This window comes from Trifolium pratense, linkage group LG3 (assembly GCF_020283565.1).
Source record: "Trifolium pratense cultivar HEN17-A07 linkage group LG3, ARS_RC_1.1, whole genome shotgun sequence".
NCBI lineage: Eukaryota > Viridiplantae > Streptophyta > Magnoliopsida > Fabales > Fabaceae > Trifolium > Trifolium pratense.
In genome coordinates, this window is record NC_060061.1 from 43,419,452 (window position 1) to 43,562,647 (window position 143,196).

General features: G+C 34.1%; 16 protein-coding genes, 3 long non-coding RNA genes and 2 pseudogenes across 21 annotated transcripts in view; 16 read left to right on the forward strand and 5 right to left on the reverse strand.

The window, feature by feature from the left end:
* The first annotated feature begins 9,270 nt into the window (after positions 1-9,270).
* On the forward strand, positions 9,271-11,024 carry LOC123912937. The gene is made up of 3 exons (XM_045963532.1): positions 9,271-10,168; positions 10,277-10,363; positions 10,445-11,024. The coding sequence occupies exons 1-3, from the start codon at positions 9,397-9,399 to the stop codon at positions 10,927-10,929; spliced, it is 1,344 nt and encodes a 447-aa protein (XP_045819488.1). The 5' UTR covers positions 9,271-9,396; the 3' UTR covers positions 10,930-11,024.
* On the forward strand, positions 11,024-17,285 carry LOC123912936. Of its 2 annotated transcripts, XR_006811488.1 has the most exons (7): positions 11,024-11,923; positions 12,021-13,244; positions 13,335-13,553; positions 13,654-14,502; positions 14,594-15,174; positions 16,031-16,092; positions 16,554-17,285. XR_006811488.1 is itself a non-coding variant. In XM_045963531.1 (6 exons), exons 1-5 carry the CDS (start codon positions 11,056-11,058, stop codon positions 15,169-15,171), a joined length of 3,738 nt encoding a protein of 1,245 aa, XP_045819487.1. In that variant the 5' UTR covers positions 11,024-11,055; the 3' UTR covers positions 15,172-15,174; positions 16,031-16,277. The 2 variants fall into 2 exon arrangements, 1 of the variants encoding a protein (XP_045819487.1); XM_045963531.1 differs by lacking the exon at positions 16,554-17,285 and having other exon boundaries at positions 16,031-16,277.
* A 6-nt stretch (positions 17,286-17,291) lies between these two features.
* LOC123912938 lies at positions 17,292-19,138 on the reverse strand. Its single transcript, XR_006811489.1, has 2 exons — positions 18,932-19,138; positions 17,292-17,559 (listed from the first exon to the last, which is right to left on the reverse strand). It is a non-coding gene; the product is annotated as an uncharacterized LOC123912938 (long non-coding RNA).
* A 7,286-nt stretch (positions 19,139-26,424) lies between these two features.
* Positions 26,425-32,932, forward strand: LOC123912940. The gene is made up of 8 exons (XM_045963533.1): positions 26,425-26,565; positions 26,676-26,726; positions 26,859-26,909; positions 28,200-28,301; positions 28,414-28,836; positions 28,915-29,843; positions 29,942-31,123; positions 31,227-32,932. The coding sequence occupies exons 6-8, from the start codon at positions 29,108-29,110 to the stop codon at positions 32,885-32,887; spliced, it is 3,579 nt and encodes a 1,192-aa protein (XP_045819489.1). The 5' UTR covers positions 26,425-26,565; positions 26,676-26,726; positions 26,859-26,909; positions 28,200-28,301; positions 28,414-28,836; positions 28,915-29,107; the 3' UTR covers positions 32,888-32,932.
* A 6,740-nt stretch (positions 32,933-39,672) lies between these two features.
* On the forward strand, positions 39,673-41,517 carry LOC123912941 (serine acetyltransferase 1, chloroplastic-like). Its single transcript, XM_045963534.1, has one exon. It carries the CDS (start codon positions 39,866-39,868, stop codon positions 41,087-41,089), a length of 1,224 nt encoding a protein of 407 aa, XP_045819490.1. The 5' UTR covers positions 39,673-39,865; the 3' UTR covers positions 41,090-41,517.
* A 21,067-nt stretch (positions 41,518-62,584) lies between these two features.
* Positions 62,585-64,996, forward strand: LOC123912944 (cytochrome P450 71D11-like). The gene is made up of 2 exons (XM_045963537.1): positions 62,585-63,587; positions 64,239-64,996. The coding sequence occupies exons 1-2, from the start codon at positions 62,646-62,648 to the stop codon at positions 64,845-64,847; spliced, it is 1,551 nt and encodes a 516-aa protein (XP_045819493.1). The 5' UTR covers positions 62,585-62,645; the 3' UTR covers positions 64,848-64,996.
* LOC123912948 lies at positions 63,335-89,352 on the reverse strand. The gene is made up of 7 exons (XR_006811490.1): positions 89,253-89,352; positions 78,942-81,903; positions 78,407-78,515; positions 68,778-68,831; positions 66,085-66,196; positions 64,890-64,943; positions 63,335-63,407 (listed from the first exon to the last, which is right to left on the reverse strand). It is a non-coding gene; the product is annotated as an uncharacterized LOC123912948 (long non-coding RNA).
* LOC123912947 (cytochrome P450 71D9-like) lies at positions 66,558-68,952 on the forward strand. Its single transcript, XM_045963540.1, has 2 exons — positions 66,558-67,826; positions 68,084-68,952. Exons 1-2 carry the CDS (start codon positions 66,927-66,929, stop codon positions 68,705-68,707), a joined length of 1,524 nt encoding a protein of 507 aa, XP_045819496.1. The 5' UTR covers positions 66,558-66,926; the 3' UTR covers positions 68,708-68,952.
* Positions 70,162-72,280, forward strand: LOC123912942 (cytochrome P450 71D9-like). Its single transcript, XM_045963535.1, has 2 exons — positions 70,162-71,324; positions 71,551-72,280. The coding sequence occupies exons 1-2, from the start codon at positions 70,401-70,403 to the stop codon at positions 72,226-72,228; spliced, it is 1,602 nt and encodes a 533-aa protein (XP_045819491.1). The 5' UTR covers positions 70,162-70,400; the 3' UTR covers positions 72,229-72,280.
* Positions 76,030-78,150, forward strand: LOC123912946 (cytochrome P450 71D9-like). The gene is made up of 2 exons (XM_045963539.1): positions 76,030-77,091; positions 77,318-78,150. Exons 1-2 carry the CDS (start codon positions 76,186-76,188, stop codon positions 77,939-77,941), a joined length of 1,530 nt encoding a protein of 509 aa, XP_045819495.1. The 5' UTR covers positions 76,030-76,185; the 3' UTR covers positions 77,942-78,150.
* LOC123912943 lies at positions 82,676-84,967 on the forward strand (annotated as a pseudogene).
* Positions 86,579-88,683, forward strand: LOC123912945 (cytochrome P450 71D9-like). Its single transcript, XM_045963538.1, has 2 exons — positions 86,579-87,515; positions 87,708-88,683. Exons 1-2 carry the CDS (start codon positions 86,595-86,597, stop codon positions 88,329-88,331), a joined length of 1,545 nt encoding a protein of 514 aa, XP_045819494.1. The 5' UTR covers positions 86,579-86,594; the 3' UTR covers positions 88,332-88,683.
* Positions 89,353-94,785: 5,433 nt separating the features above from the next.
* Positions 94,786-107,664, reverse strand: LOC123912952. 2 transcript variants are annotated; one of them, XR_006811492.1, is made up of 4 exons: positions 107,387-107,664; positions 106,947-107,069; positions 101,151-101,298; positions 94,786-96,850 (listed from the first exon to the last, which is right to left on the reverse strand). It is a non-coding gene; the product is annotated as an uncharacterized LOC123912952 (long non-coding RNA). The 2 variants fall into 2 exon arrangements; XR_006811491.1 differs by lacking the exon at positions 94,786-96,850 and having other exon boundaries at positions 100,925-101,298.
* LOC123912950 (cytochrome P450 71D11-like) lies at positions 98,653-100,832 on the forward strand. Its single transcript, XM_045963541.1, has 2 exons — positions 98,653-99,721; positions 99,953-100,832. Exons 1-2 carry the CDS (start codon positions 98,810-98,812, stop codon positions 100,574-100,576), a joined length of 1,536 nt encoding a protein of 511 aa, XP_045819497.1. The 5' UTR covers positions 98,653-98,809; the 3' UTR covers positions 100,577-100,832.
* LOC123912949 lies at positions 102,533-106,470 on the forward strand (annotated as a pseudogene).
* A 1,529-nt stretch (positions 107,665-109,193) lies between the features above and the next one.
* LOC123912953 (cytochrome P450 71D11-like) lies at positions 109,194-111,136 on the forward strand. The gene is made up of 2 exons (XM_045963542.1): positions 109,194-110,109; positions 110,525-111,136. The coding sequence occupies exons 1-2, from the start codon at positions 109,198-109,200 to the stop codon at positions 111,134-111,136; spliced, it is 1,524 nt and encodes a 507-aa protein (XP_045819498.1). The 5' UTR covers positions 109,194-109,197.
* Positions 111,137-111,842: 706 nt separating this feature from the next.
* On the reverse strand, positions 111,843-113,963 carry LOC123912954 (cytochrome P450 71D9-like). The gene is made up of 2 exons (XM_045963543.1): positions 113,057-113,963; positions 111,843-112,568 (listed from the first exon to the last, which is right to left on the reverse strand). Exons 1-2 carry the CDS (start codon positions 113,936-113,938, stop codon positions 111,957-111,959), a joined length of 1,494 nt encoding a protein of 497 aa, XP_045819499.1. The 5' UTR covers positions 113,939-113,963; the 3' UTR covers positions 111,843-111,956.
* Positions 113,964-115,134: 1,171 nt separating this feature from the next.
* On the reverse strand, positions 115,135-119,297 carry LOC123912955 (probable terpene synthase 2). Its single transcript, XM_045963545.1, has 7 exons — positions 119,131-119,297; positions 118,567-118,846; positions 117,774-118,146; positions 117,464-117,682; positions 117,117-117,255; positions 116,525-116,773; positions 115,135-115,729 (listed from the first exon to the last, which is right to left on the reverse strand). The coding sequence occupies exons 1-7, from the start codon at positions 119,248-119,250 to the stop codon at positions 115,421-115,423; spliced, it is 1,689 nt and encodes a 562-aa protein (XP_045819501.1). The 5' UTR covers positions 119,251-119,297; the 3' UTR covers positions 115,135-115,420.
* Positions 119,298-124,923: 5,626 nt separating this feature from the next.
* Positions 124,924-127,041, forward strand: LOC123912956 (cytochrome P450 71D11-like). Its single transcript, XM_045963546.1, has 2 exons — positions 124,924-126,022; positions 126,313-127,041. Exons 1-2 carry the CDS (start codon positions 125,111-125,113, stop codon positions 126,940-126,942), a joined length of 1,542 nt encoding a protein of 513 aa, XP_045819502.1. The 5' UTR covers positions 124,924-125,110; the 3' UTR covers positions 126,943-127,041.
* A 2,923-nt stretch (positions 127,042-129,964) lies between these two features.
* Positions 129,965-132,547, forward strand: LOC123912957 (cytochrome P450 71D9-like). Its single transcript, XM_045963547.1, has 2 exons — positions 129,965-130,897; positions 131,345-132,547. Exons 1-2 carry the CDS (start codon positions 130,019-130,021, stop codon positions 131,954-131,956), a joined length of 1,491 nt encoding a protein of 496 aa, XP_045819503.1. The 5' UTR covers positions 129,965-130,018; the 3' UTR covers positions 131,957-132,547.
* A 10,418-nt stretch (positions 132,548-142,965) lies between these two features.
* Positions 142,966-143,196, forward strand: part of LOC123912958 (cytochrome P450 71D9-like) — a 1,987-nt gene continuing 1,756 nt past the window's right edge. Inside the window, exon 1 of the mRNA XM_045963548.1 lies at positions 142,966-143,196. This exon is cut by the window's right edge and continues 643 nt beyond it. Within this exon, the coding sequence (XP_045819504.1) occupies positions 142,967-143,196 (230 nt within the window). The 5' untranslated portion in view covers position 142,966.

Below are 143,196 nucleotides of genomic sequence, written 5' to 3' on the forward strand. Positions count from 1 at the left end.
TGTCAGCACATCTGTCCACACAGATAGATACCAGATGTCACAGATCACTACTCCCCCTTTTTAGCCACAAATTCTGACAAATAAAGTCAGTGTGCATTAAACAAAAGAATAGAGGCAAAGAGGTACCATAGCAGTATCAGAAGTGCAAGTTACATAACAGAGAGAACTAAACTCTCACAAAAGAACCACATAGGGAGAAATAAACTCCCACATACTGAGAAAAATAAATCCTCACACATCAGATCAGGATGTCTAGACATCAGACATGACATCACACATCAGGAACATAACACTCCCACAACCATTAAACACACTATCAGAGCATAAGCTAGCAGAACACATTATCAAGCTAGCTACACACTACTACTCCTCCTGAATAGCATTTCTCCCCCTCAACACATGCATATATATATATATATAACTCACACTCCCCCTCAATACGAGCATAGAAGCATAAGAACATCAATACGAGCATAGAAGCATAAGAACAGTAACTTCACCAAATGTAAGAACATCAGTCCACACATTTGTCCACACACACACTACTCCTCCTTTTTAGTCATAATTTTGACAAACATCATACATATCAGAACACAGAGTAGCAAAAACAGAAATATCCAGAGTGCAGATATTCCAGACCATAGGCACATACAGGTGCTAGAAATCCATGGCCTAGCCCACTAAAGATACGGAGAACAAAAGTAGTGGAAAGAGAACATGCGCGCTTTCATCCACAATACCATGACCAAACTCCAACAGTATAGCATGAAGATCATAAGTAACAAGGCATAAACCTATACTATCTTCATCACATCAACCACATAGTGCACAGAGCTACTACAACCAAATATAACCCCATGGGATACATAGTTCATCAGATATATATCAGAAGTGGAGGAACCATATCATATCTACCACATCAAACTCCATAATTAACACTCATAAAATAGACATTTTCCCCTTGTTTCCACAACATGACAAGAGCATGAGAAAACATTGTTCTTGGAACCAACATGTACTAACCGGCAGAGAAAACAATGTTAGGAACATGTGGTCCGACAAAAGAAATCTATAGTCAGAAGTCAAAGACACTCCTTTTTTTTTTTGGCTTTGGAGTGCTTCTGATCTTTCAATCTCAAAGAGTTGTCTCATAATACTCTTAGAGATTACACCCATAAAGGTTATTGGTAGCTTCACCATAAACGTTGTAGCTTGCTTCATAGTTAAAAACATACTCACAAAAAATCCAGCTTCTCATAACATTATCTCCTTCAAAACACAAATTTCTATTTCTAGACATTTTCTTCAAAATGAATGAAACATTCTCTAAGATGACAGAAGAGATGTCAACTCTCTTCCTGTCAAGTGACAATGATGCCCAGAACATCATCCTCAATATTTGGCTCATAGTCAACCACATTCTAGCATTTTGGTGACAGATGTTGTACACAATGTTGGAACACTTGAGATAACACGATGTTGAGACAGATGTTACAACATCTCGTACCAGAACAGACAAGTTATTCAACACAGATGAGTATTATTCAGTGTCAATCTCAAGAGACATATACCAAAAGCATCTTCAACAATAGATATATTGTCATCACATAAGAACATCAAACTAGAGGTTTCAGAAACAGGTCTGAAACAATCACTTACCATAGTAGTAATCACCTTTGATCACACATATCTGAGCATTATCGCATCTGATCATAACACATTTGAACACATATAATACTTCTCAGCAGAATGCACATCCAAACAATCGTACCATGCTAGTTCTCTTTTAGTCACACTTTGAGCAACAACTTTGGTCAAGTGGAAGATCATCAAGATTAGTTTCTTCTACCACATTCAAAACCTTAATACTCCAAACCACCATTAGTTGATCTTCAACCTCATTAGATTGAGGACTCTCAGAACCATATCAGCATAAGTTTGGGGGATTGCAGAACAGGTTTCAACAACACTAACTGGTTGGTCCAGGATGTTTCAACATCCGATATGACATTAGACTTATGTTAGGTTCCTTTGGGGGACTCAACCACAACTTTAGTGAGGGATGACAAAGTGTCAGAACCAACAACCTTGGAAGATGACACATGCACGATTTCAACAATAGTGTCATCAACAACAGCAACATTCATACCAGATTGAAAGTTTCAGAGGTACATCTGACAGATGTTCCAACACTACCCACAACATTTGAACTGACAGAACCTTTAACATAAGTAACAACATTTGATTCGATATTAATAAAATTTACCCAAGTAAATCTGGAGGAATCATCAACAACTAAAAAGACATACTTCTTTCGAACAAGGTTTTCAACTTGCATAGGTCTCATCAAATCAGCAATCATCTCTTTTTCTGGTCATGAACCTAGAAGTTTTCGTGCCAGATGTTGCAACATTATGTGAGACATTTGTCCCTTCAACTAGTCTATAGTGCAATGTCAGAGGAGATTCCCTCTTACAGATAACATCAGAGCTGATCAAAATACTAGGATGCTGATCAAGAATAGTACTACAAAGCACATTGGAAATGTTGTTGGCATCTTCACATCCAAAGGCTTAGCATGCTTAGTAGTTTGAAAAATATAAGAGTCAAAATCCCATTTGGTCTTGGTACCAACAGTGTAGATAAAGTTACTCAAGCCTATAGCACTGTCAGAAAACTCTACCTCAACTTCAGGTTCTTCACTCCTGCCCAAAAACTTATTAATCACATCAGGTGAAAATTCAACACATCTACCCAAGTCAAAAACCTTCATGAATTCTTTGCTCAAAGGATCATCACAGTCTTCAGTTTCCTGAGAGCTCTACTAGACTCAATCAAGTCAGTTATCATTTGCTGCCTAGTGAGAGCACCAGCTTTTGCTGGACAGATGTACCAACAGCTGCTGCAACATTTGTCCCTGCAAGCAGCCTTTGCTCAATATTCAGCTTTCCTTTTCTTTTACAAGGGACATCAGTGTCCACAAGAATATTTGGATGTTGGTCAAGAACAATACCACACAGTAAAGTAGGAAATGCTATGGGTAGAGCAAAAGATTTAGCATGTTCCAAAGTGGCATAAAAGACATAAGCACCATAATCAAACCTGGCCTTAGTTCCAACAACATAAATGAACCTAGCCAATTCTTTGGCTACATTACTGGAATGAGTGGTAGGAACCCGATTAACAACAACAATCTTATTCAGAACTGCATATAAAGGAGATAGTTGAGATGCAGAAAGTTTCATTTGACAAGGCCATTGCTTCAGCCTATTCCTAGTGATTGTTCTACAAATATTATCTGTGACTTCCAGCTCAGCTACTTCCTCATTACTTCTTCCCAAAAATTTGTTGATTATAGAGGGTGAGAAGTGAACACACCTTCCTCTCACAAAAACCTGCCTATACTCAGGGTTTTTAGGATCATCACAATTGTCACCAACATTCACTACAAATCCCCTTACCAGCTTATCAAAACAGTCACCTAGATCAGACACTGTTCTCATCAGACCTTCATTCCTTTCACACTTCTTCTGAATGTGTCACCAAATGTAGCTACACTTGTCTCCCTTTCAAAGTCTGATTTACTAGAAGGGGGTTCTTTCTTTTCAGACTCTTTTTCTTCTCCCAGTAACAGATACATTATTACTCTTTGTCCTTGGTGGACCGTAAAAAGGTTTCTTCCCAACAAATCTTGTCACCTTTCATGATTTAGATTTCTGGACAAGTGTATTGACAGTTGTCACATTTTTACCAGCCCTACTTCTGATTCTTCCTACAACATTAGCACTAGGTGTCTTATCTAGTGACTTGTTACCAGCCACTATATCATTCACAATGACAACATCAGGATCATCACCCACACTTTTGTCAACAGAAGGTTCTTTATCAGCAAACAAAGACCTAATACTCTCATCAGATTTATAGTTCACAACACAGTGATCAGCAGAATTATTACCCGTCATAATTACTTTTGTAGTATTCTCTTTCTCAGTAGTATTCATCTGGTAAGAAATATCTGAAACATTATGATCTATTATAGTTTCAGGTGCTGCAGATGTATCAAAATATGTGGCAGTTGCAGGTGCCACAAATGTACCTACACTTGGTACAACATTTGTTTGAGAGTTTCACCAACACAATCACTTGTGGCCTTAGTGGAAGCACCAAAGTCACAATTAACAACAGCAGGGGGACACAAGAGGATCAACCATCAGTAGTTGATTAACCTTCAATACCAGATCATCCACACATGTTTGAACAACACTCTAACCCTTTTACTTAACAAGGACACATCTTGATCACTGTCCTTGCAGAACCACACTCTGTATCATGACCTTTTGAATAGGCAAGATGTCATGCTTAATAAGTGTGAAGTCACTCACAAACTCCAAAACTTCTTAGTTTGCTTAAAAGCTTGACTAAGATTCTGATTATCAGCCCTTTTCTCGAGTGACTTGCAGTAGATAACCAAAGACAATTATCGGACCTCAGTATCTGACAATATTTTGCTGCCCTTACATCCACTACTAGTGGAATCAATAGTCATGCATTGCTAGAGCATACTATTAAAGAAAGATCAGAACCTCCACATTCTGATTCACATAGGCAGATAAGCTTCTTCTGACCATACAACTTGAGCACTCCTATGCATAATTCCAAGCACCTTACATGCCCAACTGTCATCCAACACGATTCTGCATAATCTGCAGGTCAGATGTACCAACATCTGGGAGCACATCAGTCCCCTTCTCAGGTACCATAATAATAGATCCTTTATCAAGCTTACACAGGAAAAGCAAAACACACATCTGCACTACCACTTACTTGGATCAGAAATAAAATCACCCAAGAAGTCAACCATAAGTTTCTAGTGTCAAAATAAATCCAACAAGATTCTGCATACTGCTGGTCAGATGTAGCAACATCTGGGACGACATCAGTCCCCTTCTCAAGGAACACACCAAGAGATCCTTTATCAAAGTCACTGGAAGTTGGCTTTTAGGGTTAGAAGCAAAAATAAATTGCTCACAACTTCGTTCAGATCTCTCTTCAACAAACTCATATATGAGTGCCTTTATGAGTGGACTTGAGATCACCCTCAAGTATCGTTGGCATCTCCAACAAGTTAGTTGAACCTCACCAGAGGAGAACAGAGTGTAGCACACTCAAAACCACCAGGAGTTTTCCCATCATATATGTATGCAGCGGAATTCAAACCAGAAAACTCCTCAACAAACTTCAGGCACACCATAATGACCTTTGCACAAACTCCACACTTCAGGTGCAACAGGTTAACATAGGTTTGAAAATAAATCAAACCATACAGAAGCTCAAACATCAAAGCTATACATCGTGCCATGAATAGTCCATCCTCCACTTCTAGGGACCATTCAAACAAATATGAACTTCTTCAAGTCCAAACAACTTTTCAGTATTCCTTACTTGTTCATAACCAGAAAGTATCTTCCCTAGGATCTCACCCAGATACAGAACAGGATGCCTGCTCTGATACCAATTGAAATTCTGGTACACAGTAGACAAGTGTTGTCCACGATGTGCCGACACTTGTCGCAACACTTGTCTTAGCAGTAAGAACAATAAAACAGAGCATTAAAAACATATACTGAAAAGCATAAACGACACACATAATTGTTAACCCAGTTCAGCCTAACAGCCTAATCTGGGGGATACCAATCCAGGAGGAAATTCACTATCAGTAGTATTAATTCGGAGCTAAACTCCCCCGTTTACAACTCCTCACTTAATCCCTACCCAATGACACTTCTACCTAGGAACTCCTAGATATGAGACCTCGTCTCACTCCCCTCAACCTTACAACCAGTAAGGATTTCAATAACAACATAATGGAGACACTCTCCTTGACAAAGATGAAGACACACTTCAATAACATCACCACCTAGCCAACGACTAAGTTCACAATTTGGAGTTGCTTAAAAGCTTCCTCCAAATACAATACTCAACTCATTACCTATAGGTTTCTGAGTGAGGACATAGTGACCATCTCACAACCCGAGTGGTTCACTTTACACCAACTCTCCTAGAGAGTGGCTTAAAGACACGAAACCCTTAAAAGACTACATCTTTGATATTCTATTTTTGCTTCAAGTTTCGGTTAATAATAAGGGTTAGCAGCACCCTTTATATAGCACAGCCTCGTGGGCTTTTCACAATGCTTCAGCTCCAAGAAATCTTCTAGATGCAAAATATATATTTTTACCAAATCTTTCTTTGCATCAAATATTCCTTCCATAAATATATTTGTTGTAAATATATTTTAAAATTAAATCTTCTAATTTTCTTGAAGCACAAAGATTTATTTGAAATAAATCTTTTATATTTTCTGCAGCAATCTTCACAAGATATATTTTTGAAAATAATAGTTCTATTTTTTGAAACACAAAAATATATTTTCCAAAAATATAATTCCTTTGGAAAATAGAACTAGGGTTCAGCTGCCTTCTGAAACACATTGATCACGTGCGCCTTGTTGTATAAGAAACCACGAAATAATTCTTCAAACAGATCTTCAAAAGATTGAGTAGAAAATAATAACATCTAGCTGGCGCGCGCAGAACAGAGTCAGGTGTTGTTCCAAAGTGTAACAACATTTGTCACAACACTTGGGGTCAGCACATTTGTCTCAACACTTGGGGTCAGCACATTTGTCTCAACACTTGGCTAAAATATGTTTTCGCAAAATGTAGCCAATCTACAAAAACCCAACAAAATGTTTCACGGTAAAGTTCGTAAGCAAGACTATAGCGATGTTTATGATAGAATCGCGTCAAAGTTAACTTCTTGGAAAAGCAGATTGCTTAATAAGCCAGGTAGAGTCGTTTTAGCGAATTCAGTAATTTCTTCGTTACCTTCCTACCATATGCAAATCAATTGGTTTCCGCAGGGGGTATGCGATGATTTGGATAAAATAGTCCGAAGATTTATTTGGAAAGGTACCGGTGATAAAGGGATGCATCTGGTTGGCTGGAATAAAATCACTCAGCCTCGTAAGTTGGGGGGGCTAGGAGTGCGCCGTTCTCGTCTCCAAAATGTAGCACTTCTTGGAAAACTCATATGGGAGATTCTCCACTCTCCGAATAAATTATGGGTGAAGTTGATTGATGACAGGTATTTGAAAGGCCAACTTCCTTTTAATGTCAGAATTTATGGAGGATCGGCTGTTTGGAACTCTTTGGTAAAAGCAATGAATATGTTGCGTGACGGCTTTACCCTGAAAATCGGTGATGGTAACTCTAGTTTCTGGTTTGATCCATGGGTATTTAAAGAGAGATTGAGCTCTGTGGTTCCTTATGTAGACATTCATGACACATCCTTGAAGATTCAGGAAGTTTGGACTAATGGTACGTGGAATCTAAACCAACTATATACTAGTATTCCAGATAATGTGAGAAATGCGATTACGTCATTGCAGCCTTGTATTGTTAATGACCTTCCGGACATTTGGACTTGGCATGATTCTAGCTCTGGCATCTACACTGCTAAGGATGCTTATTGCTGGCTTTTGGAGCCCTCTCCTTGTAATAATCTCACCGGTTGGCAATGGATTTGGAGATTACATCTCCCGGCTAATATTCAATTTTTTATATGGCAATTGGTGCATGAATCTATCCCAACGAATGCAATGCTTCACCATCGGCAGGTGTGTACTTCAGACCTTTGTCATCGTTGCTCTTTATCTTCCGAAACAATCGATCATTGTCTGTTTCTCTGTGGTGATTCGGTCGCTATTTGGAATATGTGTGGCTTGCATAGCGTCCCTTCTACTATTCAAGGTGTTGATCGTTTGACATGGTGTAAACTGCTGGGTAAAAGATATGGAAACATTGTCTTTGTTACATTATGGATAGTTTGGTGTGCGAGAAATGACTTCATTTTCAACAACCATCGTGAAAGCACTTACACTAGCGTATCAAAAATTCACGCTATAGTTAATGCTAGCTCTGATGCTTTTAGTTTAATGCCAGCAGTCTCGACGTCTACTTTGAATCAGCGACGAGTGTCGTGGTCTCGACCAGCTGAAGGTTTTGTATGCCTTAATGTGGATGGGAGTTTATTGGGTTCGACTAACGCTGCAGGGTATGGTGGACTGTTACGGAACAGAGAGGGCGAGTATATTTGGGGTTTCTACGGGTCTGCTGCGATGCAGAATATTCTTTTTGCCGAGATTATGGCGATATGGTACGGTTTGAAGCTGTGTTGGGAACGTGGTTTCCGTAAGGTGCTTTGCTGCTCTGATTCGTTACTCTCTATTAATTTAATTAAGGAAGGGGTTACAGCACATCATCGTTTAGCGAATGAGATTTGTTGTATTCGAAAGCTGCTAGCTAATGATTGGGAGGTGATTCTTACTCATACTCTTCGTGAGGGAAATGCGTGTGCTGATGTGTTGGCTAAATTAGGTGCTAACTCTGGCTCGCCATTGGTGAATGTTCCTACTCCTCCTAGAGATCTAGTTAAGCCACTCTGGGAAGATGCTTGGGGTGTAGAGTTTATTAGGGAGTGATCCCTTGTTGGCTTTTTCTTTTTCTTTTTTCTCTTATGTAACCAAAAAATGTCTTCATTAAAATTTAACATTATTTTCTCCAATTATCCACAGTGGAAAAGCTTTTAAAAAAATGTTCTTAAATTTAGTCTAAGGACTGCATTAAGCTTAATTTAAGCAGATTGAGCAAAAATGCAAGACAAGCTTTGCTTAAAAGCAATCCATAACATGCCTAAGAATCTTTGAATCTCTACTCTCTAGGTGTATCTGTAATCCCTCCGTCTAAGTCTCAAGTGTCCATTTGAGTTTTACACATTTATTAAGAAAATAATCAGTTGCCTTGATTTTAAAAATAAAATAAATTTTATTTCTTTAAACACCCTTGTTAATACTAGTAGTTAGTGGAATAGTTAGATTTGTCAAAATACTATCTTTTTTTTTTGGCATAAATCAGATATTCTTTACGAACATTGTATGATCCAAATAAACTAGAAGAGACCGCATCATCTCATATGTGTTCTTAGGTGGTAAATATTGTTCTAAAGGACAAATAATTTGAGAAAAAAAATTATGCAAAAAAAAAAAAAAAAACAATTATAATGGTACAGAGGGAGCATCAGTGTGCATCAATAAAGTCATGCCTTTATGCGTGAGAATCTTATTTGTTGGGAGTGTAGGCCTTTAATAGATGAACTTTATGATAACTTTATGGAAAATGTTATCATCCAACTAAAGGTAAATGTCACAACTCTAACAATTACCTTTCATAAATCATGAATATTGAACCTTGGTTCATTCCATTTGACATCTCTCTATTGCATTAATCACTTAACCATTCAACCAGTTATTAGTTTTACACACTACTTCTCCAAACAATGGATCCTTACCAGAACAACATCAGAAAAAGAAATGAAGTAAAAGCACAAGCACGTTTGAGAAGAAAGACATTCCTGCAAGAAAGGAGGGCAAAGAAACACAAGACAGTGCATCAAAAAAGCAGTGGAAATCAAAATCAAAAAGAGACTCAGCCAAGGTTATTTCAGTTCCCTTCACAGCCAGCAATAACTTCTGAAATGTTGAATAAGCAGAATCACCAATATCAGAATTCACTGAGGAACATTAACTCTAATTCTCAAATCTATACTCAGCCAAGGTTATTTCAAAGCACTTCACAGCCTGCAATAACTTCTGAAATGTTGAACCAGAAGAATCACCACAATCAGAATTCAATTAGGAACACCATCTCAAATTCTCAAATGTATACTCGGCCAAGGTTATTGCAAAGCACTTGGCAGCCTAAAATGTATACTCAGCCAAGGTTATTTGAAAGCACTTCACAGCCTGCAATAACTTCTGAAATGTTGAATCAGAAGAATGACCACAATCAGAATTCAATTAGGAACATCGACTCAAATTCTCAAGTATATACTCAGCCAAATACTAGGCAAGAATCACCATATCATCAGAGGATAAAAACTGTGGCTGGTATTAATTCCTTGTGTGTCAATCTAATGAGCAAGTTTGGAGATATGAATACAAATGTTGCATCATCTTCATCAAACCTTAATTTGCCAACTGCCACAAGTTTGAATACTTCAAGTACAGAAACACATGTGGAGAAAGAAAGTGACTCTGATTCCTCTGAAGGTACTAATAATAACATCATATAACATTAGTACATTATTAATAGAATAGGTGTATGTCTTTACTTCTGCATGCACTGATCCAATGTAAGAAAAAAAAATGATTCTTCAGGTTCAAGTGATGATAGTTGCTCAAGTCCAGATGAAGAAGAACCACATGCAAATTACAAGTTAATGGGTTATGGCATTCTTCCTGAAGGTAGTTTAAAACCATTAATATGAAGTTCACAACAATACAATGGTATAGTTGATATTATTTTGGTGTTATTATTCTTTATAGGTTATTATGATGTTGGTGATCCACTAATTGAATGTGAGTATTGCGGAGCAAAAATGTGGTACCAAGAGAGAATGAACAAAAATAGACATTCTGCAAATCCGAAGTACCAACTGTGTTGCGGAAATGGAAAGGTTCAGCTTCCACTCTTGAAATCACCACCTCCATTTCTTCAACATCTTCTATTTGGTCGTGATTCATCAGTTAGCAAGAATTTCCAGACGCACATCAGAGCTTATAACACAATGTTTGCATTCACTTCATTGGGAGCAAAGCTGGATAACGAATTTAATAATAGTAGAGGGCCACCAACAATCAAAATGCATGGACAATCATGCCATAGAATAGGAAGCTTATTGCCTATGCCAGGACAATCACCAAAATTTGCACAGCTTTACATTTATGATACCGAAAATGAAATACAAAATAGACTTCATGGGTTAAGGTACGCACATGCCTGTTTATCATATAATTTATACTTCATATAACTAGACAGATAAATGTATTCATAAGCTGTATATTGTAACCATTCTTTACAGTTAATCTCTTTTCCTAATCTGATTTATAGGAACAATAACAACCTTGATCCAAATATTGTTTGCAAATTGTCTGAAATGCTTTATCAGCACAATACACATACAAAGTCTTTTCGGATGGTAAGAGAAAGATTGAATCAAGGTAATGTAAACAACTTGAAGCTAAGGTTGATTTCTCAGAGGTATACTGATGGTAGAATATACAATCAACCCTCAGTGTCCGATGTAGCTGCTCTTATTGTTGGTGATGTTGATACTGCTTCAAAAAGAGACTTAGTAATAGAGACTCAATGTGGCAAACTTCAAAGAATAGATGAATTTCATGCAAGCTATCTGGCCTACCAATATCCCTTAATTTTTCCTTATGGCGAGGATGGCTATCGACGCGACGTGCCTCATAGTGATAAGGGAAGTTCTAAGGGCAGAAAGAGGAATTGGCTGACTATAAGAGAATGGTTTGCTTTTAGAATTCAATCTAGAACAGAGGAAGCACAAACTTTATTATGTTCAAGAAGACTATACCAACAATTCCTAGTTGATGGATTCACTATGTTGGAGTCTGAAAGATTCAACTGGCTGAGGCAAAATCAGTCAAAACTACGAGTCTCTAAATATCGTAGTCTGAATGAAACTGATCACCATATTCAAACTCAAGGGTCAACCAAAGGAAAGAGAGTAATATTACCTGCATCACATGTGGGAAGCCGTAGATACATGGATCAATTATATTTTGATGGAATGGCAATTTGTAGCTATGTTGGTTTTCCTGATCTTTTCATTACATTTACCTGTAATCCCAACTGGCCAGAAATTCAAAGAGTGCTAGGACCGATAAATTTGAAAGCATATGATCGTCCTGATATAATAACAAGGGTGTTTAAAATGAAATTGGATGAGCTCCTTTCAGATTTGACCAAGAAAAATGTGCTTGGGAAAGTTCTTGCATGTAAGTTTGTTTTTGTTAATGCACACAAAATACTATATAATATTACTTTATCTACAAGCATTTAACATTTATATCAACTAACAAACTTTACTTTCAGATATATACACCATTGAGTTTCAAAAGAGGGGATTGCCACATGCACACATACTTATATTTCTGCATCCATCTAGCAAGTTCCCCACTCCTGATGATATTGACAAGATCATTTTAGCAGAGATACCAAGTCAGGAACATGAGAAAGAGTTATATAATTTGGTTAAAAATTACATGATCCATGGCCCATGTGGCGTATCTCATGAATCACCACCTTGCATCAAAAATGGGAAGTGCTCAAAATATTATCCTAAGCAGTACCAAAACTCAACATTTGTCGACAAATATGGTTATCCGGTGTATAGACGAAGGGACAACGGTCGCACAATTGTCAAGAATGGTGTCTCATTCAGTAACAAAGATATTGTACCATACAATCCTATGTTGCTAATGAAGTACCAAGCACATATCAATATGGAATGGTGTAACCAAAGTTGGTCAATAAAGTACTTATTCAAGCACATAAATAAAGGTTATGATAGGATAACAGCTGTTATTGCTCCAACACAAGACAAAGATTCAACTCAAAGTGGTGGTAACATTGATGAGATCAAACAATACTTGGATTGTAGGTATGTGTCACCAAATGAGGCATGTTGGAGAATTTTTTCATTTCCAATACATGGTCGGAACCCAGCAGTTGAAAGGTTGCACTTTCATATTCCAGGTGACCAGCTAGTCTACTTTAACGATTATGAGCACATTGACGATGTCCTGTTGAAGCCAAGTGTCACTGAATCAATGTTTACATCTTGGATGCAAGCAAACAAGATTTATCCCGAAGCCAAAAATTTGACTTATGGCCAGTTTGTTTCTAAATTTGTATATGTTAGGACAAAAAGGTCATGGAAACCACGTAAGACAGGTTATACTATTGGGAGGCTAATTTGGGTTCCTCCAAGTACTGGAGAGCTTTTTTATTTAAGAATGCTGCTTACTATTGTAAAAGGACCTGGCAGCTATGAAGATATTAAAACTGTTGCCAATATCCAATATGAAACTTTCAGAGAAGCATGTTTTGCAATGGGTCTCCTTGAAGATGATAGAGACTATATAGAGACCATAAAAGAGGCAAATGAATGGGGTCCTGGAAAGTACTTAAGGAAGTTATTTATCATTATGCTCTTATCATGTACCCTTAATAGACCAGACTATTTGTGGAATCAAACTTGGACGTTGTTGTCTGATGGGATACTTAATGAACAAAGGAAATTGGTTGCCAATCAAGGTATGGTTTAGTAACCTTATTTTATATGTCAAACAATTTTATGTACTTCATAATCAATACTTGTTGAATATGGGTTTATCTTATTTTTAGACTTGCAACTTTCTTATGAAGAGATACAAAATTTATCTTTGCTTGAGATTGAGAAACATCTGCAAACAAACCGGAGAAGTCTGAAGCAATATCCAACAATGCCATATCCAAAAGGTTACATCACAGGTCAATTCGGGAATAAACTAATATATGAGGAGCTTGACTATGATCAAGCTATTCAACAACAACAATTCCAACAATTATTCAGTTCTCTTACAGGTTATCTAATTTACGATTACTTTACTAACAACCATTCACTATATGAATTCTCTAATCATTATGTGTCAAGTTTTAAAAATTGAATCTGACTTCTTTATAGATGAGCAAAGAGGAATATTTGAAACAATTATGCAAGCAGTCAACAACCAGAAGGGAGGAGTATTTTTCCTAAATGGTTATAGTGGAACCGGAAAAACTTTCATGTGGAGAACTTTAGCATCAGCCATACGTTCTCAACGTCATATTGTGTTGACCGTGGCATCAAGTGGAATAGCATCACTTTTATTACCGGGAGGAAGAACAGCACATTCAAAGTTTAGAATTCCTATTCCTGCATTTGATTACTCGATTTGCGGTATAGAAAAAGGAAGTAAAATTGCAGAGCTGCTGAAACTAACAAAACTCATAATATGGGATGAAGCTCCAATGACCCATAAATTTTGTTTTGAGGCACTGGACAAAACTCTCAAAGACATAATGAGTTCGAGCACTTCAATATTTGGAGGAAAAGTTATAGTTTTTGGGGGTGACTTTAGACAAATTCTACCAGTCATTCCAAGAGGAAGTCGTTCTGACATTGTCCATGCAACAATTAATGCATCATATATTTGGGATCATTGTCAAGTGTTAACTCTAACAAAAAATATGCGTTTGCATACTGGGTCACAAAGTTCCGATACAGCAGAACTCAATGAGTTCTCACAATGGATTTTAAACATTGGCGATGGGAAGATTTCTGAGCCAAATGATGGTTATGCTGAGATAGATATTCCAAGTGAATTATTGATCACCAATTTTGATGATCCTATCGATGCAATTGTGAAAAGTACATATCCGAATTTAATTGAAAATTATAAGAATGAAGATTTTTTGCAATCTAGGGCAATTTTAGCATCAAAAATTGAAGTAGTTGATCAAATAAATGAATATGTCCTGAAACTGATTCCAGGTACTACTTGATTCACAATGTTTACTTAATTTTCAACCTTCTTTGTTCAAGATTTATTATGTTAATTGAAATATATTACGCTACAATATAGGTGAGGAAATGGAGTATTTAAGTTCAAATTCTATAGATCGGTCGGAAGCTCATACCAATGAAGCATTTGAAGTACTTACCCCTGAGTTTATGAGCTCTCTAACAGCTTCAGGGCTTCCTAATCATAAAATTAAACTCAAGGTTGGTACTCCAATAATGCTTTTAAGAAATTTAGACCAATCAGAAGGATTATGTAATGGAACTAGACTCATTGTCACAAGGCTAGCAAATCATGTGCTCGAAGCAAAGATCATTGCTGGGAAGGATAACGGACGCGTTGTCTACATTCCACAGATATCTATCTTTTTGAATGAATCACCATGGCCATTCAAGCTTATTAGGAAACAATTTCCTATAATTGTCTCATATGCTATGACAATTAATAAAGCACAAGGTCAATCTCTCGACTATGTTGGGCTATACTTGCCTAGACCGGTGTTTAGCCATGGCCAGCTATATGTGGCGATTTCCAGAGTTACGAGAAAACAAGGTCTCAAGATCTTGATCCATGATAATGAAAGACAACCACTAAACGTTACCACCAACGTGGTTTTCAAAGAGGTCTTCCAAAATCTTTAATTAGTAAGTTTTTCAACATTCATATTCAATTTACTGTTAACATATAGTACCATCATAACTACATACAATAAATTTGCTGTGTAATTTTCTACACTTGCCAAGCAACTTTCGTGAAAATTTATGGACATAACATATTTTTTGACTAACTTTTTTCGTTACAAATATACAGTATTTTAATTATTAAAATTTATTTCATTATAACCAAGTCGTAGGTTATAATGAAATAACTCTTAAGGCGAGGATTGCCTCTACTTTATAAACACATATTCAGGCCATCTCGCATCCGATGCGGACTACTTAACAATAACTATTTACAATAATTTTTCTGAATAATATTTTACTCTTACCATGCAACTATGGTGCAAATTTATGGACATAACATATTATTTGACTACTTTTTTCATTATAATAAATTTAAATTTATTTCATTATAAGGAACACATACACCTTCTTAATGTTTGTGCTTCATCTCATCATATAAAAAATTCTAGAGGCCCAGATAGTATTGTGCATCCTGTCTGAATTATAGTCAAGAATACTATTTACAACCTGCATGACTATCTTAATTCAATGCTAACAAACACTACAAACTCAATCCCATATAGACAATTCCAGCCCCTTTTTTGGAAAATGACTAACATGCTTGAATCAGTATTATGTCCATATGATATCAATGACACCATTTGACTCTCCAATTAAAAGCATATATGATATTATATACGTACCTTGCCCATTAAAGACACCATTTAGATTACTACTTGTAAATCATACACACATCTCCTTCCCATTTCAAGATGTAAAAGAACTATTTTCCTTCTGACAACTTCCTTCTAATTAAATGTTTTCCCTATCGAAACAGTTCGCAGGGTACTCAAAAGGATAGAAAAGAGGTGGTTTGCAACAATCCATGCCAACAATGTGGTTTGTTTACTTAAAAATGTTACTTTTATTGGATTGTAACAATTTATATCTGTGTTAAAATAGATATGTTTTCAGGTTGATTGTATTAAAGTACATTTTCTTAATTCTATGTCATATGGTTCAAGGATTTATTATAAAACCGGCTTGAGATTTCTTGGTCCCTTAATATAAGCCGTTTTTCAAAATATTACACATTAATAATTTATTTACAAAGATGCTCCTATTTAACTTACGATTGGAAAATGTCAAGTTCTTTTTCTCTTTTATGATGTCAATAATTGTAAGGGTAATTATCGAAAAGTAACCATTTATTGTTACAACTACTTTTCTTAATACTGTGAATTTTGTGTCTTATTATAATAAGGGATATTTAACATATAGAAGACATATATCAGACAGGTTAGATAATTTTCACAGTTTCAGTTTAACAAAAATGGATTTTTTTTTTCTTCCAAAAATAGGGGTTCTCCCCTGACAATTTTGGAGCTAAGGAGATGCTGGGAGTATTTCAAAAATAGGGTTCAATTGCGGAAGTTGTCATTCTGTCAAAAGGAGATAAGTGTGGGAAACAATTTGGGTCTCATGGCTCAGAGTTTTTAGGTACTGGTAAATGCTTGGTCCACTGAGTTCTTTTCTTTCTTAGTGGCTTCTTATGGAAACTACATGTGCGTGGATGATAATACATTGAAGAAAAATACCATGGGTGTAGCAAAGGTTATGATCAGGATGAGGGGCCGCACTTTTATTGACTCAAAGGTGAATATTAACATTAATAGGGATAGGGATGTTTAGTCCATTAGTGGAGGCTACTGCAACATTTTTCGTGGGCCAAAACAAAGCTGGCGAAATTTACCAAGCCATTGCTATGTAGTGTTGATGTAATCTTTGTTTCTTTAACTTCTGAATCTGAATATATATATTTTAGCGCCGGCTTCAAGTGTTGATGTTGATGTAACCTATGTCTCTTTAAATTCCGAATCTGAATGTATATATTTTATTATGTGTTTGCTTTTATAGAAGAAATATTTTCTAATTTTATTTTTCACCCTGAGTTTCAAATGAAAGACATTAACAATCAAAACATCAATCCATTGATGAAAAATATATATCAAAGTAATAAATGGAAAGTGACGTACTATTAAAAAGAGGGAATTTTAAAGTAAGTAATAAATTATACTAAGTAAACATATAACAAAAAGTAGATGTCAAAGTAAGTAAGAAATTAAGCTAAGCAAACACAAAATCAGTGATGTCCTAGTGAGTCTTCATCCCCATCCAAAGAAGACTCTTTCAATTTTTTAACACATTGCATACACATAAAAAACTCTTTCAAAAGAATAACATTAAAGTAAGGAATACCTATTTCCATACACTTGAGAATCCACTCATGAAGAGTTGAAACTGTCTTTTTCCTAACACATGATCTTCATTTAGAGAATGTTGATCCTTGTTTTGTAAAATTCAAATCTGCCAAAACAGAAACATTATAGTTCAGCAAAGCAATGACCATCAAACATTAGCTAACTAATGAGATGTAAAGGATATTGAGTTTTATCCTTCCACAACAAAAGAAGCACAGTGAGGGAGGGAGCTGTTATTCCTATTGCTAAGCTATACCAAATGTCTAAAACTGCTAGCTAATAGTAAACAAAAAGGCAGATGGAGAATGAACGAAAGGAGTTAGAACTTACATGTTCATCTCTGAACAGTTAAAACAATATTAAGTCTAACTAAAAGGAAAAGATGATAACAATATTAAGGTCAAAAGGTAGAACAATTATGCCCTTGTGTGCTATTACACAAGCATATTTTTGGTATATCATGCCCATATTTCTTGTGTCAATTTTCTAAGAAACAACTTCAACTACTTGGTATTTCCTTATTTATTTTTCCTCATATATGTGTTGGGGATGATCTACACTGTCTTATGCATATTTCTTTTTGGAGAAAGCAAACATGTGCCCTTAGGGTACCAATTCACTCTTCAGTTTAGAAATTAATTCTTCTATCATGGATTGCAATACACACAGTATAACAAGTTCTAACTGCTCCAATCTTTTCAAACACAAGATAACAGTTGGCACCCCCAGTACAAAAATCCTATGCCACTCTCATTCCACACATGCTGCATGATAGCTGTTGTCAACTGTGCAGAAGACCAAAAATATGCCATATAAAACACACGCTATTGTGGCCTATAGCAGCGCCATGGCTGGAACCCCTTCACAAATTGGCTATGACGATTGTCAAAAATCAGTCACGCCAGTCAACAACACTGGTTCTCACATTCCAAGATGCTAAATTGGATGAGGATATGATGGTTCCTATACAGACATATGTCCGCAATTCCTGTAACAAAACCGCGTACCTCTAACTACTGAGCAAATAAACTAGGTACCAGCACGGTATCAATGAACATTCTATCGTGCATAAGTGTTATCACTGGTCTACGATTTTTGCATTCTGTATAGAAACATGGAATTCTTGCATTTACCGAATAAAATTAGCCAATAAAATTGATTTTCGATTTTAACCTAATGTTGGTGAATTATCACCATAATTAGCCAATAAAATTTCTAAAATTTGTTTTTAATTTTACTTGCTAACAAAGAGATAAGAGAGTCTTGAAGTGAAAAATTGTGTATATTTTCAAAACAATGAAAATTTGAAAAGAATTGTTTTCATTATTTTCATAACTATGTGACTATGTCATCCCTAACCCTAACTAGCATTTTATCTGGTTCACTTCAAGAAACTCTTAACCCTAAAAATTGAAGATCTGAATTACCAGAGATAGTGCCGATTCAAAAGAAATATAAATTGAAATTGACACACTTACAATACACACAGTGAGAGAGGAAAGGGACTGTGCGCGAAACAGAGCTTCGATGTGAATTTGAAGATTCTCTCTCGGTGGAGACGAAAGGGTTTGGAGGGAAATGGAACACAGTTTTGGAGGGAAGAGTACAACAAACTGAAAGAACAAACAATAGTATTAAACAAGTCAACTCAAATGAGACAGAAACAGAGTTTTTTTTTTTTTTTTCATTTTACACTTATTTCTAAATCATTTTTGCTATTGGTAGAATTTTGTAGGACTTAGCACGGATCCGCGACCTGACTTAAAATTGTTATAACCGACAATACATTGAAGCATCTGGTCGGGTGTGGGCCGAATCTCAGATCAACAATTGCGAAAATCAAGCATGAAAGATTGCGTACGGACGGATGCGGTTTCTAAAATTCTATGAGTCAACTTGCCAAATATCTATGAGTGAGATAAGGTGTGACTTTGACCCTCTCATTCTATCTGCTAGCTCTTTATCGATTGAAATATATGACGCGTGCATGTACAAGAAAAACAATATTAGAAAAATGAACAATGAACAAATTTCAATGTTTTAAGAACCGGATCGGACCGGCCTGTTCAACCGGTTCAACCGGGAACCGGACACAGGAGCGGTCCGGGCTGCTGCTGAGAACCAGTAGTCTGCAGAACCGGGAAAAAACCGCTTGAAACCGGTACGAACCGCCCGGAACCGTTCGAACCGGTGAACCGGGAGCGGTTTAAAAAAACCGGCCGGTTCGGAATCTTTTGAAAATTAAAAAAAAAAAAAACTGTGTATTTAACGTGTTTTTTTTTCCTGTGTGTAACCCTAATTTTTCTCTTTCACTTTCCAGAGAGCGTGAAAACGGCTGAAGGAAAACCAACACCTATTTTCTTCTTCTTCTTCGTGAAAACCCTCCACTGGTAACCTGCACTTTTTTTCTTCTTCTTCGTTAATTGTTTCTTATATTAGATGGTGGAATGAAACAAATTTATCCTATTGTTATGTTTAGGTTTCTTAATTTGTTTCTTAATTTGTGGAATGAAGAACTAAGGTTTTGTTCAATTTTTATGGGTTTCATCTTTATATTATTTGCTTTAGGAAATATTGTTTCAACACATTGATAGATTGCAACAAGAATAATATTTTTCAGTTTTACGTTAATTGCAACAAGAACTAAGTTTTTTTTTTCTTCTTATATTACAGTAGTTTCTAATTTGTCCTTTGTTTGTTTTAAGTTTTTAAAGTTTCTATTTTGTTAGTTTGTTTATCACCTGTGAAGTAGAATAATTATTATGAACCAATTTTAGTAATTTGTTGCTTTGTTTACCAATTTAAAGTTTATTTTCTATTTCAGAAAATTATGTCGACATCAGCATCAACTTATGTTGCTCAATCTTCACAAGCAGCTCCTCCAACACAAGCTGATGACTCTATGCAATCATGTCGACAAAAGTCAGACCCTGCTTGGGACTATTGCACATATGTTGTAGAAGGAAGGAATAAAAGATTTACATGTTTTGCAAATGCGTGTAGGTATAATTGATATAATGTTTTTTAAATTGTGCATCTTTACCTTTAACTACATATTGATCATGATTTCAATTTTGTTATGATTTTGATAGATATGTGGTGGAATACTTTTGGACATAGTGTGCCAAATGTGCAAAAATGGGCAATTAAGATACTTAGTCAAACTGCTTCAACATCGGGTTGTGAAAGGAATTGGAGTGTCTTTGAAAGAATACATACAAAAAAGAGGAATAGATTGGAGCATCAAAGGTTGAATGATCTTGTGTTTGTGCATTACAACTTGCGTTTAAAAAATAGGTATGCAATTATTTTTATTTTTTACCTTCAATATTCTACATTTCATTATTTATTATCCTTTTTACATTGAATAATCTTTGTCTTTTGTTAGAGCCTTCAACAAGATGGGAGCCTATGATCCTATAGACTATGAGAGAATAGATGACATTGAATTTTGGATCATGGACGAAGATACAAATTCTACCCCCATTCTTGATTCCAATGAGTTAAAAGTATGCTTTACAATGAGGATTCAATTCCCATAATTGGTATTGACAATGAGGAAGGTGAGAGTGAGATTATTACTTATGTGCATTGAGTTGTATACTTGTATTGTGGTATTTAGTTTATGAAAATGCTACACTTAATTGTTTACTTTATTTTTAGGTGAATTGGCACCCACCATTGGACTTCAAGAGGGGGGACTTAATTTGGATTCATTTCCACAAGAAGATGTGAATAGTTATAATGGTGTTGATGATGATGATGGTTTCCATCAATTTAATGATTGATCATTCGATGCATGAACTTTGAGTTTGAACTTGAATATGGGAGACTTGAAGAGGGGAGACTTAATTTGATATTTTGATGTTTGAATTTAGATTATGAATTTATGTTTTAGTATTTGGTATGAATTATGTATTTGGTATAAGTACTATGAATTTGGACTTTGTATAAGTATTATTAAGTACTTGGTCTTGGTATGAACATCATGCACTTTAAAACTAAATTTTGTTAATTTGTCAATTTATGTCTAAGTATTTGTTATTCTGTTACTGATAATTTGTTTATTAGCTACCAGATACGAAAATTATATGAACGGTTCATATAAACGGTTTAATAACGGTTGAACCGGTCTAACCGATTGAACCATGAACCAGTGACCACACCGGGTCGATCTCCGGTCCGGTTCTTAAAACATTGACAAATTTACAATATGGTGTCGTCCCTTTAATTAGAAGGTCAAAATTGTCATTGTTCTCATTGTTGAGAAGAAATGATGAGATCAATGCTTCAGGACCATAAGAGAGATAGACGTCACATTAACTTAATGTTTTAAGGTTTTAGGTAGAGATGCGATGTCTCCATCTCTTGTGGTCCTTGAGCATTACCTAATTGTTTCTTCCGAGCTTCCCTGGACTCCCCAACAAGTGGTATCATAGCTGTAGTTCGGCTTGGTGTGGGAGCAGGAGTGGATCCTAGTATTGGATCAACTATAGGTATGTGAGAACTCACACTTGAGGGAAGAATGTTGGTGATAGAATAAAATATTACTGTCATTAAGCATAATTATATTTATAATTATTTTGATTTAAGTCCGTCATTATTCATAGGTTTGATCAGGCTAGTATTATTGTCTATTCTATTAGTTGGGTGGTAAGTGTGAGTGGTTAAGAGTCCGTTTGAATTAACTTATTTTTCAGTTTATGCAAACAAATTATGTAATATAAATTAGGTTTTATGCTATTTATAAGTTCCCATTTGTAAAAATTGTATTTTTATAAGCTATTTTATCATGAACTAACTTATAATAATACATAAAAATTTATTTATTTACATAAACTGTTTGAATAACCTAAAAAATAAGCTAATCCAAACGGACTCTAAGTCCCACATTGATTATGTTTGGGAAAAATGTTATATTTATAAGAGATGTGACTCATTAATATAATGTATAAGATTTTTGGTGGAGATATCGTGTTTCTCTCTTGTGATCCTAGAACATTGACCCTATTGTTTCTCCCAACTCCCGCAACACTCATGAGCATCTTGGAACAGAACCAATTCCCGTGAGTTTTCATCAAAGTTGTGTTGTCAAGTCTTGCAGAGCAAGTAACACAAAATGAATGTGAAAGCTGCATATATATGGCACGTAGTACAGTGTTGCTTAGAGACAGAGTAGTGCTATCAGTATCAGTGTATCACAATATTTTGAGACATGTATATGTACTGTATAAAGAAGCCTTAGATTTTTTTCATGTGAGAATCTCTGCATTGAGCAGATTTACAAAAGAATCTCTGCGTGAAAGTAATTCACAACATGCGTGAGAATCTGTAGGTGGTGTATCATGAACTATGTTGCCCGGGTGCGGGTACGGTACCGGTACCCGGTACCAGTACGGGGTACGTTATTTTTAGAAAAATTAAGGTACGGGTACGTCCCTATAATTTTTAAAAATATATAATTATATATATCAAATAATAGAGTTATATTATTAAAACAAATAATTAAACATAAAAAATATCACACCACACTTTAAATGTAATTTAAATTGTTCGAAACATCAAAATATGAAATTAAAAACTAATTAGTTCAAAAAGAGTCAATTATTTCTCTCTTCATCATCACTAAAAAGAGTGACCTCTAGTTAGGTTCACCGTGAGAAAGACTAGCAATTTCAAGAATATCAACTATATATTAAATAAATCTCATTCATCTCTACGAATATCCCACATTTTTGTTGCACTTTAATTATAAGTATTAATATTTCTCTTTCTTGAGAGAAGACGAAGATTGGTATGAATAAAAACTAGATCTTCATATCTCTTTGAATTGAGTCTATTCCTTTTCAATGAATAAGTGAATAATTCCGGCGGCTACTTTGTTATTGTTTTTTAGCAATAGTTGCTACTTTTATATTATAAACAAATAAAAAACATAAATCTTCCTATAAAAAAACTACTAATAAAAGAAAAAGAAGAAAAAAAAACCGTGTTTTTTTGGATTGGTGTACCACGCGCGTACCACAGGTGTACCACGCGTGTACCCATTGCAAAAAACAAAAACAAAAAATAGGTACGGCGTCGGTACGTACCGGGGGAGTACCATACATGTACCGGTACCCGGTATGTATCCGGTACCGGTACTCCGTCTAAAGTGGAATACCCATGCAACATAGATCATGAAGCAACAGTGTTTGTGCATATATGAGGCAGAAGCGTGAACGTGAACAATATTGTGCATCACATCATTTCTAACGTAACACTGTGGGGTTTGGGCTACTTTGCCATCTTATATATTTTATTTTATGATAAATTTAGGTTCGGAGGATGATGTCAAGTCTATGTAGATTAAATTTTTACTAGATTAAATCCAAGAATTTACTTTGCCATCTTATTATCATGATGTGAGGGTAAGTTTAGTTAAGTTATTACCATGATGTGACGGTAAGTTTAGTTAAGTTTAGTTTCAGGGAAATAAAATGAGATGAAAGAAAATTACATTTATTTATTAATATCCGTAATTTTTTTTTTCCTCCCACTTTCTTTCATCATACCAAATGGTGCATCGAAAGTCGTGCCACTAATTAGTTTGAATAGTTTTTTTATTTATATATATATGCAGAAAAGTAATCCAATTTTTTTTTTTTTCTAATTTATCCCTTGATAATTTGAGGATATTTACACGTCAATTAATAAGAACAAATTATATGCATGTAAAATAAAAATTGATTATAAGCTAATTATAGGTACCACATCCATATGTTAATCTATTTGTGTGGCTTGCTCTTATTGGTTGTTGGGAAAATACCCCTAAATTAGTAAAGAATAGAGTAGACCTCACCAAAATTCTCTGGTATGCTTAAGTTTTGTTGAGTACCGTTATCATTAATAGATAAAATTAATTCATAAATTATATTTATTATAAAATAATAAAATATCAATAAATGACTTTTTTTATAAGCAATGTCAGTTGTTAGTATTACAATGTTATGTTAATTTTTTTTTTCCTTTTTAAGGACTTGATTCGTGGACCTACTGCTCCTTAACCCTTAGCTCAATATAAATAAATGATTTGATATACTAAATAATTATATGATGAAAATATGTTTCCAACCAATAAAATTACAGAGAAGATATTTGTACAACCAATTTTAAATAGCTTTTAATGTTTAAGTGTATGTTTGATTTCAATTCTGGTTTCAATTCTGGAGTAGCCATAATTGATTCTAGACGTGTAGAATTGATTTTGCCTCCAGAATTGATTCAACTTGAAGCTAGAAATTGTAGCTTCTCAGTCTAGAATTGATTTTTACACTCAAATTCTTTGTTCAACTCATTTTGTATGAATATATCCAAACATAAATCAATTATGTCAAACTCAATTCTATCAAAATCAATTCTGTCAAACTCAATTATGTCAAAATCAATTTTGTCCACTGCAGAACCAAACAAATACTAAATATAATTTATGTTTCCTATTAGAGTATTTTTTTTTGTGGTGTTACAAAGTAACATATATAAATAAAAAAAGAAACAAACATAAGTTCCAAGTTTATTTCTCAAAATACGCTTATATGAAAGATGTTTGTAGCATAGGCGTGTAATGCATTATCTCGTCCTGCATTAAACAACTTCCAAGCAACCACTCTTACAAATATGTTATTTTAACCTTTGCTGCAACAAAATTCAAGTCTCATCTGGATAACACGCAATTCAGTCGGTGTGCATCATCACCATCAACTTTATAGTGAGAAAAGTCAGCCACACAATCACCTTCATTACTGCGAATAACCCCATCCGAGCAAAAGGAGTCTTCTAGAAAACTACCATCCACATTCATAGAGGTGGGAACAGGCCAGGCCGGCCTACATGGCCTTAAGGCCTAGCCTACATAGGCTCAGGCCAGGCCAGCCTATTTCTTTAAATAGAGCAGGCCAATGCTTTTTTATAAGCCTATTTAGCTAAAAAGGCCAGGCCGCAGACTATTAAAAAAGCCTTTGAGGCCTACTAGGCCGGCCTATTTAAGTTAACATGAATAATATTTTTATTACGATTATTATTTATATATTAAAATTTATACTTTGATTAAATTATAAATCTATTAACTTTTTAAGTAATTTAAGTTTATTAATCTACATTAGTTTTTAACATATATAAATGTATTATTATAAACTAGAATTGAAATATGATGACATATATAGTCAAATTCTCTAAAATATCAAATGGAACATTATTTTATTAGTTCATAAGTATATTTCAAAATAAATATAATTATTTATTTAAATATGTTCATATGAAATAGGCTTTTAAACAGGCTAACAGGCCACATCAGACTTTCAAAAGGCCAGGCTCAGGCCTAGAATTTAAGCCTATGATAAGCCACAGGCCAGGCTCAGACCTTCGATTTTTTGACAGGCCAGGCTCAGGCTTGGCAAAGCCTAGCTCGGCCTAGCCTATTCCCACCTCTACACATTCAGTTTGAGAGTACCTTCGTAGGAGGGCTCGAATGAGCCAAGAGACTTTGTCGAATGTAAGTGTATCCCAAGACTTGGATAGTAAGTCATACATTCAAGACAAAAATATTCTGCACGAATGTGCCAATATTGATCCTTAAAAATAATATTATTCCTCCAAAACCAACATATCATAAACCTATAATAAGCAAAATTGAAGAGGCACCATTGGTCATCTCATAAAGCCAAAAACTTAACATGTGAGAAAAAATATCACTAATTACAATAAAGTTGATGTATGACTTACTATACATAGAATCGGAGGGGTATGTTTGTTACCAGCCTACCCTTTGTTCCATATAAAATATTTGATGTGATGTCACAAACCTAAATGAATTTCTGCATTCCATATTTATTTTTTTATTTCTTAATTCTTCTTTCATCCTAATAACTTTAGTATATATCTACACATGCCTACATACATACATGTTGCATTGCTCGTTCGTTACCATTTGTAGCCGTATTGTGAAAAAATTTAAATATTTCTTTAATTTGCTTTAATTGCTTTGCTTCATCCAATATGGAAGCTGCTAAAAGGAGATGGGAGAGGAAGCAAAGAATTATTCTCAAGCGTCAGAGAATTGCATCCGGATCTAAATGTATGATTATCTTTTGTGTATGAATTTATGTCATGTTTCACTTAATTTTTCTTTTTCAAAGAATTGAGTAAAATATTTATATATTATATTTTCATGAGTTTGTGTTGTAGCCTCAACCAATCCGCCAGAACAGAAAAAACTTAGAAGAGGTGATATTTTTGGTGAGTATTCTCAATATCATGATATTTGGGTTGCCAACTTTTGTTTATTCTTTTTGTCAAAAAAAAAAATATTTATGCAACTTCTGTGTATATCTTTAGTTGTTCATGGTGTTTTATTTTTGGTTTCTTTAGGCGAGATTCATGGTAAAATCGATAATCCATCCACCAATGTTGATGGGCCAGGTAATTGTTTTATTTCCCCATTTATTTTTCATGATTTGCTCTAATTTTTCATCGAATCACATAAATAGATTTAACAATAATGAAATTTCTGTTCTTTTGCTTTACGAAGTAACATGAGTCTTTGTAAATATAACTCGGTTGATAGAAACTTTGCATATAGAAATGAAGTAACATGAGTCTTTGTAAATATAACATGAGTTTTTTTTTTTTTTTTGTCAAGTAGCCTAGTGGCTAGACTCTCACACATTTAAATGTGGAGAAGTGTGGAATCCGGGGTTCGAACCCCAGCCACTCTAATAATGTCCCTGGTATCTACCATTTGAGCTACACTTATGGGACACTTTGCATATAATCTCTATAAGTAAGATTAAAATCATGATGAAATTTAGGTCAGCAAGTTATTTGACAAAAAACACAAAAACTAACTGCATAAATGATATTTTAAGTTTTTAAACATATCTTGCAACAAATACAGGACACCATATATGAGGCAGTGACCGTTTTATTCAGTTCAACTTTATAATAGGGGTAGACGAGTAATTGTACATTTAGAATTGAGAAATTGAGACTATTCCGCCAAATTACCACACTACATCCCATTTTAGTGATATGATGTGGAGGAATAACGGATTCCTATTGGAAATTTGTGCAAAGATATTTTACACCAACGTAGCATGTCTATTAAAATCTTTAAAATTTGGCTAAAAATTTGTATCTTCTTCCCACAAGTTTCAGCTCCCCATTTCTCTATTTTCTCTCACTCAACAGAAAATGGAGAGGATCCTTACTCCTCTCGCCAAACACAGCAACCGCTCTTCTTCCTCCACAGTCCACACCACCGAACAATCTTTATTGTCACTCCATTTTTTTATCCTTCATTTCATTAAAGGGGCTAAAATTGAATATTAAACTTAAAAAAAAAAAAAGAGACGATTTTATATATAAAGACAAAAAAATGTTTAGCTTATTTTTGCAATGACTACCACCTCAAGAGAGACAGACATTAATATTCTGCAATGGAATGTGAAACAATTTATGTAGTGTCTAAGTTTTTAACTATGCAAAAAACTGTTTTGACACTTACTTTTTCTCTATATTGTAAAAAAGGAAATTTATTTGTTGTATTAACTATGCAAAATACTGTTTTTACAATTTATGTAATGTTACTATCTAACATACTTAAATTTAAGTTTTTAATTGTAAAAAACAAGATTTTGATTTGTTATATTAACTATGCAAAAAACTGTTTCTACAATCTACACTGACCTTTTCTTTATATCATGAATTTAGAAATAGAACCAACAAAGAACAATGGTCAAATTCAAGAGGCTCCCTCTGATCCCTTGTCCGAGTACATGGAGTTTAACCGCTTTTTAAAAAGCGAGAAACAAGGTGTGAATCTTATTAACATTTTGTTCCCAAGAAGTTCAAAATTTCAATTTAATTTCTCTATTGTATTTACATGCAAAATAAGTAACTTTCTTTTTATTTTTTAAATTTTCAGCTTATTCGGATATCGGTGACATGGATATTGTTTGTGAAAAATGCGGGGCACTGGCTTGGATTGGTGAGATGGACAAGTCTATGGATATTTCTATATGTTGCATGAAAGGAAAAGTCGCAATCCCTTACTTGAAGAAGCCTCCAACGTTATTGTGGAATTTAATTAATGGTTATGATCGAAGGAGTGCTCATTTCCTTAAATACATACGTTCATATAATAGTATGTTTGCATTCACGTCTCTTGGGGGTAACATAGAAACCAGTTCAAATGATGGTGTTGGGCCTCCGCAATTTGTTTTGAGCGGTCAAAATTATCATCGCATTGGTAGTTTGTTGCCAAGAGAAACACATAAGCCCAAATTCGCGCAATTATATATATATATGATACAATGAATGAAGTTGCCAACCGTTTATCACATTTTAGGTTTGTTCTTAATCATGGAAACTTTATTAAATGGAGTTTTTTTTTTGTTGCATATAATTGTTTAACCTTTGTGTGCAGTCGGTATGGCGTTGATGGTGGACTTGATCAGTCATTGGTGAATCAATTATTAGCAATGGTTGATGAGTACAATGTAGTGGCAAAGTCTTTTCGACGTGTAAGAGATTGTTTAGAGCAAACACAAAATGCGAAAGTTACCTTACGTCTTCTTAGACACCGGTCTACTAATGAATGAGCAAACAATATTCCCTCAATGGATGAGTTTGCTGCTCTTATTGTAGGAGATTGTGATTCCTCTGATACCGGGAAAGACATAATTTTGCATTCGCAAAATGGTCAACTACAAAGAATACCTGAATTTCATGCTAGCTATATGCCTTTACAATATCCTTTGTTATTTCCGTATGGAGAGGATGGTTTTCATGAAAAAATTCCTTTGACCATATCTTATTTGGACTCGATCACTAGAAAGAGAGTGCGTGTGTCTTTGAGAGAATTCATTGCTTTTAGAATTCAAGAAAGAGAGATTGAACAGTCTATTATTCTTAAAAGTCGACGATTGTTTCAACAATTTATTGTGGACTCTTATTCGATGATTGAATCACAAAGGTTGTCGTTCATCAGATCCAATCAAAGAAAAATTAGATCTGAGTTTCTTAGTGGAATTGAGGAAGCAGTGAATCGTGGAGATGTGAAACCATCTTCCATAGGATCACGAGTTGTATTGCCAAGTTCATTTGTTGGTGGTCGAAGAAACATATTTAACAATTGTCAAGATGCAATGGCCATATGTAACAAGTTTGGGTATCCAGATTTATTCTTGACGATGACATGTAACCCAAATTGGTTAGAAATTCAACGTTTCCTTCATGAAAAAGGCATGCATGTAAATGATCGTCCAGATATTGCATGCAGAGTTTTTCAATTGAAGTTAAATGATATGATGGCCGACTTCAAAAAGGGCGACTTTTTTGGGAAAGTGATAGCAAGTAAGTACTACTATTTCTCTAATGTATATTTTTGATAATGTTAAGTTGGTTTTGGTTATATTTATTTTTCTTATTGATTTGTCAAATTAATTTTCTAGGCATGTATACGATTGAATTTCAAAAGAGAGGGTTACCGCATGCACACATTTTATTGTGGTTGGATTCAAGTGATAAGTTGAATACAATGAGTTTGGTAGACTCGAAGATATGTGCAGAGATACCAAACAAGGAGTTGTTCCCAAAGTTGTACTCAGTTGTTAGTAATTTCATGGTACATGGACCGTGTGGTGTTAGTCATCGGGATTCACCTTGCATGAAAGATGGTAGATGCTCTAAATTTTACCCAAAAAAGTTTGCGACGCAAACATCAATTGATGAAAAAGGGTATCCAATATACAAACGCAGAGATTCAGGGGCCATTATTATAAAGAAGGACACTGAATTGGATAATAGAAGTGTCGTTCCTTATAATCCAAATCTGTTGATGAAGTATCAGGCTCACATTAACATTGAGTATTGTAATAAGTCTAACAGTATAAAATATTTGTTTAAGCATATTAATAAAGGAGTTGACAAGGTGACGATGATAGCTAATGCTCGCGATAAGGATGGTGTGGATGAAATAAATCAATATTATGATTGTCGGTATTTATCACCTTGCGAGTCTGTTTGGAGAATTTTTGCCTTTGATATTCATTATCGATGGCCTCCAGTTCAACGACTCACTTTTCATCTACCGAGACAACAAAATGTCATTTTTAGTGATTCAGAAAGACTAGATGAGGTTGTGGATAGAACTAAGGACAAAGGCACAATGTTTCTCAGTTGGATGGATGCAAATAAGAAATATATCGAGGGCAGACAGTTAACATATGCTGAGTTTCCAATGTTTTTTGTTTTCTCATCAGATGAAATGGAATGGCGACCTCGCCAACAAGGTCAGTCAATTGGAAGATTGAACTTTGTTCCTCCTGGAACTGGAAACCTGTATTATTTGAGATTGTTGCTAAATGTTCAAGTGGGATGCACAAGTTATGAGGACATTAGAACTGTTGATGGTCATATTTATCCCACTTTTCGAGAAGCATGTGGTGCAATGCGTATGTTAGCGGATGACCAAGAATTTATTAATGGTATTAAGGAAGTATTAGCCTTAGGTTCTGGATTTCATTCGCGGAAACTATTTGCTATTTTGTTGTTGACAAGTTCAATGAGTGATCCATTGTTTGTTTGGGAGCAGACATGGGAAATCTTATCAAATGGGATTATGAATGGAAAAGGTAGAAGTTTAGATATTGTCATATGAAATTTTTATAGAACAATTTTATAATTTATTATATTGTTATATATTTTCTTAATTTTTAACTTGGTTTTCCCTTGCAGATTTCACAGCTTCTCCTGAAAGTGTCAAAAATTCATGTTTGGTTGAGATCGAGAAACTTTTGCGTTTGAATGGGAAAACGTTAAAAGATTATGCTTGTATGCCATATGTGGATTTTTCAGAATTAGGTGTGTTTGAAAATATCTTGTTGGCGAATGAATTAATGTACGATAAGGTTGACATGCTCGCCAAGCATAAAGAATATTATGCAAACTTGAATTTTTCTCAGAAGGCTGCCTATGATTGTATTGTCAATTCTGTTAATGGGGAATCAGGTGGTTTTTTCTTTGTTGATGGATATGGAGGTACTGGTAAAACTTATTTATGGAGAGCTTTATCCTTTAGATTTCGTTCAGAAAGTAAGATTGTTCTTAATGTTGCATCAAGTGGCATTGCATCTTTGTTATTGCCCGGAGGTAGAACTGCACATTCTCAATTTGCAATACCGTTAGTGCTGAATGAGAGTTCATGTTGTAATGTAAAACAAGGAAGTATGAAGGCAGAATTGTTGCAACAAGCAAGTCTAATTATTTGGGATGAAGCTCCGATGATCAATAAATGGGCCTTAGAAGCATTGGACAGGACACTAAGGGATATCATGAGATTTGAATGTGCAAATAGTATGGATCGACCTTTTGGTGGGAAAACTGTTGTTTTGGGCGGTGATTTTCGACAAATTTTGCCGGTTATTCCTAAGGGAAGTCGTGCTGATACTGTTCATGCAACTATCAACTCATCTCGATTATGGCAACATTGCGTAGTTTTGAAATTAACAGAAAATATGAGGTTACAATGTGCTTCAGATGATGTGGAAAATGAAAATATTAAAAGGTTTGCCAAGTGGATTTTAAACATAGGAGATGGAAAATTAGGTGAAGATAATGATGGTGAGGCTACTATTGAAATGTTTCAAGACATATTAATTCCAAGGTCAGTTAATCCTATTGAAGACATTGTGGAAGCAACTTATCCAAATTTTCTTGATCATTTGTACAATGCAAAGTTCTTTGAGGATAGGGCTATACTTGCACCAACACTGGAAGTTGTCGAAAAGGTGAATGATTTTGTTATGTCATTAATTCCCGGGGAAGAAAAGACATATCTTAGTTGCGATTCGGTTTGTAAGGTTGATGTGGATGCTAGTGTAAATCATTATTGGTTGACCACTGAGTTTTTAAATGAGATTCAATGTTCAGGACTCCCTAATCATAAATTGATTTTGAAAAAAGGAGTTCCTGTTATATTGATGAGGAATATTGACTTGTCGTCGGGTCTATGTAATGGAACTAGGCTTATTGTTGATGAGTTAGGAGTGAATGTAATTGGTGCTAGAATTATTACTGGAAAGCACCTTGGAGATAAGGTTTTCATTCCAAGAATGAATTTGGTGTCATCAGATGGCAGTATCCCAGTTAAATTTCAACGTCTACAGTTTCCATTATCACTTTGTTTTGCGATGACTATTAATAAAAGTCAGGGTCAGACCTTGTCACATGTTGGATTGTATTTGCCACGTCCTGTCTTTGCACACGGTCAGTTGTATGTTGCCGTGTCTAGAGTAAAGTCTCTAAGTGGATTAAAAGTCTTGATTGCTGATGATTATGGTGAATGGTCAACTAGTACCAAGAATGTTGTATATAGTGAAGTATTCCAAAAAATATAAGTGTATTTCGCATATATGTAAATATTATTTGCTACATTTTGCCAATGCTGCTACTATTCTTTAGCTCAAGTTTTGCACTTTGTTTATAAAATAAAATGAAGTATCTGCTGTGTTTTGTGCCATATATTTTGTGAATCTGTTATTTGTCTGCTGGTTTTGCTTCTATTCATAATGCAGGTGTTGAGACGATTTAGGTGGGTCTGCTGTGCTCATTTTCCTGTATATATACGCTGTTCTTAGTCATATCTCATAAAGCATCTGTCCAGCAGTCTCGGGACGGAAGCAATTTTGTTTCTGAAGTCCGAGAGTTATTTTGCGGCAAGACGCCGAGATCCTAAGACGCTATATATATAGGAATGTCGCTGCAAGTGCAATAATGCAGGGTTGAGGTCCGGACTAATCCTTCAGCATAGTTCTCCATTTATTTTTTTATTGCCTTCCATGGACTGGTGTGTGACTTAGTCTCATTGGGTATATATGTGAGCTTGTAACTTTGGTAGCTTAATATGTGTTTTTGATTTATCAGTATCAGCATTTTGATTTTAGCTAGGGAGGACATCAATTGTACTTGCACCTTTTCTAACAGGGTTTTGTACATCTTGTGCAATACTTACTCTTGATAAATCTTTGTAAAATCATTGATAATTACTCTCACATACTACATTTGTAGTAGGGCTGGTTCAGGGGTAAGGCAAACAAGTCAATCCTTTTAGGTCTCCAAAAATACTGAAAAAATTAATTACTTAATATCAAGACCTCATATTCTTCATTTTTTTTATTTGTTTTGTAAAAACGCCTCATGTTCTACTATTTTCAAAACTAAAATTAAAAAATTTTGATCTACAATTTATATTCTCTCAACAAAGATTAAGTGAATTTATTGAATTTATTATAAATTAAAAAAATACAAAAGAAAATTGATTATATTAATTTAATAAACACTTTTGTTTATAAAATGTATGAAAAATAACATTAATGATAAAATATAATTTAGTAATTTTGTTAAAATACTAGTATGAACTTTAAAAATACCTCATTTTTAATTTTGTTAAAATATACGGCTCATGCACATATAGTGTGATGTTCCTACCAATTAAACTAATTAAGTTCACGAGACATGTATAAATCTTTTCTATGTAATGAATATAGTAATTAAATTCTTTTAATATAAAGTGCTACAATATATTCCCAATGTCTATTATACACTAACAAAATTTCAAAAGGAAACATATATATGCGACCAACATTACATCAATGTTTTTTATAAAAATCCTCTACCACTATATATGGAGCTGTTTTAAAGAGCTCTTCAGAAAGTATTCCCATCCACTGGTCTAAATCTCTTACTTTTTTTTGTTGAAATATCCCTCCAAAATTGGGCATATCTCAAAGAATATGCCATTGGACTGGCCCACTTGCAACAAAAGTAATTAGAACGTAAATTAATCTTCTTTTATACAATAAGAAAGTAAATATTAGTTAAAAAACATTTAATTTTTAGTTTTTTTACAATAATTTAATTTCTTTGTTTATGTGAAAAAAAAAACCAATGGTTTAGTAACAAATACAAGGGGCAAGATTTAACTACAACCAACCAAACAAGATGCAGCTATCATTAGCTTACGCATTAATTCGTTTGTCAATTTTCAAACATGACAAGACAAGGATGCTTTAGGAAAGCTTAATCCAAAATAAGCTTGTTTAGACACTTTATCTTCTTATTATGAGTTTAATATTCTTGAAAAACATTCTTTTGTACATAATTCAAGATTCAAGAGTCAAGACTAGGAGATAGCAACCATTAAAATCAAATATAGAATATTTTCCTTCTTGATATTTTAAAGAATAAATCTATAGCATGAGGTTCTATGATATCAACAAAAAAAAATGCGTATGTATAACAAATACTAAGATGAACTTTGTATCACACAAGATATATATAATCTACTTTGTTGAGTTAGAAATTCTAAATTGGTTAAAGAGTATCTCTTGAACAACATATAAACGAGAAGATTTATAAACCTAGTAATGTCTAAAAATTTTGAATAAAATTTTGATGTCTGAACTCATTTGCTACTTATCGTGAACAATTACTTCGCGAATACATAACGAAGATATACCGTTGACCAATTTCACCAATACCCTTCATGATTTTCTTTAACTTACAAAATTGAATATTTGTCCAACCTATGAAAATGAAACACGTTTAGTTCGTGAGATTCGCGATCAACTAGTGTCGCTATATATAGCACTACGATTTCTTTTACTTTGGTTGATGATCCACCCCATTGTTTTAAGGCCCACCCTAGAGTTTCAATAGTAGTATTAGAGCCTGGTTCAATTTGGTGAGGGAGCATTTGGTGAGGGAGCGAGTGATGTTCCTAGTGTTGGATTAAGGATGTGGAGAGATTCACACTTTAGAGTCATTAAAAAAAATCACACTTGAAATAATGTTGATGTGTCAAATGTGAGTTAAAAATTTAATATTGAATAGAAGAGTAGAGTGTTAAACAAAACACTCTCGAGAGTCCTAGCACAAGTAGTCTTAATTTTAAAACAATTTTAAAGAGGATGGTGGTTCAGTAACAAGCAATTGCCTTAGATGTAAGAATGCATAAGAAATAGTAGCATGTGTGTATTCTTGTTAATAAGAGTCCAACTTAGTAGCATGTGTGTATTCTTGTTAATAAGAGTCCAACTTAGGACTTCATAGTAGGTAAAGGGATTTGTCAAGGTGATCATTTGACTCAATAGGGATGTCATTTGTCAATAGCGACAAAGTGACACCAATGTTGTGTAACTTGTCGTATTTTTTTCAACTTCTTTAAGGTACGCTAACCGGTGTATCCGGGACACTAATTAAGGAACAAAAAAAAGAAAATTTTTAAATTGAAAAAATAACATTTTTTAGACTTTCGAGTCGTTGACTGCACAAACTCCAATGTCATATTACTATAATTACTTTTTTAAACAGTATCCCGAGAACACTGTTTAGTATTTTCCAAAATTTAAATAGAATTATGAGGAACTATCTTTGCGGTTAGATTGGAAGATTGAAAAGGTAATTGGGTGTATTGGGAGATGCCTCCGTATGCATGAGTCTCTTGGTTTGAACTCTTATAAAAATATGAATATAATTTAATATTTTGTTTAAAAGTTTATGATTTAAAAAAGATAAAATATAGTTAGATATAAGTGGGGCGGATTTGAGCGGATATCAATTTCGTCTTTTGAAATATAAAAAAAAAACTTAAACTCGTACGTACGTAAATTCAATTAATTTGAATTTTTTCTATCAAAATCGGAGCAGAACGGAAGATACATGCAGATATGAGTATATTGTCTTGTCTATAACACATTAATTGAATAGTATAAAATAAAAAAACAGAAGAAAACTAATCTATGATAATAAAAAATGTAAAGGAAATTAAATATGATAGTGTGGAAAGTGGATAAGGGGTGACATATTCTATGACGCAGAGTAACAATATAATAGTTACCCAAGAAAGAAATAAGTTTTATATTAAAAACTATACAGTTTTATATTTTAAGAGTTTTTCTTTTTAAACCAAAGCCATCATTCCTACGCAACAGTGTGGATGAATCTCTTTGCAGTAACAGTCGATTGACGATCGAACTTATGATTAAATAGTTAAGAGGTTCAAGTATTTACTACTTGTTCCACTATATTGGTTCTTTTAAGAGTTCTACTATATAAATTCTAACATGTTTTTATAATTTTTATTTTCTTAACTAGTGCCTCAAATGTACTACTTAGCATTTTCCATGTAATAATATAGTAAAGATTAACAAGTAACTCCAAAAATTCAAATTTAGAAATATTTTATAAAACTTGTGCAATTAATACCTCAAATTTTAGCGTTTTCAATATATAATTTTAGATTTATTTATGTTCTAGATTGAACCAAGACCTACAAATTAAAGTTGGCAACTCATTTGCATCATAAAGTCCAACGGTGCTCTCAGTTATCCAAGCTAAGGCGCTTTGCCCTCATGACACATTACACACAACAGATAAATTACCCCTCTCAAGGTTTACCGTATTCTTATGATGCACTGCCCATATCAGATAAATGATCCCTATCACAAGATATTCATGACTCATTCCACCCACACAGTGGGATCCATGAAACGATTATTCATCATCTCATCTCCTATATATACATGCACATGCACTCGACCATGTACACATATTTCACTCATTTCATACACACTTATCTCGAGCTATTACTGACTTGAGTGTTGAAGTGCTAACATTCTTGCAGATACCGTTCATCTTCACCATCATCAGCTGCACCAGATCCATCAAAGAAACCATTTCATTTTTTCTATTCAAAGCAATTTCAAATTTTAGCTCATTAACAAAAGCATTTGTTAGCAATGCCTAATAATAATTCTCAACAATTAATTCAAGTGGTTAGGTATTCAAACTCTTAAGTGGTCACACATTTAATTCATGACTAATGTATTATAGAGAAGCAGAAAATTCATTACTATACAAAGTTAGAACTTCGACATGCTATTCACAACAAAAAGAGTACATGTTAAAAAAAATCGTATTCAAGAAACTAATTTTTTAATTTTCAAATAAATTTAAAAATACAATTTATAAGACAACATATATATACATTTAAAAACCCACATACAAAAGATAAAAAACAAAATGAGATGAATAGTATTATTTAGTTAAATTAACTTTATAAAACGGGACGGAGGGAGTATTCAAAATGAAATAATAAAAAATAGCCGCCGTTGAAATTCAAGATTCCTTGACTTTGTGTGTAATGCATTACATCACATAGAGATTCACTGTGCCAAGTCACAATCACTTCCATCAAATGATTAGCCACTTTGCAAACAACGAATTCTCCTCTCTATTTTCCGGACCGCTGGGTTATGCAATGGCTTACGCAATTAACAATTTTATAAATAACTTTTTTTTTTTAAAAGCTAAATTAGCCCACCCAAATTGACACCAAGGAGAATCGAACCTCAGACCCCAAGAGGAGAACACTCCCAGGTCCCAAACCAATACCTTATAAACAACTTTATAACCGTATGATCGAAAATGAAGGATCCTAATTTAATATTAAATTGGAACTGTTCAAGGTCTTGATGAGATGACTGTAATCGACTACACGAAGCACTGATTGCTCGTAATCCAAATCACTTTTTTTCTATCAAATGAATGGCATGATAATAGTTCAGGACAAATAGACAAGGTTCCAATTTTAGTTGTTGCGTCTCTGATTTAATAATTTTAATATTGTGAAGAACTGATTTTCAAACAGATTAAATGATTCAGTAAGTCGGATACTAGTGGTAAAAACAAAAAATAATGTGAAAATTTTGTATCTATAAAATATATTAATTCAAACAAATATAGATTCACATTAATCGTCATTATTCCAAAATAATCTTTATATTAATTATTTAACATTGTGAGGAGGCAAAAATTTAATTTTTTACATAATTAATTGATTTATTTATTTTTGCTTATAAATAATACGTTAATTAATGAGTAAACTCTTTTAGTAAATCATAAAAAATTTTAAAAAATAAAATAAAAATTGTGGTATTAAATTTGTTGACAATATATATTTTTTAAGTTTATCATTTAAGAAAACTATTAATTAATATTTTTATTAAATTATTTGTTATAAATTACACAAAAAAATGTAACACAATTAAATGCACATTGGTAAGAAATAATAAATATGCAGTTAAAAATTTCAAAGAGATAATCTTATATATTAAGGGGTCATATATGTCCCGCAAATTCTACTAAACCCTAGTAGGCTAGTACTAACTCTTAATCATTGGCACCTCTTAAAATGATCACAATTTTTTTTCTCTCAAGGATCACAATCTTATTCTAAATTTTCAAGGATCAGAATGTTATTCTAATTCAATTTATTTAAAACAATTTTTTTTTTCTTGAGTGAAATTTATTTAAAACAACTTGATTATAAGTCAAAAGTATTTATTTATTCTCTAGTCGATTCCATATCCGATTTGTTTTATGAAACATTGTTTCAAAAAGTTATTCTCACAATAATTGCCTTTTTAGACTTTAAAAACAAAAAGAAAAAAAGGCAAACAGACTCTATTTTTTACACCATTTGCAATATTGCAAAAGTACTAAGATGTCCTTCATAGGACCTCAATTTGTGGCAATAGTAAATCTCAACTATCCATCTCTATTTCAACGGTTCAAAAAGCATTAACGAAATTTTAATAATATTTTACAATATGAGATCTCAGCCATTCATTTCTAATCAGATGGTTTAAATTAGTTATTTTATGAACGCAATAGCTGTGTTAAATTGAAGTAACTATGATCGGAAGAATGCCGAAAACACTTAATACTATAATTGATATTCGAACCGGATTAAACCGATGATGAAAGTCAAAAAATTTCGTTTCTATGTGGTTTGTTTTGTCTTTATAGGCTTAATTAGTAAAATGGTCCCTTAAAGACATTTTTGGTTTCAGATTGGTCCCTTAAAGAAAAAAAAGCCCGAATAGATCCCTTAAAGAAAAAAATGTCTGAATAGGTCCCTTAAATACATCTCCGTTAATCAGTTAGGTCCCTAAAAAAATGTCCGAATAGGACCAAACTGATTAACAAATATGTCTTTAAGGGACCTATTCAGACATTTTTTTCTTTAAAGAACCTATTCAGACATTTTTTTCTTTAAGTAATCGATCTAAAACTAAAAATATCTTTAATTAAGCTGTCTTTCTACCTATCCTAGTGTCATGTGTGGTCTCCTTAAGACCAGGACACTATCCCTTCCTTTCGGTACACGAATCACATTCATAACCAAAAATTCATCTTTCTCTTTTCCTTTCTATTTTTCCTTTTTATTTATTTCCTTTTTATTATTTTTTTATTCTCAAACCCTATTCCAAAAATTAATTTTAATTTTCCCGAGAAAATTTTCCTAATTTTCCATGATTGTTCATGTTCTAGGTCGCACCCTCACTTCATCTTTATATAAGACTTCTCCTTTCACTCAAAATCCAATTCAATTCAAACCCATTTTTCTTCTTCCCCTAAAGTTTCAACCTTTAATCCCAATTCATCCTTTTTCTTCTTCTTGTTCTTCCATGGCTACTTGTATTGATTCTTCATCCCCTCCTATTTCTCGTAAACCAAACGTTTCTCATCATCAACCTGATGATTGTTCATTCAACTTTGCCAAATTCTGTCGACCCACTTTTTCTGATCATGTTTCCTCTGTACCCATTTCAATGAATCATGAAAAAACCTTACAAACAAAAACCATTGTAGATGATTTTCAACATCTTCAAGTTAATGATGATGTTAAGAATGATGTTGAAAATGATGTTGGTGTTGGTGTTTTTGATGATGTTGAGGTTGATTTGTGGTTGAAGATTCAAGAAGAAGCAAGGTTAGATTTAGATAAAGAACCAATTTTATCTAGCTATTATTTCAGCTCAATTTTATCTCACAAATCATTAGAAAGTGCTTTATGTAATCAACTTTCAATTCATTTGAGTAATTTGAGTCTTTCTAGCACAACCCTTTTTGAACTTTTCATGAGTATTTTGAATAATGATGAAGATATTATAAGTGCTATGAAAGATGATTTGAAAGCAGTGAAAGAAAGAGACCCTGCTTGTATAAGTTATGCTCATTGTTTATTGAATTTCAAAGGCTTTTTAGCTATTCAAGCTCATAGGGTAGCTCATAAATTATGGTTACAAGGGAGAAAAGTTTTAGCACTTTTGATTCAAAATAGAGTATCTGAAGTTTTTGCTGTTGATATTCATCCTGGTGCTAAGATTGGTAGAGGGATTTTGTTGGATCATGCAACAGGAGTTGTTGTTGGTGAAACTGCTGTTATTGGTAATAATGTTGCAATTTTGCATAATGTTACATTAGGTGGAACAGGTAAAAATTGTGGTGATAGACATCCAAAGATTGGTGATGGTGTTTTGATTGGTGCAGGAACATGTATTTTAGGGAATATTAAGATTGGTGATGGTGCTAAAATTGGTGCTGGTTCTGTTGTTTTGAAAGATGTTCCACCAAGAACTACTGCTGTTGGTAATCCAGCTAAGTTGATTGGTGGAAAAGATAATCCTATCATGTTGGATAAGGCTCCTAGCTTTACTATGGACCATACTTCGTGGTCCGATTATGTTATCTAGGATGGATCCGGATTTGCTGCAGTTACTACAACACGCCGTGTAAGCAAGCAAACTCGGCCGTTGAGGCTGTTGAGATGTTTGACATAGTTAATTGATCTTGGTGGTCGATTCAGATGGACGGCCAAAATGCAGTTACTGCGTCTAATCCAAATCTGTCATCTAGAAACTAATCTTGTTATGTTATAGATTTTGTTTTTTTCTAATTAGGTAATTTTGGTTTGGGGAATTTTGTTTGTTTGTTGTATAAGAGAGAATCTAAGTTCTCCTGTTAACTACAAAATGATGCCTCTTAAACCATGGAATTAGTTATAAGAAGAGTTGCATGTAGAAGTTTAATAATGTTATGTTGTTGTATGGTATTAGGACCACTTTATATTTATGTGGTATATATATATGAAAATGAATTTTGCTTGTTTTGGCTGCTTTCATTTCCTATTATTGTCTTTTTCCCCATGTTTATCATTGTTGAAGTTTTTTTTTTTTTGAATTCATCATTGTTGAAGATTTAATTGAGTAGTAATCTCAATTAGCTGCAGTGATATACTGAGCCTATATTTGGTATCACGTCGGAACCACGGTGATACACCATGATTTTCCAAAAGCTACATCTGTAGCTTCTGCAAAATCATGATGCATTTTAGCATACTCGCTGTGATACCAAACATACACTGATATAACTTAAAAAGTTGAATAGGATGGTACATAATATCTGTCTAATACAAAAGATTTACTCAATAATTTTTGAGTTCTGTAATGATATGCCATAGTTTTTCGTTGTAAGTTGTTTGGTTTTATACTTTTGTACTTGTTAAACTGTCTCTGTTGGTGGCTAAGTTCATGATGCATTACTGTGTTACACTTTTTCAATAAATATTCGAAGTCATTTTTTCCTATTCTATATAAAGAAGTACAAACAATGTCTTAAGCTCATTCAATTATTGATAGCACCAAAAATGTATTGATCATGTTAACCAATGTCTTCAAGAGACATACGACACTGATTTTTTTATACCTTTTTCATAGCAATGGACTTAGATTTGGGGAGGTATACTCTAACATCAAGTTATGGAAAACCACCAAATTCATTGAGAATTTACAATAGAATTTTATATAAAAACTATTAACTCGACAACTTTGGATTTAAACCAAAATGACAGCATATAAGACAATTTATAAATGGATGACTTGGTTTTTCTTTTTTATTAGATTTTTGGTTTGTTGAGAGTCCAGACAAATTTTAAGGGCATGTTTGGTAAGTCTAATAAGCTAACTTATAATTATTGGACTAGTTTAAAAGTTTGTTTGATAAGAAATGACGTATTTGGTAACAAGCATATCTAATTAGCTTATAGCGTTTTTCAAGATACTATGGGCCCGTTTGAATTAGCTTATTTATGAGCTTATGCAAATAATTTATGCAATTTTTATGTATTATTATAAGTTTGTGAAGGTAGTTTATGATAAAATAGCTTATAAAAATACAATTTTCATTAGTGTCGAACTTATAAAATAGTATAAAACCTAATTTATATTGCATAAGTTGTTTGCATAAGCTCAAAAATAAGCTAAACCAAACAGATTTCAAGTATCGTATGAGCTTATCGTTTTTTTACATTTTATTCCATTTTTACCCTTATTATTTTCATTTATTATTATTTTTTAAACAAAATATAATAACTATCCACTAACAACAACTTATAATAATACTTTAATTTTACTTTTCAGCTATAAGCTATCAACCATCAACTATATGCAACTCACTTGAGTTGGTGCATTGGTATTGACTTTGGGCCTGGGAGTGTGCTCCTCTTGATGTCTGAGGTTCGATTCTCTCTGGCGCCAATTTCGGTGAGCTAATTTAGCTTCTTAAAAAAAACACCATCAATATATGAGCCAACTCTTTATCGCCTTATCAACTGAATCAATCTCCATTGTTTCATTAGTTTAAGTTTTTACTCAAGAATAGTTTTTGTTTAAAATTGAAACTCATTGTAATAATTTCATGACAAAGATTTTCTTAAAATCATGTTTTGGACTTTGCGTGAGGAAAATAACATTTGCAAGGGCCTGTCAATCATGTCCACTTAGCCGCAATCTTTTAGTGTTATTCAAAACCAAATGCCAATAACATCAATTAAATCACGAAAAGGATGATAAAATTCTTACTGCTAGTAGTTAATTAATAATTATTAACATAACATGCAATGTACCAAAAAAATAAAATAACAGAGCATGCAACTTTTAGAGCGTTCAAAGGATAATTATTTGTTACCTTTCATATAGAAAAAGACCATTCAACTGATTGAATTTTGTGATCTTGAAATTAAGTAAAAAACTAGAGGTTTCAAAAACCAATTTAAACACATCAATTAATATATTTATTCATCATGTCACTTTATTTTAACATTTGTAGTAAAATTTATGTGAAGCATTAAGGAATATGATAAGTGCCAAAAAATGATAAAATTACATATTCAATTAAGGCATTTGGGTTGATCTGGTGGCATTGACTTGAGACCTGAGAGTGTGCTCCTCCTTAAGGTCTCACGTTCCATTCTCTCGGGTGCCAATTTGAATGAGCCAATTTAGCTTAAAAAAAATAAAAATTAAAGCATTTCTTAACTTATTTTGCAAGTAATTCATATCAAATTCCCCATTATTATGTAAATAGTTGTTTTATTAGTAAAATGATCAACTTATGCTATTTCTATCTAATTCCTACACTTTTTGTAGGTAAATTTGGATGTAATGGATTGTGGAATGAAGCAAACTGTCAAATATTGCAGAAAATCAATATCGCTTAGCGAGCTCCCAGCGAGAAATTGGCAGGAAGTTCAGGCCTTCAACATGCTGTAGCGAGATCAGGCAGTTAGTGGTCCACGTGTCAGCAACCCTATCGGTGAAGAAAGGGTTTCTCGCTAAGCGAGACTGTAATTTCAAGACTTGTATAAATAGCCATCGGTTGCTGAAAAATAGAGACCGTTCCATTCTAAGACACAAAACTCACTCGATTACTCGGTTGCTGAAATTGAATATGCATTCAATTTCCGACAAATATAATTCTTAGCCAAAATTTAATTATCTTGTAACCGAACTTTGAATTATCAGATTTCTTTTCCTTGAGAACGGACCGAAAAGGGTTAAAAAAATATACTTATACATTTTCTAAAATTTTATATACACAATTTAGATGATTAAAAAAATATACAAAATTTAGATGATTAAAAAAAAGTTACACAATTTAGACAGTAATATTATATGATTATGAGATTGAACCGGTTAATTATATATTGTAAAAATATCATTAGTGTCAATAATAACTTTAAAAAGATTGTTAGTATTTTATTTAAGCAATAAAAAAAAAAATGTTAGTTAAGTTTAGTTGATACCAATGAATTTGTCCAAGAGTCTTTGTTCTCTTAGGTATGTGGTTAGAAGTTCGATTTCTGGCTCATACATATAAAGAAAATTCGGTTGGGAGGGGAGGGAAAAACCCACTCGTGTGCCCAACAGATTCTCCAACGGAAATTAATCATTATTAACAATGGTGAAAACTTCGTACATATAAAAAAAAGGCAAAATTACATTGTAGGTCTTTTATCTTATTTTTTGTAACACTTTGGTCCTTTATCTTTTTTTTTTGTAACACTATGATCCTTTATTATTTTTTATTTGTAACATTTAGATCCTTTATTTTTTATAAATAAATAAGATAAGGATCAAAGTGTTACAAAAAAGGGACTAAAGTGTTATAAATAAAAAAGATAAAGGACCAAAGTGTTATAAATAACAGATAAAGCACCAAAATGTTACAAAAAAAAGATAAAGGACTAAAATATTACAAAATAATAAGATAAATGATTTTGAAAGGAAACAAAAAAAAGTTTGGTTGATGTATATTAGGTATATGTCCAAAATGTATGCCTTTGTGGTCACATGAAGGTGAACATCTCAGTCATATATTCTGTTTGGAAAGCTGAAAACAAAACACGCAAGAAATAAATTGACTCACTCTGTTTCAGGCCAAATAAATTGATGTTTGTGGTGAGAAGAATTGTTAAAATTACTAATTAATTAAATAATTTAGGCTTAAATATTAAAACGGTTCCCGCAATTACGGTTTGTTTTGATTTTAGTCACTATAAAAAAAAAGTTTGATTTTAGTCCTTGCAAAATACCAAAACTTTTAAAAAGGTCTTTGAGGTGAATTTTTGGCTGACATGTCAAGTAGTTGATGATTTGACAGATGCTGACTAGGATTTTTTATGACTTGGAATTAACATGTCATTTTGATTTAAAAATAAAAAATAACATGTCAGATTTATAAAAAAAAAAATTCAAAAATAGAAATAGAAAGTTAATATACTTACAAAAAAAAGTTAATATATTAGATTTTAAAAAAAATATAATTATCAAAATAGAAGAAAGAAATCACGCAAAGAAGAAAAACGCATAGAAGAGGTACGCAAAGAAAAAAGGGGCAAAAATTAGGGTTTCTGAATTAAAACTGCGATTGAAGGACAAATTACGCAAAGAAGAAAGAAGATGTCGAGTAGCAAAGGTGGTAGCAGAGGTGGTTCGTCTTTTTCAGTTTTTGTTGTAGAAAAGCTTCATGTGTGTGGGTGTCAAATACTTACCTTTTTCACTGTAAATCGCACGAACTCAAGAAGCAATCTTAGCCGTCGATTCCTACACAAAACCGTACACGAAGACCAGATTCAATCGCAGTCGTTGATTCCTACACGAAACAATATACGAAATTATGAAAACGAAATTGAGGAAGATGAACAAACACAAACAGTAGAAGAACTCACGAAGAAGAACTCTGCGATTTGAAGAAGATGAACATAAACTCTTTCTTACCCTACCTTTTAATTTCAATTAACCCCTTACCATCAAAATAAAATTAACCCCGCTGTGGTTTGAAGAAGATGAACCGAAACTCTGTGTTTTTCTTCTTTGCGTGATTTTTTTTGTTCTATTTTGATAATTTTTTTTAAATATAATATATTAACTTTTTTTTTGTAAGTATATTAACATTCTATTTTATTTTTCAATTTTTTTTTTTATAAATCTGACATATTATTTTCCATTTTGTTTTTTGGTAAGAAAGCTAAAGACTACAAGGGAAAAGAAAAAAAAGACAAAAAAGAAAGACTAGTCTCTTTGGAATAAAATTCCTAAAGCATCGTTCTTGAGCAGATCTTGAACGCCTTCTGGAGGACAGTCATGGTTAGTGAAATCAGCATCCGAGGAGGCTCCTAATTTTGCGAAGAAATCTGCGCATTGATTACCTTCTCTAAGAGTGTGACAGAGGGAAACATTACTTTGGGAAATCAAATCCTTTATGTCTTGGATTAAAACTGCATACATATGAAACTTAACTTGGGGACCTTGTATGAGGTTAATACACTGTAAAGAATCTGAATAGCAGACAAGTTCGTTAATGCTCATGTTTATGGCCAACAAGAGGCCCTTGTAGATAGCATAAAGTTCAGCATACAAGATATCAGAAGACCCTTGAATGTAACCAGAAAACCCTGCCAAATAATGACCAAAAGTGTTTCTAATGATTCCACCAAAACCTGATCGAGCTGGGGAACCGAGACAGCTTCCGTCAACATTAAGAATGGTACAAGAGAAATTGTTGTTGTTCCACTTGATAAATCTATCAACTGAACCACCATTAGAAGTGATAGTGAAGCAATTCTTGAAAGTTTCAACCATAGACCTGATGTTAAAGGAGAGTCGGCTTAAGGACCAAGTTTCGTTATTGAGGCTCATCAAATTGCGGTGTATCCAAGACCACCAGACACCTGCTGAGAAAATGAGAGAATGGGTCCCGATGGCGCTCATCTTGATCCAATCATAAACGTCCATGTTACAGAAGAAATCTGGGTTGGTAAACCCAATATAGTGCCAAAGGCTACGAGAGAACTCACAGCCTCGGATGCAATGAAGGAAAGTTTCATCTTGGAGGCCACATCGAACACAAGAAGCAGAGGGGTTCATCTTGCGGTGGTTAAGCAAGGAGAGAGTGGGCACAGAGTTGTGGCAAGCTAACCAAAAGAAAAATTTGATCTTTTCAGGAAGATGGAGCTTCCAGATCCAAGTCCAGGAATGCGAGGGGTTAGAGGTTATTCTTGGGTCTCGTAGTGAGAGAAGCCAGTCATAACCGCTTTTGGTAGTGTAAGAGCCATTTTTGTTGTTGGTCCAAATGAAGGTGTCTTCAATGGAAGCATTGAACTTCAAGTGACTGTTGTTGATGGTGTCAAAAATCATTGGGGGGAGTTGAGTATAGAGGATTTGGGTGTGGGGGTTGCCTGAGGAAAGCACGTCCCTAACCGAGAGCTGAAGGTCATGAATATCAATATAAGGAACAATAGTCCCAAGACGGCCGAATTTGGTCCAGTGGCTGAACCAAAAAGAGGAGGATCCTGAACCAGCACGCCAGGTGTAACCATCTTTTAGGATATTTTTAGCCTGAATTATAGAAGACCAAGTTGGAGAACCGCTAGAAGAGTTGCTAGCGAGGAAAATAGAAGGCCCATCAACATATTTACTGGAGAGAATATCAACCCAAAGCTTTTTTGAATGATGAACCATGTCCCACACCAGTTTCCCCAAAAGAGATATATTAGCTTCCCTTGCTGGTCGAATACCCAAACCACCATACTGCTTAGGACGAGCAATTTTATTCCACCCCACCAAGTGAATTCCTTTATTGTTGGAGTCTCTCCATATGAAAGTACGAGTAGTTTGGTCTATGCTATCACAAATGCTTTGAGGAAGCCAAGCAATTTGCATGTAGTAGGTGGGAATAGAGGTAAGGACGGAAGATGCTAGTGCCAAACGACCCGGTTTGTTAAGCAGTCTGTTCTTCCAAGAAGCAAGCCGAAATTGCATTTTATCAATAATAAAGTGAAAATCACTTCTCTTGGCTCTCCCTTTGAGAATAGGAAAGCCTAGGTAATTGTCGAGGGAACTAGTGCTCCTGATGCCAGATATGGAGGTAAGTTTGTTGATCTTGGCCTGAGGGATACCTCCAGAGTAAAAAGCTCGAGACTTCGACAGATTAATCTTAAATGAAAATGACATGTTGATTCCACGTCATAAAAAATCATAGTCAGCATATGCCAAATCATCAACTACTTAACATGTCAGCCAAAAATTCACCTCAAAGACCTTTTTAAAAGTTTTGGTATTTTGCAGGGACTAAAATCAAACTTTTTTTTTTTTGCAGGGGCTAAAATCAAAACAAGCTGTAATTGCAGGGACCGTTTTCACATTTAACCCACAAATTCATCAGTCCATAACACCAATCTACACATCAGATGTTGTACAAAAAAAAAAATCAGATGTTGTTGTGAATTCGTCTAAAATCACAACAATAAAAGAACTTAACGTGTGGAGCAATAGAACGACAACCAAATAACAAGAGGAATAAACAATAATAATAACAACCGATAAAAAAAGATAAAGGAGAAGAAAGAACACGATAATTTGTTTACCCAGTTCGGTCCAACAATGACCTAGTCTGGGGGAGAGAGTAGCCACTCCGTTCCACTATATCAAATAAGTAACTTTACAGAGTTCCAATTGAGTTACAAGAATTAATCCTAATTCTACCCAAATCCTGAATCTCTTCCTGTGGCCAAGACACTCAATTTGATAAGTGTTTTCCAAGGTGTAATCAATTCCCTTTACCCAACCCTAGAGTTATACCAAGAGTCAACCCCACTTATTTCTCTCTAAAACCCTAACCTTGTGTCTGTGGCAAATCCTAATTGATTCCCTATATCTCTACTCTCTTAAGTTGCTCTCTCTCTCTCTCTCTCTCTCTCTCTCTCTCTCTCTCAATTTTTCAATGAATAAAACACTCCCTATTTATAGGAAAATATATGCCTAAAAATTAGTAACAAATCTGTTTTTAAAATAAAAAAAATCAAAGTCAGAGTGTCCTCCAAGAAAAGATTTTTTTTCCCAAAAAATCAACAAAACTTGCGCAGCAGGCAGTGAGGTCCTGCTCATAGGCTCACTCTGTACCCATGAGCCTGCAGCTTCAAAACTTGAAAAAACTCTGACTTTTTGTAAACGAGGTTTCAAGGCATACCCAACAATTATCCACATTGCCTTTAAATCGATGGTCATCAACCACCGCGCTGCTCTCCATCCTCCTTGAACTCTCTCATTCAAGATCACCGACAAAGTCCAAGTCCCACTTGAACCTTGACATAGGTACCATCCTCCACTTGCTTCACACAAGTTGTAACTTCCCTTCATCCCTTGGAATGCCTTCCGCCATCATGAAGATCTTGCCTCTCACTACCATAGGATGTTTTGTAGCACCCACAAGATTCACCGCACCCTCTTCAGACTCCGGAGTGATCAAGTTTATACCTCCCTGAAGAAGCGCTTGTTCCCCACTACCATCGGCATTTTAGATAGCTCAATAAGCTTCACCACCCTTCGACCCCCGGAATGCCTTCCGTCCTCTCGAAGTATTGCATGGTTCCAAACCAACCTTGATTTAGGCGGTTCCACAAGCTGCAACATCAAACTCCCCTTGTATCCAACTACCTCCAGCAGTCTCACAAGTTACCAAGTCTGATCACATGTTGCTTTCAATTGCCTCCTTGAAGATCTTCTCAAGGTTTTGCACTTCTTCAGCCACAAATGAAACATAACCCACAAGGTCTCCATGGTCATCCCCCTTTGATTCAACAATACCACTCTCCTCCCTATCTCCGATTAGATAGCCAAGAGCTAATGTTGACTTGAAATTCTGGTATAGCAGAACCAGATGTTGTATAGAATGTCGAGACATCTGGTCTGACATGAATAACACGGCAAGGCATATAACATTAAAACGGATACTGAGAAATAATGTTTTATCAGATGTTCCAACATTCAATTTAAAGAGAATGTCATACTTAATGTTGTAACATTCGACGCAACATCAGTCTTAGGTGCCAAAGATGTACCAACATTCGACGCAACATCATTTTCAGAGACAGATCAACAAACTCACTTGTGACCTTAGTGGAAGCATTAAATACATCAGATGGATTTCCCTTGATTAGTGTGCACCAGACAATGGAGAGAGGGATGCAACGTATACTTCCTTTCTCTTCAACACAAACACATATCTTGAAGGGAAGTAAAAACTTCATCAATCTTAATTCAAAAGATATCTTTAACGCACAAGGTAAAGAATTAACTTCACCAAAAATACCAGAGAACCATAATCCTTTGGTCCCAAAAAAAATAAATCCTCCTTGTTTAATCATGCATTCATACAACTAGATATTATCACAAGAATATAACATGCATGGTTAAAACATCATATAACACATCAACACTGCGCACAACTTTAACTACCACTTACTTGGATGAACTAACCCAAGAGGTCAACCATATGTTGATTGTGTCCCAACAAACTTATCTAAGACATGTTTCTAGCGTAGAAACTATCTCAGACACAGATGCCTCCTCTTCCAGGTCAGGAGAAGGTTCCAAACATATGTAACCAACACACACATTTGTTTAGCACCCAAGCATCTGCCATGCCCTACTGTCATCCAACAAGATTCTGCAGAATCTGCTCGTCAGATGTTCCGTCAGATGTTCCAACATCTGGTAAGACATCAGTTCCCTTTTAACGGAACACACCAAGAAATCCTTTATCAAAGCCAATGGAGGTTAGCTTTTGGAAGCAAAAATAAATTGCTCATAACTTTCTTCAGATCCCTTTTCAACAAACTCATACATGAGTGCCTTTATGAGTGGACTTAAGATCACCCCCAAGTATCTTTGTCATCTCTAACAAAACTCTCCTCGAGCATCACCACACCAGGGCTTACATCATAGAACAGAGTAGTGCATCCTCAACAAACAAAACCACCAGGAGTTTTCCATCAGATATATATGCAGCGGAATTCAAACCACAAAACTCCTCAACAAACCTCAGGCACACTACAATAACACATGTTTGAAAATAAATCAAACCATACAGCAACTCATCACAAGATCTACACGCCTGACCAACAAAAGATAGGTCTAATACACACCCTATCATGAATAGTCCATCCTTCACTTCTAGGGACCATTCAATCAATGTGAACTTCTCCAAGTTCAAACAAATTTTCAGTATTCCTTACTTGCCCATAACCAGAAAGTATCTTCCCTAAGATCTCATCCAGAAAACAGAACAGGATGCCTGCTCTGATACCAATTGAAATTCTGGTATAGCAGAACCAGATGTTGTATAGAATGTCGAGACATCTGGTCTGACATGAATAACACGGCAAGGCATATAACATTAAAACGGATACTGAGAAATAATGTTTTATCAGATGTTCCAACATTCAATTTAAAGAGAATGTCATACTTAATGTTGTAACATCTTACTAAACATAATAAAATCAACAAGTAAATAAACTGCACAGGAAATTGTTAACCCAGTTCAGCCAACCTGCCTACTCTGGGGGATACCAATCCAGGAAGGAAATCCACTAATAGATCTAGTCACTAAGACCTCCAGCAAACCCTTTGAATTTACGTCTTACACTAAGACCTCCAGCAAACCCTCGGTTTACGTCTTACACTAAGACCTCCAGCAAATCCTAGGTTTACGCCTTATGACCTCGACACTACTCATGCAACTTCTGCCTAGGAACTCCTAGACATGAGATCCCATCTCACTTCCACACAGCCAACACAACCTGTGTTGTTCATATAATGTTGAATAAAATGTGGCGACAATCACCGTGACATATTTTACTCTTGCTTAAAAGCTTCGAGTAAATCACACACAGTTAACTCCGTACTTCAAAGCTTAGGAGTAACCTTAAAACATTACAACTCAATAAAACACAGTCCTACTCAAGTATTAAATCAATACGTGAGAGGCTCACAAACACTATCTCCTTGCTTAAAAGCTTCAGAGATATTAAATACTCTACTCATTACCTAAAGGTTTCTGAGTGAGGACATAGTGACCATCTCACAACCCGAGTGGTTCACTTACACCAACTCTCCTAGAGAGTGGCTTAAAGACACGAAACCCTAAAGACTACATCTTTGATGAACAATGGTTTCGGTTCGTAAAATCATGGTCTTGAGTCTTCTTTATATAGACAGAGCTAGCACGCTCCTGATCTTCCAAGATAAGCTTCAGAACACAGCTGGTCTTTGAGTCACGTCCAGCTAAGCAAATCAGACCTTAATAAAAACTTTCCTAAAATAGTTGATCCTCTTTAGGAAATAAACAATGTGTTGAATCATTCCATTAAGTCTTGATAAGAACATATCTTCACTGATAACGTCTTGATCAGATCAAATCTTGATATACACGTTTGTAGAGTGGATTTCCATATATAGCAGATACGTGTAATAAATGCGCGAGATTTGGGCAATCTGACTGTCGTACCCAAACATGTTACAACATTTGGTCCAACATCTTTTGTACCCAACATGTTGAAACATTTGGTCCAACATCTTGCTTGTATATTTGTTTTAGCAAAATGAGGCCAACACACAAATATCCAACAATCTCCCCCTTTGGCAATTTTTGGCTAAAACAACTTCAGCCCATTAATTAGCATAGAGAGATTTAAAAACCATACAATCCTTCAAGTCAACGTGAGCACACAAATATGAAGGAAGGTAGAACATCTTCTATGTTACTTTCAAAAGAATTCCTCAAATGAAAATAACGCACAGGGTAAAGAAATAAACTTTACCATAAACCATCAGAGGCATACACAGCAGCGGAATCATAACCAACTTAGCTTCATCCTTCAGTAGAGAGAAATAAACTCTCACAAGCACACTTGGGAAAAATAAATTCCCACATCAGCATCAAGATGTTTCAACATTTTGTAGCGCATCATAACATCCATACATTAAGCACACATAGGCAGAGAACTTGATATTGCATTACTCCCCCTTAATATCAGATCAGAGAAACTTTACTTTTGCTCCCCCTGAATACATCAGCTCATGCATCTCATCAGGCCATCAGAAAAAAATGGTTCTTACTCCCCTTGAATTCATGCATGTCACAACACACACTACTACTTCTTCATAGACAGGCTAGACTAGCATGTCACAACATCAGATACAACATTGTAAAGTAGCAGACAAACATACTACTCCCCCTTTTTAGCCATAAAATATGCCAAACAAAAACTTCGTGCATTAAGAGCAATAGTAATGAACATCACAGAAATCCATAGTGCAGAATATCAGAGCATAACAGATCCATATATTAGTATCTAGCAATCCATAGTCTTGAAATAGCAGAAGTATTACATCATGTACCAACAGAAAAGGCAAATGTCCTCAACATTATGCTCCACATCATATAATCATCAGATATCATACATCACATACTACTACCGCACACAAAACACATCACAGATCACAACTCCTTAAGCAAACCACAAAGTAGCAGTTGGGAAGAGTAAATTCTCACATAGCGGAGAAAAATAAGTTCTCATGCATTCAGGATGTTCCAACATATGGCAGGACATCATCCGGAGCAAACAAATAGAGCTTTGCACAACAGAATAGTAACTACTTACTGCATTATGCTACTTCCCCTCAAAATCAGAATCAGAGCAAAAATTAATTTTACTCCCTCCAAATACATTGACACATGCTTATCAGAATGATCATCAGAAAACAATTCTTACTCCCCCTCAATTTTATCATCCATATCAGCACATAAGCATACAGCAACGCAGATTCAATACTACACCACTCAGATTAGCAGATGTCCAAGCATCAGATACCACATCATATAGTAGAACACATCCAACCACTAAAAGAGCATGCATATGTGTCAACATCAGGTAGCACAACAGACATTAGCAGCAAATCATATCATGCCTACCAACTACTAAACTACTTCCCTTTTTAGTCAGAAGTTTAGACAAAATAGGGTCTTCATGCATTAATCAAAGAGTACAATAGTAGATATATCCAGGAACATAGTGCACAGAGCTACTACAAACGAAGACAACACCATGGGATACATACCTCATCAGATATAAATCAGCAGTGGAGTCATCATCAAATAACATAAAACATATCACACTTCATCAGCACAAAATTTTCAACATGATGACCAAGATGTTTCACCATCTAGTAGCACATCAGATAGCACAGGTTCCTCCGGTATGGTATCAGAGCATTGACAACAAAGATGTTTCAACACATAATAGCACAACACATAGCACATGTTAGCAAAGATGTTTCAACATATTTATCTAGCGTGGTATCAGAGCGAATATGAGCAATCACAAAATATGTCACATGTTAGCAAAGATGTTGCAACATATGGTAGCACAGCTTCTAGCACAGGTTCTTCCAGCATGGTATCAAAGCACGTGGTCTTCCAATCAGGGCACGCAGCATCCATCTAACAGAAACTCCCCTTGTACACATGATCCCATCTTTGTGCAAAGGAAGCACGATGAAAGGAAACATTGTCACAGGGAGCAACAGGCACATTCTGAGGGATCATTTTCCCACCAGACTTTTTCTTTCAGGCAGAGGGTGTGATGTCTGGTACATCCTCCTCAACATTATACTCAGAGTTACTTGAAGGTGCTTCCTTTCTGTTCAGACTCTATCTCTTCTTACTAGCAAGCACAATAACCTCATACATGTTCTTCAACCACTTCTTCATTAAGTGGCACAGTTTGATGCCTTTCTTTAGACTGAGAGACCCTTCTTCAACCTCAGTAGAATTCTCTTCATCAGACCCTGTTTCTTCATCAGATGAGTCAGATTGGTCAACAGATGTCCCAACATCTTTCACCACAGCAGTTTCTTGAACGGGTTTCTGGACAATAGTAACATCAGCCTTAGGTTGGTCCACAGATGTGTCAACGTCTGTCACAACATCCTTTTCAGGAACAGTTTGTTTTGATTTATCAACAACAGAACCAATAGCATCTTTTGTCTGAGATACATCAGCAACAAGAACATCTATAATTGTGTTTGTGGAATCAACAACATTCACACCAGCAGAGATAATAATGTCTGGAGCTAGTAATACTTCTCATAGCTTCTTTCTCCTTTAAAGCACAAAGGGAGAAATAAACTCCCATATACAGAGGAAAATGAATTCTCACACATCAGAGAAAAATAAATTCTCAAAAATCAGATCAGGATGTGTAGACATCATGGATGACATCATAGCATAACATATTTCATGAGAACATAAAGCTAGAGGTTTCAGAAGCAGATCTGAAACTATCACACATAGTAGTAGTAATCACATTTAAGTATCACATATCTGAGCATTATCACATCTGATTACAACACATCTGAACACATATAGTACTTCTCAACAGAATGCACATCCACACAAACAGTCATAGCATGACCAGTTCTCTTTCAGTCATACTTTGAGCAATAGCTTAGTCTCATGGAAGATCATCAAGATCAGTTTCTTCCACTACAGTCTAAACTTCAATACTCCAAACCACCATCTGGTTTAAGACTCTCAGAGCCATATTAACATCAGTTTGGGGAATTGTAGAACAGGTTTCAACAACACTATCAGGTTGGTACAAGATGTTTCAACATCTAATGTGACATCAGACTCAGGTGAGGTTTCTTTGGGGGACACAACCACAATTTTAGTGGGGGATAACAAAGTGACAGAATTTGGTCAAAAAAAAAAAACAAAGTGACAGAATCAACAACTTTGAAAGATGACACATGAAAGAATTAAAAAAAATGTCATCAACAACCACAACATTCATACTAGACTGACCTATGGTTTTAAGAGATCTTGGTTTATCTAGAATTCCAATTTCAAAGGCAGATCTCACAGATTTTTCAACACTACTCACAACATTTGAACTGACAAAAACCTTTAACAGATGTAACAACATTTGATTCAACATTAGGGGTAACAACTAAATCAATGAGGTTATCAAAACGAGTTTGGTAGGTTTATTAACATCATCAACAAACATAGATAGACTTTTCTAGGACCTTTTGAGAGATAAGATTAACCTGGATAATGGATTTAGAAATAGGTTTCCTAGATGATGCACATTTTGTTCACCAAGCAATATAGAAGTAGTTTCAGATGGATTCAAAGTATTCACAGACCTTTTATGCATTCCCTTTTGACACGTGGTTGATCACACTGTCCATTTCACTTCCTTGTTGATCTTACAGGAAACATGTCTCGAATAATGTTCTAACATTCAGTCAGACGTTGTCTTCTTTTACTTGCATTGATCAACACATCTTCAAACATACTGTCTTCCACTTGATTCTAAGTGTTCTTCTTTCACTTAGACTTAGTGACACATACCAAGACATCTGAATATCACATTTGTGACATCTCTCAATAATGAAGACTCCTGGAAAGTCATTCCAAAAAAAACTGTAGAGAAAAATAAATTCTCCCAGACTCAACCATTTAACGACTCGAGAGATATGTGAATAACTGATATAATTATTCAGCTTTACATGACTAGAATCAACCATGCCTTGTTAATAATTTCATAATGTCACAACATGTTGTCTGACATCATATTCTCATATGAGGCAAAGATCTCCAGAAGCTTGTACAACACTCTAGACAATATATATGTACCAATGCAATCCACAGAAAAACACATGACTCTACCTGTCATAGATAATCAGGGCTCCAGCTGAAGATGAAAACTCGAGCACTAAATGAAAACATGTGAAAGACTTCATGCTTTCATGTTGAAGGGCAACACCAACTCCTTCAGTAGAGTCAATTCTGAGTAGATATTCTCACTTCTTGAGAATACATTCAAGCATTCTGACCTCTTCAGTTAACAAGGACACATCTGATCAATGTCCTAGCAGAACCACACTATGTATCATGACCTTTTGAATAGGCAGGATGTCATGCATACAAGGTGTAAAGTCACTCACAAAGTCCAAAACATCTTAGTTTGCTTAAAAGCTTGACTAAGATCCTGATTATCAACCCTTTTCTAGAGTGACATGCAACAGAAGAAAACCAAAGACAATTATCAAACCTCAGTATTTGACAATATTCTTCTGCCCTTACATTCACTAGTAGTTGTTGATACTAGTGGAATAAATAGTCATGCATTGCTAGAGCATACTATTAAAACAAGATCAGAACCTCCACATTCTGATTCACATAGTCAGAAACACGTCTTCTGACCACACAGCTTGAGCACTCCCATGCAAAGTCTCAAGCACCTTCCACAGAACAGCCATCAATAAATATGATGTTACAACATCATTTGGGACACCAGCTTCTGATTTTGGAACCCAATTACATTGATTCATAAATCACCATTCAAAAGAACTCATTGTGCATAGACATCCTTCAAGAAGCTCCCAATAGAGTACCATCAATGCAGATCATCCAGGTTTTTTCAAAACACCTTCTCACACAAGGTAGGACATTAGATCTGACATCATTCTTCTGCACATATATGGCACCAACAGATAACATCCACTCATGACAGTTATTCTTACAAAAAGGTCATTCCAGATTAGGTCAGTTGCTTGACCTTGTACTCCACCCTGAGTAGAACCAGCTTCCTTGGCTGAAGGAGCAGATGTTGTAGAAGATGTTTCAACATTAATTCTGACATCAATCTCAATCCCATCGGTTTCATCCTGAACTATGGTCTGAAGATACCATAGTAGTCCATAACTCTTGCAAGGGGACACAGGAGAATCAACCATCAGTAGTTGATCAACCTTCAATATCAAATCATCCACACATGCAGGGACGTGCATATTTTACATCTCAAAAAATTCTTCTAATGTTCCAACCCCTTGTCTTACTTTGAGATGTTTGATGGCATTCTTCTGAACCTATAGAGGAGATTCCCTCTAACAGGTATCTGGAACACTTTGATCCCACATAATATCAGGTACTACAGATGTGACAGTACTTAGCACAACATCAGTCTTAGGTGCCAAAGATGTCCCAACATTCGACGCAACATCATTTTCAGAGACAGATCAACAAACTCACTTGTGACCTTAGTGGAAGCATTAAATACATCAGATGGATTTCCCTTGATTAGTGTGCACCAGACAATGGAGAGAGGGATGCAACGTATACTTCCTTTCTCTTCAACACAAACACATATCTTGAAGGGAAGTAAAAACTTCATCAATCTTAATTCAAAAGATATCTTTAACGCACAAGGTAAAGAATTAACTTCACCAAAAATACCAGAGAACCATAATCCTTTGGTCCCAAAAAAAATAAATCCTCCTTGTTTAATCATGCATTCATACAACTAGATATTATCACAAGAATATAACATGCATGGTTAAAACATCATATAACACATCAACACTGCGCACAACTTTAACTACCACTTACTTGGATGAACTAACCCAAGAGGTCAACCATATGTTGATTGTGTCCCAACAAACTTATCTAAGACATGTTTCTAGCGTAGAAACCATCTCAGACACAGATGCCTCCTCTTCCAGGTCAGGAGAAGGTTCCAAACATATGTAACCAACACACACATTTGTTTAGCACCCAAGCATCTGCCATGCCCTACTGTCATCCAACAAGATTCTGCAGAATCTGCTCGTCAGATGTTCCGTCAGATGTTCCAACATCTGGTAAGACATCAGTTCCCTTTTAACGGAACACACCAAGAAATCCTTTATCAAAGCCAATGGAGGTTAGCTTTTGGAAGCAAAAATAAATTGCTCATAACTTTCTTCAGATCCCTTTTCAACAAACTCATACATGAGTGCCTTTATGAGTGGACTTAAGATCACCCCCAAGTATCTTTGTCATCTCTAACAAAACTCTCCTCGAGCATCACCACACCAGGGCTTACATCATAGAACAGAGTAGTGCATCCTCAACAAACAAAACCACCAGGAGTTTTCCATCAGATATATATGCAGCGGAATTCAAACCACAAAACTCCTCAACAAACCTCAGGCACACTACAATAACACATGTTTGAAAATAAATCAAACCATACAGCAACTCATCACAAGATCTACACGCCTGACCAACAAAAGATAGGTCTAATACACACCCTATCATGAATAGTCCATCCTTCACTTCTAGGGACCATTCAATCAATGTGAACTTCTCCAAGTTCAAACAAATTTTCAGTATTCCTTACTTGCCCATAACCAGAAAGTATCTTCCCTAAGATCTCATCCAGAAAACAGAACAGGATGCCTGCTCTGATACCAATTGAAATTCTGGTATAGCAGAACCAGATGTTGTATAGAATGTCGAGACATCTGGTCTGACATGAATAACACGGCAAGGCATATAACATTAAAACGGATACTGAGAAATAATGTTTTATCAGATGTTCCAACATTCAATTTAAAGAGAATGTCATACTTAATGTTGTAACATCTTACTAAACATAATAAAATCAACAAGTAAATAAACTGCACAGGAAATTGTTAACCCAGTTCAGCCAACCTGCCTACTCTGGGGGATACCAATCCAGGAAGGAAATCCACTAATAGATCTAGTCACTAAGACCTCCAGCAAACCCTTTGAATTTACGTCTTACACTAAGACCTCCAGCAAACCCTCGGTTTACGTCTTACACTAAGACCTCCAGCAAATCCTAGGTTTACGCCTTATGACCTCGACACTACTCATGCAACTTCTGCCTAGGAACTCCTAGACATGAGATCCCATCTCACTTCCACACAGCCAACACAACCTGTGTTGTTCATATAATGTTGAATAAAATGTGGCGACAATCACCGTGACATATTTTACTCTTGCTTAAAAGCTTCGAGTAAATCACACACAGTTAACTCCGTACTTCAAAGCTTAGGAGTAACCTTAAAACATTACAACTCAATAAAACACAGTCCTACTCAAGTATTAAATCAATACGTGAGAGGCTCACAAACACTATCTCCTTGCTTAAAAGCTTCAGAGATATTAAATACTCTACTCATTACCTAAAGGTTTCTGAGTGAGGACATAGTGACCATCTCACAACCCGAGTGGTTCACTTACACCAACTCTCCTAGAGAGTGGCTTAAAGACACGAAACCCTAAAGACTACATCTTTGATGAACAATGGTTTCGGTTCGTAAAATCATGGTCTTGAGTCTTCTTTATATAGACAGAGCTAGCACGCTCCTGATCTTCCAAGATAAGCTTCAGAACACAGCTGGTCTTTGAGTCACGTCCAGCTAAGCAAATCAGACCTTAATAAAAACTTTCCTAAAATAGTTGATCCTCTTTAGGAAATAAACAATGTGTTGAATCATTCCATTAAGTCTTGATAAGAACATATCTTCACTGATAACGTCTTGATCAGATCAAATCTTGATATACACGTTTGTAGAGTGGATTTCCATATATAGCAGATACGTGTAATAAATGCGCGAGATTTGGGCAATCTGACTGTCGTACCCAAACATGTTACAACATTTGGTCCAACATCTTTTGTACCCAACATGTTGAAACATTTGGTCCAACATCTTGCTTGTATATTTGTTTTAGCAAAATGAGGCCAACACACAAATATCCAACATGACTGTCTACCACTATTGGAAGACTCCACCTCAAACTGAGTTTTCACCAAAGTATACCCACCATGATCTCCACCTTGTTACATGCAAGACCTCTCCAACTCCTCTGAAACATACTTCAAGCTATTGTTAGTCTCCAACAATTTCAGTTCAGTTCAACACCTAGTAAAATTTGTTTACTAGTCCAACTAGACCCATATGTCACTAACAGGTCCACATGAAGTCTCACAACTCAACCACATTATAAGAATCACCACTAGTTATAGATGCATGACCAATAGTAGAACAAACTATGTTTGCATCTAAGTTCAGAAACATACTTCACATCGTGTAAAGAAACTCATAATTGTCAAACTTCATAAGAAAAACTGAATTGCAGAATTATAATCAGACACGGTTTTAAGATCTTGCAACCGCAAGTGTATCCAATTGTAACAAATTGTTGGAAGAAACTATTGTTTTCTGGCATCTTTCTTTTATTTATTCCAAAGCTCGAGTGGATCTTTAACCTAAAATATTAATTTTTCTGGTCTTCATGAAGATGACGGCAAATGAATATCAAAACTTTTCCTTTTGGTTGATCTTATGCATTATTTCCTATTCGGATAGCATGTACATTACCTTCTGCAGCTAAGTTAATTTCAACATCTAGAGCCCAAGGTAAATAATTCTTTCACGAAATATCTAGAGACTCAAATTGTAGTTTCGAAAGATTCAACACTAGTATCAAATCGTAAAATTAAACAAGTCAGAAACTGATAAAATTTAAGTTGATGAATTTGTTATATTTAAACAAATAATAACTTTATTGTGTCATGAAGAAGAAAATATGATATATAAAAATAAATAAGTATTAAAAAAAAATGGCATGACAACTTTTAAATAAAAAATTCAAATTAATTTGTTTAGATAGGCCTTAATAATAGATAGTTTAGTTATAGGATGCCATCAAAAAATTGCAGAGATAGGCCTTAATATTAGATGACTTAGTTCCTCTTACCCTTTTTGTTTTTTGTTTTTTGTTTTTTATTGTTATTACATCGGGCTGGTAAAAAAATGGTGCAATTCATAATACAGGCTCTCTATGAAATTTACTAGCCTATGAAATTTACTTAGCAATGAAACTTTACGATATTATAACCATTGAATTTTTCAGGAACTAAATAATAAATAATTATCAATTTCCAATCCTCTAAGGATATAGAAATATTGAATTCATCTGGAATTCATCGAAGAAAAAAAGAATTTATTTTATTAGTTCTTCGAGAACTATACAATAAAATCATATCTATGTACAATCCATAATGATATCTATGTGCAATTCTTCCGGGATGCATGATTATTGAAATTCTTTTGAAATTCATAATATGGTGATATTTCGTAAGTTCTTCAGAAACTAGATTAGTGAATTCTTCCGGAATTCATGATGAATTTTTTTTTTTGAGTTTTCTAAGTTCTTTAGGAACTAAGTTTGTTGAATATGTTTTGCAATTCTTCAGTGCATGAATATATTTCTTCTAAGATAGAATAAATAAATTTCAAAATTGAAAATATAATTAAAATTTATTTTGAAATAGTATGACTCAGGTTTTCCAAAATAGAGGGATTAAAAAAAGAGTTTTTAAAATAGGAGGATCAAAAGTTCAGGTTTTTCAAAATAGGGGAATTAAAAGTGCATTAAAGCCTCTAAAAATAATGTGTTGAGGGGGGTGTACATGCATATAAATAAGTCAAATTCAACGGTATAGTGCTTGGGGTCTTGGAGTGTGCTCCTCTCATGGTTTCAGCTTCGATTCTCTCTGGTGCCAATTTCGGTGGGCTAGTCCACATAGATAAAAAAACTTTAGCTTTAAATGGGCCCCTGTAAGTGGACAGTGGAATTAGTCCTTTCAGATTAATCGGTCATTTGGCCGGATACCGAGTTTTTTAAAAAAAAAATAAAAAAATTCAACTCTTTATTTAAGCTATATCATTAATGTGCTGAGGGTATATAAATAGAAAGTGGTAGCACATGACACAGTATACATCCTTCTTATCTATGTTTTCCATGGCTTTACTAGTCCTCTACTTGTCATTTCTTATCTCCTTTGTTCTCTTGGCCCTTGTTGTACAAAAAGTAGGAAAGAAGCTCAAGAAAACAGACTCAACATATAACCTCCCTAAAGGGCCTAGAAAGCTACCAATTATAGGAAATTTGCACAATCTGATTGGCTCTCCATTACATCAAAAACTAAGAGACTTAGCCAGAAAATATGGACCCTTAATGCATCTTCAACTTGGAGAGATTTCAACTATTGTCATTTCATCACCTTACTATGCTAGGGAGGTGATGAAAACTCATGATATTAACTTTGCAATAAGGCCTAAAGTCCTAGCTTCAGATTTAATTGCTTATAACTCCAAAGGTATAGTTTCTGCTCCTTATGGTAATTATTGGAGACAGTTAAGAAAAATTTGCACATTAGAGCTTTTGAGTCTAAAACGCGTCAACTCATACCGGCCAATTAGAGAAGAAGAACTCTCTAATCTTGTCAAATGGATTGCATCACAGAACGGTTCACCGATCAACCTTACTCAAGCTGTAATCTCTTCAGTATACACCATTGTTTCAAAATCTGCCTTCGGCAAGAAGTGCAAAGACCAAGAAAAGTTCATATCAGCATTGAAAGAATTATTTAAAATTGGAGGAGGTTTTGACTTAGCAGATTTGTTTCCTTCTATTACATGGCTGCATTATTTCACTGGTTTAAGGCCTAAACTTGAGAGGGTGCATCTACAGATTGATCAAATAATGGAAACCATTATCAATGAGCATAAAGAGGCCAAGTCAAAAGCAAAATTTAACCAAGGTGATGAACCAGATGAAGATTTGGTAGATGTTCTGATAAAATATGAAGACGGCAACAACAAGGAATTTATCTTATCTACAGACAATATCAAGGCCATAATCCTGGTAAGAACAATAAAATATTCCAAATAGTTTTAAGAAGAAAAACTTGTTTAATGCAAAAGAAGTTTACTCAGTATATGCCAAATCATAACAAATTTGACATGTCAGCCAAAAATCCAGTTCAGGTACCATTTTTAAAATTTTGAGATTTTGCAAGGACTAAAATAAATAAAAATTACAGGGACCAAAATCAAAACGAGATATATTTGCAGGGACCAAAATCATATTTAATCCTTAGTTATTTAAATGAATATTTAACACCCTTTACCATTGAGTATATTTTATCTAACATATGTGATCTTTGAGATGTAAAATACCTCCTCACTCCTCAGTCTCATTTTAAGTTTCCTCATTGAAATATTTATATGTTTCAGATTAATTGCCAGTAGAGTATTGAATGAATATTAACTTCATTTATCCAATCATATTATTATTAATTAACATGTATCTGAACTATATCCTATATTAATTAGTTTCCTTTCCACCTATGTCATACTACAAATATTATTAGCTAAACTACACTTTTAGTCTCTTGAATTGTTTTTAGGTTTTACCTTAACCCCTTAAATTTTTTGGTTCTATTTTAGTCCCTTAAGTTAAAAATGTTTAAATATCTACGAATTCGCTACACCTTATTTGATAGTTATTGTTCAGGACATTTTTGGTGCTGGAGGTGAAACATCGGCAAACACCATAGATTGGGCAATGGTAGAAATGATAAGGAATCCAAGTATAATGAAGATAGCACAAGCTGAGGTGAGAGAGATTTTCAAAATGAAAGGAAGAGTTGATGAAAGTTGCATCAATGAACTCAATTATTTGAAATTAGTAGTCAAAGAAACCTTAAGGCTACACCCTCCAGTACCTCTTTTGTTACCAAGAGAATGTGGGCAAGCATGCGATATAAATGGTTATCACATACCGGTTAAGACTAAGGTAATAGTCAATGCTTTGGCGATTGCAACAGATCCAAACTACTGGACTGAACCAGAGAAGTTTTATCCGGAGAGATTCATTGATAGCACTGTTGACTATAAAGGAAATAATTTCGAGTACATTCCTTTTGGTGCTGGAAGAAGAATGTGTCCCGGTAGCATATTTGGTTTGAGAAGTGTTGAGTTGACTCTTGCAACGTTGTTGTATCATTTTGATTGGAAGCTTCCGAATGGAATGAAAAGTGAAGATTTGGACATGACTGAGGAATTTGGAGTCACAATGAGAAGAAAAAATGATCTTTTATTGTTCCCTTTTCCTGTCATGTGAGCTTAACTAGAAGGCTTTACAGAAAAAATGTGTAAAACTTACTTCAATGTTGTAAACCATGACACATATTTGGACATCATTTGTGGATGTATGAGCCTGAAAATGTAGAGCCAATTGAATATTCATAACTAAATAATTTATTCCCAAAAGATACAAAAGAGGCATACTGCAGTACTGCACTGTGAATTAAAATAAGACAGCTATGTTAGGCTATTACAAATATAATCACTTGTTACAGCACATTATGAAAATTGATTTAGTTAGGGTATATGATAACCAAAGATTACTATAATCATGAGTTTAATTCTTTTTGTCATAAAGAAGGTACTATTATTCATGAGTTTTCCTGTGTCAAAACCTCCCCAACAAAATGGAATTGCTGCGATAAAATATGGGCCGTTGTTAGATCAAACCTGAGTTATGTTATTCCAAATTAAGGTTGACAATAAATTTTGGGGGGATGCGGTTTTAACTGAATCTTATCTCACAAATCGTTTACCTTCTAGGTATCCTTGCCTACAAAACTGATATGGAGGTTTTGTCCTCGTTCTATCCCCTGATGTGTCCACATCTAGTAATCTTAGTCCCAAAATATTTAGGTGTATGGTGTTGGTCCATGTGCATAGTGATGGTAGAGGGAAAATTGATCCTAAAGTCTTAAAATGTGTCTTTATAGGATATTCCATCCAAAAAAGGGTATCCAGATCTAGTGTTGATGCAGAGTGTAGGGTAATGGCACAGGGGATAGGTGAACTAATATGGTTGAAGATAATATTGGAAAACTCGAGGATAAAGTGGGATGAACAGATGAGACTTTATTGTGATAGAAAATTTCTGTTAGAATATCCCATAATCTAGTGCAGCATAAAAGAACCAAACATATTGAGGCTGATAGGCACTTCATCAAAGAAAATTAGACAGTGACCAAATTAGTCCTCCATATGTCTATTCCCAAGGCAACCTTACAGATCTTCTAACTAAGGGGCCGAAGAACAATATTTTTGAAAGGATCGTTTCCAAGCCGAGAGTGTTGAAATAATGAATTTTTATAATTATTAGTAGTAATTTTTATTTGGCCCACTAGGCCATTAGTCAGGCCCATTGGGTTTGGAATAACATTTAAACAGACGATAGCTTCTCTTTAGGGCCCCCACGTTTCTTTTAGGACCCTAACTGTCTACAACTCTGCATAACAGCATGATGTTAAGAATTATCTTGGACAATAAAATTATATTACCTATTTTGGTAAAGGATTGGAATATTTCAATAAGGTAATTGTGTAGAACATCAAGATCTGCCGGATTAGGGAGGCAATGGAATCAGAAGAATAGGTGTGACCAAACATATACCTGTTCATAAATATGATTTAATTTTATTAGTTCTTGATTACTCCAATAAAATACAAAAAGTTAATGAGGAGCAAATTTATAACTTTTCAAGCAAGATAACTTGTTTGTATATGTTAGAATATAAGATAATATCATATATCTTTAATATATGAAGTATGGACACTCTTCGGATTAGGCGTGTCTGAGCAGTTTCAGACGCCGACATGACACTGACGTTTATAATTACATTGAATTGTGTCATTTTCTCAAATTATTATCGGTGTCGACGTGTCAGTGTCGTGTCCGTATATGTGTTCGTGCTTCATATAATACTATATTAAAATATTACAAACATGCCATGCATTTTTTTTCTTTGGCCGGCTGTATGGTAAAGATAACAACCAATAATGTCAAAATAATATTGTAGAAAGTAAGGATATGAAAAAACAGTAGCATTTTAAAAACTTTCTTGTTCAATTCTTTTGAGATAATAAGACAAAGATTTCATTGAACACAAGGGAACCTTTACATTTGTCCTAATAAGTCAGGTTCAACCGTTTAAATAGTAGATATATATCCATTAGGTAGAAGAAAACAAACATGGAAAGAAATCTAATCAAACATAGGACAAACAGCAGAAGATGACAGGGAATAAAACAAACTGAAAATGTACAATAACACTATGGTCAGGGAGAGTGGTTAATGCTGTATATATATAGACACTAACTAGTAGGATATAGCTCATATTGCCATGGCTCTCTTAGTCCTCTACTTTGCATATCTTTTCTCCTTTGTCTTATTAACCCTTATGGTACAAAAGATAAGAAAGAAGAAAAGTTACTCAAATTTTAACTTACCACCAGGGCCTAGAAAGCTACCTATTATAGGAAATATACACAATCTGTTAAGCTCTCAACCCAATCGAAAATTAAGAGATTTGGCAAAAAAATATGGACCTGTGATGCATCTTCAACTTGGAGAGGTTTCTACTATTATCATTTCATCACCCGAGTGTGCTAGGGAGGTTATGAAAACTCATGATATACACTTTGCAACAAGGCCTCAAATCCTAGCTACAGAAATAATGACTTACAATAACACAAATATAGCTTTCTCTCCTTATGGTAATTACTGGAGACAGTTACGAAAAATATGCACATCGGAGCTTTTAAGCTTAAAAAGAGTAAACTCGTACCAACCAATTAGAGAAGAAGTGCTCTCCAATCTTGTCAAATGGATTGCTTCACAGAATGGATCGCCAATAAACCTCACTGAAGCTGTAATTTCTTCAATATACACAATTGTTTCAAGGGCAGCCTTTGGCAATAAATGTAACGAGCAAGAAAAATTTATAGCAGTTGTAAAACAATCAATAAAGGTTTCAGCAGGTTTTAACTTGGGAGATTTGTTTCCTTCTTCTAAATGGGTACAACATGTTACTGGTTTGAGGCCTAAGCTTGAGAGTTTTCATCGACAAACTGATCAGATATTTGAAAACATCATCAAGGCGCATAAAGTTGAAAAATACACAAAAGGCAAAGATGATCAAGGTGAAGTACAAGAAGATCTGGTAGATGTTCTCTTAAAATATGAGGATGGTAGCAACCAGGATTTTTCCTTAACAAAAGACAATATCAAAGCCATAATCATGGTAAGCGTATTAACCCCTTCCGAATAGTTTGAAGAATCTGTTTTAAGATATAGACTCATTATTTCTCTTATCATTTTATTTTACAAATTTTGAAAACAGATTCAGCATTTTATGAAATTTTTGAAAATCTCGAATTACCGTTTTCATTTTTTTTCTCTCTTCTGTAAATATATCAGTCTATCTTATCTCTAACACTACATGAGTATCTTTTTAAACAACCTTAGATTAGCTTGAGCTTAATGGTAGCTACTTTTCAGGACATGTTTGGTGCTGGAAGTGAGACATCTACAAGCACAATAGATTGGGCAATGGTAGAAATGGTAAGGAATCCAAGAATAATGAAGAAAGCACAAGCTGAGGTGAGAGAGGTTTTCAAAATGAAAGGAAGGGTTGATGAAAATTGCATCAATGAAATTAATTATTTGAAATCAGTAGTAAAAGAAACTTTAAGGCTACACCCTCCAGCACCTCTTTTGTTACCAAGAGAATGCGGTCAAGCATGTGATATAAACGGTTATCACATTCCGATTAAGACTAAGGTGATAATTAATGCTTGGGCAATTGCAAGAGATCCAAACTACTGGACTGAACCAGAGAAGTTTTATCCAGAGAGATTCATTGACAGCACTATTGACTATAAAGGAAGTAATTTTGAGTACATTCCTTTTGGTGCTGGAAGAAGACTATGCCCAGGGATCACATTTGGTTTGAGAAATATTGAGCTCGGCCTTGCAACGTTGTTGTATCATTTTGACTGGAAGCTTCCTAGTGGAATCAGAAGTGAAGAATTGGACATGACTGACGAATTTGGAGTCACAATGAGAAGAAAAGATGATCTTTTGTTGCTACCATTTTCTTATCATCCTTTGTCTGTTATGTGAGCGTTACTAGAAGATTCGTACTGTCAATTCAAAGAACGCTATACAGAAATAAAAATGGTGTAAGACTTACTTCAATGTTGTAGGCTATGACGCATCTTTGAACATAATTTGTGGAAGCATGAACCTGAAAATGTAACCAACTGAATATTCAAAAGAATCAAAACTATATATTTTATTCCCAAAATGATATATAATCAAATAAACAAGGGTCATTTTTTAAAATTAAACAGCTGTGTTGCTACTTGCTACTGCTAAAACCGACAAAAAAGACAAACCTCAACTTTATTAAAAAAACTATTGAAGATTTGTCAAAGGGAAAATGAAAGTCTTCCTCGCACCATAGACATTTTGCTATAGCTTTCAGTATACCAATAATTATGCAGGTTCATTAGATAATAACAATTATTTTACAAAAGAGACATACTGTACTGTCAATTGAAATAGAGAAGTGCTACCATCAAACTCTCAAACACACTCCACTCGTCACACTCTCGAATTGGGCCACGTCATCCACTTGGAAGAGATACCAAGGGTGGTGCACCGGTTCAGAAACAGAAATTGCAGAGTCATGGTGAAGGATCATGGTGGTAGTGTAGTTTGTAAATGAGCGACCAGTAATGGAAAAAAAATTAAAAGAAAAAATGCAAACTAGTTGAATCAGATAACAAGTAAAATATCAAAAAGAAATGATGACATGATTGAAATAAAAGGCTATGTTTGTCTATTACAAAAATGAATTATTGGTTACAGCATATTATGAAAATTGAGTTAGTTAGGCTACATGATTGAAATAACGAATAAGATAGTTAATACCAACAAATGTACCAGCTAAATGTGATGTCATGTATTATTTTTTTAGAGTATTATAAATCATGTATTTGTTTGCTTACACATGCGCAATATTGGCTATTCAGAATCATACAAGAACATTAACTATACATTTATCTTGTTAATTAAAAATGCTCTTAGCCAAATATCATGATGAGGAACTCTTGTAAATTAACTTGTATGTTACACAATCTTTTTCCTGTGCTTAGTGTAGTCACTATCATTAGTTCACTCTAACTAAATTTGGTAAGATCCTGCCACTCAGCGATGGTTTCCACTTGCAAAACTGCATCGTTTTAATGATTATCTTCACAATCGCATTATATTAGCCTATTTTGGTAAAGGATTGGAATGTCAATAAGGTTAACCTATTACAGAAGGTGGCCATTATGTAGAACATTAGGTTTTGGATGTATAGGGTCTGCCGGCTTCGGGAGGCATTGGAATCAGAAGAATAGGTTTCACCCAATATGTTAGAATATAAGATAATATCATATAATATCTTTAACATTATATATGCATTTGATTCTTTGTCCGGCTTCAAGTAATCAACAAACAATAGCTTTTTAAAAAGTATATAGATTCCTTTCAATTTTGTCAGTCTTATTGAGGGACAAGGACATCAATTTCAAACTCTTGTTTTGATATAAGACAATGATTTCATTGGACAAAGCAGAACCTTTACATCAGCAACAATATGTCAGGTTCAACCTTTTCAATTTGGAGAATATATATATCAAACATAGAACAAACCGAAGTGATGACAGGGAATAAAACAAAACAGAAAATGTACAAGGACATTAAGGTCAAGGTAAGTGCCCAATAATGTGTACAATGGATATATATATAGACAGTAGCTAGTAGGATGTTGCTCATACTATGCTTCTTTGCCATGGAACTAATAGTCTTCTACTTTGCATATTTTTTCTCCTTTGTCCTCTTAACCCTTGTGGTACAAAGGACAAGAAAGAAGAAAACTTGCTCGAATTATAACATACCACGAGGGCCTAGAAAGCTACCTATTATAGGAAATATACACAATCTGTTAAGCTCTCAACCCCATCGAAAATTAAGAGACTTGGCCAAAATATATGGACACGTAATGCATCTCCAACTTGGAGAGGTTTCTACCATTATTATTTCCTCAGCCAAGTGTGCTAGGGAGGTAATGAAAACCCATGATATTCACTTTGCAACAAGGCCTCAAATCCTAGCTACAGAAATAATGTCTTACAATTCCACAAATATCGCTTTTGCTCCTTATGGTAATTATTGGAGACAGTTACGAAAAATCTGCACATTGGAGCTTTTGAGCCTAAAAAGGGTAAACTCATACCAAACAATTAGAGAAGAGGTGTTCTCCAATCTTATCAAATGGATTGCTTCACAGAATGGAACACCAATCAACCTCACTGAAGCTGTACTTTCTACAATATACACAATTGTTTCGAGGGCCGCTATTGGGAATAAATGCAAAGACCAAGAAAAACTTATAGCAGTGGTAAAACAATCATTAAAGGTTGCAGCGGGTTTTGACTTGGGAGATTTGTATCCTTCTGCTAAATGGCTACAACGTGTTACTGGCTTGAGGCCTAAGCTTGAGAGGTTTCAACGACAAACTGATGAGATATTAGAGAACATCATCAATGAGCATAAAGAGGCAAAGTACACAAAAGCCAAAGCTGATCAAGGTGGAGTAGAAGATCTGCTAGATGTTCTCTTAAATTATGAGGATGGTAGTGACCAAGATTTTTCCTTAACAAAAAACAATATGAAGGCCGTAATCCTGGTAAGCATATTAACCTCTTTCGAATACGTTGAATAACAAATTGTTTACTACAGTAAAATTTAAATGAATATTTAAAACTCCTCCACATCTTATATATCCATATGATACCCTTCTATCTGAAATATTTGCCATATGATTTGTCTACTTTGTAGGATTCCATCTATCTTATTAGGTATTGCTTTAAACATTCTGGGATACCTTGACCTTATTGAATGCTACTTTTCAGGACATTTTTGGTGCAGGAGGTGAGACATCAGCAAGCACAATAGATTGGGCAATGGTAGAAATGATAAGGGATCCAAGAACAATGAAAAAAGCACAAGTTGAGGTGAGAGAGCTTTTCAAAATGAAAGGAAGGGTTGATGAAAATTACCTCAACGAGCTCAGTTATTTGAAATCAGTTGTCAAAGAAACTCTGAGGTTACACCCTCCACTACCTCTTTTGCTACCAAGAGAATGTGGCCAAACATGTGAGGTAAATGGTTATCACATACCGATTAAGACTAAGGTGATAATTAATGCTTGGGCAATTGCAAGAGATCCAACCTACTGGACTGAACCAGAAAGGTTTTATCCAGAGAGATTCATTGACAACACTTTTGACTATAAAGGGAGTCATTTTGAGTACACTCCTTTTGGTGCTGGAAGAAGAATATGCCCGGGGAGCACATTTGGTTTGAGAAATATTGATCTGGTTCTTGCGATGTTATTGTATCATTTTGACTGGAAGCTTCCAAGTGGAATCAGAAGTGAAGAATTGGACATGACTGAGGAATTTGGAGTCGCAGTGAGAAGAAAAGATAATCTTTTATTGCTTCCTTCTGTTTATCATCCTTTGAATGTTACACAAGAAGAAAATGAAACCTTTGGCAGTGTACTAGTATGTTCCGGTAAAAATATGTAGGTTATGCCTGTGTTTAAGAATTAAAATAAATGAAGATTTTGCAATTTAACCATGTTTTCTAGATTGTATTTAGTCTGTACAGTTTCCATTCATTCTTAATTAAATCTGTCATTAGTAAAATTCAAATTTGTGGCTAAATACATTTTGGCTTTTGCTTATATTTAAGACCGGAGGGAGTATACCTTAAGCCAAATATTAATTGAATGAGATTTACCTTTCCCTTTCTTTCAATAAAGACTAAATACTAACCCTTGTTCCGTTCCACCCTCAAGTACGTTACATGAAGTTCCGAGATAGTGTCCGCTTTGGGCCGCGTGTGAGCCCTCACGGTTTTGTTCCTTGTAAAAGGCGCCTCGGTGGGTTATGGTGTGTGGGTGTTGTATATAAACTACCCTTAGTCTCGATTCCCAAACTAATTAGGTGTATCGGAACAGAACTAAATGACATGTTTCCTTCGGTCTTTAAGTTGTTTCTGTAAACCAAACCAAGTTTATGTTTTCCTTTATCAAACTTGATGAACTTACGTTATGAAAAACACATCGCAACCAACATAGTAAAAGTTACGAAAAATGAGTAACTTTTAATCAACCTCAGACAAAAATACACAATAGGCATAATGATAATTCAAATCAAATTAGTAGCATTTCATATACCCTTTTATAAAATACTACCGCCTCCGTCCCAAAATAAATGACCTATTTTTGACTTTGTGTACTATTCATATGATCTCATTTGACTGTATTTTTTTATCAAGATATTAATAATTAAAGTTGTGCATTGACAAACGTGAAGATGATCAATTAGGTCATTTATTTTGGGTCAGAGAGAGTATTCTTTAGACCAGATGAATCTAACAATCTAACATATAAAAAGTAAACTTTTGGTTATAATTAAGGCAAGATGGAGTAACTAACAATCTAACATATAGATGATCATTCATAATTACAATGAACACAAAAACAGAAGAAGTACTTACAAAAACATATGATCATTCGTGATTCGATCCACTGCTGCATTTCAGCGAACACCTCAAAAGCAGCTTTGTAAATTGTTTAATTTTAACTTTCTAAGTTCACAATTATTCGATTTTAGACCCCAAGTTTCAATTGGTTATTCCCTTTTGCATTTGTTAACATCCTGTTGACATTCGCGACTAAAAATCTTATGTAACATTTTAAAATAAATAAAAAATGATTTTAAAATTTAAAACATGTTATAATTTTTTTAAAATGTTTACAAATATAAATATTTGTTTTAAAAAATGAATTTTTTTTATAAAAGGTTTAATAATTATTTTTTAAAAAGTTTTAAAATTTTAAAAATAGTTCATAAAAAAATTTGTAAACTATTTTTTTATAAAAAAATTATTTTAGAAACTACATATAACAAAAAAATCATTTTATAAGTTATTTTTTTTTAAAAAATTGTCATTTATTATTATTTTTAATTTTGGAACATCTTTTTAATTTAATTTTTTTCAAATTTTAAAATGTCACATAAGCACTCTTTAGCCCAAAAAGCCAACCAAAGACTTGTAAATAATGTAAAAGGAGGTAAACTTGAGGAACCAAAATCGAGCAATTAAAACTTGGAGAATTTTTTTTTTTTTTTGATAATCAAAAATTTATTATAAGGGAGTATAAAGGGGTACTCAAACCCTTACAACAAAGAGCACTAAACTAAGTACTCAAAATACAAGACATAGGATTTAAACACCAAAAAGGAAAAGGAGTACAAGTCCTACACCCATACCGACTACTGAACCACAACCAAGAATGAAGTTTGATTGTCTCAAATAACGACGAAACATTTAGAATATTGCCCTTAAAAATTACTTTATTGCGAAGATTCCAAATATTCCAAGTGGTTGCCAACCATACCAAGTACCGGACACAACCTTTGTCTTTCATTTTGAACAAATCACCAAATAAAAGAAAATTATCTCTACCTTCGACTTCGGTTTGTAACGATATCCCTAACCAAGATAAAACTCTGTTCCATACTCTCTTACTAAAAGGACATGAAAAGAAAAGATGTTTTTCGTCCTCAACTTGTTGTAAACAAAAGATGCATGATAATTCATGATGATTAGTCAAAATACCACGGTGATGAAGAGCTGCTCTAGTTGGTAATCTGTTTAATAATAACCTCCAACCGAAAACATTTACTTTTGAAGGAACATCCGACTTCCAAAGGCGCTGAATGGCCTCGAGCACATGAGCATCTTGAAGCTCTACCTGCCGCAGGTCTAATAAATACGTATAACAGTATTTAACCGTAAACAATCCATTCGAATCCGGAATCCAGCGCCACTGATCGTGATTATTGTTGTGAAGGGAAAAACCATCGAACAAACCGTGTAATTCAGTAAGCTGCTGAGCTTCAAATGGAACAAACCTTTTAAAACTTGGAGAATTAAAATGGAGCAATTGTAAAATTTAGGGGGTTAAATCAAGAAATTAAAACTTGGGGCCCAATTGCACAATTGCAAAATTTGGGGGTCAAAATTGCATTTAAACCAAAATTATTTAATCCATATACATGCTTTTGGTTTTGCAAGGATAATGGTATCTGAGTAGCTTTGCACAAAAAATTGGCTGCTGTGACGCGCTTCACACAGAGATGTGGGGCATGTACATTGTAATGAATTTAGCTCAAAGAAAAGGGATAACTCATTTTTAAGTGAAGAGTAGTGGTTCAAAGGTGTTAGTTGACACGATCATTTTCAAGTGGAGAGTATAATGATTATAATAATATTATTTTATCAAAATTTAGTATGAAAAGACAATTATCTCCCTTAATTTAATTATGTGTCAAAAATTGGAAAAGATGGAAATGGGGTAGATAAGTAAAATCTCATATTATTTTATCAAAATTTAGTATGAAAAGACAATTATTCCCTATTATGTGTCAAAAAAATGGAAAAGATGAAAATGGGGTAGATAAGTAAAATCTCAAGTATCTTCTATTATAGCATGCATGTGCCTATAGTAATGTTCTAAAATCCTAAAAATATTTATCAATAAACAGGAGATTTCTTTCTTTCTTTCTTTTTTTTTTTTTTTTTGCAAAAATAGGAGATTTCTATAATGTACTAAATATGACCGCGGAAAAAAATTCAAAATTTTGAATCATACATAAGACTTGCTAAAAAATAGAGACTAGAGACTAAAGTTGCGACCAAAAATATTTGAAGGACCGAAACATGTTGAAATTTTTTATAAGGACTAATAAATAAATTTGAAATATTTATAGTTACACTGGTTAATACTAATTAACCTATAGAAAATTAGAAAAGCATATTTATCTTTTTGCCATTAATTAACAAATGAAAGGGTGATTGTAATAATTAAAAATGATCATTTGAGAAAAATATTGTTGTGAATAGACAAAGAACATCTTGCCATTAATTAACAAATGAAAGGGTGATGGTAATTAAAAATGATCATTTGAGAAAAATATTGTTGTGAATAGACAAAGAACATCTTGCCATTAATTAACAAATGAAAGGGTGATGGTAATTAAAAATGATCATTTGAGAAAAATATTGTTGTGAATAGACAAAGAACATCTTGCCATTAATTAACAAATGAAAGGGTGATGGTAATTAAAAATGATCATTTGAGAAAAATATTGTTGTGAATAGACAAAGAACATCTTGCCATTAATTAACAAATGAAAGGGTGATTGTAATTAAAAATGATCATTTGAGAAAATATTGTTGTGAATAGAGAAAGAACATCTTATTTTAATGATGTGTAAAATTTTGAAGAAGGATAATCAAGGAACAAAAAATTAAGGATAATTAAGCCAATCCAAGTGGGTTAGATTACATTTGATTAGTGTAGGGACTAAGTGTGTTTTAAAAAAAAAGTGTAGGGACCAAGTGTTGATGGAATATAAACCGAAAGTGGTAGCACATAAATCTTAACACTACTTTCTTTTCTTTTTTTCTCCATGGCTTTACTAGTTTTCTACTTGCCATTACTTTTCTCCTTTGTTCTCTTAGCCCTTGTTGTACAAAAATTAAGAAAGAAGATCAAGAAAACTGACTCAACTTTTAACCTCCCTAAAGGGCCTAGAAAGCTACCTATTATAGGAAATATACACAATCTGTTAAGCTCTCAACCCCATCGAAAATTAAGAGACTTGGCCAAAAAATATGGACATGTAATGCATCTTCAACTTGGAGAGATTTCTACTATTGTCATATCATCACCTGAGTGTGCTAGGGAGGTGATGAAAACCCATGATATTCACTTTGCAACAAGGCCTCAAATCCTAGCTACAGAAATAATGTCTTACAATACCACAAATATCGCTTTCGCTCCTTATGGTAATTATTGGAGACAGTTACGAAAAATCTGCACATTGGAGCTTTTAAGCCAAAAAAGGGTAAACTCGTACCAACCAATTAGAGAAGAGGTGCTCTCCGATCTTGTCAAATGGATTGCTTCAGAGAATGGAATGCCAATAAACCTCACTGAAGCTGTACTTTCTACAATATACACAATTGTTTCAAGGGCCGCCATTGGGAATAAATGCAAAGACCAAGAAAAGTTTATATCAGTGGTAAAACAATCATTAAAGGTTGCAGCAGGTTTTGACTTGGGAGATTTGTATCCTTCTGCTAAATGGCTACAGCGTGTTACTGGTTTGAGGCCTAAGCTTGAGAGCTTTCATCGACAAATTGATCAGATATTAGAAAACATCATCAATGAGCATAAAGAGACAAAGGACACAAAAGCAAAAGCTGATCAAGGTGGTGTAGAAGAAGACCTTTTAGACGTTCTCTTAAAATACGAGGATGGTAGCAACCATGACTTTTCATTAACAAAAAACAATATCAAAGCCATACTCCTGGTAAGCGTATTAACCTCTTCCAAATACTTTGAAAAAGAACAAGTTCTCTTAAAATGAATATTTAAAACTCCTCCACGTCTTATATGTATCCAAGCGATATCTTTCAAGCTGTGAATTTTGCCACATGATTTGTCTAATTTGTAGGAATCTATCTACAAGTTATCTTATTAGGCATCGCTTAAAACTTTCTTGAATTAGCATGACCATATTGATTACTACTTTTCAGGACATTTTCGGTGCCGGAGGTGAGACATCAGCAAGCACCATAGATTGGGCAATGGTAGAAATGATAAGGGATCCTAGAACAATGAACAAAGCACAAGCTGAGGTGAGAGAGCTTTTCAAAATGAAAGGAAGGGTTGATGAAAATTATCTCAACGAGCTCAGTTATTTGAAATCAGTTGTCAAAGAAACTCTGAGGTTACACCCTCCATTACCTCTTTTACTACCAAGAGAATGTGGTCAAACATGTGAGATAAATGGTTATCACATACCTATTAAGACTAAGGTGATAGTCAATGCTTGGGCAATTGCAAGAGATCCAACCTACTGGACTGAACCAGAGAGGTTTTATCCAGAGAGATTCATTGACAACCCTTTTGACTATAAAGGGAGTAATTTTGAGTACACTCCTTTTGGTGCTGGAAGAAGAATATGCCCGGGGAGCACATTTGGTTTGAGAAATATTGATCTGGTTCTTGCGATGTTGTTGTATCATTTTGACTGGAAGCTTCCAAGTGGAATCAGAAGTGAAGAATTGGATATGACTGAGGAATTTGGAGTCGCAGTTAGAAGAAAAGATAATCTTTTATTGCTTCCTTCTGTTTATCATCCTTTGCATGTCACATGAGCTTCACAAGAAGAAATGTAACCTTTGGCAACGTACCAATAATATATTTAGCAGAGTGCTTAAAAGATACCCTATGCTGGTAAAAATAGGTAGGTTATACAAGTTTTTAAGAATTAAAATAAAGAAGATTTTACAATTTAACCATGTTTTCTAGATTGTATTTAGTCTGTACAGTTTTCATTCTTAATTAAAAAATCTAATTAGTAAAATTCAAATCTGTCTCCCAATTTTCAATAACTCGCATAGAAATCTATACCCTTAAGCCTAATTATATGGGAATCAAATTTACCTTTCCCTTCTTTCATTTCAATAAAATCTTAATGCTAACCCTTGCGTTTCACAATGTAAAAGTATCCACAATGGCATGGTAATATATGAGCAGTATAATTGAATTGTACCAAACTTTTATTCATTCCTTCACTATCTATGGTTTAAGATACAGTAATAAAAGCAATTAGGACTCACCAAGGAACCATACGACTGAGCAGCTCTTGCGTAATTCGTTTCTCTCCTTTTCTCAGAACCATTTCAATGCTCTGTTCAATCTTGCTTCTCAATGCATGATAAAACAGTTCTTCAATATGTGTATCAAAGATAAAAATGAGTAACTTTTAACCAACCTCAGACAAAAATACAAAGCAGCATTTCAAATACCCTTTTATAAAATACTATTCTTTATGATTCATAGGCCATAAATGTGATTTCACCTTGTAATGTACTACTCAAAACCTTAATTATAAGCAAAAGTTCACTTTTCAGATATCAGATATATCAGTTTAAATGTGATTTCACCTTGTAATGTACTACTCAAAACCTTAATTATAAGCAAAAGTTCACTTTTCAGATATCAGATATATCAGTTATTCAATGAATCTAAAAAGTAGATTTTTGCTTATAATTAAGGCCAGAGGGAGTAACTAATAATCTAACATATACATGATCATTCATAATTACAATGAACACAAAAACAGAAGAGAAGTTACAAAGTGTCTGTACTTACCAAAACACATGATCATTCGTGATTTAATTCACTACTGCATTTTTGTGAAATGTTGAGCTGACTCTTGCAACATTGTTGTATCATTTTGATTGGAAACTTCCGAATGGAATCAAAAGTGAAGAATTGCACATGACTGAGGAATTTGGAGTCACAATGAGAAGAAAAGATGACCTTTTATTATTACCTTTTTCTGATCATCCTTTGCCTTAAATAGAAGATAACTATCGTCAGTTTTAAGAAGGCTATAATTTGTGGAAGTATGAACCTGAAAATGTAGAGCCAATTGAATATTCAGCTAACACTGACATGCATTTTTAAATACTCTAACAGATCCCAAATAAATCAAAATATTAACAAATTGCTCTTGTAAGACAAAATTTATAGAATAAAAAAACAAAATCTCAACTTGCTAACAAAACTATTGAAGAATGACAAAAGGAAACTGAAAATCATTCACGCACTGTGGACTTCTTGCTATATCTTTAATATTATAATAGAGTACTATCATGTATATATATATGCATTTGATTCTCTGGCCGACTGTACGGAATTAACAAACAATAGCCTTTTAAAAAGTATATTGGTTCTTTCAATTTTTTCATTCATTTTGAAGGACAAGGACATCGATTTCAAACTCGTGATTTTGAGATAAGACAATGATGTCGGGTTCAAAATTTTAAATAGAAGATATACCAAGAGGGCCTTTTAAAAACTATATTGTTCCTTTCAATATGGAGAAAATATCAAACATAGGACAAATTGACGATGATGACAGGGCATAAAACAAAACAGAAAATGTACAAGGACATTCAGCTGAAGCTAAGTAATCAATAATGTGTAAGATGTATATATATAGACACTGGCGAGTAGGATATATCTCATACTGCCATGGCTCTGTTAGTACTCTACTTTGCATATCTTTTCTCGGTTGTCCTTTTAACCCTTACCATACAAAAGATTATAAGAAAGAAGAAAAGTAACTCAAAGTATATCATACCACGAGGGCCTAGAAAGCTACCTATTATAGGAAATATACACAATCTAATAAGCTCTCAACCCCATCAGAAATTAAGAGACTTGGCCAAAAAATATGGACCTGTAATGCATCTTCAACTTGGAGAGGTTTCAACAATCGTCATTTCATCACCCGAGTGTGCTAGCGAGGTGATGAAAACCCATGATATTCACTTTGCAACAAGGCCTCAAATCCTAGCTACAGAAATAATGACTTACAATAACACAAATATAGCTTTCTCTCCTTATGGTAATTATTGGAGACAGTTACGAAAAATATGCACATCAGAGCTTTTAAGCTTAAAAAGAGTAAACTCGTACCAACCAATTAGAGAAGAGGTGCTCTCCAATCTTGTTAAATGGGTTGCTTCACAGAATGGATCGCCAATAAATTTCACTGAAGCTGTAATTTCATCAATATACACAATTGTTTCAAGGGCAGCCTTTGGCAGTAAATGTAAAGAGCAAGAAAAATTTATATCAGTGGTAAAACAATCAATAAAGGTTTCAGCAGGTTTTAACTTGGGAGATTTGTTTCCTTCTGCTAAATGGCTACAACATGTTACTGGTTTGAGGTCTAAGCTTGAGAGTTTTCATCGACAAACTGATCAGATATTTGAAAACATCATCAATGACCATAAAGTGGCAAAATACGCCAAAGGCAAAGATGATCAAGGTGTAGAAGAAGATCTGGTAGACGTTCTCTTAAATTATGAGGATGGTAGCAACCAGGATTTTTCCTTAACAAAAGACAATATCAAGGCCATAATCATGGTAAGCATATTAACCCCTTTCAAACACTGTGAAGAAGAAAAAACTTTTTAAACTTAATTTAAATCTTTAAAACCTGTCCAAGCTATACCTCCATATGAAATCTTTACAGCTGTTAAATATGTTGCCCGTGATTTTTGTACTTTGTAGTATCGGATGATATTTATAATTTGATTTCCATTTTCTGATTTTTATATTCACTTCAACTACTAAACATGATAGAATATAGAGTCAGAAATTCTCTTATAATTTTCATTTACAATTTTTGAAAACAGATTCAGCAATTTAAGAAATTTTGGAATCGTCAAAATACGGTTTTCATTTTTTTTTCTTCTTTCTGAAAATATATCATTCTATCTTCTCTCTATCACTGCATGAGTATCTTTTTAAACATCCATGAATTAGCTCGACCTTATTGTAGCTACTTTTCAGGACATGTTTGGTGCTGGAAGCGAGACATCCGCAAACACCATAGATTGGGCAATGGTAGAAATGGTAAGAGATCCAAGAATAATGAAGAAAGCACAAGCTGAGGTGAGAGAGCTTTTCAAACTGAAAGGAAGGGTTGATGAAAATTGCATCATTGAACTCGATTATTTGAAATCAGTAGTCAAAGAAACCTTAAGGCTACACCCCCCAGCAGCTCTTATAGTAAGAGAATGTGGTCAAGCATGTGATATAAATGGTTATCACATTCCGATTCAGACTAGGGTGATGATTAATGTTTGGGCAATTGCAAGAGATCCAAACTACTGGACTGAACCAGAAAAGTTTTATCCCGAGAGATTCATTGATAGCTCTATTGACTATAAAGGAAGTAATTTTGAGTACATTCCTTTTGGGGCTGGAAGAAGAATATGCCCAGGGACCATATTTGGATTAAGAAATATTGAGCAGGCCCTTGCAATGTTGTTGTATCATTTTGACTGGAAACTTCCAAGTGGAATCAGAAGTGAAGAATTGGATATGACTGAAGAATTTGGAGTCACACTGAGAAGAAAAAATGATCTTTTATTGCTACCTTTTTCTTATCATCCTTTGTCTGTCAAGTGAGCTCAACTAGAAGATATGTACTGTAAGTTCAAAGAAGAATATACAGAAATGAATATCGTGTAAAACTTACTTCAATGTTGCAAGCCATGACACATATTTGGAAATTATTTGTGGAATTATGTACCTGAAAATGTAGAGTCAATTGAATGTTCAAAACTATATATTTTCTGCACAAAAGATATATAATTGGCCAGACAAGCAGGGCCTTTATTTTTTTTATAAATATTGTATTGCTATACAGCTAACACTAAAGCATTTTTAAATACTTTAACAGATAAGCTAAATAAATCACATGATTAACAACTTGCTCTTGAAAGACAAAATTTATACACAAACAAGACAAATCTCAACTTGCTTACAAAACTATTGAAGATTGACAAAGGGAAACTGAAAATCTTCCTAGCACTGGAATTTTAGATTATCTTTAAGTTGTAGCTTTCTCATGTGAAATTTTTTTATGCCAATAATTAGGCGGGCTCATTTTATAACAGCAATTATATTACAAAGAGACATACTGAACTGTCACGTGAAATAAGAAGGCTATGTTAAACTACTACAAAAATGAATCATTGCTTACAGCATATCATGATAATTAACTAGTACACCCATGCCAAGAACACGGGCTAGAACTTCATTTTTTTTTTTTTATAAATTTAAAAAATGCCCTTCATTTTATATAGACACCAACTACAAAAACATGTGATAAACGAGGAGTAAATTTTAAAATTTTCAAGTCCAGGAAAGTTGTTGTATATGTTTGAATATACGATAATATCATATAATATCTTTAAAGTATTAGTATTATGTATGCATTTGTTTCTTTGGCCAGCTGTAAGGAATCAACAAACAGAAATATAATACGATTTGAAGAAGATATAAAACACATGACAAATTGATAACAGGGCATAAAACAAAACAGAAAATGTACAAGGACATTAATGTGAAGGAAAATGCTCAATAATGTGTGTATATATATAGACACTACACTAGCTATTAGGATATGCGTCATACTATCTTTCTTTAACATGGCTCCATTAGTCCTCTACTTTGCATATCTTTTCTCATTTGTTGTTTTAACCCTTACCGTAAAAAAGATAAGAAAGAAGAAAAATAACTCAACTCATATTATACCACGAGGACCTAGAAAGCTACCTATTGTAGGAAATATACACAATCTATTAAGCTCTCAACCCCATCGGAAATTAAGAGACCTGGCCAAAATATATGGACCCGTAATGCATCTTCAACTTGGAGAGGTTTCGACTATTGTCATTTCATCACCCGAGTGTGCTAGTGACTTGATGAAAACTCATGATATTCACTTTGCAACAAGGCCTAAAATCCTTGCTACAGAAATAATGTTTTACAATTCCACAAATATAGCCTTTTCTCCTTATGGTAATTACTGGAGACAGCTAAGAAAAATCTGCACATTGGAGCTTTTAAGCTTATAAAGGGTCAACACATACCAACCAATTAGAGAAGAAGTGCTTTCCCATCTTGTCAAATGGATTTCTTCACAGAACGGGTCACCAATCAATCTCACTGAAGCGGTAATTTCTACAATATACACAATTGTTTCGAGGGCTGCCTTTGGCAATAAATGCGACCAAGAAAAATTTATATCAGTGGCAAAAGAAGCAATAAAGCTTCTAGCGGGTTTTGACTTGGGAGATTTGTTTCCCTCAGCTAAATGGCTACAGAATCTTACTGGTATCAGGCCTAAACTTGATTGGTTTCATCGACTAACTGACGAGATATTAGAAAACATCATGAATGAGCATAAAGAGGAAAAGTACACAAAAGAAAAGGATGACCAAGGAGAAGTAGAAAAGATCTGGTAGACATTCTCTTAAATAATGAGGATGGTAGCAACCTAGACTTTTCCTTAACAAAAAACAATATCAAGGCCATAATCCTGGTAAGTGTAGCCTCTTCCAAATACTTGGATGAAAAAAAACTTGTTTAATACATTAAAATTTAAATAAACATTTAAATCCTGCCCACTTCTTAATTATATCTCCATATGAAATCTGCAATACTGTAAAATATTTCTCGTCTCTATAGCATTGGATGCTTTGTGCATGTGGTCTTTTTTTTTTTCTATATACTTTACAGGACATTTTTGGTGCCGGAGGTGACACATCAGCAAGCACCATAAATTGGGCGATGATCGAAATGATAAGGGATCCAAGAATAATGATGAAAGCATAAGCTGAGGTGAGAGATGTTTTCACAATGAAAGGAAGGGTTGATGAAAATTAACTCAATTATTTGAAATTAGTTGTCAAAGAAACCCTGAGGTTACACCCTCCAGCACCTCTTTTGCTACCTAGAGAATGCTGTCAAGCATGTGAGATAAAGGGATATCAAATACCGATCAAGAGTAAGGTGATAGTCAATGCTTGGGCAATTGCAAGAGATCCAAACTACTGGACTGAACCAGAGAGATTTTATCCGGAGAGATTCATTGATAGTGGTATTGACTATAAAGGGAGCAATTTTGAGTATATACCTTTTGGTGCCGGAAAGAGAATATTACCCGGGATGACATTTGGTTTGAGAAATACCGAGTTGACCCTTGCAACGTTGTTGTATCATTTTGACTGGAAGCTTCCAAGTGGAATCAGAAGTGAAGAATTGGACATGACTGAGGAGTTTGGAGTCATATTGAGAAGAAAAGATGATCTTTTATTGTTTAATTCCTTCTGTTTATCATCCTTTGCATGGAAAATGAGCTTCACAAGAAGAAAATGAAACTTTTGGTGGTGTACCAGTAATATTTTTAGTACAGTGCCGAAAAGATACTATTAGATATATTACTAAGTTACTAAATATTTCTACAGGAGGAAGGGCATAGGCCGAGAAGGCCAAAACTGACCAATGTTTGGTCAGTTTTTTATGGCAGTTATGATTTTTATTAATTATTTTTGTCAATTTATGTGTGTTGTTTGTAAGAATAAAATAAGAAAAGGGAAGCCATAGTGTTGTTTGTCAATTAGCTTGGTCTGGGAACAGTACCTTTTCCTTTTTCTGTCCTGTATAAAAGTCTTCTCTGTAACAGTGTGAATGTTGTAATCTGTTTCTGTTTAGAGATCAATTCTCTAGAGAACATTTAATACAATATTGTTGTTACTCACAAAGAAATCTACACCCTTAAGCCTTATGGTAAGGGATTAAAATCAAAATTTAATGTAAGGGACGAACTTATGTCGACATTAATAACGTAAGGGACCAATTTGAAACTTTTTAAACTTAAGAGAAAAAATTGAAATCTAAAATAAACGTAACGGAATAAATATGCAATTAAGCCTCAATAAAAACTAGATGCTTTCTACCAAAAAAAAAAAAAAAAACTAGATGCTACCCTTGCGTTTCACTTGTCTTTGAGTTTTTAACTGACGATGAATTGACATCATTTCTAAATAAAATTGATATTTTACTCGGCACTAACTTCAGTTTACTCCAGCCATGGTTCCCACCTGCTTATGATCTTCCCAACTCTGTGCAAAACTGCATCGTTTAAACGATGATCTTAACAATTGCATTATATTAGCCTATAGATCAGGTTCTGAATGTATAGGATCTTCCGGCTTAGGGAGGCATTGGAACCAGAAAAATAGGTGTGACCAACTATATACTTGTTGGTCAACATATGTTAAGAAGTCCCACATCGGTTGAGAGATGGCCTGACTAAGTGTTTATAAACTAGAGGCAATCCTCACCTTAAAAGCCGGTTTTGTAGGGTTGAGTTAGGCCCAATACCCAATTCTAAGATGGTATCAGAGCCTCTCCAAGATCCGTTGGGCCACCCGATATCGGGTCACCTACCATTTATATCCGCGTACCAAGCCCAATGGCGCTGGACGCGAGGGGGTGTGTTAAGAAGTCCCACATCGGTTGAGAGATGGCCTGACTAAGTGTTTATAAACTAGAGACAATCCTCACCTTACAAGCCGGTTTTGTAGGGTTGAGTTAGGCCCAATACCCAATTCTAAGAACATACCCTTAGTTAATTTTAGGTGTCGTTTTAAGGTTATCCACAGATACCAATAAAATCAATAAATTTTGCTACCTTTGATGAAAATATTTGTCTTTTCCCTAAAATACTCTTAATTATTTAGTATTTCATGTCATATACTCCTACTTCTTCGACAATGAATAGTTAAGGGTCTTATTGACAAATCAATAATTAATGTTACATTGAATTTTGAAAACAGCTACTAAATAGAAACAAAATACTTCTACAAAAACCACATGTAATTAGAAAATGAGGGAGTATTTAATTTTTTTAGTTCTTGATTACTGCAACCAAATACAAAAAGTTATCGAGAAGCAAATTTTTAAATTTTCAAGTCAGGAAGGTTGTTTTTATATGTTATAATTTGCGATAACATCATATAATATCTTTCATATTATATTAAGTATAGTATTATATATGCATTTGATTCTTTGGCCGGCTGTAAGGAATCAACAAATAATAGCCATTTAAAAACTATATTGTTGCTTTCAATTTGGTCAGTGAAGGACAGGAACTCTTACTTTTGAATAATAAGCCAATGATTTCATTGGACACAGAGGAACCTATACAGCTTTACATCTGAACTAATTTGTAAGGTTCAATCTTTTAAATATTAGATATACTACAATTTGGAGATGTCAAACGTAGGACAAACTGATGACAGGGCATAAAACAAAACAGAAAATGTACAAGGACATTAATGTGAAGGAAAGTGCTCAATAATGTGTATGATGTATATATATATATATATATATATATATATATATATATATATAGACACTAGCTAGTAGGATATGGCTCATAATATGTTTTTTGCCATGGCTCCATTAGTCCTCTATTTTACATATCTTCTCTCCTTTGTCCTCTTAACCCTTATGGTACAGAAGATAAGAAAGAAGAAAAGTTACTCAACTTATAACATACCACGAGGGCCTACAAAGCTACCCATTATAGGAAATATACACAATCTGTTAAGCTCTCAACCCCATCGGAAATTAAGAGACCTGGCCAAAAAATATGGACCCGTAATGCATCTTCAACTTGGAGAGGTTTCGACTATTGTCATTTCATCACCCGAGTGTGCTATGGAGGTGATGAAAACCCATGATATTCACTTTGCAACAAGGCCTAAAATCCTTGCTACAGAAATACTGTCTTACAATTCTACAAATATAGCTTTTGCTCCTTATGGTAATTATTGGAGACAGCTACGAAAAATTTGCACAATGGAGCTTTTAAGCCTAAAAAGGGTCAACTCATACCAACCAATTAGAGAAGAAGTGTTTTGCAATCTTGTCAAATGGATTGCTTCACAGAACGGATTGCAAATCAATCTCACCGAAGCTATACTTTCTTCAATATACACAATTGTTTCGAGGGCAGCCTTTGGCAATAAATGCAAAGACCAAGAAAAATTTATAACATTGGTAAAAGAAACAGTAAAGGTTGCAGCAGGTTTTGACTTGGGAGATTTGTTTCCCTCAGCTAAATGGCTACAGCATGTTACTGGTTTGAGGCCTAAGCTTGAGGGGTTTCAGAAACAAACTGATCAGATACTAGAAAACATCATCAATGAGCATAAAGAGGAAAAGTACACTAAAGCCAAACGTGATCAAGGTGAAGTAGAAGATCTGGTTGATGTTCTCTTAAATTATGAGGATGGTAGTGACCAGGACTTTTCCTTAACAAAAAACAATATTAAGGCTATAATCCTGGTAAGCGTATTAACCTCTTCCAAATCTTTGAAGAAAAACTTGTTTACTACTGTAAAATCTTTGAAGCTTTGAAATATTTCCCACATGATTTGTCTACTCTGTAGCATTGGTTGTTATCTACAAGTTGTCTTTTTTCTGTATCGCTTTAAATACTCTTCAATTAGCTTGACCTTATTGATAGCTACTTTTCAGGACATTTTTGGTGCTGGAGGTGAAACATCAGCAAGCACCATAGATTGGGCAATGGTAGAAATGATAAGGGATCCAAAAATAATGAAGAAAGCACAAGCTGAGGTGAGAGGGCTTTTCTCAATGAAAGGAAGGGTAGATGAAAATTACATTAACGAACTCAATTATTTGAAATTGGTTGTCAAAGAAACCCTGAGGTTACACCCTCCAGTTCCTCTTTTGCTACCAAGAGAATGTGGTCAAGCATGCGAGATAAATGGTTATAAAATACCGATTAAGAGTAAGGTGATAGTCAATGCTTGGGCAATTGCAAGAGATCCAAACTACTGGACTGAACCAGAAAGATTTTATCCAGAGAGATTCATTGATAGTGATATTGACTATAAAGCGAGTAATTTTGAGTACATTCCTTTTGGTGCCGGAAGAAGAATATGCCCAGGGAGCTCATTTGGGTTGAGAAATATTGAGTTGGCCCTTGCGTTGTTGTTGTATCATTTTGACTGGATGCTTCCAAGTGGAATCAGAAGTGAAAAGTTGGAAATGACAGAGGAATTTGGAGTCGCAGTGAGAAGAAAAGATGATCTTTTTTTGGTTCCTGTTGTTTATCATCCTTTGAATGTCACATGAGCTTCACAAGAAGAAAATGAAACCTTTGGCAGTGTACTAGTAATGTTTTTAGTAGGGTGCCGAAAAGATACTATTAGATCTCTTACTAAATATTGCTACAGTTATGATTTTTACTAATTAATTATCGTTGTCAATTATGTGTGTTGTTTGTAAGAATAAATAGGAAAAAGAGAATTCATAGTTGGTAGTCTAGAAGTTATTAAGTGATTAATTGGGAGGGAGAGAACTAAGCTCTCAATTATGTGTCCTGTGTAAAACTCTTCTCTGTAACAGTGTGAATGTTGTATGTAATATGTCTCTGTTTTGAGATGAATTCTCCAGAGAACATGTAATAAAATATTGTTATTCAGTATATAATACATAAGGGATTGAAATTTTCAATAACTCGCAAACATATCTGCACCCTTAAGCCTTACTATATAAGGGATTGTAATTTACCTCTCCCTTCCCTTTCAATAAAATCCCTTGCATTGCACAAGTCCTTTAATTTTTTAACAAGTGGTGAATTTACCTCTGTCATTTATAAATAATTGATTTTTCACTCAGCCTTTTTTGTAAAGGCATCAACAATGTCATGGTAATATGAGAAATATAACTGAAATGTCCCAAACTTTAATTCATTCCTTCACTATCTATGGTTTAAGGCATCAAATAATAAATAGACTAATCATGTAACTATTGTTATCCTTGAGAGTAAACTGAAAAGCATTAAGTTTGAACTAAATGACATGTTTCATTCAATCTTCAAGTTGCTTCTCAAGAAATAACTATAAGTGTGGGAATAACAAACAATCACGTGTGGTAACTTTCGAAGTAATTATGACTAACATCAAACGTTTTTCATGATCCGGCCAATATGATTGATTGACATTATAAAAAATCTTGACATTAGCAGTATATATGAAAGATATCAGGACTCACCGAAGCACCAGAGGCCAAAGCATCTCATGCATAATTTGTTTCACTCCTGTTCTCGAAACCATCTCAATGCTCTCTTCCATCTTGCTTCTCAATGTATGGAAAAAAAAGTTCTGACAAAGAGAAATGAGCAATTTTTAATCAACCTCTCAAACAAGAATACACAATAGTGGATAGAGAAAATAATATTACAAAGTGTGTGTACTTACAAAAATACATGATCATTGGTCATATATTTTACTGCTGCATTTCATCGAACACCTCAAGAGCAGCTTTGTGAACCACAAATTGGCGTCATATTGGAGATATTGGATTATCGTTACATTGGTGCATAACTTAGTTTCTTAGTAGAACAGTCAGTCATGAGAGGAAGGAATACAAACAAAAGTATTTGTAAGTACTATCTCCCATTTTATAGGACTCTTGGAAGATGGGTTTTGAAGAGATACAGGTCTGTTTATTTCAGCTTTAAAAAAATAGATTTTTTCTTTGTATTTTTGAAAATAGATTTTCTAAAATTGGTTTTCAAAATATTACAAATTTTTTTATATTCATTTTTTTTCTAAATTGAAAGACTAATTTTAACATCATATAACATAAACACATATTATTGGAGATCAAAACATAGTCAAAACCACAATTTTATCAAAAAATTGTATTTTAAAAATGATTTTTATGAAAATCTATTTGAAATAGCTTCAAAATTAAATGATTTTTCGAAATTTTGATATCAAAAAAAGTTTCAATAAAATGATCAAATAGCTAAAATAACATTTTAAGAATAACTGTTGAAACAAAATTTTCATTTGAAGCTTTTATTTGTAAATTTTTTTTTACACAAAATTATGTAACACTATAAGAATCTATTTTAAAAATATCTATAACAAACATGCCCTTAATCGAGTCCTCACTCATAATTTTAATTCCTATAAAAATATCTTAAATTTGGATTGGATTCCCTTAAAGTGAATTTGAATTGGCGCTGGACTTGATAAGGAGACCACAATTTGATCCCCATAATTGCAATTGGCAGGAGGCTGAAATGACCCCGAACCGAAATAGGAGGTCCGGTGGACCGGATACAAAGTGTGTGTACTTACAAAAATACATGATCATTGGTCATATATTTTACTGCTGCATTTCATCGAACACCTCAAGAGCAGCTTTGTGAACCACAAATTGGCGTCATATTGGATTATCGTTACATTGGTGCATAACTTAGTTTCTTAGTAGAATAGTCGGTCAAGAGAGGAAGGAATACAGACAAAAGTTTTTATAGGACTCTTGGAAGATGGGTTTTGGAGAGATATAGGGTCCTTCAGCTTTAAAAAAATAGATTTTTTCTTTGTACTCTTAAAAATAGATTTTTTAAAATTGGTTTTCAAAATATTAGAAGTTTTTTTATATTTGTCTTTTTCTAAATTGAAATATTAATTTTGACATTATATAATATAAACACACATTATTGGAGATTAAAACATAGTCAAAATCACAATATTTTCAAAAATCTATTTGAAATAACTTAAAAATTAAATGATTTTTCGAAATTTTGATATTCAAAAAAAGTTTCAATAAAATAATCAAATACCTAAAATAACATTTTAAGAATAACGGTTCAAACAAAATTTTCATTTGATGCTTTTAATTTTCTCCACAACTGCGATTGGAAGGAGACTGAAATGACCCCGAACCGGAATAGGAGGTCCGGTGGACCGGATACTGGTGATGAAAATAAAATAAAGTTGGTTTCAAGTGAATTATTAGTGTAAATTAAATTATAAAAAAAATAGTGTAAATTAAATAATATTAATCAACAATTAATTAATAAAACATTAAATATAAATATTGTTTTTTTTTTTGTTACAATGGAGCTAGAGAGGATCGAACCTAGGACATCCTGCATATTATCCAAACCCTTCACCATTAGGATAAACGTAGTGGCTTAAATATAAACTAGTATAAATTACCCGTGCATTGCACGGGTTAGTTTTTACTTATAAAAATATAAATTTTTTATTTTTCTACGTTCAAAATTAAATTTTTTAAATTTTAAACATATAAGTAATTTATATTAAACAGTCATTCATTCATATACTTGTAAAAGTTTAATAAAAAAAAATACTTGTAAAAGTTTCAACCCCGTGGTCTATGAATATAGTTGGTAAATTTTGACATTATTAGGGGGACCGAACTTCAAACCCTAAATTCTTTATTTCTCTACATTGAGTCTAGTCACTAATATAACCTATAGAAATTTCATCCCATGTATAAAAATTTGGATGTTCCACCCATCATAAATATATCAGAATTTGGATGAACCTTCATCCTAAAATATTTCTAGCAAAGTCATTGGTGACTATATTTCCTATTTTTTTGTGGATTCGAATTTTCATTGCCCATCTTAATGGTCTCTTAATTATTTTGTGCGAAAATTTTAATGACAATATTTCACTCTTTTTTTTTTCTTTTATGAATTCATAATTGACTAATGTGTTTATTGACAACAATATGAATATTAACGAAAATATTTACTAATAAAAATTTAAACGCCATACATAAAGTGTTTAAAATATTTAGTTAATAATATTTATAAAAATTATTTCTTTTGAAAATTTAAATGTATTCATGTTAAAAAAATAGAATAAGATGTCAAAATATTTCCTAAAATATTTCTAGAAAAGACATCGGTGAAAATATTTGCTATTTTTTTATGGATTCAAATTTTCATTGACCATCTTAATGGTCCCTTAATTATTGCGTTGCAATTTTAATGATAATATTTCACTCTTTTTTTCCCTTTTATGAGTTCATATTTGCTTTGACTAATGTGTTTATTGACAAAATATGAATATCACGAAAATATTTACTAATAAAAAACAAAGACACGTTTGCATGAGTTTGTTGCTACTCCTCTGATCACTCGTAATAAGTTAAATAAAGGCTTAAATGCACTTTTGATCCCCCTATTTTCAAAAAAATGAAGTTTTGGTCCCCCTATTTTAAAAACCAACTTTTTAGTCCCCCAATTTTAATTTTTTTTGAGTTTTGATCCCCCATTCCATTTTAAGGCTAATTTTGTTGATGTGGCATTGCCACTAATGCATATCATCATCCAACTTTATATAAAACCAATCTAGAATTCAACTTCAAACTTAAAACAATTTCTGGGTTTTCATTCAAACCGACCAAAGTCATAAATAGTTTAAAGAGTATGAGTAATTTCTATTGAAACACAAAATCATCTCTAATTTCTTTTCGTTTTTAAAAATCCAGAAATTGTTGAGTTTGAACGGAAACCATAGGATTGATGAAATCCATAAGGAATGATTCTCTCTGGCGGTGAATAAAATTCTAGTAATTGAAGGTTTGATAATTAAGGTTTCAAATTTCATATTTTATAAGATTTAACAATTATTATTTCAGTTGAATATATAATTCTAATAATTAAAATATTTTATAAATAAAGTTTTATTGAATTTAAAAATATATAATAATGACATGGATATTAAATTTGTCCACATGAATGTTGCCACATCATTAGTTACAAGGCCACATCAACAAAATTAACCCCAAAATAGGATGGGGGATCAAAACTAAAAAAAAATGAAAATAGGGGGACTAAAAAACTGATTTTTAAAATTGGGGGACCAAAACTTCATTTTTTTGAAAATAGGGGGACCAAAAGTGCATTTAAGCCTTAAATAAAAAATGAGAAAAAATACACGTTTGAGAAAAGAATTGAGACTCCTAAATCGAACTTTTTTAAATATGTAAATAAAACAAAGATAAATGTGTAATCTAAATAATCACGGGTAATGAAATCATAGCAATGAGCCTATTTTATAGGGAGGTTGAGCTTAAAAATACAATACTTTTTGTTAGAATGTCTGTGAAACTTTTATCTATACCTTCAAACATATTATTTAGTATTAATAGAGTGTGGCTTTTATGTAGACCTTGAAAAATATTTATAGAGAGGATCGAACCTAGGACATCCTGCATATTATCCAAACCCTTCACCATTAGGATAAACGTAGTGGCTTAAATATAAATATTGTTGTTACATTACATCCTAATAAAAGATTTTTTTTTTTACAACAAGAAAAGAGAAAAAAAGTTAGTGGACAAAATAAAAAAAAATTGGGCGGGGAGAACTTTGAGATCTTTTTTGTGTTCCATATTACAAACTTGTAATTTGGCGGACTCAAAATTATACTTTAAAAAAAAAAGATCGCATAATTATAATTATGAAATATAAAATTATACTTTTTGACAAGAAAATTTTATCTTAGAAAACTCCAAAACTGAAGATGCGATTTTTACATTTTTGATAATCAAGCCAAGATGCCATTTTAAATTTTGTCTTTACTAATTTTTGGAACATGTTGTGTGATTCATTATTTTTGTCTTTAATAATTTTTGGAACACGTGATTTGTCATTTTCGTCTTTAAATTTTGTCTACAAGTTGTTTTTGTTTTGGTAAATATTTGTCTACAAGTTGTTAATCATGTTATTTGATTATCTTATATGTTCCTAATCATGTTATATGCCAAGTATTTAAAAATGCTTGTGAGTGTTATGTGATAGCAACACAGCATTTGTTTTAGAAAAATATTACCTTACTATCAACTATGAGATCTGAGGAGATGAAATCACTTGATACCAAAACTAATTCTTAAATTAAATTAGACAGTCCAGTGTATTAGATACAAATTAAATTACCTCACTATGAGATCGAATATATGAATATTTGTTAGCTCGAAGTCTCATCATGCATGTCCTTTATAGCTTAAATATAGGAAATCCTAACTCTTTTCTTGAGATTTTTGAGGAAAAATATAGGTTTTTTTATAAGTAAATTGTTAGTATATTATAATGTTACGTTAGTTTTTCTCTTTGCCAGCACTTGAACCTGAACCTCCAACTTCTTAACCCTTAGTTCAACTAGCTCAAAATATGAGATTATTAATTTGTGATTTTTAATCTAATTAATAAAACATAATATATTTAGTGCAAATATAATGTAAATTTATTCCCCCCATGTATCCATCCCAGTCTATACTCTATAATGATTTTTTGGGTACAATCCGTATCATATTATATCAGTGTAAACTTAAATAATGTTACATTGTAATAAATTTTATACTATAAATTTTTTATTTATTAAATTTATTGTTAGATTAAAATTTTTATACATATCATATATATCATACAGCACCATTCTTGTAAAAAATTAGTTTGGAACCATAATATATTGATCTATTATCCAAAATAATTTAATATATTATTAATATCTGTAAAAATTAACGATGTTTAATAAAAATGTATAAACCCTTAATTTTGGCGGGCCTCGAATACCATAACATATCAAATGAGCTTTAAGTGTGAGTGTGTCTGTATATATAGAAACACACATACATTGTCATCTCCATATCATATTCCAGTGTTAGTTCATATCATATTACATTTTAATCTCCATGGCTCTTCATATTTTCAACTTGTTCACCCTTTTCACTATTTTTCTGTTCATGATCATTGCACTAAAAATTAGGAATCATAACAAAAAATATAATTCAAGTACAAAAAATATACCCCCAGGTCCATGTAAACTACCCATTATAGGAAATATTCTGAATCTTGTTACAACAAACCCACCTAAAAAATTAAGAGATTTATCCAAAATATATGGACCCTTGATGCATCTACAACTTGGTGAGGTCTTCTTTGTTGTTGTTTCCTCACCAGAAGTTGCTAGAGAAGTTCTGAAAACCCATGACACTATCTTTGCATCAAGGCCTCATCTTCTAGTAGGGGAGATAACATGTTATAATTCAACAGATATAGCTTTTTCACCTTATGGTGATTACTGGAGACAACTTAGAAAGATTTGTTCTATTGAGCTTTTGAGCTCAAAAAGGGTCAAATCACTTTGGCCAATAAGAGAGAATGAGATTAGTTCTATGTTAAAAAAGATTGCCTCAAATGAAGGATCAGAAATCAATCTTACTCAAGAACTTATTTCAATGATGTATACATTCACTTCAAAGGCGGCGTTTGGTAAGAAATATTTGGAACCAAAAGATTTCATATCAGTTATAAAGAAACTTATAAAACTTGCTGGAGGGTTCTACATTGGTGACTTGTTTCCTTCAGCTAAATGGATTCAAAATCTCTCTGGAATGAGGCCTAAGCTTGAGAAGTTAAGCCAACAAGTAGATAGGATACTAGAACATATCATCAATGACCATAAGGAGATGAGATCAAGAAGAACTAAACAAGGTTTGGCTGAAGCAGAGGAAGATCTGATTGATTGTCTTTTAAAATTTGAGGACAATGACAGTGACATGGATTTTCATTTAACTTCTGATAATATTAAGGCCATAATATTGGTATGCAATTTATGTTTCTTTAGATAAATTGAGATACCATGCATGCAAGTAATATTGGTATGCTATTTTATCAAGGTTATCCCCCACCCCCAATAAATAACATGCATGGTTTTAAATTTCGGTCCGCATCTGCAATTTCACCCCCAACATGAAGTTACTGGCAACCAAATTTTAATATATGATATAGGTCTTTCAAGTTTGAAGTAAGTTAAATGACGAAGTTTTTAAATTTTCAGGATGTCTTCTCTGCGGGAAGTGAGACTGCATCAACTACGATTAATTGGGCAATGGCTGAGATGATAAAAGATCCAAGAGTTTTTAAGAAAGCACAAGCTGAAGTGAGGGAGGGGTTCAAAAGAAGAGGAATGGTTGATGAAGCTGCAATTGATGAGTTCAAATATTTGAAAGCCATAACGAAAGAGTCACTAAGATTACACCCTACTGTTCCTCTCCTTGTTCCAAGGGAGTGTGGACAAGTTTGTGAGATCAATGGCTATCACATACCTGTCAAAAGTAGAGTCCTAGTAAATGCTTGGGCCATTGGAAGGGATCCGAAATATTGGACTGACCCAGATAAGTTTTATCCTGAAAGGTTTATTGATAGCTCTATTGATTACAGAGGAACTCATTTTGAGTACATTCCATTTGGTGCTGGAAGGAGAATTTGTCCAGGTATGAATTATGGTATGGTAAGTGTCGAACATGTCCTTGCACTTTTATTGTATCATTTTGATTGGAGGCTTCCTAATGGAATGAAAAATGAGGAATTAGAGTTGAAAGAAGAGTTTGGAGCTACTATGTCAAGAAAAGGTGATCTTTACTTGATTCCCACAACTTCTCATCCTTTGCTTGTAACATAAAAAATGAGGTTCTATATAAGTTGTACTACTTTCTATCAGTAGCTTCTTTAAGCTACTTGTTGTTCAGAGTTAAATGTTATGATATTTTCATTTTAGTCCAGAATTTCAGTTTCCTTTTTCATGATACTTCGTATTTCAGATTCACTACACTTGACATGATTAAAGTACCTCATTATAGTTATCTCCTAGCATGCAACTTCCCTTTTTGTGCCACATTAGCAGAGTAGACTAGTATCTCTGGTGTATGCAACCTTAGGCCTTATCATCCTGAGCAGCAAACTGAAGTATTCTTAATAAAATCTCGGCGTAGATTAAAGTTGGGTTGATTCACAAGCTACTTGTAAATAAAATCTGCAACCAAATACAAAACAAAGCAATTTGTAGCGGAAATGAACTTCTTAACTTTGAATAAGAACGAGCTGTTGAAGATAGCAAGAGTGATATCTAATGAGTTCTGAGCGTTTTTGGTAAATCTCATTCATTTACTACCACCTCTGATTGTAGTAGCATGTGCAAGTCAAATTATTATAAGTTAGTAATGTTGTTGTTTTCAGACTCCAGGCGAAATGCAGGTTGTTTTGGTGTAAGATGTTGAATGTTAAGTAGGTCATTTATCATCCTAAATAAAAAAAAAAAAGTATCTGCCTATCGGATTTTGAATGTTATATTACTTATTCATGTTGTGAATTCTAGCCGAAAACCACACCAATAACCAATAGTAGAACCAACTATCTATAGTGTGTGGGACAAATGAATTGAAGCAACCAAATCAAACATGGATGAGAAATTTAAACAAACAAGCTAAAACTACCGAAAGCGATAAAGAACACGAAGAAATTGTTTACCCAGTTCGGTTAAAACCAACCTACTCTAGGGGAGAGAGACTCTTCGATCCACTATCAACCAATAACTTGATTACAATGAGATTCCATACAAAAGAGTTGCAAGATTTAGAGTTTTCCTAAATCTACCCTTTTCCCGAATCTCTTCCCGTGACCAAGAGATTCAATCAATAAGTGTTAACCGGTGTTACAAAGATCACCCAACCCTAGAGAATACCCAAGAGAAACCCCCTTGAACCCTAGATCTATGTTTGTGAGAAACCCCTTTGCAAAACCTCACTTTTCTCTCTCATCCGCTCCTCTCTTTCTTCCTTGCGGCTGCAACACAAAAACAGGGTATATATCTGACCCGTGGTCATGCCGCGCGTGACCAGCAGCCAAGCCAACCCCAAACCGTTCATCAATTGCGCGCCGCGTGAGGTACATTACGCCCCCGGCGTGATGCCCTGTTCCAGGTCCAATTCAACAACAATTTTCCAAGGCAAACTCCAACAATTCTAAACAATACCAACGCAATATCAATCAAAGAGACGGATCATGTAATATTCATCTTGACAAGAATTTATTTCTCGAATATGATAAAATATGTATCAAAAGCACAAGGGCTATATCTCAGTTAGGTAGAGCACCTCGTTTACACACGCACCAATGTTTTTTTTCATAGGAGTCCATCATGTAATGTCCATCATGTAATTAAAAGAGTTGATCTTAATGAGAAATCGATGTCTTACTCCAGGAAAAAAATAAGAGAACAATAGCCTGACAAAGGATTTAGAGGTCAAATAGAATCCATAATGGATTTGAGATATTGATAAGGTGAATACTCAATCTATTCAATGCTAGGCAATGAGTCTAGGGACCTCGGAAAAATTCTCTTTTCTTCCTATCTTACGAACTTTAAGGTGTATGAAGTTTAATTTCCTATTTGATATTTTTAGTGGAAACAAAGCAGATTGTACTTCCGAAATAGTGGTCAACATCATCATAAAGCGACATCCTAACCTCTGTAACTTTGTCCTTTAGAAGAAGGGTATCTTTCTAAATAAAAAATTGTGTTGCTACAGTTAACACACTGACAAACATTATTAAACAACTTAATAGATATGCTAAATAAATCACATGATCATGTAGTATATTCGGTATTGTGGCATTGAAGCCTGAAACACCTAATTTTTTACTCAACTTGCTCTAGAACCTATTCAAGAATGAATGACGAAGGGAAACCTTTAGTCTTCACTGTTGGCATTTAATTATCCAATAATTATGCAGGATCATTTTATAATAGCAATTATTTTACAAAACAGAACATTCACCAGTGTAATTTGATCTCTCTCTCTCTCTCTCTCTCTCTCTCTCTCTCTCTCTCTCTCTCTCTCTCTCTCTCTCTCTCAATCTATCTATATATGTGCATGTGCTATTCCGTACCAAATTCCAGTGTTAGTCCAAGTCATTTTACTTTTTCATCTCCATGGCTCTTAATATTCTCAACTTGTTCACCCTTCTCACAATTTTTCTGTTCATGATCATTGCAATACAAATTAGGAACCTTTACAAAAAATATGATCCAAATACTAAAAGAATACCCCTGGCGCCATGGAAGCTACCCATAATAGGAAATATTCTGAATCTTGTTACAACAAACCCACATAGAAAATTAAGAGATTTAGCCAAAATATATGGACCCTTGATGCATCTACAACTTGGTGAGGTCTTCTTTGTTGTTGTTTCCTCACCAGAAGTTGCTAGAGAGGTTCTGAAAACCCATGATATCATCTTTGCATCAAGGCCTCATCTTCTAGCGGCTGAGATAGCAGGTTATAATTCAACAGATATAGCATTTTCACCTTATGGTGATTATTGGAGACAGCTTAGAAAGATTTGTTCTATTGAACTTTTGAGCTCAAGAAGGATCAAATCTCTTTGGCCAGTAAGAGAGAATGAGATTAGGTCTCTCTTAAGAAATATTGCTTCAAATGAAGGATCAGAATTCAATCTTACTCAAGAAGTTATTTCAATGGTGTATACGTTCACATCAAAGGCTGCGTTTGGTAAAAAATATTTGGAACAAGAAGAGTTCATATCAGTTGTAAAACAACTTAGCAAACTTGTTGGAGGGTTCTATATTGGTGACTTTTTTCCTTCAGCTAAATGGATTCAAAATGTCTCTGGAATGAGGCGTAAGATTGAGAAGGTAAGCCGACAAATAGACACAATAGTTGAACATATCATTAATGACCATAAAGAGGCGAGTTCAAGAAGAGCTAAAGAAGGGGTGGCTGAAGCAGAGGAAGATTTGATTGATTGTCTCTTAAAATTTGAGGACAATGGCAGTAACATGGATTTTCACTTAACTACTGATAATATCAAGGCCATAATTGTGGTATGCAATTATTGTTTCTATAATATTGAGATAACATGTGAAAATCCCTTTTACTAACCTTACCAAAACGCATGAGATCTCAATCTAGGCTGAGCTCTTAACAACCATGATATACCTCTTTTACTATCTCATTCATGTGTTTTAATCTTCCTCCAAATAAATGTCAGTTTTTGATATCTAGTTAATGTCTTTGAAGTTTGATGTAAGTTAAATAAGTTTTAAAAATTTCAGGATGTCTTCACTGCTGGAGGAGAGACAGCGGCAACTACCATTAATTGGGCAATGGCTGAGATGATAAAGGATCCTAGAGTTTTGAAGAAAGCACAAGCTGAAGTGAGAGAGGGATTTGATAGAAGAGGAGGGGTTGATGAAGCCGCAATTGATGAGTTCAAATATTTGAAAGCAATAATCAAAGAGACACTAAGATTACACCCTTCTGTTCCTCTCCTTCTTCCAAGGGAATCTGGACAAGTTTGTGAGATTAATGGCTATCATATACCTGTGAAAAGTAGAGTCATTGTAAATGCCTGGGCCATCGGAAGGGATCCAAAATATTGGATTGACCCAGACAAGTTTTATCCTGAAAGGTTTATTGATAGTTCTATCGACTTCAAAGGAAATAATTTTGAGTACATTCCATTTGGTGCTGGAAGGAGAATCTGTCCGGGTATAAATTATGGTTTGGCAAATGTTGAACAGACCCTTGCACTTTTATTGTATCATTTTGATTGGAGACTTCCCAATGGAATGAAAAATGAGGAATTAGAATTGAAAGACGAGTTTGGAGCAACTATGTCAAGAAAAGGTGATCTTTACTTGATTCCCACAACTTCTCATCCTTTGCTTGTAATATGAAAAATGAGGTTCTATCTAAGTTGTACTACTTTGAGATTGTACTATATTCTATCAGTAGATTCTTTATTCTGCTTATTGTTTCTGAGTCAAATGTTGTGATATTTTCATTTTAGTCCATAATTACAGTTTCCTTTTTCATGATACTTCCTATTTCAGAGTCACTACAATTGAGATGATTAAAGTACACCTCACTGTAATTGTCTCCCACCTTGAGTTTTGTATGCAACTGCCCTTTTAGTGCTTAATTAGCAGTGAACTTTTATACAAGTTTCTAAAATTGATCGATGAAGATCAATATTAACCATTTATTATGTCCTCAAGCTTAAAAGAGGGTCGATAATAGCGGTTCACAGTTTATTCTATATGCAAATAAAAACATTGGAAATACCGGTCTACACATTAGAAATGCAAAATTATACTGAAGGTAGTAGATAGCAGTGGCAACAATACCTAAAATAAATTATAATTATTTAATGAGTAGAACAAATTATACCATTTGAAAGTTAGCCATCATGCAAGTGTGATAGATCAATTAATAAGAACATGATTACTATAATGAGGAAACAACATCTACCCGTTTGTCACTATCTCGGCGTAGGCTAGTTTCTCTGGTGTATGCAACCTTAGGCCTTAGCATCCTGAGCAGCAAACTGAAGCATTCTTAATAAAACTTCGGCGTAGAATAAAGTTGGATTGATCCACATGCTGCTTGTAAATAAAATCTGCAACCAAATACAAAACAAAGCAATTCGTAGTGGAAATGAACTTCTCAACTTTGAATAAGAACGAGCTGCTGAAGATAGGAAATAGATATGATAAACAAATGATAGTTTATAATACATGTCATAAATCAGTGTAGGCATGTCACTCCACCAACTTCCAGTTCAGAACATCAAGTCTATTGTAAAAGTAGCAATGCAAAAATAATGAAAGACCACAACAATAATCTGTGGATTGTTTGCAAGAAATGAAATGCAAAAGTATCGAACTACTTATTTGCAATAGGAACTAGAGTTGTGAAAGTTGAATAGAATTAAACGTATAAAGAAATTCCAATCTGATACTTTCAACAACTACTAAGATCGATTACTTGTGATTGCCTATAGACGGCAATTTTCGCATTCACGTAGTCGCAACATCTTTGACCGTTGGATCGAGATCAGAAAGTTTAGATTTTTAGATCGGTATATTTTTTAATTTTATAAGGGACAAAAAACCTGATATGATAAGAATGATGGCGTCAAGAATGAGATTGACAAACTTGCGAAAGAATCTTGCAACAGAGAGCAAGAGGGGTGTCTAATGAGTTGTGATCGTCTTTGGTAAACATCATTTATTTACTACCACCTCTGATTATAGTTGCATGTGCAAGTCAAGTTATTATAAGTTAGTTATGTTATTTTCAGAGTCCAGGAGAAATGCAGGTCGTTTCGGTGTAAGCTGGACTATCGCCGAAATTGTGGCCAACGTCATCATTGTTTGGGAAGAGGTATATCTATATCCTAACCTCTGTAACTTTGACCTTTAGAACTTTAGGCTGTGTTTTATTACAACCAATCAAAGATGAAGGGTCATTTTTTTTAAATAAAAAATTGTGTTGCTACAGCTAACACTGACAGGCATTTTTAAATAACTTAACAGATAAGCTAAATAAACCACATGATCATGTAGAATATTAGATATTGTGGCATTGAAACCTGAAACACCATATTTTTTATTCAACTTGCTCTAGAAACTAATTCAAGAATCACAAAGGGAAACCAAAAGTCTTCACTATTGGCATTTAATGATCCAATAATTACGCTGGATCATTTTATAATAGCAATTATTTTCCAAAAGAGGCATTGTATACGGTACTGTCAATTCGAATAAGTATGCTATATTTGGCTATTACAAAAATGTAGCATTGCATACATCAAACTATTATATAAGTAGGATTTTATTGTGTACCATATACCAGTGTTATTTCATCTCAAAGTACTTATATATTTCCATGGCTCTTCAGATTCTCAACTTGTTCACCCTTTTAACTATTTTTCTGTTCATAATCATTGCACTAAAAGTTAGGAATCATTACAAAAACAATGATTTAAGTACTAAAAAAATACCCCCAGGGCCATGGAAGTTACCCATAATAGGAAATATTCTGAATCTTGTTACAACAAACTCACCTAGAAAATTAAGAGATTTAGCCAAAATATATGGACCTTTGATGCATCTTCAACTTGGTGAGGTCTTCAATGTTGTTGTTTCCTCACCAGAAGTTGCTAGAGAGGTTCTGAAAACCCATGATATCATCTTTGCATCAAGGCCTCATCTACTAGCAGTGGAGATAGCAGCTTATAATTCAACAGATATAGCTTTTTCACCGTATGGTGATTATTGGAGACAGCTTAGAAAGATTTGTGCTATTGAACTATTGAGCTCAAGAAGGGTCAAATCTCTTTGGCCAGTAAGAGAGAATGAGATTAGGTCTCTCTTAAAAAATATTGCTTCAAATGAAGGATTAGAATTCAATCTTACTCAAGAAGTTATTTCAATGGTGTATACATTCACATCAAAGGCTGCATTTGGTAAGAAATATTTGGAACAAGAAGAGTTCATATCAGTTATAAAACAAGTAATAAAACTTGCTGGAGGGTTCTATATTGGTGACTTGTTTCCGTCAGCTAAATGGATTCAAAATCTCTCGGGAATGAGGCCTAAGCTTGAGAAGCTAAGCCAACGATTAGACAGGATACTGCAGAATATCATCATTGATCATAAAAAGATGAGGTCAAGAAGAGTTAAGGAAGGTGTGGCTGAATCCGAGGAAGATCTGATTGATTGTCTCTTGAAATTTGAGGACAGTGGTAGTGACAAGTATTTTCATTTAACTACTGATAATATCAAGGCTATAATTCTGGTATGCAATTAATATTTCTGTACAACTTGAGTGACGTTACCGTTTGTTTAATTCATGAGTCTGATCTCTAGCTGGTGTGTTTGGAGAAGTATACGTTGGGAGATGTCAGTTATCTTGAGGAATAAGCCTCAGCAGTTACGCGCGGGAGATATCTTAGTTTACCATAAAAAACTCTTGTACTATATTATTAGTTTGACATCTTAAGTTGAAGATTATTTGAATTACCTATAACTTTTTGATATATAATTATTGTCTTTTAAGTTTGACGTAAGTTAAAATAAGTTTTTATAATTTCAGGATGTCTTCACTGCTGGAGGTGAGACAGCAGCAACTACCATTAATTGGGCAATGGCTGAGATGATAAAGGATCCGAGAATTTTGATCAAGAAAGCACAAGCTGAAGTGAGAGAGGGATTTGATAGAAGAGGAGCGGTTGATGAAGCAGCAATTGATGAGTTCAAATATTTGAAAGCAATAATCAAAGAGTCACTAAGATTACACCCTTCTATTCCTCTCCTTCTTCCAAGGGAATCTGGACAAGTTTGCGAGATTAATGGCTATCACATACCTGTCAACACTACAAGAAAACAAGGCTTTACTGGCGGCCAAAAGCCCTCAATAATGCACAATTTTCGTCAAAATTACATGCATTACTGACGGCCAAGGGCCCTCTGCAAATTATTCGCCGGTATTGATTACTGACGGCCCATGACCGTCAATAACATTACTGACGGCCTACAGCCCTCAATAATGACTGTCAACTTTTAAAAACGTTATTGACGGCCTGCAGCCCTCAATAATGCATAATTCATTTTAAAAAAATAATGTAATTATTTAATTATTTAAAAATCAGATTTTTTTTAATAATCAGATTTTTAAATAATTAAATAATTACATTATTGTTTATAAATCAGAAATTGTTTTTAGATCATTAACATAGATCTAAAAGAATTTTGTAACGAAGTTGCATCATCTCCCCCATTATAAAAAAAAACATAGATCTAGAAGAAGAAAATAGATGAGGCATACAATAAAATTTCTTAACAGCATTACACAATAGCCATTAGAGTCTTAGAACCATAAACTTTATAATCCTAAAATTGTAGAAACTGAAGCACTGATATACACATTCAGAGAGAATACCTTATTATTCAATTCAAAGCAAACTGTTGGCTATATAGCCTTACAAATTGAAAACAGAAACAAAGCACTAACAAACCCACGTTTTACATACTTAGAATGAATCACCGAGAGAAAAATCTAATTCCTTATGACATATTATTTAACAAACTGATAAACATAAAACAATTAAATATTAAAGAATAAATGGCAGTAAATCTAACAAAAATCCATCACAGTTGATAAAGAAAAATCCATCACAGTCAACACAAAAAGAAGCAATATCATATAATTTACTTGTTGAAACTGAGAAATAGAAACAGAGTTCCAAAGTTTGAGCTTAGAAATTGTGAAATAGAAACTGAGAAATTGAATCTGTGCCTTGCAAAATAGAGACTGAGTCTGAACTTCGTGAATGAGCTTCGTGGGAGGGAGTTTGAACTTCGTGAATCAGCTGCGTTTTAGATCCAAATCAAGAAAGTGAAAAGGAAGAAACTTTGAAACTTAGAAACGAAGAATTGACAAGTCCAAGAGAGATTGAACAAGACCCGGTTGAGAAAAATGAATAATTGGGTTTTGATTTGAGAGATAGAAGAATTTTGAAGGAATAATATACAGATTCGAAATTTGGAAGCAAACAGAAGAGAATCCAAACACCAACTGGGGCGAGAATTGATGATGGAGATGGACTGGTGGTGGTACGGTGCAGAGAAGAGAGAAGCTTCTGTTATTGTTGTTGATTTTTGTTTTTGGCTTGGTAATGAGAGAGAAATGAAAGAATGGAAGAGTAACTAGGTAGGGGATGGAATTAAAGGAACCGATCACGTGTTGAGAGTGTTTTTTTCATCTTTCTTTAACTTATTGGCGGCCCAAAGCCGTCAATAAGCGTTCCGTCAGTCTGCTAGACAGCTTTCCAGCTTTTGCATTTTTCAGTGTGTATTATTGACGGTTCCCAGCCTTCAATAATGTTTATTTTATTTGTTTTATTTTTGTAAGACTGATTTTGTGCATTATTGAGGGCCTTTAGCCTTCAATAAGTTCTAAATACATTATTGAGGGCTTCTAGCCCTCACAAAATTTGGTCAATAATTTGAGGTTTTCTTGTAGTGCAAAAGTAGAGTCATTGTAAATGCTTGGGCCATCGGAAGGGATCCGAAATATTGGACTGACCCAGATAAGTTTTATCCTGAAAGGTTTATTGATAGTTCTATTGACTTCAAAGGAAATAATTGAGTACATTCCATTCGGTGCTGGAAGGAGAATTTGTCCGGGTATGAATTATGGTATGGCAAATGTTGAACAGGTCCTTGCACTTTTATTGTATCATTTTGATTGGAGGCTTCCCAATGGAATGAAAAATGAGGAATTAGAGTTGAGAGAAGATTTTGGAGCTACTATGTCAAGAAAAGGTGATCTTTACTTGATTCCCACAACTTCTCATCCTTTGCTTGTAACATAAAAAACGAGGTTCTATAGAAGTTGTACTGTTTTCTATCAGTTAATTCTTTATGCTAGTTGTTGTTCAGAGTTTCGTGTGTGCATTCGTTGTGATGATGAATGAATGAATTTGTTGTTCAGTGTTAAATGTTGTGATATTCAAGTAAGTATGTTGTATTTCAGATAGTTGAAATGTTTTGGATCAGAAATCACTTAGTTTAATTAGCTTAATAAGTTAATTACCTACCATCCATGGCTTTTATATTCTTTCTTGTACTCCATTCTTTATTATTGGTACACACTTGTTTTCCATATGGAAAGTAAGTGGATGAGGAAAAATAAATAGGTGGGTAATATAAGGCTTTATTATAAGATTTTCAACGCAAGGCTTTGGACTCGATCTATCTTTGAATTGTACCTTATTCAACATTTAACTTGTTCTGATCACATTCAAAGGGCTTTTGATATCAATTAATTACTTGTTTCAGAAAATTATTCATACGTTTATGATTGATCAACAGAACACAAAGAATACACAATAGGTCTAATTCAAATCTAAATTAGAAGCATTTTAAATACCCTTTTATAAAATACTACCCTTACTGATAAACATATCTTACTTGATAGCAGTGTTATAGAGATGATCATTCGTAATAACAGAACACAAAGAATAGAACAAAAAAAGTTATAAAGTGTGTGTTTACAAACACAAACACACATGATCATTCATGATTAAATTGAGCACAAAGACACCAAAATAAATAATGTGGAACTTAACCATGTTTTCTTCAAGAAATAACTTTATAAGTATGGGAATCACAACCAATCACATATGTAACTCTAGAAGTAATTATATGATTAAAGTAACATTTTTCACTGACACGACTTACCAAAGAAATCACGACTTACCAAAGAACTAGAGAGCCATAGCATAGCATCTCTTGCATAATTGCTTCTCTTCTTTTTCTTGGTATCATCTTAATGTTGTATTCAATTTGGGAATCTTGCTTCTCAATGTATGAAAAAACAGTTCTGGAACAAGTAATGTATCAATGAGAAAAGAGTAAGTTTTAGTCATACTCAGACAAAAATACACAATAGGTATAATTCAAATATAAATTAGCAGCATTTCAAAATACACCAAAAACACAATGAAATTTAACAGATTTTTTTTCCCCCTACAAATTGTACTTACAAAAACATAAGATGTGATTAGTTTTACTGCTGCATTTCATCAAACACCTTAAAAGCAGTTTTTTTTTTTTTTTACAAAGAGCTGAGGATCGAACCCACGACCTATAACATACTACCCAAAAACCCCTCGCACCAAACCAAACCTAGCGGCTTACCTTAAAAGCAGCTTTGGTTCTTTCAAAAATCAAACTCGGAATATAATAGACTTTTAAAGTGAGTCATCATCATTGTATTAAAGAAAGCATAAAGTGTAGTGCGTTTGTTACAGAAGATTGTTTAATTTGGCTTTATATAGTAATGTAACGGTGGTGGAGATGAAACGGTTGGGTTGAGGTCTTGGTGAGGGCGGGTGGAAATGAAAGAGGGAAGACAATTGTTTCCGTTGGAGGAAGATGAGGTGTTGGACCGTTGCTGTGGGTCCTTAACCCTCTGTTTTTTTAGGGAAGAAGATTTGATAATCGAGGTAAATAATTAGAAATTGACTTCAATTAATTCCTGGACATTTCATTTTATGATTTAACCACTTTTTTGTTTTGGTTAACTATATTATGTAAGAAAATGTTTTAGAACAAACTAATTATCTAAAACATTAAAGGGTCTCTACTTGGAACAAACATGTTTTTTAAGGGTTCGTTTGATCTATAAAATATAAATATCGGATAAAACAGTACAAGACAGAATAATATAGGACAAATGTTTAAGATATTGAACAAACTTTTTATTGTACGATGTTTGGTGGATAAAAGATTTTATTAAATTAATTTAAATTAGAGTAGAAATTCCCTTCATCCGATGGCTATAGAAAATGATTTCACTTGTGTTGATTTTTCTTTAACAAGACAATTCTTGGATTATTTGTTTCAATTTTTTTTATTTGTTTCTATTTTTGTGTGTTAAGAAGTTTACACTGACTAAATGCATGCATGAAGTGAAATATTCATTTAGACAAAAATAGATTTAAATTCTACCGAAAATCGATTTTACGGTATAGATGTTTATACTTTCTTTTTTTGTTTACGATGAGTTCAGAATCGAACCCAGCCTATAACGTACTACCCAAATCCCTCACCAATAGACCAAATCCAATGGCTTATACTTCCCCCTTCTTGTGATAAAGTGATATTTATCTTCGGACGAAAGTAATACTCTATTTCAAAATAATAGTAATTTTTTTTTTGAATATATGTAGTGTGTGATTGTAGTGCATGACCTATATATATATTATATGTTCTTCAACTATGCTAATTAAATAAAGTACTAAGTTGTCGTTATATGTGAGGTTTAATAAATAAAATTTAAACAAAACTTTGGTAAACCAAATTGAAAAAGATTCTATTGGAGATTCAACCAATGTGATGGATGCTTCTTGTTCTAACACATTGTTTGACAAAATCTATCTTCCAAAATAAGAGCATCAAAACCATCTGAAAATATTACTTTTATTACTTTTCTTTGGGATGCCATCTTTGTTTGTAGTATTTGACCTATATCGAACATATAAAATATAACCCATTAAATTTTGTGGGTATAACAAGCTTGGTGTAATTTATATGAATTTTCGGCTACTCAAAAGAGAATTGTAAAGAATTTGTCTAAGTGATAGTTTTGATTCTCTTAAGCATGTGGTCAAGTTAGAGGTTCAATTTCTGACAACATACCGAGAAAATTCGGTTGGAGAGATGAGAACCACCCTGTGTATTTCACAGGTTTCCGACGGAGATTAAAAAGTATAATCATAATATTTTTGTTGGTTTTTTTTACAAAATATTTTTGTTGGACTTATGCTTACACATATATCACTTGCAATATAAAATACTAGAAAACACTTATTTCAATGATCCAAATTATGTCTATATATATGTGTGTACAAAAGAATGATGTTCTTCACCAAACTAGTAAAAAAGAAAAAGAAACATATTCATCTAAGCCATTCATCTAACTCTCCTGTTTCTTTTTTTATCTACATATGGATCTTCAAGCAATTTACCCTTTCACCCTTTTTTCCATTTTCTTCTTCTCCATCATTGTGACACTAAAACTAAAGAAGAAAATCAAGAAAATTGACCCAATTCCAAATATACCCCCAGGGCCATGGAAACTACCTATCATAGGAAACATAGCTAATCTTATTGGCTCTCCACCACATAGAAAATTAAGAGATTTATCAAAAAAATATGGACCTTTAATGCATCTTCAACTTGGTGAAGTTTTCTTTATTATTGTTTCCTCAGCAGAATATGCTAAGGAAATAATGAAAACACATGATGTTATATTTGCATCAAGGTCTCGAACACTAACCACAGATATAGTCTTTTATGATTCAACCGATATAGCTGCTGCGCCTTATGGTGAATATTGGAGACAACTTCGAAAGATTTGTACCGTAGAGCTTTTAAGTATAAAACGCGTTCAATCTTTTTGGCCAATAAGGGAACAAGAGATGAGTAATCTCATAAAAAAGATTGCTTCTGAAGAAGGAAGTGTCGTCAATCTTTCTCAACAAGTTGTGTCGATGATGTTTTCATTCACTTCAAGGGCTGCATTTGGTAAAAAATACAACGAGCAAGACGAGTTTGTATTGGCGGTAAGAGAAATATTGCAACTAGCAGGTGGTTTTTACATTGGAGACTTATATCCTTCGGCGAAATGGCTTCAAAACCTCACTGGAATGAGGCCTAAGCTTGAGAAGTTACATCAAAAAGTTGATAATATACTTGATATGATCATCAATGATCATAAAGGGACAAAGTTGAGAACTAAAGATGATTTAGTTGAAGGAAAGGAAGATTTGATTGATGTTCTCTTGAAATATGAGGATGGTAACAACAATGATCAGGAATTTTCCTTAACTAAAAGAAATATCAAGGCTGTACTCTTTGTAAGTATATATTTACTTTCCTTTCTTCCAAAATCCTATGCCTACAAATAATTTTATTTATGCAGGTATGAATCGACCTATTTCAATTTAGCTACTGATATAAACATTTGTGAGATTGTTTTCAAGAGCTTATAGAAATAAAATAACTAGCTTTTGATATGTTCATAAGTTGTTTTTAGCATATTCTCACAAACTCTCTAGAATAGCTAATAAAAAAGCTTAAATGTCCCTGTGAGCTTACCTCAGCCAGTAGGGACATCGTATATATTATGCAGGAATCTGGGTTCACCTATTCACCTTTATATGAAAACAATTTATTTAATTTTTTATTATAGAAATAACTTATAGATAAGCACTTATAAACATTTATGCTAGAAGCTTTTTAATGAAGTGGTTTTTTTTTCCATCATTTAAGGATATCTTCACAGGTGGAAGTGACACAGCAGCAACTACAATTAACTGGGCAATGGCTGAGATGATAAAGGACCAAAGAGTATTGAAGAAAGCACAAGCTGAAGTGCGAGAGATATTCAAAAAAAGAGGAAAAGTTGATGAAACATGCATTGATGAGTTAAAATACTTGAAAGTAATTATCAAAGAGGTTCTAAGAATGCACCCTCCTGGTCCACTTTTAATTCCAAGGGTGTGTGGACAAGCTTGTGAGATTGATGGATATCACATACCAATAAAAAGTAAGGTAATAATCAACGCTTGGGCGATTGGAATGGATCCAAAATATTGGACCGAGCCAGAGAAGTTTTATCCGGAGAGGTTTATTGATAGTTCTTTTGATTTTAGAGGAAATAATTTTGAGTACATTCCATTTGGCGCCGGGAGGAGAATTTGTCCTGGTATAAATTATGGTTTGGCAAATGTTGAATTGGCACTTGCTATGTTATTGTGCCACTTTGATTGGAAGCTTCCAAATGGAATGAAAAGTGAGGATTTGGATATGACTGAGCTATTTGGTGCTTCTGTTATAAGAAAAGATGACTTGTACTTGATTCCATGCACTTATGCTTTATGAAAAGTTTCCGTTGCACACAAAATAGTGCTTTTATAATTATTTTAGTATTGTTTTTTTTCAATCTTTTTTTCAATGTTTGGTGCTTTTACAAAATAGTTCCGCTAACACAGTTGTCACTGGCACTGCTGCGAATGAACGGCCTGGTAAGAGTTATATTGTCACACTGTCTGCCTGCACTAAGAGCAGTGCACTAGTCAGATGAACATAGACAAATTTCACTGCTGTTAAACTCAAACAACAGCTAGCATAATTCAATTCGGGCTGCAACACCATAGCACACTGCACCATCCCTGCAAAAGAGAACGGAAATTTGTACAAACCAGAGCTCTGGCAGGTCGATGCACACAGGTCATCAAGCGCGAGCTGAGCCTAACAAAATTAGTGTTTAACCGACCCTACTCGCTCCCAAACCAATTTCATTATTTACAATAGTTGTCTACAACTTTAAAACCATGCATGGACACCGGGGCAGAACTTTGTGGTGTCGGGTGGGTGCCATGAATATCCTCAACTATTTTATATAAATTCTACTCAGCATGTTATTTCATATGGTTTGCATTGTTATAGTGAATGGAAAATGTTTTTGTTAACATGAAGATTGTTGTTCTAGTTCTTATGCCACCATTTTTCGTATTTTATTAGTTTTATATAAAAAAAAAAACCTTTTGGGCCTCGAACCCACATAGGTAAATAGGTAATATTCGAATAAAAATAACCTTGCACTTGTAATATTCAAACAATCATTACACAACATTGTTGTCCATAAATCAAACGATTTCGTCAACAGAATTTCACTTTCATTTAACATATGTGGAGTAGGTTAAGGATGATAAGTGATAGGAATAAGGTATAAATCATCTTTCCGAGTAACCGCTGACCCAAAAGTCTCACTCATGTCTAAATCCTCACTTTTCAATCCACCGGAAAGTTTCCAATCAAAGTGATACATCAACAGTGCAAGTGGATACTCAACATTGATCATACCAAATGTGATTCCCGGACACATTCTTCTCCCAGCACCAAATGGAACGAACTCAAAATTATTACCCCTATAGTCTACACAACTTTCAATAAACCTTTCAGGATAAAATTTCTCCGAGTCGGCCCAATAATTTGGATCTCTTCCAATAGCCCAAGCATTCACTATCACTTTGCTTTTAAAAGGTATATCATACCCTTTTAACTTGCATTCTTGTCCACATTCTCTTGGAAGCAAAAATGTTGCAGGCGGGTGCAATCTCAATGTCTCTTTCACAACACATTTTAAATATTTTAATTTCTCAATGTCACTTTCATTGGGTTTTCTTTCTTTATCAAAAACCTCTCTTACCTCAGCTTGAACCGTCTCCATTATTTTTGGATTTTTTATCATCTCTGCCATTGCCCATGTTATGGTAGTAGCTGATGTCTCACTTCCACCTCCATATATATCCTTCAAAATCAAGTGATTTAATTAGTTAACTTAATAGTAAAAGCATCCCAAACAGTTTGTAGTTGTTGCATAAGGAATCAATAATAAATTGTTCTCTTTGTACCATAAGGAGAACGATTTTGAGCCGTTGCATAAAATTTATAAAATTTCAACGAAATATGAAAAACCGTTGCTCATGACACTCTACCAGACTGGTTTTCTTATCTTTCAAAATTTAGGCGTTGTCGTGGACCCAAAATGTTGTAGTGATATTGTAATTCTAATTATTAAAGAGTATATACCAATACTAATTGTAACTCTATTGGGGGTTTATCTCATATATACCACAAAATTTACATGAAAAAAGAAGAAGGAAATTAAATACATAAACTAGTACATAAAGAAATTAAAAAAGGAACATGTACTACTTTTTTTCTATGCCAAATAATATATACTTTTTATTTTTCCACAATTATTTAAGTTTGTGTTGAAGATATTAATATACTTACCAAGATCACAGCCTTGACACTATTATCACTCAAACAATCCTGCTTCAATAGCACATCTACAAGATCTTCCTCCACTTCATCACCATGATTTTCACTAGCCCTTGATTTATTAACCTCCCTATGCTCATCAATAATGTTTTGCATAATCAAATCAGCTTCTTTGTGTAACTTTTCAAGCTTAGGCTTCAATCCAGATATATGTTGAAGCCATTTATAAGAAGGATACAAATCTCCCAAATCAAAACCACCAGCAATCTTAATAGCTTCCCTTACCAATGATATGAATTTCTGATTTTCCTTGTACTTTTTTCCAAAAGCTGTCCTTGAAGTGATTGTAGAAATTGTTGAAAACACTTCTTTGGTAAAATTAATTTGTGATCCTTCTTTTGAAGCAATCAATTTGATTAGATTATTTACCTCTTCACTTCTTATTGGTTGAAAAGATTGGACACGTTTTGAACTTAATAGCTCTAAAGTACAAATTTTTTTAAGTTGTCTCCAATAATCACCATAAGGTGCAAAAGCTATACCAAGAGAGTCATAACCCAATATCTTTGAAGCTTGAATATGAGGCCTTGATGCAAAGATAAGATCATGGTTTTTCATCACTTCTTTTGCATATTCCGGTGATGAAACTACAATTGTTGAAACTTCACCAAGTTTTAGATGCATTAAAGGTCCATATTTTGTTGACAAGTCTCTTAGCTTATGATGGGGAAGTGAACCAATAAGGTTGTGTATGTTTCCTATGATAGGTAGCTTTAATGGACCTGGTGGTAAATTTGTAGTTGAGTTAGATTTCTTGGTCACTATTTTGTTTGCTATGAACACAAAAAGGAAAATGGAGAAAATGGATGTGAAGTATAGGATTTGAAGATCCATCTTGAAAACAGACTTATGGCTTTCTTGTTTTATGATTAAACTCTGTTTGCAACTCTAATATATAGTAGTAGAAATTAATTTCTTAATTTGTCATCAGTGTTTTCTTAAATCTTGTTATCGGTCTTATAATGTTTTCTTTTTAAGTTGTAATGTTTGTTTGTGGATGACTTATATCTTCTTGTAAACAAAGTACAAGACAAGCTGCCGTTATATGGGAAGTTTTAATATAAGAGAATTTGTTTAAAAAAGTCTTTGGTAAACTAGAATGAGAAAGATTCAATATAATTGAAAATTGGCTTAATTATATTTTTAGTCTTTATCTTTATTTTAGGTTTTAAATTGGTCCCTTGTCTTTTCTGCAGGTTTTATGTTGCCATGTTGATCCCTCCCGTCAAATTTTACACTATTACCGTTAAATTTGGACACGTGTCATGCCGTCACCGGACGACCATACCACACCACACACCATACTTGGCCTGCACACCATACCACCACTTGTCCAGCACGTCGGCGCCGAAACAGTAGACCTGAAAAACACGACCACGAACGACCAGCTACAAAACGCCGGGAGAAACGGCGGTCGGAGCCGTGCGGATGATGACGAAGCCATCGTCGCACTGCTCAAAAAAGAAGCTACATCTCTGAGTGTTTAAAATTTGGATTTTTTGAGGGAACGAGAAGGAGGAGGCGTGAAGGAACCTAGAGAGAGGTCAGAGAAAAAGATTTTTGCAAACGTGGTTTCTGATATTAGTAAATAATCAGTTCATTGGTCTGTTAGTGAGACTTAATTGAGAAATTAGGGTTAAGAGTGGAAATTAAACTGTATATATTGACATGAAATATATCATATTATATAGCCTAAATAAATGTTGCATTGTGCAGGAACTGTATTGACTTGAAATATTGCTTGATAGTAATACTAAATCTAATTTCTTCCCCTTTGTCTCTCTCGTTCCTGATTAGTGATTATTTAATTCCTTTCATTTTTCTTTCAGGTTCTTAAAGGTCCTCTCACATTCTCCTCTTTGCTTTCATGTGTTTGTATAATCTGATTCATTGTGTGTTGCTATTTTTTTTATAGATGCTTCGAGCAGTTTTCTATGTTATGGCTAATATTTAGTGTGTCTAGAGTTCGAACCCCGATCTATATATAAAATACGATTTTTTTACTAGCTGAGCTAAACTCACATAAATAATATCAAATTAAAGTTAATGATACTTTTTGTATAAAAAAAGCTAATCATCATACTTTATGCATTACAATATAATTATAAATTCAACCCAAATTACATTTTATTCCTGAAAAAAGAAATTCCACACGACATGCACACATTGCATATCTTTTATTCAAACAAGAAATATAAAGCACATAAACACTAATTTATTTTTAAATTTTGGCAAATGCTACGGTTTGGAGCTTTAAGAAAATCATGGTGTGAATACGATTTTATCAAATTCGCCGTAAATTTAAACATTAATTCATTAGAAGTTTGATGCTGATATTGGAACCGGATCAATAAGCACTGCTTTAATAGATGTCTTCATTAGTCCTTTAGAATTCGTGTAGCCATCTTCATCTTTGTAAATCACATCCATAAAACGTGAAAGATTCAGAGCGCGGGTGAGAAAAGGCATTGGAACTTTAGTTGGCCTAAGACATTCTTCATTTATATCTTTCCAAGCAATTGCACTTCTCTTTTGGCATTCTAGAATAGCAGCTTCCCTTGAGATACCGTATTGCTTCATATAGCAATCCAACAATGAGCATACATGTCCTCTTTTTTGTTCAAACTGTACAACAAGAAATAATTCATGCAACTATATTTATATCGAGTAAAATAAAATAAATAGTATTTTTGGAAAAATTAAGGTTTCAAATTGTGATCCGCATTCGCAATTGTGCCTGCAATATTGTTGATTTTGTAGTCTCTACAACCGCACAATCGAAATGTAATTGCATTAACAACTCATTAGACGATTTCAGACATGTTTGTTTAAATCTTCTTGCCAAAAGTTAAAATTTCACAACCCATAATAATACTAAACTCTGTGGCTTTTATTTATTTTTTTGGTAAAGAAAACCATGTGACTCTACTGTGGTAGATAAATAATGTTGTGGCACCATGTGCCACTTAATATAGGGTCCGTTTGTTTCAGCTTTACAAAAATTGATATTTTCTTTGTATTTTTTAAAATAGATTTTATTAAATTGTTTTTCAAAATTTTTTAAGTTTTTATATATTTATTTTTCTAAATTTAAACACTAATTTTGATATTATATAACAAAAACATACATTATTGAAGATCGAAACATAGTAAAAATCACAATCGCAACATTTGTAGTTACAAATTGCATCTGCTACCACATGACCGCTTTTTAAAATCGTAGGAATAATTATCGGTTTTTCTATCATGTGCAAATTTGTTCATGTTACGAAATTTAAAATTTTATTTTAAATTTGTATTGGAACTTATGCATTTTATATTAAATGTGCAACTTTTTAACGAATTATTATTGTTTTTCAATAAAAAATGACTATTTTTAGTTGGTTTAACATGTGCAATATTACACATTAGACAAAATACCTCGCTGGAGACAATTTCATCCATTAATCTGCAAAGATTAGCTGCGGCATTAGCAATTTTTGGCTCATTTGTTATCCAATTGAAGATGTTCTCTGTGGCTGTTTCTCCCATGCCAATGTAAGAAGTTAATATCAGCAAAGTGTAACAACATGATTTTGTTGCTATGCGCATGTACTCTTCTGTTGTTGGTGTATAGTTTTCATTCAGCCATCTGGCCTCAGTTATAAATGCTTGGACTGCCTTTTTGACCTGCCATTGTTAGCAACAATGTAATTAAATTTTGAAAACTTTGTTTAATATTTAAGTTGGTATTCTTTGTGCTGATCTATAGTTTGGTATAATATAAATATTACAGTATTTGCCAATAAAAAATATATTTAAGAGTGTCTGTTTGGTACTTAAAATAAGTGACAAAATAGAATAATTGTAGCCGGGTGGAATGAGTAGCTCAATAACTAATTGAGCTAAGATTTAGGGGTTAGAACGAAAACGAAAGGAAGTACAAAAAAGAAGGGATAAAATACAACTGTCTGAGCCCCTGACTTTTCATACTTCCAAGTACTGTAATAATTAGAAAAATAACAATTCATACTTCTTTTTTGTAGTATCCAAGGGTATAGGTCCTTCCTTCTTTGCTCATTTCTTGCTCTATTTCTTCGTAAACCGTCAAGATAGTTGTATAAAGAATTTTCATGTAGTTTGGAAGATCGTCTACCATTCTAATATCCCACCTGAAAATCACTTTCGTTACCATCACAATCACCTTTTTTTTTTAAAAAAAAAAAGGAAAAAGAAGCATTTTTAACAAGATGTGTCTAGACAAAGGAGAATAAATATCACATTTTATTAAAATTTACTAAAAATAGTACGAGTGAAAGCCAAGGGAAAAATAAGGGTGATGTAAATATATGTTTCCTTCCATGTGAGGTGTTAGTTAACCTTTCAATTGCCTTGGTAAAAAGTTCTAGTTCATCAATCGTTCCGTATGCATCATATGTATCATCAATGACCGATAATAGGCTGACTGTTTTAGTCATGATTTTTCTTGCTTGAGAATATTTGGGCTCAAAAAATGTAGTCAAAACCCAAAAGCTACATTCAATAATCCTATCTCGTGCATAAGGTAGTTTGTTGGCGAAATCCAGCTCCTTCCACCATCTTTAAAGATAAAATAAAAAATAAAAATTAGCATACAAAGGATTAATCTTTACAGTTTTTCTTTTAATATTTTCTTACTTGCAATACTTACATGCAAATGTTTCCAAATTCCTTTTGATATAGGCTTTGAAGAAAATTGAAATCCAATTTTGCTAAAGTGAGTAAAATTTCATCATGGGATGAATCTTGCTCATAGATTGAAATGTAGCGTCGTGCCTCTAGCCTTGGCAAGTTCTTGTGTAGAGCTTGCCTTAAGCTATATTTGACTTGTGTAGCAAGAAAAGGGCTTAATTCGGTGGCAATGGACTCGAGATGAGTTGAAGTAAAACTCAATGCTTCTTCCAAAATTTCTTCTCCATGAATCATCATATGTGATGCTTCATACAAGCTTAACATCCCCTCAACATCCGTGATAAGTTTTTCATTGAAGTTTCTTTGTTCGTCCTTGAATTTGTTGAACACGTCTAGTGTGTTTATAAAAAACAACCATTAGAGTGAATATACAACTTCAAATAAATAATAGTAAAAATAACGACGAGATGAAAACATACCATACAAAAATATATGTGAATCTTCAAAGAAAAAACTTATTTACGAGGATATGAACAAAGTATAGACTTTTTTTTAGTGAAAATTGGTTAGGAGAACCTTCAAAAAACGTAAGAACTTTTTCTTATGTAAGCACTATTTTTTTTTCTTACGTAAGAACTTTAATAAATTATTTGTTGTAGTAAGTGGAGAAGTAACCCCGCAACTGCGATCGGAAGTGGGCTGGAACCACTTGATGCCAGAACTGACCCCGAACCAGATTAAACTGGTGGTGAAAACCAAAAAAATAGAAATAAAGAAATGTAAATAAGTTTGAGGTATGCATAGATATATACTCGGGAAAACATGAAATCCTTGTTGCCTTAACACCCTAAATAGCACAGCAAGAGAGTAAAGGTTGTCTTCAAGAGTTATTTCTCCATTTTCGACATAGCACTTGTGAATATCTTGCAAAATATCATCAATTTCATGTTCAAAGTGATAGCTCACACCCAAACGACATATTGAATCAATTAAGTTGACTTTTGCCAATGGTTTATCAGTTTTTGAAACAAGCATCTTTCTCACTTCATCTTTTAATGTATCAATTCGTGCTGCAATATTCTTATCAAGTTCCTGCATTCATATTTTGGGAATAACTTAATTAATAAAAATATTTTGATTATATATATGGAAGCATATCAACTGAAAGGAGCAATTATAGTGGCAGATGATATATATATATCATTCTTCCGGTATATAAAAAGCAGTAACGTAGTCCCTGTGAGCTTATCTCAGTTGGTAGGGACATTGCACTGTATGAGCGATATCGAACCAAGGATACTCCATTTATTCACCTTTAAGGTGGATTTTCTAGTCACTATGCTACTCTACAAAAAAAAAAAAAGTAACGTACATACCATAGATTCTGAAGCATATTGAAGAAAATATTCCCCCCAAACTGTAGGGTGAAAATCTGCAAGATTTCTTTGCAAGTCGGATTTGGCATCAGGATTGGAGGAGTCAGCTACAGCAGCCATCCTTAGATCTTAAGTATTGAAGTGAATGGATACTTCTCACAATGTAACTCTTTTTGGTTGATGAAAGAAGGCCTATGTATATATATAGTAAACATTTTTTTGGCAAAAACTTTAATAAAATAAATTTATTAATTTAACAATTTTTTCAAGAGCACGATAATTAATTTTCAAGTATATTTTAACGATATCTTTTAGCAAATTTTTAAATATTTTATTATAAATAAATTTTCTACCATAAAATAATAAACTTAAGTACATAATGAAAATCAATGGATCTTTGCGAATGCACATGTCTCTAAACTAGTTAAATATCAAATAAAATATTTGATATTTAAGGGAGGGATCCGACTACACTTAACCATTCCGTGTGGTCACATCACACACACAACATTTATTTCTCAGTAATTTATTTTCTGTCTTTAATTTCATGTCATTTACTATTACCCGCAAAGATACCTTTCAAACACCAAAGCTAATACAAAATCATTCCTAAGCGAAACTAGTAATTTTGGCACAATCCGTGTGGAGAACGATAAACTTATCACTTTATTACTTTGTAGCAATTCTGTGCACTTGCAGAACCACCGTCAACTATCATTGATAAAAATGAGTTTGAGTTCTCTCCATTTATTATCCCTCCATTTATTCTCCATTTGGAGAGAGATAGACACATTAAGAATTAGTGGGTCCCACTAATTTGTGGACCCCACTAATTTTTCCTTGTGTCTATCTCTCTCTAAATGGAAAATAAAAGGAGAGATAATAAATGGAGGGAACCTGAACTCGATAAAAATGTATGATATGAGTGTGCAATTTTTTATTTTTATTTTGAAGTGCAAAATTTTATTAAAAGGCACATGTTAGTAAGGAGTACTAAACTGGCCTAAAAGGTTACAAAATACTAAGAAACCAAACAAATAGATGAATTGATATCATGGTTTTCAAAATATTCTTAAAGTGATTCGTCGATTAACCTATTTGCATCCGATTTGTATAACCGGTGAAGGTAAATCAAAACTAAAACTTAGTGTTCACTTTGAAATTTATGTGCAATGTTCACTGTCTTCTTTTTAATCATCTTCTTCTTATTTAAGTATTTAAGTATTTAGAGCAGACCCTCCAACTCAAGTTCTCACATATATACAAACATTACATTCTATATAAAAATAAATAATGTATCACTATATTTACAAAGATGTGACACCCCCCTTTCCCGCTCTATCTTCATTGGTGCTCTGACATCCTTCTTTTCCGCTCTATTTTCATTGTTGCTCTGTTTCACTTATTATATATTAATTTTAACTATTTCAAATATATAAATATAACTGTATAAAATTAAATATATTAATTTAAAATTATTTTTAAAGTGTTTTTTAAAAATATATTTTGAAGTGTTATATAGGTATATATATGGGTCAGTATTAAATGACACCAACTAGTTTGACATCAAATGTTACACATCTCAATAACGTTTTAACCGATATAAATTTTATAAAATACACCGTTGGATTGAAAGTTTATATCACATAGATCATTTGCGTAACATATTTAACCAACTGAATTAAACTCACGAGGACAAAACATATTTAACTATATATTATATATATTAAAAAAAACTGAAAACTTTGGTGTGGCCATGCCATTGCCACACTTGGCCTTAACATAGGTCTGTTCCAACCGTCCGATCAATATAAGCGGCTGAGATTAAACTGTGTTTAAATTACTCTAATCAATCATAGTCGTCCGATTGCTTTTAGACGGCTGAGATTTCTTACTGCGTGTAACTGCGTGAACAGTTACAGCAGGCAATCCTAATCCCCATATTAGTAGCTACTAGGTTTAGTAGCCCTCTAGATTTATGTATTTTTGCTAATGAAGGATTTTTAATGCATTTAATACTCATGGACAAAATTTCAAAAAGAGGCTAAATAATAAATTAGTTTATAAAATTTATGTCTTATAATTTATAAATTAAAAGATCTATTTGATAATAGTATTTTCATCATGAGTTTATATCTTATTTTACAAACTTATAGTTTATTTTTTAGAGGTTATTTCAAAAAGCACACATTGATGCCGCATGTGATTTGTTTTCTACGATACTTGATTCTTTGACTATATTTCAAATCTGTTGAGATTTGCAGGATTTTTATGAGTCTCTATGGTTTCCAAATCTGTTGAGATTTGCAGGTTTCTTTGTATCTGGTTGATCTCTACCGTGTCAGTGTTGATTATTTGGAGGCGGTCTGCGAACCAAGACTTATTTTCCCAGGTTCTCTTTCTACTGATGCCCCATCAACTTTTGATTCAAAGAGCTGTTTTTTGGATTCTGATTGGCCGATCACTTTTGATTCGAGATCGAGAGTTAGTGTCGTCTAATGACATCTCTATAGGTCGGTTGATGTCTTCTTTAATAATCTGGAAGCTGAAGAGTGTCTTTCTAAGAATGAGATTAAAAGTTGACCTCTATTAAGTAATGTCTGTTTTGATATTTTCATTTATGTTCCGCTTATATACAGCGCATTTTTTTTGTAGCCCTTTTGCAGGTCTTAGTAATCTCTTATATTATAAGCTTGTATACACAAGCAAACCATAAACCTAATTTATTTTTCCTCCACTTTTATCTTGCAATTTTTATTAAAAAATAATAATATTTTATCTTGACTACGATTCGAACCAACAACCCTTCAATGCAAGGCAATTTTTCAACCACTATGACAAGTATACCAATTGTGTTTAAAATTATGTGCAATAATTGATAAGCACCATTGATTTTCATAGGAAAAATTTCATACAACAATTAAACACCATCAAATTATATTGCACAGTTTAAACAATTAAAACTGATAATTAGAAATCTAGCAAATCATCAATTCATACATTTTCTTAGTGTTTTATTTATTTTTTGATTTTTTATCCTAATTCAATATTTTTTACTAATTAACTAAATATGTTAACCATTTTCTTAGTTTTTTTTTACGGAAAGAAAAAAATCATTGAAATTAAAATTTACTTTTTTTTAACTAAACATGCTAAGAAAAATATACTTTTTTTATGTTTTTCTAAACTTAAAAGTTTCTTCATGTTGAGGAGTATGATTGATCATATTACTGCAAATATATATATCAAAGTGATATTTATGCAAATAGTAGTTGACTCCAGGTATATCTCAACGTGACTATATTATTAATTACGAAAAAAATCACTGATTCACATTTGTTTTTTTTTGCTAACAATGTATCCTAACATTTCCGGATAAAGAAGATTGTTTTCTGAATGAGTTTTGGGTGTTGGCGATGGAGAAATCGAAGATGACAACGACGATGATTTAGAACTTGACATTCCATCAGATCTATTGATTCCAAATTCAGGAGATCCTCTTGATTCTATCGTTGAAAGCACATATCCCAGACTTTTACAAAACGTGAACGATATAACGTGTTTCCAAAATAGAGCTACGAGGAGTGCTAGCAACACACTCTTTAACAAACATACTCTAACACACTCTCTTCTATTGGTTAAAATTTATATGGGTCCCATAAAAGTTATATGGGTCCACATTTTTTATGGGACCCATGTGAATTTCAACCAATAAAAGAGAGTGTGTTGGAGTGTTTGTTAAAAAGTGTGTTGCTAGCATTATTAGCTCCTAAAAATTCAATAGTCGACACAATAAATTATTATATGTTGGATTTAATTCCTGGTGAAGAAAAAACATATTTGAGTTATGATACTTCACTCGCACATAATGTAGATGGTCAAACAGTGGATGATGTTCATACTCCCGAATTTTTGAACACGATTTCTACGTCGGGACTCCCAAATCACAAGTTGAGACTTAAAGTTGAATTTCCTGTTATGCTATTAAGGAATTTGAATAAAAAATTAGGATTATGTAATGGAACAAGACTTATTATTAAAAGATTGAGAAAACATGCTCTTTAAGGAAAAATTATTTTAGGAAGTAATATTGGTGATCAGGTTTTCATACCTAGATTTTCTCTGACACCATCTGACGTAAGAATTCCTTTTAAATTTCAACGGAGACAATTTCCTTTTATGATTTCTTTCAGCTGTATGTTGTGATTTCAAGAGTTACTTCTAGAGAAGGATTAAAAATATTGATCATCGACGATGACAACGAAGATACGACTAAGACTTCGAATGTGTTCTATAAGAAAGTCTTCCACAATATACCTTCCTTTGTATGAATATTTATCCAAAATTATTGTTGAACTATCGTTTAATGTTACTCAAAAATTTTCATATACCTTATATTATTACAATTATCATATCGTAATTTATAATTATGTGCACGAGTGGATGTTCTAGTTATTAATAATAATATATTTGCAAAAAAAAAACACCTATACAATGCAAGACATTCCAACCGTAAAATTTGCATATCTCAACCAACCAAGAAAACAACCAGGGTATCAAGGTGCGAGAAAATGAGCCAGAAACACCAACAAGTCAAAGGCAATGGCAACTGTGAGATAAAGAAGGAGACATCCACAAAACGACAACGGGCAGTTGACTAATTAATTAACGTGACGAATTAATTTGCTCTTTTTTTTTTATACTGTATAAATTATTTGCATTGACTTTTATTTTGTTTATTATGTTTAATAAATTAGCTATTTTATGTTCACAAATCCTAGTTCAACTGACAGAAATGTCGAAATTATTAGTGTCAGATATTATGACCGAAGTTCAATCCCCGATCCCTCCGATTTGTGTGTATGAGTTTTTAATGGTTTTGCCATTTGTTCAACCAACCGAAACAAAATAGCTATTTTATTACTAACTCCAACTCAAATTATAAATCATTTTAGCAATTTCAACAAATTAAGCAATATTATTGTACACTAGCGGCCGGACAGGGTGCGTTTCGCGCCTGTCTATGTCTATTATATAAATTTATGTAAAAAAAAATATTTTATGTTATTATAAAAAGCAAGGATATTATGTAAAAAAATTAAGAGATTTTTGCTGCTAAAAAAAATAAAAAGCAAGAATATTATTGGTATTATGAAAAATTTACATCAAAATTTTTTGTATCCTCTTTATATATAAGTATAGATTAAAACAATATCGAAAGAAAATAAAGTATTAAATAGTAAATGTTATATATAGCATTAATATTTTATTGATATTACAAAATAATTTATGATTTAAGATAATTGACCCATCTTCAAATTGAAATTAAAATACCGCAAAAATTGTAAAGTCCACTTCAGCAATATATATAGATTCAAAAATAGGTCGGGTGGAGTGTGGTGTGCGGATGCTTCTGGTTGGCTTGCCTTTGGTATTTTTGGTTTGCTTTCTCCCTCCCTTTCCCTTTTCTCTCTTTTGTTGTATTTGAGTAGTATTTCTTATACTCTCCTTGATTTTATTTTGTTATTTTATTGTACTGAACTCGATTGTCGTTTTCTTCATTTATATATATATATATATATATATATATATATATATATATATATATATATATATATATATATTGCCATTAAAAAAATTCAAAAATAGGTCTTTAAACTTTTGTTTTACATTGTCACCACTAGCTATGACTTATGAATAAAATACTAATTATTCCGGATATTCCATTATAAAATACAAGAAACGATTAGGTAGCATTTGTTGCGACATAAAAAAAAAAAAAAAATACTAATTGCAAAGATTCCAAAAAACAATACAAGCAACAAAAGGAACTAGAGAAAAACACTAATTGCAGAGAAGCCAGAGATTCCACAATGTTTCTATATATATGTGTATAAAGAATTAATGTTCTTCACCACTAAACTAGAAAAAGAAAAACTTGTTCAATTACTTAATTACTCTCTTCATATATTATCAACATATGGATCTTCAAACAATTTACCCTTTCACCATTTTGTTCATTTTCGTCATCTCAATCATTGTAACGCTAAAACTAATGAAGAAAAACAAAAAAATTGACTCAATTCCAAATATACCCCCAGGGCCATGGAAGCTACCTATCATAGGAAACATAGCTAATCTTATTGGCTCTCCACCACATAGAAAATTAAGAGATTTAGCAAAAAAATATGGACCTTTAATGCATCTTCAACTTGGTGAACTCTTTGTTGTTGTTGTTTCCTCAGCAGAACATGCTAAGGAAATAATGAAAACACATGATGTTATATTTGCGTCGAGGCCTCATACACTAACCTCAGAGATAATCTTTTATGAATCAACAGATATAGTTTTTTCACCTTATGGCGAATATTGGAGACAACTTCGAAAGATTTGTACCGTTGAACTTTTAAGTATAAAACGTGTTCAATCTTTTCGGCCAATAAGGGAACAAGAGATGGGTAATCTCGTCAAAAATATTGCTTCCGATGAAGGAAGAGTAGTTAATCTTTCTCAACAAGTTGTATCAATGATGTTTTCAATCACTTCAAGGGCAGTATTTGGAAAAAAATACATTGAGCAAGATGAGTTCATAGCGCAAGTAAGAGAAGTTATGCAGCTATCTAGTGGTTTCTATATTGGAGACTTGTTTCCTTCGACAAAATGGCTTCAAAACTTTAGTGGAATGAGATCTAAGCTTGAGAAGGTGCATCAAAATATTGATAGAATACTTGAGATGATTATCAATGATCATAAAGAAACAAAGTCAAGAACTAAAGATTGTTTAGTTGAAGGAGAGGAAGATTTGATTGATATTCTCTTGAAATTTGAAGAAGGTAGCAGCTGCAATCAGGAACTTTCATTAACTAAAAGAAATATCAAGGCTATACTCTTTGTAAGCATATATACTTTCTTCCAAAATCATATACATGTGAATAATTATTTTTCTGTAGGGTCTGTATGAATTGACTTATTTGAACTTATCCGCTGATATAGTTTATGATATGTTCATAACTTTTTTTCACCTTCTTCCGCAAGCTCTTTAGAATAGCTAATGAAAATAGCTTAAAGCTTATATGAAAATAATTGATACTTTAACACTTATATGATAAGCATAAGCACAAATTAAGTTGTATATCCAAAAAGAGCTATAACTTGATATGTTTTTTTTTTCCATCATTTAAGGATATCTTCACAGGTGGAAGTGACACAGCAGCAACTACAATAAACTGGACAATGGCTGAGATGATGAAGAATCCAAGAGTATTGAAGAAAGCACAAACTGAAGTGAGAATGATATTCGAAAAAACAGGAAAAATTGATGAAACATGCATTGATGAATTAAAATACTTAAAAGCAATTATCAAAGAGATTTTAAGAATTCACCCTCCAGTTCCTCTTTTAATTCCAAGGGAATGTGGACAAGCTTGTGAGATTGATGGATATCACATACCAATCAAAAGTAAGGTAATAATCAACGCTTGGGCGATTGGAACGGATCCAAAATATTGGACTGAGCCAGAGAGGTTTTATCCTGAGAGGTTTATTGATAGTTCTGTTGATTATAAAGGAACTAATTTTGAGTACATTCCGTTTGGTGCTGGAAGGAGAATTTGTCCGGGTATAAACTATGGTATGGCAAATGTGGAATTGACTCTTGCTTTGTTATTGTTTCATTTTGATTGGAAACTTCCTAATGGAATGAAAAGTGATGATTTAGATATGACTGAGCTGTTTGGAGCATCTGTTATAAGAAAGGATGACTTGTACTTGATTCCAATCAGTTATACTTCTTTGGAGTATAGTAGTGAATAGTGAAGTTTCTTCTTCTTCTTCTTTTTCTTGTAACGACAATTATCCAATGTATGACCAATAACATGACAAGAAAGTTGAAGTTTTTCGTACTCAATCATACTCAAGTGAAAATTATAATTTATCTACATTGCATCTCACTATAGTGAAAAACATATTTTCAGTTCAGTACGTAATATATTTTGGCATTAACATTATAACTCAAGGGGAGGAGTATACAATATGCTAATTTACTTTTAATAAAAGAAATTGTTCACTTTAATTAATTATTTATCATCATTAAAAAATGAAGAGATTGTTGAAATAATATGTGTTCAAAGCAATATATGGTTCATTGCTTTGATGATAACAAACATTTAACATAATTAACAAAAGAAACAATTATCTTATACTATGTGTTCTAGTGTATAGGTTTGAGTTCAAAGCATAAAATATGCATCCACATGTTCTCATAAGTTCATCTTCTCATGAACTTATCAGAACATGTCACAAATCTAGCAATACCACTTGTTAGAATTAAAGTTGATTCATAAACCCTAGAATCAATTATGTTAATCATCAAAAAATAAAACATAATTATAAGCAGAAGCGTACCCGAGTTTGCTATAGGTAATGGATTGAAGGTTATCAGGTATGTGATCTTCCAACTGTAGAATTTATTATGGGCTCATTGAATCTCCTCTGATGGGAATGAAGAGAAAACATTTTCTGATGAGCTGTCGTGTTCTATTTCTAATGGATGAAGAGAAAATATTATTTGCATTAATTTATCCGCTATATGCTATTTTTTACTAAAGAGATCCTAGAGCATTCAAGGGCCTCCTTAGCATAGGGATGGCAATGGGTAGGGTATGGGTAGGGTACTATTGTACCCATCCCCATACCCGCGGATTGAAAAAATACCCGTACCCATCCCCATACCCGCGTGGGTAACAACTTTTGCCCCCGTCCCCATACCCTATGGGTACCTAGGTACCCATACCCGTACCCGTTACCCGCATTTTTACTAAAATTAAATTGATCAATTATAAAATATTATATAATTTTAATAGAATTAAAAAAATTTCAAAGATTTTAATATTGACTAATGAAAATTATAAACAAAATTATTACTAACTTTACGTTAAAGTTCATATTTATGTTAAATATTCACATTATTTTTATATTATGTTATAAATAAATATTTTTATTAAAAATATGTAATAGTTTAGTAGAGTTATATTGTTTTAAATTGATTTACATATATTATAATATAATAATATAAATAAAATAAATAAATATATATTATGCGGGTATGGGGCGGGTTGGGTACTAAGGTACCTGTACCCGCACCCATACCCGTTCATTTTTGCGGGTAATTACCCATATCCGTGCCCGTACCCAAAATACGGGTTTTTACCCTACTCATTGTGGGTAATTTTTGCGGATATCCTCTGAGTATGGGTCAAATTGTCATCCCTACCTTAGCATTAGATGTATAGATACAAATACAAATAAATGGTGAGACACACTCACAACAAGTCAAACAACTTTTAGAGAAACGAATTAATTAAGATTGATGTCAGAAATTTATTTTTTTAATCTGTGTGCCGAAATTTTATGACTATTTATGAACCGGACCAAGTTAAAAACTTTGGGCAACTGTTCTCCACTAGACGAAGACTTAATTTGTGATGGGTGCATAATTGAATATGGTTGTGTGATTTTTATTAACATGATTGGATCACGTTAGATAAAATTATGTGATCGAATCTTGACTCCTAAATAACAATTGGATTGGATCACGTTTGAAGACGGAGAAAATATATATTTTATTTTAGTACACCGACTTCATCATTTCTTTACTTCGGAATGGAAACTTGTGATGGGTCCACAATCCATCAAGTGTATCCCACTAGTTTGTTGTATTTTTGTCAAACTTTAGTTGTTTGAATAACATAATTGACTTGAGCATTGGAATTTTTGTAAGTACATGTCCGGAAAAATAGGCATAGAGAAAATAAAAAAAATATAAGCACAACACAAAAATATAACGTGGAAATTTCAAAACCGGAAAATAAACTACGGCCGTTGTCAAAATCGACAACTAGAGAATATCATTATGTGAAAATTGTTACAACACATAGAATTCACTCTCAAACACCCCATGACCCCAATACACCCACACTCTCAAAGCAAATACCTAACTACATCTCACAACAGTATAACAAAAGAGTACAAGAGAAAAATAAAAAAGTCAGATATAAGCTTAAAGTGCTACCGACTGGTGCAATTACAAATAAAGAATTTAAGTTCATTATATAGCTTGATTCCCCCATTACTTCACCATTCTAAGCGATGTGGTACCTGTTCAATATAATTTTTTTGACCTTTTTTTCTTCTGTTAATTAGCAATGTGGGACTTACATTGCAATCAACCCCCAATTTGTACATCATCACCCATCTCAAGGAACAGCCACTGTTCTATGACGCATCATATCAACTTCGGCTGTCGTCTTCGGGTCCATACTCCATTATATAGTCTTTCTTGTATGGCTGCTTTTCATATTAATTAAACAAACTAGTTCTCTTGATCTAGAAGGATATGATCGAGATAATTAAAAATCAAGAAATAACGGAGAAGGTACGCAAGAGCTGAGAAAAGAGAGGTATATATATTTGATAAAGAAAAAATTCCCAATGAAAGAAACATAACAAACTTGAATTGGCTTAGCGGTCATGTTGACTTGGGATTTTATAGTGTATTTCTCTCAAGGTCTCATGTTCAATTTCCCTTGATGTTAATTTTAGTGGGTTAGTTTATACTGAAAAAAGAAAAAAAAAACTCTAGCTTTAAATTAAAGTGGACAGTAAAATTAGTCCCCTCAGATTATTCGAACTTAAGCCAGATACCGAGTTTAAATAAAAAAAGAAAAACATGGATAAATTTAAATATTGCTAGTACACCAAACATGTTTTTTCAACGTAATACACTAACAATATGATATTGATAAAAAATTATGAAATTTCTACGTTCTATATAATAGAGTTACAAAGAGTTTCATCAGAAAACAAAGAGAGCCATAATTCTGTTTCCAATATGACGGATCTTCAAATCCTATACTTTACATCCATTTTCTCCCTTTTCATTTTTGTGTTCATAGCAAACAAAATAGTAACCAAGAAATCTAACTCAACTCCAAATTTACCACCAGGTCCATTGAAGCTACCTATCATAGGAAACATACACAACCTTATAGGTTCACTTCCCCATCATAAGCTAAGAGACTTATCAACAAAATATGGACCTTTAATGCATCTAAAACTTGGTGAAGTTTCAACAATTGTAGTTTCATCATCAGAATATGCAAAAGAAGTGTTGAAAACACATGATCTTGTATTTGCATCAAGGCCTCCAATTCTAGCTTCAAAGATAATGAGTTATGATTCCCTTGGTATGTCTTTTGCACCTTATGGTGATTATTGGAGACAACTTAGAAAAATTTGTACTTTAGAACTATTAAGTTCAAAACGTGTCCAATCTTTTCAACCAATTAGAAGTGAAGAGATAAGCAATCTAATAAAATCGATTGCTTCAAAAGAAGGATCACAAATTAATCTCACCAAAGAAGTGTTTTCAACAATATTTACAATCACTTCAAGACTAGCCTTTGGAAAAAAGTGTAAGGAAAATCAGAAATTCATTTCGGTCGTAAAGGAAGCCGTGGAGGTTGCTGGAGGTTTTGAGTTGGGAGATTTGTTCCCTTCATTTAAATGGCTTCAACATATGTCTGGATTGAAGCCTAAGCTTGAAAAGTTGCACAAACAAGCTGACAAGATAATGCAAAACATTATTGATGACCATAGGGAGGCTAATAAATCAAGGGTCAATGAAGATGAAAAGATGGAGGAAGATCTTATAGATGTGCTATTGAATCAGGATTGTTTAAGTGATAATAGTGTCAAGGCAGTCATCTTGGTAAGCATATTAATATATTATACTTTAATTAATCTAAGTTGAACTATTTAGAGATTCTTTTTATCTTAAAAATATAATTAGAGATGAGATAATAGTGTGTTTGGAAAGAAAAAAAAAAGGGTTAATTTGCAATTTATAATTTTGGAAAAAAATAGGGGTGAATTTGCAATTTATAAAATTTGTAGGGGTTAATTTGAAAATTTTAAAATAGATGGGAGGAAAGAATTTTTCTCTTTCTTAACAAAATAAGAGTAAAAATGACTTAACTTATCAATATTTACGAGTTCTTAATCTATTTTTCAAATCTCTAAAATGATAAAAGATTTAGGACCAGAGTATGTATATATTATCTCTTATATTGGGATTGCCTAAAAAAATCTCATATATTGGGATGGATGATTTTTGGATATTAATCATTTTAACTAACTAGATTTCTTGATCATGAAGGATATGTATGGAGGTGGAAGTGAGACATCAGCTGCTACCATAGTATGGGCTGTGGCAGAGATGATTAAAAATCCAAGAATCATGGAGAAGGTACAAGCAGAGGTAAGAGAGGCATTTGATAAAGAAAAAATAACCAAAGAAAGTGACATAGAGAAGTTAAAATATTTAAAATATGTTGTAAAAGAGACATTGAGATTACACCCTCCAGGTGCATTTTTGCTTCCAAGAGAGTGCGGACAAGCATGTCAGATAAATGGATATGATATACCTTTTAAAAGCAAAGTCATCGTGAATGTTTGGGCCATTGGAAGAGATCCAAACCATTGGACTGACCCAGAAATTTTTTATCCTGAAAGGTTCATTGAAAATCTTGTAGACTATAAGGGTAATAATTATGAGTACATTCCATTTGGCTCTGGTAGAAGAATATGCCCGGGGATCATATTTGGTTTAGCCAATGTTGAATTTTCCCTTGCATTGTTGATGTATCACTTTGATTGGAAACTTCCCATTGGAGTGAAGAAAGAAGATTTAGACATGAGTGAGACTTTTGGAGTAACTATGGCTAAAAAAGAAGATTTATACCTTATTCCTTCCACTTATCATCCTTAGCCTACTCTAGCAAGCCAACAAAAAAACAAGACAAGGCGAAACAAAATTTGATGCAAGGCAACTGTCCATCACGAATAGAAGAAAGTTCCGGTAGTACAGATGATGAATATACGGATGAAGAATTCGAAGCACTGGAAATTTGGGAAATCGGTAAAATCTTAAATTTGAAGGCATAAAATGATAACGAGTATGTTGTAAAAAGATCGTTCAATGCATGCGCAGAAGCAATAGAAAACGAAATAAGAGCGCGCTAATGCTGCATTGGTTAGAGTTAGCTAACTTTGAATTGCTGTGATTGTTGTTGCTTATTGGCTTCCTTCCATGTGTTTTTTGGAGGGCTGCTTGTAGGGTGTGTTAGGGTGTAGTGGTTGCTGCATTTGGGTTTCAGTCTCTTGGTGTTATATTTTTGTTGGTGTGTTTTTTTTCCTCTTCCTCCCCTTCTTAGAAGGCATGGAAGTTTTGTCTTTCGTGGCTTTGCCTTGTTTTTTTTAACGCTTAATTGCATGTATAGTCCCTTATGTTTATTTTAAGTTTTAATTTGGTCTATTATGTTTAAAAAGTTTCAAATTGATTCTTTTAGTCAAATTTTTATTTAAATCGTCTACGTGACTAATTATGGATTTGCATATGCGGACAACTTAGGAAGGTACTATGTGAAAGTTATAGAAAAAATTAATTCAAAATTTAACAAAAAATTATAAAAAATTAACTTAAAATTTAACGAAAATGACGAACTTATATTAAAATCAATATAACATAAGGGACAAAACATGAAACTTTTTAAACATAAGAGACCAAATTAAAAACTAAAATAAACATAAGGGACTAAATATGCAATTAAGTTTTTTTAATGATAGATATATATATTATATATTAATATAACTTGTTGGCTTTGTTATGTTGAGTCTTTTTTCTTGATAAGGAAATAATTATGTTTTTATGTGTGTATGGCAAGATTTTAAATCTTTGGAAATGAAACTATTATTATAGTTTGCAATATAGTTGTCCGGTCAAGAATTTTTGTTTTGTTGCTTCTCATTGATCGGATTCTATCCATAAATAGAATTTTAGTACTATAGCAATTAAGAAAAATGCTCAATGCAGCTAAGCTATCCATAAGTAGTATTATAATACTATACAATTTTTTTTTGTCAAGTATACTAGTGGTTGGAAAAATCCAAGTTAAATGTGAATAAGTGAAGTATCTCGAGTTCGAACTCGGGCTCATGCACATAAAGTGCGATGTCCATACCAACTGAGCTATGCTCGTGGAGACTACTCCCTCCGTACCACAATATATGTCACTTTGGGGGAAAAATTTGTACCACAATATATGTCGCTTTATATTACCAATGAAGCATTTAATGCTATTTTTCTTATTATACCCTTAACTATTTATTACTCTCTCTTCTTTCCATTCTTCAATTTTTTTTTTCCATACCATAAATGAAGGACAATTTTGTAAATCAACTCATAATCTCTCTTTTCCATACAACATTAATTGTCTTTTGTTAATATGTGTAAAAGTGTCAAAACGACATATATTATAATACGGAGGGAGTACTATACAAATATTCTTTTTTTTTTTGAACGGCAAAGACTACACAAATACTCTAATTCCTACAATTTATATACAATAATTGATAATGACAGCTAAGCATATATTCAGCAACAATAAGAATCTTAGTGATGACAAAATCACAACAATAATTAAATATATCATTAAATTACAACATTAATTAAGATTACAACAATAATTAGAGATTAGATAATTAAAATCACAACAATAATTAGCATTTAAATTGATAATGGAGCAGGATATTCTTTATTGACATTCCCTCCGGAGAAAATTTAAAATGATGTTGGTGTAGTGTTGGGAATAGGCTGTATAAGGGCCTTCGGCCTGGTCTGGCTTGTTTATTAAAAGTGTCAGATTTAAGTCTTAAAAAGAGTTTATTTATATAAATAGACCAGACTCATGCTTCTAAAAAAACCTACAAAGCCTGATAGACTGGTCTGTTTATATTTAATAATTATTATTTATATTTATATAATATTATTATTATTTTTTTACGGTAAGAATATAATATTATTATTTATATCTTGTAAAAAATATATTATTTTTTTACAAAGAAAAAATATATTATTTAGACAAAATATTTCAGCACAATTCACAAATCATCGGGTTAACATTAGTGCTTAGTAAACAATTTGTATTATGGCATACTTAATAGATTTTGTCGTAATCATATTTGTTATTTTATTAGCTTTTAATTACCGTGTTAATTATTTTATTAGTTTTTTCTTAATGTCGTAGAAATTATAAAAATTTAAACGTGAAATAAGCTTTAAGGTCTGTTTGGCCTATTTAAAAAGACTATATAGAGGCTTTTATATAACACAGACTTTTAAATAGGATTAAAGGTCAGGCCAGGCGAAAAAAAATAATATTTAATAAGCCGTAAACCAGACTTAGGCTTGAAGAAAAATCTCAGGCTTGTCAAAGTCTGGCCTGTTCCCAACCATATGGGTGGTCAAGCATCAATTTCCTGATGTGAAATTGATGCACAAGTTCAAATAACATTGATCGTGTAGACCAGAATGATGCGACTTCGCCGGCGTTTTGCGGTGGTTGAGAGCGTTTGGGACCCCTGTTGGAGCGGAGGGGGGTTGTGTACCTGCAGGCACTCCGACGCTCAAGTCAGTATGTGTGTAAGGTTTTCTTAGCTATAACAATGCGTACCTTTGCAAATGAAGTGAGATGCATATATATAGCCCCCAGCGCTGGGCTAAGGCCCTTGATGGCATTAATGGCCATCAAGTGGCTGCCGGAAAACGGCTTGGAGGCCTTGATGGGCAGTAAATGCTCATCATTCCGGTTTACGGCCGTTACAATACGCAAGGGTATCTGACCGTTAGGACGTGCTCGGATGGTATGTGTGTTCGACACCCTCTGATGCTCGAGCTCTAAGCTCGGCCCAGAACAGGAGCCCCCCAAGTCGTTATGCTCGTAGGCGAGGGTAATGACTTGAAGCTTTATCGGTTCATCTCGATTTGCCGAACGTAACAGATCCGAGTTGGGCAGCTGAATTTTCGCAGTGTTCCCGTGGTCAAAGTCAAGCTTTGGAAAGGGAAAATCGTTTATTCCAAGTGGTCAATCCTAGGTATCTGTAGCCGCCTCTCGCACTTATGGGATGTCAGGTGTGGTGACTGGTCCTTTGGGCGGCAAGTTTTGCTATAAATACTTGCTTATCCTTTGGCTTCCCATATCCTGAGTTTGAAGGCTAGCGATGGATAATAGGGATTCCAAGAAGGTTGTTGCTGATGGTTCTGAGTCTCGAAGAGGGAAAAAGAGAGTGGAAGTTCCTAAGCCTGCACCGGCTCGTTCTCAAAAGGGGAAAGAAGCTAAGGTGATGCTCCCTTCCTCGGATACTTCTGATACCTCAAGTTCCGACGAATCGGCGGATTTCATTGGGGCAATCGAGGAGTTCCTGAGGGCTCATCAATCTCCCCACCTCTATCCTCCTGGCCCTGCCTCTGGTGAAGGTGGGTCTCAGGTTGGGAAAGAGGCTAAGATATGGCCAGAGGAGGTGTTGTGGACTGATTCGGATTCCGCAATTAGTTCAGGTTCCGAGCGCGAGGATTAGGTGCTCGGTTCCCTTGTAATTCTCTTCCCTTTGTAGTGGATTTATCATTAATAAAATAATTCTCCTTTGATTTTTCCCGAGCATAGTTTATTTGCACTCATGCTTTATATATGCCTTTAATTTAAATGATGTTGAGCTCATATTTAAATGATACCGAGCAGACTTTTCGACTGAAAACCGTACTCTCTTTTCGAGCATGTTTTCGATTTTACCAATTTGTCGAGGATCACGGTGTTCCTATTCGGTTTGTCTGAATTTGGTTAATTTTTCTTTGATTAAGTTTAAATATTCCGTGAGTCGCTCGTCTTTTGTTTGGTATTCCCCGGTTATTTGTGATGCGACGAGCTGTGAGTCCGTGAATATTTTAATTTCCTCAGCTTCCATATCCTGAGCCAACCTTAATCCTGCCAAGAAAGCTTCGTATTCGGCTTGGTTGTTTGTGGTTGGAAAGGCGAGCTCGAGTGAAACTTCTATGAGCGCTCCTTCACCGCTTTCGAGTATGATACCCGCACCACTCCCCTGTGGATTCGAGGATCCATCTACGAAGATGGTCCATTTGTTTTTGTCCGGGGTAGATGGTGTGGTCATCTCGGCTATGAAGTCTGCTAGCACTTGGGCTTTTAAAGCCTTTCTGCTTTCGAAAAAGATTTCGAATTCGGACAACTCGAGCGACCATTTTAGCATTCGTCCTGTCATATCCGGCCTCGCAAGGAGTTGCTTGATCGGTTGATCAGTTCGAACCACGATGGAGTGAGCTAAGAAATAGTGTCTTAGCTTCCTCGCGGCCATGACTACTGCTAAGGCCGTTTTTTCAATCTGTAAGTACCGGAGTTCTGGTCCTTGCAGAGCCTTGCTCACGAAATAGACAGGTTTTTGCCCTTGCTCGGTTTCTCTTATGAGAACAGCGCTGATGGCCTCCGATGCTACGGCGAGATAAAGATATAAGGTTTCCCCTTCGTTGGGTCGCGTTAGGACTGGGGGTTCGGATAATGCTCGTTTTAAGTGTTGTAGCGCATCCTCGCATTCCTTTGTCCATTCGAATGCGGATTCTTTTCTAAGTAATTTGAATAAAGGTAGCGCGTGTTGAGCGGATTTTGCGACAAAACGAGATAAGGCGGTGAGCATCCCGTTTAATGATTGGATAGATTTCTTTGAGTCCGGCGTAGGGAATTCAAAGAATGCTCTGCATTTATCGGGGTTAGCTTCGATTCCTCTTTCAGTTAAGTAAAACCCGAGGAATTTCCCAGCTTTTACGCCGAACGTGCATTTTTCAGGATTGAATCTCATGTTATACTTTCTCGCTTGGTCGAACACTCTTTTTAGATGGGCTGTATGATCGACTTCCTCTTTGGATTTGACGATCATATCATCCATGTAGACTTCGAGCATGTCACCGATTTCATTATTGAAGACTTTGTTCATCATCCTTTGGTATGTGGCGCCTGCGTTTTTAAGCCCGAAAGGCATTACGTTGTAATAATAATTACCGGATTCGGTCATAAACGCTGTTTTCTTTTTATCGATTTCAGCCATTTTTATTTGATTATAACCCGAGTACGCATCCATAAACGATAGTAATTTAAATCCTGATGAATTATCTACTAATTTGTCTATGTTAGGTAAAGGGTAAGCGTCTTTAGGGCAAGCCCTATTAAGATCGGTATAATCAACACACATGCGCCATTTTCCATTCGATTTCTTGACAAGTACAACATTGGATAGCCAGGTGGTATACCTAGCTTCCGAAATGAAATTTGCCTCGAGGAGGTCTTTTACAGCTTTTTCGGCAGCCTCCGCTTTTTCGGGAGACTGCTTCCTACGCCGCTGAACAACGGCACTAGCCCTAGGATCTAAAGTCAGCTGGTGACAAGCGACCTCAGGGTCGATACCGGGCATCTCTGCAGCGCTCCAGGCGAACAGTTCAGCATTGTCCTTAAGGCAGGCGACCAGCTGCTTTTTGACCAAGTCGGGGAGTCCAGTTCCAATCTTGATTCCTTTGAGGGGGTCTTCGCCTAAGGGCACAAGTTCGAAATCTCCGTCCGGGATGGGGCGATAGATTTTCTTTTCAGCGTCGGTGAGGTCCTTTTGTTTTTCTTCTTGATGCTCCTTTTTTGTGAGTCGAGCATCGATGTCGACGGAACCTCCAACAGTGTTTACCCCCGGATTTTTCTTTTCAGTTTTCTTGGGGGTTGCCACGGTGCTCAGATTTTTTGCCGCGGCCTCGAAGCATCTCCTCGCAGCAGCTATGTCGCCGTTGATGGTGGCGACCTGGCCGTCCAGTGTGTAGTATTTCAGCTTCAGGTGAACAGTGGACGACACAGCGAACAGCTCCGCTAAAGTAGTTCTGCCGATGATGCAGTTATACAGCGAAGGACAGTCGACGACCATGAATTGTGTCCTCACGGATTTCATTGCCTTCTCCTCACCGAAGGTGACGATGAGATCCACGTATCCCCAAGGTTTGGTAGTCGACCCATTGAACCCCTGAAGGTCGGGTCCTACATATGGAACCAAGTTCTTCTCTGACAGCTGTAGAGTTTTGAATAGCCCCGAGTACATTACGTCGCACGAGCTCCCCTGATCTACGAGGATGCGGTGGACGTCGAAGTTTGCCATGCGAGCCCTCACCAACAGTGGTATTTGATAGTTTGGTGAGCCCCCAGGAACTTCTGATTTGTAGAAGGCCAGCGGGTCGGAGTCCCCCTCAGGTTTGGTGATGGTGATGGGAGTCACCGAGCAAACGTTCTCCAGCTCCTCGAACTTCCTTTTTACCGATCCGAGGGTGATTTTGTTTAGCCCTCCACCTGTTATCACCAGTGCTTTTGGGAAATTTTCCCATGAGCCATTCAGGTGGGCGTTGAAATGCCTTAGGAGCGCTCCCTCGTCTGACCCCGGGGATGGGAGTGGAATTTCAGGTGCTGAGATGGCAAGCGCCTGAGGGACGATGCCTCTGTTTTCCTGCTCGGGAACATCAATGGCCATTGCGACCTCTTGAGGCTCCCGCCTTTGTTGTTGTTGTTGTTGTTGTTGTGCTTGTTCGTCGTTCTGAACATATCTTCGGGCATAACCCTTCTGTATCAGAATCTCGATGGCATCTTTTAAGTGGACACAGTCCTCAGTGACGTGTCCATGGCTTTTATGATAGCGACAAAATTTCGTCCTATCAGTATTTGCCTTCATGGGCTGCTGTCTCGGGAAGTGGATCCCAGCCTTTTTGAAGTCCGCAGCGGAGACTTCGGCGAAAATGCGATCTCTTGACGCATTCAGTGGAGTATATGTTGTGAATTTTCCCCGAGGAGGTTTGGAATCTTTTATCCTTTCCTCCCTTTGCTTTTCGTTACCTCTTCGTGAGGTCCCAGCTTCGTCCTTTTCATGGTTCCTGGTTTTTTCTTGACTTTTCGGCCTTCTTATATCTTTGGCCCTTTGTTTCTCCTCGTAGGTAATGTACTTCTTCGCCTTTTCGAAGAACGCGTCCAGCGTTTTCGGCTCTTCGATACCGACAGCTTTAGCAAAGTCGCTGTCTGGATGTAATCCCCTGTCGAGGAGATACAGCTTCATGCTCTCATCGACCTTCACTTCAACGGCTGCCTTGTTGAACCGTTCGAGGTAGGCCCTTAGGGGCTCGTTTTCGCCTTGGATGATGGCCTCGAGGGTTGCTTCAGTTTTTGGATGACGCCTCGAGGAAGTGAAGTGAGCCCGGAAGCGGGCGCACAGGTCCGACCAAGAGTCTACGGATCCTGGCGCCAAGCTCTTGTACCAAGCCATAGCGCCTTTCCTCAGAGTTGTGGGAAAGAGCTTACACTTGATAGAGCCTCGTACATTTCTGTACTCGAGGAGAGCTTCAAGATTTTCGATGTGCTCGTCCGGGTCCGTCGAGCCATCGTAGGTATCCATTGCCGGTGGTTTTTCGAGTCCGACCGGTAGGGGGAGTTCTCGGATCCTTCGGGAGAGGGGGCCTTGGTGATTGTCTCTCTCTTCCGGGGATCGGTTCCTTTGGCGACGAGGAGGGTTGTCCCTTCTAGGGGAATGTCTCCTCGGCGGGGTGGAGTTTCGAGATATAGCCTCGTTTCTCCTTTCGCTTCTGTGGCGAGGTGGTGAGCGAGACCTGGAGTAGGTTCTGCTTCTCACTGGTGTGGGTGAACGGCGAGCTGGACGAGCTTGCGCCGTGATCCTCGACTCGGCAATTGCGTCGATGCGACGGCTTTGTTGCTCGAGCCTTTGATTCTGCTGCTCGAATCGCTGGTTCTGTTGCAGCAGCAAGTCTGACTGGCGGTTGATTGCATTGACCAGCGCAGCCATCATTTCTTGCATGGGAACGCCCGGAGGGATAGCCGCTGCCGGAGTCGCCTGTGGCGGGGTAGCCACAGGGATCTGCGGTTCTTCTGGGTTGTAGGGCTCGTAATGCGCGTTTTGCTCTCCCTGGCCATCTTCCGTTACGGAGGCGAATTGGCCGTCCCCTGGGTGGTACGCTGCGTAATCCATCGGTGATCCATGGTTCTCCGCCACTTGCTCCGGGATTTGATGGTTGTTAACGCCAGCCATTGGTCGTGAAAGGGTGTTTTGAGGAAGTTTTTTAGTTTTTGGTTTGAATAAACAGGGAAACTATCGTTCCCACAGACGGCGCCACTGATCGTGTAGACCAGAATGATGCGACTTCGCCGGCGTTTTGCGGTGGTTGAGAGCGTTTGGGACCCCTGTTGGAGCGGAGGGGGGTTGTGTACCTGCAGGCACTCCGACGCTCAAGTCAGTATGTGTGTAAGGTTTTCTTAGCTATAACAATGCGTACCTTTGCAAATGAAGTGAGATGCATATATATAGCCCCCAGCGCTGGGCTAAGGCCCTTGATGGCATTAATGGCCATCAAGTGGCTGCCGGAAAACGGCTTGGAGGCCTTGATGGGCAGTAAATGCTCATCATTCCGGTTTACGGCCGTTACAATACGCAAGGGTATCTGACCGTTAGGACGTGCTCGGATGGTATGTGTGTTCGACACCCTCTGATGCTCGAGCTCTAAGCTCGGCCCAGAACAAACATTAATTAAAATATTTGTAGGTTGAAGTTGTAATGTGACAAGAGGAAGAGATATAACATGATTTTCTAATGTTTTTCGAATATAATGACAATCCACCGCAATATCCTTTACGTCTTTGTGAAAATTTGAATACACTTAAATTGTCAGTAAGGAGGGGAGAGTGAATTGTCTTCAATGACAATTTCACCGAAGGTCGGAAGGGATTCAATGTGGATCTCAACTTTCCAAATGCATTATTTTTAATTGAATTACTATAGCAAAAAAATGGTAAGAATTACAATGGACAAAATTTACACAGAAGAGAATCTCTTGCCCAGCAAAAAGTGGTGTGTGTTAAGAAAACCTAGAGACTTCCCAACAACGACAAACAACAAAATCTAGTAAATTGATTTCCATGTATCGAGACAAACAGTCCAATTTGCATCATTATAAACCAACCAAACACTCAGACTTCCTAGCAAAAAAAAAAAAATAGGCAACCACCTTTTAAGAGTCGTCTGATTAATTAAACAGCCCAGATCATATCCTATTTTTTTTGTTTGTTGCTGCGTTGGGCCTTCTTGTGGGTTGGGCCTGTATTCTTTCATGCTACATGCACCTCTCCTGCTTACTTTATGCACTCTTGTGATGTTATTTATTTTTTTATTTATTTATTATCTAATTTATTTAATTTGTTTAATTTAAACCAAAAAAATGATAAAAATGATAAAAACCTACAAAACAAATTGTAATTAAATAATTTGGATTTAAAATGAGACCGACAGGTTTACATCTGCTAAACCCTCGAATGACCGAACGTTGGTAGTGTGCTTTGCTTATCGGTTGTTTGTCTTTCGCAAATAAAATTAAAAAATAAAATTGGATTAAAAAGAGGACCGACGGGTTTACATCCGTTAATCCCTCGCTCATCCCTCAAATAATCGAATGATAAAGCTAGATAAACTAATATTAATCTTCTTTGGTATTTTCGAAATCTCATCCTATTTGGTATGTTAAATGGTTTCGAGATATTATACACTGAAACCATTAGTATTGTTAAATGGTTATATATATATATACTATTTATACAATATTATTTTGGAAACCATTATGCTGGTTAAATTGTTTTAGAGAGTTAAACAGTAAAACCATTTGTATTGTAAAATGGTTTTATGTGTTTACTGAAACCGATATTGTGTTTTTAGGGTTTTAAAAATCTTGGAAACCATTATGCTGGTTAAATGGTTTCAAATAGTTATACACTGAAACCATTTGTATTTTAAAATGGTTTTACACTAAATGGTTTAATGATTTTAAATACTGATTATTACTGAAACCATAAGTATGGTTTAATGGTTTTGATAGTTTTCTATGTGAAACCAAAATAATTTTCTAATGGTTTTGTAATAAAACAAAAAACCAATGGTTTCGCTAATGATTTATGTTAATTGTAATAAATTAAACCATAATTACAATATATGTTTTAGTATGTAATTTTAAATTAAAATATGACTATATATATAATCATCCAACACAATTAATTGAAAATAGATTCTTATAATATGTACTTCAAAGGAACAAAAGTTATTATTTAATTGAAAATGGGGGGCACGTTAGAAATTTGGGGGATGTGCTAGAAATCTGGAGGAGGAAAAAAAATTGGGGGGCACGCTAGAAATCTGGGGGAGGAAAAAAAATCTGGGGGGCTCGTAAGAAATCTAGGAGAAAAAAAAATTGGGGGGTGCGCTAAGAAAATGTGGGGCGCGCGAGTAATGGGGTAGCATATGGGGGTGCGTTGAGTAATTTTCATTGTTTATACATTGTGCATAACGATGAAGTTTATGCACCATAACTACACCCTATCCTAAGAGCATAAGGAACTCAATATCGAAATATTTTTCATAAAATTTGTGTATTTAGCTTTTTAAATGTCATAATATTGTGTTTTTCAATGCAAAAATATTATTTGTAGGATTTCTAACATGTGTTCTTAGGACACACATTAGCAAGACTCTTTATTTATTTATTTATTTATTTATATTTTGTCGTAAATCGAATGTTTCCTGCATGCTCAAGTCAGAATCATGATATTGATTATGATAAAAGAAACTTGTGTCATTTTATCTAAACACTCTTGAGTAGTTGTAAGTTTTATTTATTTATTGCAAAACAAAAAAAAAATTAATGTTTGACCTATTCGTGCAAGACCTATTTAAATAAATTTTTAATTTTTTAATGAATAAAATGAAAATTTCATCCTATAGACCAAACACTTTTTTAGCGTTTGATATAGTATATATTAGAGTTGCAAACAGAGTTTTATCACAACATAATTCTACTTCTATTTCCCAAATGGATCTTCAAATCCTATACTTTACATCCATTTTCTCCCTTATCACTTTTTTGTTTATTGCACACAAAAAAGTGACCAAGAAATCTGACCCAACTCCAAATTTACCACCAGGTCCATTGAAACTACCTATCATAGGAAACATACACAACCTTATAGGTTCACTTCCCCATCATAAGCTAAGAGACTTATCAACAAAATATGGACCTTTAATGCATCTAAAACTTGGTGA

Excerpts from the sequence above, each read along its gene's own strand:
- LOC123912937 (XM_045963532.1), top strand. The coding sequence starts at position 9,397 with ATGGATCCTTACCAGAACAACATCAGAAAAAGAAATGAAGTAAAAGCA. Across the intron at positions 10,169-10,276 it reads TGACTCTGATTCCTCTGAAG|GTTCAAGTGATGATAGTTGC; the intron begins GTACTAATAATA and ends ATGATTCTTCAG. Across the intron at positions 10,364-10,444 it reads TTATGGCATTCTTCCTGAAG|GTTATTATGATGTTGGTGAT; the intron begins GTAGTTTAAAAC and ends TATTCTTTATAG.
- LOC123912936 (XM_045963531.1), top strand. The coding sequence starts at position 11,056 with ATGCTTTATCAGCACAATACACATACAAAGTCTTTTCGGATGGTAAGA. Across the intron at positions 11,924-12,020 it reads GCTTGGGAAAGTTCTTGCAT|ATATATACACCATTGAGTTT; the intron begins GTAAGTTTGTTT and ends CTTTACTTTCAG. Across the intron at positions 13,245-13,334 it reads GAAATTGGTTGCCAATCAAG|ACTTGCAACTTTCTTATGAA; the intron begins GTATGGTTTAGT and ends TCTTATTTTTAG.
- LOC123912940 (XM_045963533.1), top strand. The coding sequence starts at position 29,108 with ATGGATGAGTTTGCTGCTCTTATTGTAGGAGATTGTGATTCCTCTGAT. Across the intron at positions 29,844-29,941 it reads TTTTGGGAAAGTGATAGCAA|GCATGTATACGATTGAATTT; the intron begins GTAAGTACTACT and ends TTAATTTTCTAG. Across the intron at positions 31,124-31,226 it reads TGGGATTATGAATGGAAAAG|ATTTCACAGCTTCTCCTGAA; the intron begins GTAGAAGTTTAG and ends TTTCCCTTGCAG.
- LOC123912941 (XM_045963534.1), top strand. The coding sequence starts at position 39,866 with ATGATTGTTCATGTTCTAGGTCGCACCCTCACTTCATCTTTATATAAG.
- LOC123912944 (XM_045963537.1), top strand. The coding sequence starts at position 62,646 with ATGACACAGTATACATCCTTCTTATCTATGTTTTCCATGGCTTTACTA. Across the intron at positions 63,588-64,238 it reads ATATCAAGGCCATAATCCTG|GACATTTTTGGTGCTGGAGG; the intron begins GTAAGAACAATA and ends GTTATTGTTCAG.
- LOC123912947 (XM_045963540.1), top strand. The coding sequence starts at position 66,927 with ATGGCTCTCTTAGTCCTCTACTTTGCATATCTTTTCTCCTTTGTCTTA. Across the intron at positions 67,827-68,083 it reads ATATCAAAGCCATAATCATG|GACATGTTTGGTGCTGGAAG; the intron begins GTAAGCGTATTA and ends GCTACTTTTCAG.
- LOC123912942 (XM_045963535.1), top strand. The coding sequence starts at position 70,401 with ATGTTGCTCATACTATGCTTCTTTGCCATGGAACTAATAGTCTTCTAC. Across the intron at positions 71,325-71,550 it reads ATATGAAGGCCGTAATCCTG|GACATTTTTGGTGCAGGAGG; the intron begins GTAAGCATATTA and ends GCTACTTTTCAG.
- LOC123912946 (XM_045963539.1), top strand. The coding sequence starts at position 76,186 with ATGGCTTTACTAGTTTTCTACTTGCCATTACTTTTCTCCTTTGTTCTC. Across the intron at positions 77,092-77,317 it reads ATATCAAAGCCATACTCCTG|GACATTTTCGGTGCCGGAGG; the intron begins GTAAGCGTATTA and ends ACTACTTTTCAG.
- LOC123912945 (XM_045963538.1), top strand. The coding sequence starts at position 86,595 with ATGGCTCATAATATGTTTTTTGCCATGGCTCCATTAGTCCTCTATTTT. Across the intron at positions 87,516-87,707 it reads ATATTAAGGCTATAATCCTG|GACATTTTTGGTGCTGGAGG; the intron begins GTAAGCGTATTA and ends GCTACTTTTCAG.
- LOC123912950 (XM_045963541.1), top strand. The coding sequence starts at position 98,810 with ATGGCTCTTAATATTCTCAACTTGTTCACCCTTCTCACAATTTTTCTG. Across the intron at positions 99,722-99,952 it reads ATATCAAGGCCATAATTGTG|GATGTCTTCACTGCTGGAGG; the intron begins GTATGCAATTAT and ends TAAAAATTTCAG.
- LOC123912953 (XM_045963542.1), top strand. The coding sequence starts at position 109,198 with ATGGATCTTCAAGCAATTTACCCTTTCACCCTTTTTTCCATTTTCTTC. Across the intron at positions 110,110-110,524 it reads ATATCAAGGCTGTACTCTTT|GATATCTTCACAGGTGGAAG; the intron begins GTAAGTATATAT and ends CCATCATTTAAG.
- LOC123912954 (XM_045963543.1), bottom strand. The coding sequence starts at position 113,938 with ATGGATCTTCAAATCCTATACTTCACATCCATTTTCTCCATTTTCCTT. Across the intron at positions 112,569-113,056 it reads GTGTCAAGGCTGTGATCTTG|GATATATATGGAGGTGGAAG; the intron begins GTAAGTATATTA and ends TTGATTTTGAAG.
- LOC123912955 (XM_045963545.1), bottom strand. The coding sequence starts at position 119,250 with ATGGCTGCTGTAGCTGACTCCTCCAATCCTGATGCCAAATCCGACTTG. Across the intron at positions 116,774-117,116 it reads TTGGATACTACAAAAAAGAA|GTCAAAAAGGCAGTCCAAGC; the intron begins GTATGAATTGTT and ends TAACAATGGCAG. Across the intron at positions 115,730-116,524 it reads ATGAAATTGTCTCCAGCGAG|TTTGAACAAAAAAGAGGACA; the intron begins GTATTTTGTCTA and ends CTTGTTGTACAG.
- LOC123912956 (XM_045963546.1), top strand. The coding sequence starts at position 125,111 with ATGGATCTTCAAACAATTTACCCTTTCACCATTTTGTTCATTTTCGTC. Across the intron at positions 126,023-126,312 it reads ATATCAAGGCTATACTCTTT|GATATCTTCACAGGTGGAAG; the intron begins GTAAGCATATAT and ends CCATCATTTAAG.
- LOC123912957 (XM_045963547.1), top strand. The coding sequence starts at position 130,019 with ATGACGGATCTTCAAATCCTATACTTTACATCCATTTTCTCCCTTTTC. Across the intron at positions 130,898-131,344 it reads GTGTCAAGGCAGTCATCTTG|GATATGTATGGAGGTGGAAG; the intron begins GTAAGCATATTA and ends TTGATCATGAAG.